Source organism: Pleurodeles waltl, chromosome 1_2, assembly GCF_031143425.1.
Source record: "Pleurodeles waltl isolate 20211129_DDA chromosome 1_2, aPleWal1.hap1.20221129, whole genome shotgun sequence".
NCBI classification, from domain to species: domain Eukaryota; kingdom Metazoa; phylum Chordata; class Amphibia; order Caudata; family Salamandridae; genus Pleurodeles; species Pleurodeles waltl.
The window spans coordinates 274,832,683-274,976,861 of NC_090437.1; the positions used below are offsets into that span (position 1 = coordinate 274,832,683).

Genomic DNA, 144,179 nt, shown 5'->3' on the forward strand with positions numbered 1-144,179 from the left:
GACTGAGGGCGAGGGGAGCACCACAGGGGGGACAGCAACTGATACAACTTACTGATTGCTCCTCCGATGGGAGCTCCCTGATGGTGGCGGACCCCTCAGGAACCACCACAGATACAGGATCTTCCGCCACCCCTGTACCAGCACCGCCCTCCCTGTAGCCCCCTAACCAGTTGCCCGTGGCCACTCACACAGGAGGGTGGGCACCTCCTTCGCCCAGGCACCTCAGGCCCTGCCCCAGTAAGCCCTGCTGCCCTCAGTGAGGATGCTATTGACCTCCTAGTATCCATCTCTGTAGGGCAGTCAACCATAGTGAATGCCATCCGGGGGGGGCATCCCAGATGCAGCAATGCAATGCCTTCCTGGATGGCATTCACGGTGGCTTGGCGGCCCTACAGAGATCGTTTCATGCTCTGGCCTCCTCTCTGACGTCAGCCAGTGTCCCTGTTTTTTCCGTCACCCCTCCAATACCACTTCCCAGTCCCAGTCTCCTCTCCCCAAGCCCAGTCCACGCACACATTCTGACAAGCATGCACCCAAAACAACAGAAAAAAATCACACAGATAACAATACAAGCAGCACACTCAGACACAGCCAACACACAGATCCACACACATCACCCTCTGCCTCTACTGTCTCCCCCTCCTCCCTCACAGTCACATCAGCACTCACACCTGCATACACTGCATCAACAGTCCCCGAACCTGTCACCTGCACAGCCTTGCCCACAGTCACCACAACAGCAGACCCGCAGACATGCACCCCACACACCACATGCGCAGTCACCACTACCACCATCACAACCTCATGCAGCACACCCACCTCACTTGCAGACACCATCACAACATCCACTCACACGTCATGTTTGACCTACCCCACCCTGTCTCCCCACCCTCCAAAGACACACAATCACTCGCACTCAGACCCCCAACAGCCATCCACCTCACACACGCACACTGTCCATGCATCTGCACCCAAGTCCGGCACACCTCCTCCTCCTACAACCACTCCCTCTGCCTCTACTCCCATTCCTCCTCCCACAGCCTGCCCCACTGGCCCTAAGAAGCTTTTCCTTTCCCGCCTTGACCTTTTCCCTACTCCTCCCCCCGTCCTGCCCTTAAGAGAAAAGTCCCACCCCCCAGCCCAGTACCACCAGCACCAAATCTAGCCCTGTTCCACCCCCTAAGACTTCAGCTGCCAATATGGAGCACATGAGTGGAACTCCATCCCCCATCCCAAGCCAACTCATCCGCCCCCAAAACGGAAAAGCAAGGACCCGCCCCCTCCCAAACCCAAACACCTCCATACCCCCTGAGGTGCCTGCTTATTTCCAACATGATGCCCCTGCACAGTGGAGTCCCGATGTTGTCAGGAGTCAAGTTGGGCCTTGGACTTTGCCCTGGGGGCATTGTTTGACTTTGAACTGGCCAATGGTCATGCATATAAATATGCATTTCTATATGTTTCTGGATTTGGGCTCTTCATCCTACTGGATCACAGTAGTTGGAACAGAGGTATGTGTCCTGGCTTTCTTTGCTCCTGGGTCCTGTTACTGTCGATTTACTCTGCAGATGGTTCTGAGTATGTGGTGTGTGTGTATGGTGTGTGTTGTGCGTGTGTCACTCTACCCTCCCTCAATCACTCCCTTGTGTGCTAGACGGCTCTACTCACCGTCGTCATCTTCGTCGGCGTTGGTGCTGCAGGATGGCCCTGGCGAGGTACAGTATCGGGGAGACTTCCAGTTAAGGTTCCATGGTTGCCGCTGACTGCTCTGTGTCCCTGGAGGTGAGTGTCTCCTTTTATATGATGTGTTTTCCGCCAGGCTCTTCCTGGCTGTGTACTATGTCATAATATGGTGGGCAGACCCTTGTCTTCCGCCTGCCTGGAGATGGCTAGTTCAGTGGTCGTACCGCACTGGCGGTTGGTGTGGTACATTGGCTGTCTATAGGAGGGTTCACCGCCATGGTAATTTTTGGCTGACCGCAAATGTCATAATAAGAGCCATAGTCACCAGGAAAAGGCTATGTTGTTTTCATTTTATTCTTCTGTTTATTTTTTCAGTATGCAATAAACCTAAATGCCAGACCTATTGCGTTGTCAATGCTTGCTTGAAATGTTTGCAGTTCTTGGCTTCGAACCTGGTGACAATTGAGTTTCTTGTTAGGCGGATACCGCCCGAAATGGTGAGCGCATATGCAAGTTAAGGAGGTGCATCTGTAGTTACACCCCATTATGCGAAAAAGTGATGAACATACTAGTTGTTTAATAGAAAATTATATAAAATCTCCCATGAGTGCGTTATTAAAATGAATCATAGGGCAGGCAGCGTAAGATTCCTTTACTAAGATATAAGATGGATGATTTTAGGGCTGAATTAAGTTTTATTTTCATGGTTACGTGTGAAGAATATGTCAAATATATTTCTATATCTTTTTGGAAAGAAAGTATGATTTTCCTGCTTGTTATGTTAAAGACACCCATTTGACGTTTTCTTAATGATCTCTGAGAACCCTACACGGAGAAAAGCATGTAGTAAAGGGTTTTCCAGTGACACCATTTGGCGGTCACTGCTATTTGCACAGTATGAGCAGCAGTGGGAACCGGTTGCTGTGCCTCTGTTTTCAAATACTCAAATCATCGGCAACATTGCTGTGAAAATTGGTAATTTGTGCCTCGAGTGAAACAGAGTTCTTTTACTGAGTAACTCTGTTTCCTGCTAAATACCCACGTCATTCAACTCAGCCTTTCAGTATATATGATGGCAATAAAATAATAGCAAAAGGAATGAGGGCTGAATGGGCTTAAAAATGTTATGGAGGGCTTAAATAAATTAGAGAGAGAAAACGAACCATACCCATCTCATGCTTTGTTTGTTGACATCAGAAATTCTGAAATTGCTGCTTTGTTTGTAATCAATCACAGGAGGTGGGTGGTAGAAACCCGCGGCAGAAAGTCGGAACTCGTTTCAGCTACCCATTAGGATAGAACAGCTAATCACCTAAAACGGGCGGAAAATAGGATCAGAAAGCTGATCATTGGTCAGAATGATGCTGGCGTAAAGAGACGGCTGCGAACCAAACAATGGCAAACGGATAGGTCTGGTATTGGCTGTCCACTTTTCCACCTTGCCAATGCTGATATTACTAGTGAATGACTTTTATATGAAGGCACTTGACATACTTGGATACATACTATATAAATGTAAAACAAACATTACACTAGTAATCCATTTCACTGAAGGGGGGTAGTTATCGCATGGACTAATTATTGCGTGGATGTGTACACAACTGCGCGAGAGCAGAATGCCATTACTCACAGAGGCGTAAGTGAATGACTAAAGTGGGCTGACCCTGTGCTTCATGCAAAGGCTGTGGTGGTCAGAAGCATAACGTTTATGACACTAAGGGGCATATTTACACTCTGTTTGCGCCGAATGTGCGACAAAATTTTTGACGCACATTCAGCGCAAACCTTGACCCATATTTAAACTTTGACGCCCGCGGATGTCAAAATTCCTCAGTGTGAGTAATTTTTTGGATGCGGGAAACTGCCTTGCGTTAATGACATGCAAGGTAGGCGTTCCCGCCCAAAAAATGACTTTAAGGCCTGTGCGCCTTATTTATACTCCCGCGTCATTTTGACGCACAGGAGAGGGCGGGCCTTAAAAAACGGCGCACAGCCTGATGTGCGCCGTTTTTTAACGCCTGGGTCAGGTCAGGCGTTAAGGGATCTATGGGCTCACTTCCATAGTCTCTGACCATGGAAGGAGTCCAGAGGTGCCCTTCCCTGCCCCCAGGGACGCCCCCTGCCACCATCACCCACACCTGGAGGACACCCATGGATGGGGGGACCCATCCCAGGTAAGTACAGGTAAATTGAGGAAGTTGACAGTAGTAAATTGAGGTAAGTACAGGTAAATTGAGGAAGTTGACAGTAGTAAATTGAGGTAAATTGACAGAAGTCCCCTGAGCATGGCCATTGGGGAAGGGGGCATGACTCCTGTCTTTGCTAAGACTGGAGTCATTTCAATGGGGGTTGTGCGTCAACAAATGGCGCAAGTCCGGTTTGAGGCATGATTTTAGCCTCAAACCTGACTTGCACTATTTTTTGACGCACAACCCCCATTTTCCTCTATGCTGACGCTGCCTGGTTTTACTCTGACCAGTCCGCAGCACCAGCTAACGTCATCCCTTAAATAAGGTGCCCGCATGGCGCGTAGGAATGGCGTTAGCCGGCGGTAAAAAATTTTGGCGCAAACCAGCTTGGGGTTTTTGGTCTCCTTGGGCTATTTCATAGCTCAACTGGTATATAACCCAACATTTTACGGCACCAGTCACCATTTTGTTCTTGGTGCCATGGTGGCTGGTAATAGGCTAGTAGCATTTTTAAATTGACTTTTGATTGTCATTAGATCAGTGCTGGTGTTGTTAGTATCACATTTTATGGGGAAGCAGGTAATTCACATATATATATAATTTACATTCGTGACCTACCTCATCATGTCTGCAAAGGACAAAGTAGCCCAGACCATGAGGCTCCTACAAGAGGCCATTCACCTCGATCCGCTGGCAGCGGGCGTGCTGAAGGGTGGCTCAGGGCTGCGCAAGGGGTCACAGCAGCTGCCTCAGTTTCAATAAAGCGGTCTGTTTCACACAAACCAAGTGTCAAAGGTCAGAAATGCACCTATCGTCCCCAAAGGGTATATTGAGGGAGAGTCTCAATCTAAAAGACTTGAATCGCAAGAGGCTAGTGCTTCTGCTTCTGTGATATTGCGCTGGGACTCTAAGGATGATGTCAAAGGTGCATCTGACTAAATTACAGGTTTATTAAGGTGGACGCGATCAAGTTCAGGCTATTGCTTGTGGGACATAATGTCCATTGACAATTGACTGCAAGGCAAGTTAATTGCAATCAATAATTGAAGTATAAGCTGTCAAACATGGGTGATGAGAACAATTAGATATCATGGAGTTGCGAAACTTTATTCAGGCCAGTTACAACCCTGTTAAATTTGAGAATCAAAATGCTTCTTTTTCCAATAATATTGCTTCCAATTCACCTTCCCTAGGGTTTAGAGTAATGACATGGAGAACAGTCCATCTAATGTCCTCTGTTTCATGTGAGTGCTCGATAAAGTGATTAAGTCATGGCGCTGTTTAGACGTGGCACTTGTTGGAGTATTTGTGATGGATAATCGTTTTACGGATTTCCTGATTAGTTTTGCCAATATATGTTCAATGTTTCCAGGAAATGCCTTGGTGTACGAAGGCAACTTCTTCACTAATAATTACAGACAAGGCATGTGCCACATTTATCATGACCTCGGGTGGGATCGGGATCCCAAAATTCTCTCACGGTCTTTTGTTCTAAATTCAGTGAAATGCCAGGTCTGACTGATGAATTTCTTAAAACACTTGTGCTTGGAAAATCACTTGAGTAATGCAGAAGATTTGTATTGCTTTTTTAGGGCTATGTCTCTGTGACAAAGAGAGTAACCTACACACAATGCACATGTATATGTACATGACATATCTCAGACTACTGCCATACTAAGGACTGATCTGTCTATTTCCAAACCAATCACGTATAATGGAAAAGAATGAAGGGATATTCCATAACAAATTCCATATGTGGATACATACCTCTAAAAATTTCAACAGAAAATGACAACCCAAAAAATGTGGCAGGTCAAAAATCTGAATGCTCACTTTGTCTACAGTGGATAGTGTTGGAAACATACATGTACACATCTATACTGCGATAACAACTGTACCACACTTCACACAATCCAGATCTACACATGTTTACTTATAGAGTGGGCCGTAGGACTAAGACAGTTAGGGTTATGGTGTCCATATGGATCTGGAAGAGTACTGAAGTGAAAACCGACCTTCACTTGGCACATTGCCTGTATCACAGGTGAAGAAATAGAGGACAATGATATTAATCCTGGTGGGATGCTTCAAACAGAACCCCAAAACCTAGCAGGCATGTATGTAAGGAATTGTCAGCTCAATTAGGTTGCTGTTTATCATAGCAAAACGTGAAAACTAATTGAAAGACAAAATACATTGATATCACATTCTCAGGTACATGTTTAATTTAAAGTTGTTAGGAAAAAAGATAAACTCCTTTTCCCAACAAAGCATGTCACCTCCTTCCTTCATAACCTGCAAACGACATTTGCTCTGTCATTGTCCTTTCTTCCTTCCTATCTCAAAAGATCATCCTGCCCCTTCAACACTCTACTCCCCTAATACACAAATGGTGCTGCCATATCAGTTTACATCAATCCATGAAATTCCCAAGCTCCTACATCATCCCAACTATTCTTCTAACTCACATAGTGCCTGTTTATGGTAGATTAGGAAAGGTGCCATGACAAAAGTCTGTCATGTGGATGTCTACAGCAATGTAGTTTCAAGAACAACTGTTACCAAGTTGTGTACCTGAATGTGTTGCCTGCCCAAGTAGGGACCCTAACTCTAGTCAGGATAAGGAAGTCACACAGCTAAGATAACCCCTGCTCACACCCTGGATTGCATGGCACGAGCAGTCAGGCTTACCTCAGAGGCCATGTGTAAAGTATTTGTGCACACACCACAAAAGCACTCCACATCAGTTTAAGAACATAGCCAATATTTATCTGAATATAACAAGACCAAGATGACAAAAATCCAACATACACAAGCACAGATATGAATTTTTAAAGGTAAATCTCAATAAAAGAGCTTAGAAACACAATGGCTCCAACTAGGGCTATTATATTTTAGTTGACGGAGTAGCTCCCAACAATCCCGTGGTACTCGCAATGGAGTGTGGGCCAGTCACAGTACTTTTGGTAAACAATGATACAAAGATGTTGCACGGAGTCAGGGAGGTGAGACGCCGGTGGAGCTGGTGCAGCGTTGGTTCCTTACTGCTACAGGCAAGGTGAGGCATTGCTTCCTTACAGTTGCAGGGGAGCTCATGAGGTGTTGTGACGAGGTGTGGGTTCCTGAAGATCCGGTGGGGTCAATGAATCCAGCAGGTCAAGTCCTGCTTGCAGGTAGGTCGCTCCCCGCTCCGCCTTCCGCGCCACCTCCTTGCCCGTTCCCCCTTTGCTTTTTTCCCCGCCGCTGCGTCTCTTGTGGCCCCTCCCCCCTACCCCTCCTTCTCTCACCGTTTTTCTCATTCTCTTCCCACCGCTGCGTCCCCTGCAGCCCCTCCCACCTCTCCCCTCCTTCTCTCACTGTTTTTCTCATTCCCTTCCCGCCGCTGGGTCCCCTGCGGCCCCTCCCGCCTCCCCCTCCTTCTCTCACCGTTTTTCTTGTTCCCTTCCCACCGCTGAGTCCCCTGGGCCCCTCCCACCTCCCCCTCCTTCTCTCACCATTTTCTTCGTTCCCTTTCCCGCTGCTGCTTCCCCTGCGGCCCCACCCCCAGCCCTCTCATAGGACAAGCCCTCCCACCTCACAGCTGCCACTCCCACCCTCCCCTCCTCTTATGGCAGCCGCGGCGTGGGTGCACCGCTGGCGCGCCAAAGCGCACAAAAGGCAAGCCCGTCTGCGCCCGTCCGCGCCTGGACCCTGCCCAGCGCCACCCCCCCTGTCTGCGAGACCCCTGCACCTCAAGACACTGCTACACGGCCGACCAACTCAACGCCCTCAATCCCGGCCGCATCACAGCATGCTTCCAGCCCTCACCAAGGAACACCCACAGAACCTGCAGATTCACCTGCGACAGAACAACGAAACCAACAAAGACTGAAACTAACCACCTCCATTGCATGCTCCTCAACACCCGCTCCGCACGTAAGCACGCCATTGAGCTCTGGGACCTGCTTGACTCCACCGCCCCAGACGTAGCCTTCCTGACCAAAACCTAGTGGAACGACTCCTCGGCGCCCGACACCGCAATAGCCATCCCGGACGGCTACAAGATCATCCGTAGGGACCGCAACAACGGAATCGGAGGAGGCATAGCCATCGCCCACAAATCCTCCCTCAAGGTCGACACCCACACTGAAGACTCCCTCAAGACCGCCTACATTTCCGCATCCACACCGACCCCAACACCACTCTCAGAGGAACGCTCATCTACAGACCCCCCTGGACCATGAGCACCATTCAGTGATTACATCCTCCTCGGGGACCTAAATTTCCACCTGGAGAACAACAACGACACCAACTCCACTACTCTGATCGACAACCTCACCAACCACGGCCTCAGACAACTCATCAACACACCAACCCACATCACCGGCCACACGCTTGATCCCATCTTCTCCTAAAGCGCCCACATCACCCTCAACCATACCACCGTACTCCACTGGACCAACCACCACTGCATCCACTTCACCTACAAGAAACATACCGAGCACCATCGCACCCAACAACCACCCCTCCGATGCTGGAGCAAAGTTACGGAAGACCAGCTTACCAACGCCCTCGCCCAGAACCCACCACCCGACTCTACCGAGCCAGACACCGCCGCCCACAACCTCACCCTGTGGATCAACGACTGTGCCAACACCCTCGCGCCACTCAAAAAACCCACCGACAACCAAGCCAGAAGAAAAGCCACCTGGTTCACCGACGAGCTCCTAAACTCCAAACGCGACTGCCGGAAGCTAAAAAAGGAATGGCTCCTCAAACACACACCTGACAGCCTCACAGCCCACAAGGACGCCACCTGCAAGCACCACCAACTCATCAGACAAGCCAAACAATCCCACTTCAAAGACCACCTAGACAACAACGCACACGACAGCAAAGAGCTCTTCAGCATCGTGAAAGAACTCACCAACCCCAGCGCCAACGTCAATGACATCCCTCCATCCCAAGAACTCTGCAACGCACTGTCCACCTTCTTCCACCGGAAGATCACCGACATCCACAACAGCTTTGACGCCACTCCCACCCCAGACCCCACCTCCGAACACTTCACCTGTGCAAACCACCTGACCTCATGGACCAACGTGAACGACACAGAGACACGCAAGATCATGAACTCCATCCACTCAGGATCTACGTCAGACCCCTGCCCCCACCACGTATACAACAAAGCCGACTCCACCATCGTCCCCCAACTACGGAAGGTCATCAACATCTCCTTCGAAACAGCGACATTCCTTGAAGCCCAAAGCAGACCCTAACGACCTCAAGAACTTCCAACCCATCTCCCTGCTCCCTTTCCCAGCAAAGGTGATTGAAAAAATTGTCAACACACAACTAACCAGCCACCTCGAAGACAACGGCATCCTAGACCCCTCCCAGTCCGGCTTCAGACAAAACCACAGCACTGAAACTGCCCTTCTCGCCGCCACAGACGACATCAGACGCCAAATGGACAACAGCGAAACATCAACCCTCATCCTCCTGTACCTATCTGCCGCCTTCGACACAGTCTGCCACCGCACCCTGAAATCACGCCTCCACAAAACCGGAATTCAAGGAAAAGCCCTCGACTGGATCGTCTCATTCCTCTCCGGCAGAACCCAGAGAGTTCGCCTCCCCCCCTTCCGCTCCGAAGCCACCGACATCATCTGCGGCGTCCCCCAAGGCTCATCCCTCAGCCCGACGCTGTTCAACATCTACATGGCCCCCCTCGCACAAGTGGCCCGACAACACAACCTCTACATTCTCACCTACGCCGACGACACCCAGCTCATACTCTCACTCACCAAAGACCCGCACACTGCCAAAACCAACCTCCACAAGGGAATGAAATCCATCGCGGAATGGATGAGATACAGCCGTCTGAAACTAAACTCGGATAAGACGGAGGTCCTCATCCTCTGACCCACCCCCTCCGCCTGGGATGACTCCTGGTGGCCAACCGCACTAGGAACCCCACCGACACCGTCCGACCACACTCGCAACCTGGGCTTCATCCTCTACTCCTCCCTCACCTTGTCTAAACAGGTCAACGCAGTCTCTTCCTCCTGCTACAACACACTCCGCATGCTCCGCAGAATCTACAAGTGGATCCCGACAGAAACAAGAAGAACAGTGACACAGAGCCTCGTCAGCAGCAGGCTGGACTACGGCAACGCACTCTACACAGGCATCCCAGCAAAAGACCTACTACACCTCCAACGCATCCAAAACACCTCCGACGGCTGATCCTCAACGTACCCGGCCCCAGCCAGATCTCCCACCACCTGAGAAACCTTCACTGGCTCCCCATGTACAAAAGGATCACTTTCAAGCTTCTTACCCACGCTCACAAAGCGCTCCACGACACCGGACCAGCCTACCTAAACAACAGACTCAGCTTCTACACCCCCACACGTCAGCTCCGCTCCACTAACCTCGCCCTCGCCGTCGTCCCCCGCATCCGAAGAAAGACCTCCGGCGGCAGATCCTTCTCATACCTTGCCGCCAAAACCTGGAACACCCTCCCCACCAACCTGCGACAGACTGAAGACCTACTCACCTTCAGAAGACTCTTCGATCAGTAACAACAGCTAAGCACCTTGAAACCCTCACGGGTACGTAGTGCGCTTTATAAATCCTATGATTGATTGATTGTGGCATCGACTTCGCAGTGTCGCTTTGTAGTGCAGAAGACCCTGCCTCTCCCTGTCCTGCCCCAGATACACTCAAGGGGTTTGGAGAGTGTATTGTGTGAGGACAGGCACAGCCTTATTCAAGTGCAGGTGTCAGCTCCTCCCACCAATCTAGCCCAGTAAGACCCATCAAGATATGCAGAACACACCTCAGCTCCCCTTGTGTGACTGTCTAGAGTGAAGTCACAAACAGCCCTATTGACGGTCTGACCCAGATGTGTATTCAGCAGCCAGGGAGAGGCACAGAATGGTTAAACAAAAAAATGCCCACTTTCTAAAAGTGGAATTTTCATACTTACAACCTAAAAAACAACTTTATCAAAAGATGTATTTTAAATTGTGAGCACAGAGACCCCAAACTCCATTCTCTAGCTGCCCCCAATAGGGAATTACACTTAAACGATATCTTAAGGCAATCCCCGTGTTATCCTATATGAGAGATAAGCCTTGCAATATTGAGAAACCACTTCAGCAGTACTTCACTATCAAAACATGTAAAACCAGTATGTGTCTTACCTTTTAAATATACTGCACCCTTCCCATGGGGCTGCCTTGGGCCTACCTTAGGGGTGACTTACATATGTAAAAAGGGAATGTTTGGGCCTGGCAAGTGAGGGCACTTGCCAGGTCAAACTGGCAGTTCAAACTGCTCACACAAACACTGCAGTAGCAGGTCTGATAAATAGTTACAGAGCTTCTTATGTGGAAGGCCAATTAGTGCTGCAGGCCCACTGGTAGCATTTGATTTACAGGCCCTGGTCACACCTAGTGCACTTTACTAGGGATTTTCTGGTAAACCAAATATGCCAATCATGGGTAAAACAATTACAAATACCATTTTAGACACTTGCACTTTAGCACTGGTCATCAGTGATAAAGTGCCCAGAGTCCTAAGCCAACAAAACACATCAGAATAGGTAGCAGGAAGAGGGCAACAAGTTTGGGGATGACCCTGCAAAAAGGGCCCGGTCCAACAGTGGGTTTTTAAAATGGTTTTTAAAATGACACTGTCTTTTGCATCATTTTGTGTAATTGCTGGTGCAAAACTTTAGTAAGTACAGGCCTAATTAATCTGTATTAGGCTAGTATGCTTAGTGCTCGTGATTTCCTTAGACTGAGGTTGTTTTATGTATTTTCAGAGGACAAGGACCCTGAACATTTACAGTAACAATTGCAGAAAGTAGATCTGGTGGAGGTAGAACAAGATTTTAACAAGGAATACAAATAATTACACTTAAAACTTTGAAGAAAAGTACTCCTTTATTTGACCAATTTGCAGTTACTCAAGGAGATTAGAGGAAGTCTGCCAAATTTAAAGCATGCTCATAGTTCCTTTGTTGATTGTTATAAGCTGTAAACAAACCATTCAAGGTGTGTTCCACCGTATGCCAGTTGTACTCAGCTTGTGCACAAGTATGTATGTTGCATAAGTCTTAGTTAGTTTGATTACAGCACTGGCAGGGCAATGCACCTATGGCCAAGCTGAGTGGATTCTATAGCACCTAGTCCATGTCTGTATGTTGACCTGGTGAGGGGTATTAAGCATCTTCTGTTCAAATTTTGCTGATGTCCTAGTGTTCTTTGTTTGAAGGACATTGGTTTGTGCTGTAGTCAAGAAGTCTCCACCCTGAAGGTCTGTTGACAACAGGAGAAAAGGGATTTATTAACATTGAACTAAACTACATGTGCAAGTTAGAACTTTCTCTATTCTGTATGTTATACAGAACAAGGTGTATTACAGCGTTCCACAAGATTTAATTGACCTACTACACTGAAAAAGTGTATGGAGAGAGCCTCTCACTTACATGATTTATAAGCCTATACATCTGGTTTGCACATGGGATAGATGTGTGTCATTCCTCTGTACTGCCTTTTGTTGCTCAAGTCAAGTCAAAGATTTGATTGATTAAGACTCCGAAATGGGTCAACAATTTAAAATGAGATACAATTGCCAGAATCAAACTGTAGAGCCAAGTGTGCATATATATAAAACATTTACAATAATTTCAGAAAGGATTTTAAAACTTTGAATAAATTAGAAAATACTAACTCATTTGGAGGAAACCTTATAAATCTTAGCATTTCATTTATATCTGTTATGCTAAACTTAAGATATAGCGGAGCTGTATAACAATGGCACCCTGCTGAGACTGCAGGGCAGATGTCGAGCGTATGTCTTAAGCCAGGATTCCTCTCTGACGCCATGTTCTAGCTTTAAATACTTTTGCAAACATATTTTGTCTTTAACAGCCAACATGGATTAGTAAACTTTTAACTTTATGCAATTATTGATGTCACGTAAGTGACTCAGGGCCTGATTTAGATTTTTGTGGACAGGTTACTCCATCACAAATGTGACAGATATCCGGTCCACTGTATTACGATCTCCATAGGCTATGATGGAGTAATCCCCTCCACCAAACTCTAAACCAAATCCTTAGTCTCTGAACAGTTTTTTAAAAAGATCCTAATTTGTGCTGGCGACAAGGAGGATGAATAGTCCACTTTGCATTCTCATTTATCTAAAACCAATTTTAAGTTTTCATTATACATGTTAACTTTTTCTAGAGTGAAAAGATTTTCTGCCTCAAAATGTCTGTAAGTGTGCCATCTGTTGCATGCCATAGGCCATTGGCCAAGCGGACTATATTTGCCATTGCAGAGGCATAGGCACTCGTAAGGTCAAATTCAAAGTGCAGTGAATGAACGGGGGACTGATTGGCTTACTGACACAATTTTCCCTTCATGCTGTTGCTTTATAGGTGTGTATTCAAGAGCATAAATGAGAGTCAGCAGAACTTTTGCAGCATATATTTCGAGTAGGTACTTAAAATGCCTCTTTCTCACGTATTTATAACATTGATTTAAAACAGCTGCATGCCCCATGGCCTTGTTTCCTAAATGTGTGTAATGGGATTTACTATTGAGATTTTGGCAAAATGTTGTTGCTAGGTAAATGTATGTGACAATGACATAGTCTTCCAATGTAATTTATATACCATGGGACCTATTTGCAAACTGCATTTTCTAGAAGTTTTGAGAGTACTACAGGAGTTGTTCATGCACTATAAAATGCTATTAACTAACCTATGGGTTGAAATCTCCACCCTCTGTATGGTTCCTATGTAGGGATCTCCATCAACACATGTACACCTACTCTTCAGTAGTGAATGTGGGAGAAACAAGAGGAGGCAGCTGGGAAATGGAGACTGTGCATTACAAAATGGGAGGGGTTTAGGGAAATTCAAGGAGTGATTTGGGAAGATACAGGCTGCTACACCTCACCGGAAAGGAGTAACACCATTGATATTCACAATGAACACTTCTATACTTAATACAGCCCTAAATGTGTCAAAACAGTTGTAAGTATATTCCAGCCCAGCTGTGGAGAAAGTCCAGTACTAAATATGGTCACTCACAAGCAGTGCAACACACTTTCATGGAATATAATGGAGGTAGGGGCTGAAAATAACATGCCTTAGGAATTAATGATAAATAAGTACACTTATTTTGTATTTTAAAACATATATGTTTTGTTTAATGGTAAAAAATAATTATTGAATAATAATTTTCTTATTTTAGGGCCTGATTTAGATCTTGACAGGAGTTCCGTCTGCCACCGTGACGGCGGTTGCAAGAACCCTTTCAAGCTGACAGAGTTGCGACCGCCATATTTAGCTATATGGTTGCTGATCCTCTGTCCACATCAACAGAGTAGAGTCTGCCGCGTAAGCAGTCTACCGCTGCCGACACAGTGGAATCCAATGCTGGTTAATGGTACTGCATTGCTGTCAGGGTGGTGAGATTGCGCCAAGCATATTTAGATTTCACAGTTATGCTGGCATTTTTCTGGCAGCAGATTCCTGACAGTGGGAGTTCGTCACTGGACCTTCTCAAAATTGTACTATGGCTGTGGCTATTGGATGGATGGCAGCAGACCACACCTGATGTATATTGGCCAATTGTGAACACCTGCATATCAAACTATAAAACACACTCTATTTTAGACCATGATCCTTTGCCAAATCACTGCAGAACACCATTTTTGCTACTGAATTTGCCACTCAGAAGTCAGGTTGTTTAAGTTTTTCCAGTTTTTATTTTTTCATTAACTTGTGGGCCTCTATTCCATTTATTTTCACTTACGCTTGATAGCAGGGAGTAGAAATCCATGTTTTGTAGAGGGAGAATTACCAGTCATGCTATATGAAATAATTAGAGCAGAGCCACAATTGTTTGGAGCCCACGTATAAAATACAAACAAATTCTCAGAAAAGACAAATGTGGGCCAGAATAGTTGGCACAATGAATGATGCAGCAAACAGCCCATGCACACAGGAGGAAATTAGGAAGAGGAGGAATGACCTGCAGGGAACAGTGAATTCCCTGGCCTCCATGCATCACCTGGAGATCCAGAAGACAGGTGGTGGTTCTTCCAGCCCCCCTTACATCTTTTTCCCTGGGAGGAGAAGGTCTTGCAGATCTTACACCCTCAAGGCTTGACAGGAATCCCTGGTGGAGTGGAGACTAGTAAGTTAGACTTATGTAAGTCTCACCAAACATAAATGTAGTTTTTGCTCTTAAGTCAGCTGCACATAATGTGTTTTCCAACTTTGTAAAACACAGTTTGAAAAATCACAAATCGATTGTCACCATGATATTATTAGCATTATGGTGCCAACCCTACATTTAGTAATGGGCAATAATGGTGGTCATTATGTGCGTTGTTCTTCATTTATCATCTTTGATTGTTTCTATGTTTGCATGAATTATGTTGTAGTTAAGATACAAGGTTCAAACCCCCATCCATTTTACCGGGAAGGTATGGTGCTTGTAAATCTTTTATCAGATTTTGACATATTTTACATATTTCCATTTTTTTTTTTAATGTGTGCATACTGCATATATTTGACTAGGAATATTCAAATTACACGGTTTCCAAGTGTTGGCAATGTCAAATTGAAAGGAATACAACTACCATGATGACTTGTTTTTGTACGTGGAAAATATGTTTGCACTGTGAGGCGCTCTCTTTTCATACATATGTGCGCAGATGTCAAAATGTCAGGCATTTCTCAAACCACATTTTATGCAATGAATAAAAAAAAGATTACTTCATGTAATTTTATATGTTGTCACTTTTTGTCATTCCATTGAAGGGATGTAATTGGTTTTACTACTCAAAGAATGTGGCTTAATGCATTTATAGCATGTCATGTTGTATGCAGTGTATACATAGTAATGATTAGCATTTTACTTAGCATATGATGACCAATGCCATCAATCCTACTAAGGTGTACATTGGTCTGAATTTTAGCCTTCCAGGCCATGGAATGGTTTACGTCTCATTTCTCCACTATACTAAATTGGGTTGAACATGTGGTATAATTTATGTTCACTTCAGGACTTTTCAGGATATCTCTTCACATGCCTATTTTCTTGAAGTTTGCATGTGTGTAATTTATAATGTATGGGTAATATACAAAACACACTGAAAGGCCTAAACATACTATAGATAACAATTTATTAATTATAGTTTGCTTCACTTGTAGCGCAAAACACATTTGATGAATAATCCAGACTTTTACAATTTGTTTTCTTGTAATCCATATTAGGTCCTCTACCCAGAGTATGTGGACAACCATCTGCCACTGAGGATACCTCCATTCCAGACCAGGATCAAGCCTTCAGTTGGGACTCCACGTCTGCAAGTCAGGATGATGTGGAGCAGCCTGGTCCATTTGGTCTGCCTGGGCAGACAGCTCCAGTGAGTTTCACTCAGCCCACACCTACACCTCCCCCCCCCAGCTGTTACAACACCTCAGCCAACGGGCACCTCCACTTCCTGTGTTTAAAGGTACATCACCCCAGTCTTGTGCCCACCAGTTCTGGCTGCTGCTGAGCAAACACCACCATCTCCACCACCCCCAGTTCACCTAGTACCCAGTGGAATGGGGCACATTGGCAAAAGGGCACAGGGGAGTGGGGGTAGGTTATGTGTGAGGGAATCTGTGGGCCAGCAAAGTGAGGCCATTAGCTTTACTATTACCCAGACCACTATTGAGCAAGTCTTTGGATCCCTACATCAGTCCCAAGAAATGATAAGCAGGGTCCTTACAGTCCTACGGGATATTAAGCAGTTGTAGAGGGAATGCAATGTATCGATGAATACTCTAATCTCAAATTTGAGCTCCCTGACTGGGGCGCACTTTGATATTTACTACCATTTGTGCAGGGCTTTTCCTGCAGCAACATCTACCCCTTTCTGTGGCCTTACATCATCTGGGCCCACTACATCTGGGTCGGCCGCCGATAGGGAGGCCCTGCCACAAGCAGATACACCTCCAACCACCTAAGTCCCTGCATCTGTGGAGCCCTCCCTCCCCTCAGGATGGAACGGTATTCCGGACCACTGGGAGAGAATGGCAAGACCTCGACCACCACCAGCAAGAGATGAAGAACCTAGGGCCAGATGTAGCAAAAAAACTAATTGCGACTTGCAATTTGCGAGTCCCTGCGACTCGCAAATTGCAAGTCGCAATTTGGTATGCAGAAAGGTGTCTCAGACACCTTCTGCAACTCGCAATGGGGTCGCAAAGACCCACCTCATTAATATTAATGAGATGGGTCGCAGTTTGCGACCCCATTGCGAGTATGGGCACTCACGGGGATGGTGGCCTGCTGGAGACAGCAGACCACCATGTCTGTGACTGCTCTTTAATAAAGCAGTTTTTTTTTTCTAAGTGCAGCCCGTTTTCCTTAAAGGAAAACGAGCTGCACTTTGAAAAAAAAAAAAACGAAACCTTTAGTTTTGGATTTTTTCAGGGCAGGTAGTGGTCCATTGAACCACTGCCTGCTCTGAAAAAATATTTTTTTGTCAAGTCACAAAGGGGAAGGGGTCCCATGGGAACCCCTTCCCGTTTGCGACTGGGTTACCATCCACTTGAAGTGGATGGTAACTGCGATTCCGTTTGCGACCGCTTTCGCGGTCGCAAATGGAATTGAATTGCATTGCGAGTCGCAAATAGGAAGGGAACACTCCTTCCTATTTGCGAGTCGGAAATGCATTTTGCGAGTCGGATCCGACTCGCAAAATGCATTTCTGCATACCGGTGAGGCTTTTGCGCCTCGCAAATGGTGTTTTTCGCCGTTTGTGACTCGCAAACGCCTTCTTACATCTGGCCCCTAATCTCTTCCAGTGTGTGCCTACCATTCACTCTGTGGACTATATTCTTGACACATTTACCTTTCAGATGCCAGTTGTATTGTGTACATTCAACTATTTTGCCTCTAAAATAGTAGTTTCATCCACCACGAGTGACTATTTCTTTTGGGTTTCCTTTTTTGTTATTTTGTTTTAATTCTGTATCAATTCTGAAAACACAAAGTCAAGGGCGGGTGTTGTATTTCTTGTGATTCCCAATTTTAATTTTCTCCCTTCAATTATTACTTTCCAAAATGCAAATAATCAAAATATTTTTAGCCAAAAAAATGTTACATTGAGGTAATGGTTCTCGCATGTTCAAAAAAGAAACATGTAACAACCACAAATCTTAACTTATTAATTTAGCAAATTAGTAAGTAAGATTAGTTTGTCAAATGTAAGAAGAAAAATTACAATAAATGCATTAAAAAAATAGTCTGTGTAATTTATTGTTTTACAGTTCTAGACCTTGACACTATGGAAAAAGGGATATATTTGTAAAAAAGAGATTGAATAGGCAAACTATGATTGATTCATGTCATCAGCTGGAGACAGGCCTCCTCCTTCACAATAGTAATCACACATCAAGAACACCAATAGTCAAAATCATGGAAGTACACATTTTGGGACCACAGAATCCTTCCAATAAACTGTGGCAGTAACTGGTGGCATGTCACAACCGACTTTAGGTGGTGTGCTAAAAATGTCCTTTCTACAATGGTGAGACACATCAATAGGTTCATACACTTAACACAAAATGAAGATTTTGAAAATGTGAAGGGAGATGAGTATGCTATTGGTCGACTTACACATATGGTCAGAGCAAGTTAAGCAGCATATATTGCCTAGGTGGCAACAGTCAACAGAAAAAAAGTCTGATGCAATTTCATATACTTCCATTCAATCACTGGTCATGTTATCAGCAATATATAAGAAAAAATGTCACAACTTTGAAATTTCCAAATGAAGATGACATGGTGAAGGATCCTAAAACAGAATAGCAAGAAAATTAATTACTTTACATTACAAAATAGACACCTTACAAATGACAAATAATGAGGACACATTTGCTTAGAACAATCAGATTAACAATGTAAATGAACACAGTAGTCAATGTGTCAGAAAGTTCATCAACAAACATCTTTTGCCATGGAAATTCTGAAACTACTATGAACTTTATATTACAAGTTATTTGGACGTTGAATGCAATGTTAGTTAAAGATGTACACTTATCTACACTCTTGTGAAGAAGCTGTCAATTACATCCTGATGTACGTCACTTCCTTCCTCTTCTCCACTATCCTCTTCATTTTGCATTTTGACATCCTCACCCGGTGGATTGTATGTTCCGTCACTGGGCAAGGTTAGGAATCATGCAGCAGACCATGGTGATTTTGCACACCTTATCAGGTGAGTAGAGGAGGGCTCAACCAGTTTTATCCAGACAGCAAAATCTGGCCTTTAGGAGTCCAACAGCCCACTCCACTGGCCTCTGTGTTATTACATGGGCCTCACTGAAGTGGCGTTGTTGGATTCCTCAGCAGTGCTAACATCCATGGTCAGTTATGAGAAGTTGAGTCTCCTATATGAAAGGAAAAATTAGATTGAGCAAAAATATCTTATCCCATTGTACCTCCTTCAACTAGAAATTGAGCAGATAATCATGTTGTCATATTGTACTTACCAACAAGCCAGGGCCTGTTAGGTCTAAGGTGTGACATTTGCAGGGGTATGCTGCTGTTCTGTAGTACAAATAAATCATATGTTGACACTCTGTGAAACTGGCACATGCGCTTGAGATGTACAAATCCAGTAAACAGACAACTTTCATATGGATTGAAAGGAAGCCCTTCCACTTGAGGTAGACCTGTTCCCTGGTGTGTGGTGGTACTAAGACAATATGTACACCATCAATTGCTCCAACCACATGTGGTATGTGACCCAAAGTATAAAAATCTCCCTTTACATCTACAAAATCTTCATAATGTGGAAACTGGATAAAGCTGTCGATGTGTTTCATTATTGAAGAAAGGACTTCTTGTAGCACACCACTGAAAGACTGCATAGTGTCTTGGATCCTGTGGCCACACAACTGAGTACTGCCATGATTTTCAATATTGCTGTTATTGGTGTAGGATTCCAACTACGAGGCAGAGCATGTTACCCCAGCTGATTACATAACTCCAAAATAATTTGCCTATTGAATCAGATTTTTTTTTAAATTATATTCCTTTCTTCCATGGTGGCAAGGTCTAGAAATGGTCTAAACTCTTGAGGCTGTTGTCTTCTATCTCTCCCCCCCCGGGTTCATGTGTCTGCATTAAAGTCAAAATGAAAATATCACTTTAAATAGGCAGACAATCCTTTGAGAATCAACACGCATCTTATGTTTTTGTAAAATCCCATATGTTTTTGTGACATATTTGTACACATAATTTTTAGTGATGTTGTAACTTAGATACAAGATTTTTTACATGTCTGCTAATTTCTAAAAATAATGTGTAAATAATACATTTTAAATGCTTTATTTACACATTTTTTTTTTTATCTGTCAATGGAAGCATAAAATAAACGGTATCACTATCAAACTGAAACACAGTAACACATTACATTATAATGGCCACATTTTTCAAAAAACAGTAATGCACGTATTTTGCATTGGTAAACAAACAAGCCACAACTTTGAGTGGTGGTGATTCACTTAACATTTTAAAAAATACTGGTTGACATCCTAAAATGGCAGCCACCTGACCTTGCCATCAGGATATTTGGAATCCAATGGCCCTCAGCAGAAGTTGCCCGCTTAGTACGTGTAACACTCCCTGACGGATATGGTCGTAAGATAATGTGAGTGACGGCAATGCATGAAAGTCAATGGCTGTGTCCGTCTCAGTTGACGATCTCATAGTTGTGTACATGTTTGAGCTGTTATGAACAAAGCTCACTTGTCTCCTAACAGTGCAGCCAACAATAGGTCCTCCACTTTTGCTGCTGTTATCTACCTCTGGGAGCCACGATTTGAGGCAAAGCAGTTGACAGGGCCCCTAACTTCTCAGCTGAGGAGCTCAAACAGCTTACAACAGAGGTCCTGTCCCTGTACAACCAGCTGTATTGGAACCCAGAATAACAGATACATGTTTAAATGGAAAATGTATTTTTAAGTTTTCTTTAAACACAGTCTATCCTGTCCCTTTTAGTTCCCGTGTGAAGTGTTGTGATTGGAGTGTAGCAGAAGCATAAAAACATCCATTAAAGTAATAACAAAATAACATCCATACAGTTAAAATAAGAAAAAAAACAAATACAAATAATTAATTATAGAAAAGTCTAATTTTAAATCCAAAACAAGAAGCTGTGATACACATATTGTTATGACAGCATGAACCTCTGAGCTTGTACAGTGAATTTTTAAAAGGCCCCAATGTGTACAACTACTTCTCAATTATATCACAACAGTGGAAATATAAAAGCAGGCCTATACTGATCCAAATTTTAGCAGTACCTTTTTAAAAACTGGCATCAAATAAAATCTAGTTTAGCTTACATAAAATTTACAAAAGAGGTAAAAAAGAAGCAATGACTGACCTGATACATTATCACAAGGACAAAGTACATCATCTAGATTCCGCGCAAACCCTAATGGAAAGAAGAGCATGTATTTCATTGTATCACATATAAAACAGAACAATAAAGATCGTTCCCAATGACTACAACCTTAGGATAAATACACTGTAGGATAATCGGGATTAGTCAGGCTTAAATAATCATTCACAGTGTGTTTCCTTACCGCTTTACTATATGGTTGAGATTCCACAGAAAGGCAAAGTGCCTGTGCCACAGTCCTTTTATCTATATTAATGCATGTCATTGGTTCATCGAAAATGGACTGCATACCATTTTTACAATATTCAGCATTCACATATGCTAACCAAGGAATAAGCATACCTTTATCCAGAGAAAGGCAATCTGATTCTTCCATATCACAAGCCATAGCATAGCGGGCTGAGCTCCAATCCTATCTGCCAAATAGGTCAGCCCTGGTTCTTTGTATCACATATAATGAGATGCTAATATCGGGACAGACAATAGTTTTCTACAGAATCTATTCTCCTCATATTGGATCGCCTTACAATTCAATATACCCCAAACCATTGCTCCGTACATATCAACAGATAAGCATTGAGTAGTGTATAATTGAAGGAGTGGCGCAAAAGTGCCCCCTGCTATTGGCTAGAGAGGCTACTTAAAGACCCTACAGTTTTAGAGAATCTTGCACAGCAATATACAATGTTGGGGGTCCACGTATCATCTGCAGAAAAAATAACATCTAAATAATGGAAAGTACTAATACTACTTAGGCAATGCAAACTGATATTTACACTAGACAGAATCTTACTAATAGGACCACATGGCATGTTATGCGACCTAGAAAATTGGTATGGAGATCTAACGCATCCATAAAGTCAACAAAGTGTTAATTAGCTGACACAAGGCTCTAGGAGTATGGGCCATAAGCACAGCGTCATCGGCATATAGAAGCATTTGCAGTAGCTTCCTCTTTATTTTAAGTACTTCAGGAGTCGAGTGCAGTAATGTGCGACTTAACTCATTTATATATGGAGTAAAAAAAATGTGGGGCCAACACACAACCCAATGATGTATGTGTCTTTTCAGCATCTACAGCAGCAGGTGAAGGAGACATTGGCCAGGAAAGCAGGAAAGCAGCTGGCCACTCTGTATCGGGTGGAGAAACATTGGACATTGACAGACACAGTGGCATGGAGGGTGAGGGGACTGGCACGGAGGCCACAAGCTCATCATCATCTTCGGAGGCCTACACAGGTGACCAGTCCCTGGTGGTGGAAGACTCTACAGGGCCTCTTCCATCTGCATCCTTGTCTGCCACTAGATTTACAACTCCACCCCCCCTTTTGCTCCACCACAGTTGGCCAATCCCATGCCCCTAAAAGGGCTGGGGTATCCTTTGCTGCAGGCACCTCCCCACCACCCCTGCCTCCCTGGCTGTGCTCAGTGAAGAAGTAACTGACCTATTACGCAGCATCTCTGTAAGCCAGACAGTGACTGTGAATGGGATCCAGGGGCTTAGTTCGCAGTTGTAACAGATGGTTGCATTCCTGAATGCCATGCAGAGATCACTAGTGAAGATCGCCTCTGCACCACAGCCCCCAACCAGCCCAGCCTTGTGTCGCTACTGACATCCCTTCCTCATCCCAAATCCCAACTCACACACCAATCCAAAGGACACTAACTTCTTTGTACACATCCACTCCAACAGATTCCAGCAGCACACCCGCACATAAACAAACACATCAAGTAAAACAAACATACACCCATCCAACAGAGACACACCACTTATACTAAACCCATAGGACCACAGGAACTAGCACCACAACCACTACACCCACAAGCATCACAACCACCACCATCACTACCACCACAACTACCACAACCACCAGCATACCCACAAGCATCACATCCATCTCTACTTCACACTCATCTGAACACACACAGTCTCATACACACACACATACACCTACACACAAAACAGTACCCACCAGACGTACACACATGTAGTCAGATCACAATCACCTAATTACACATCTACAAAACCACACACATCTAAACATACACCAGACACACATGCATCTACAAGACATACAGACAGATGCACCAGAACCATACCAACCACCTCGACAGCACATTAATCCAAACAAACACACTCACAGAAAAGCACACACAAACCATCACCAATCAAATGTAAACTCACACACTCACCAACACACTAAACACCTTCCAGGACACACACACCCAAACATACACCACATACAACAGACCCACATGCACCTGCAAAACAGACAAACACAACACTCACTCCATCTCCCTCTACCTCCCAAACCCATCCTCTCCCGCCCCTTCTAGCATTTTTCCTCTATCCACATTTACTGATTACCTATCCCTGACCCCTATGAAACCTGAACCCAGCCCTCCCAAGAAAGATCATTGAGGTGCTTGTTCTGCCCACTAGATGTCTGTTACTGAGGAGGTTGTACTTGGCAGTATCATTAGGAGGCAAGCCACGGGCCAGAAACCCAAATTGTGAATCATTGGATTTGATGGACAATAACTTTTTTTAATTACAACATTATTTCTGAGAGAAGTATCTCATTATTTTGCACACATTTTCATTTGTTTTCACAAAGTTTGTCCCGATATTATTTTTAAAATGATAGTAATTGTTTGATGACAATGTTATTAATGCAAGTGTGAGAAACATGAACTTATTGTCATCTATGACCGTGACAAAAACATGTTTATTTTGACATATTTGTATAGTGCCTACATTAGTGAGGAACATTTGTAATGGACATGTTAATTCTGGTGCAAGCATTCATCCTTATAATGGACACTTACACCAACTTGTTTTGTAACTTGTGAAGGCAGATGTGTTTATTTCATAATGATAAATGTTCATAGTAAACATGTAAGCATTAGACATGACAGAAACCTTTTTGAGTTAAATGACATCTAATGGTGTACATAAAATGCACAAGGCAAGGCTAAACGTGATGGTAATACATATATGAAATGTTTTAAGTTTAGAGGTGACGTTGAATGTACATTTAGATAAACCCACTTGTTGCATTGTGTAGTGCAATTACAACATTTTATTAGATTTATGTAGTTACAATGTAGTGTGGTCATTTTTATGTATCCTTTGCGCATTTGCTTCTGGCGTTAGGCCTTTGCGCACTTTGCCCTGGATGTATTTTATTCCTTGCTTGCAGTATAGAGCCTCTGTGCACTTTGCTCTAAATGCATTTTATTCAGCTTCGTACTGTTATTTTTCAAATAGCCAGTTCTACGGTCTTGTTTTATTTTTGATATCACACTGTTTAGCCTACTTCAGCACTGGGGTTCTCAATAACACATTCTTGCTCACTCTGTGTTTCAGTCAAGGATACAGTCTGGTACATTGCCGATAGACGTGGTAGCAGTTTAGTCTCTGGATACATTCTTGCGTAGGGACGTTTTGTGATCACACTGACATGTTAGTTGTAAAAAGACTTCCTTGTCCTAATACAAAGGAGAGGGAGATTCCGGCCAGGGAACCACAACTAGACGCTGACTGCCTTGTTGCAGATGCTGAACCAGATCACAGGCCTTTGCTCAGGTATGAGGGTTGATGTCTCCCCGGGGAATCGGAAAGGCAAGTTAGAAGCTTAACATGCTGTGCTCGAAATATAAGATACTGAGAGGGAATAGAACTTATTAACACCATGATCGCGTTGTTCTTATGTTTCACTCTCATTGTGACTATTTAAATCCTACTGTGTTGTATGGTTCTGGTTATTGCGGTTCATGCCTTATTATCTAAAATGCAGTCGTTTTATTAAAAACAATATATAAAACTTAAACTGCTTATGTCATTTGTATATGAGATCATACTGTAAATGAGAGAGCTGGTTGGGACCTGAGTGACCACGACTTCCCTGAGAAGTTCTAAAGATGTCATGCGCTCGGCTGCCCAATCATCTCTCCCCCTTGGGGCACTGCTAGTTAGCCAGAGCAAAACCGGATTGAAGGTGACAGAGGTTCTTCCAAGTGGGTCAGACTCAGTCCCCCACACCAGGAACGATCCTGCTACCTAGAAATCCAGTAGTCTCATTCAGGATAATGAGAGCCCACGCGACATGGCGCCGCCAACGATTGGTCTGGCTCTAATTTTCCGATCCGACTGACTCTCTCGGTCTCATATATATATTGACTCCTCGGTTCCGTTAACGGAGACGTCTGTGGCACTGAGGATTTCCTCCACCACAATATAGGTAGATCCTATTTTTTGGGGTTGGTTGTTCAAGCTTGAACTCTGAAAGGAAAACCCCGATGTTGGTGTCCCTTCTCTGAAATAGCGCTGTTTTTATAATGGTGAATCCCCAAGTAGTGAATATTGCACTTAATATGCGACACCCGCTCACGGGACATCTGGTAGGACATGGTCTGACGAACCAGGGGGGTCCGGTCACGTTTGTGGTGGACGCCCATGCAGCCTATAGAACAGAGCTTTTTTATTCTTGGGTCATATTTCCGGCAGTTGATGGGGCTACACACACTTTTCATGATTACACTGTTGCGAATGCCCCTGGACAATACAGGGCATATGCATACTTAGAGATACCTTTATCTTATCAAGAACACCATAATTGGCTTGATGGCGCCCTCCCACACACCATAGCACAAGTTAGGTTAGGTCCACTAAGTAATGATGGTCCTACCTGGCCTTTATTGGCTACATATACACCACATCCTGCGGTTGCTCAATTGGCAGTTGCTGAAGTTCGTCGTTTATATACGGACTTAACGGCTACATATAGACGCTTAGTTCAATTTGTAATGCAAACACTAAACACAAACCTAGCGCGTGCTGCTCCGGCACAACCACATGCAGTGGTTCCGGGTATCAATCCGGCCACTGTGCACTCAGTTATGGGTAAAGTACCGGCTAAACGGGAGGAAACTCCATTTTGGCTGGCGCAAAAAATTCATACGCTGGAAGCAGTATTTCCCCATACGGGACCTCAGGATAAACATAGAATATTGACGATATGTTTGCCGTTTGGTATGGTTCCTACTGTGGACCATTGTAATACAGGGGGCACGGTGTTTGCCGCGCTCTACACTACAGCACACGGTACACCGACTTTGGCTAATTTACCGGAAGTGCTAAAACAAATTCAAGATGAATATGGGGCTGCCCCAGCCTTAGATTTAGGGATGCAACTGATGGGCAATTTTGCCACGGTTTCTTCTATTATATTGAGTAATCTAAAAGGGGAGGCAGTGGCACTAGCGGTGCGTATGCGTCTTCGAGACATCCCGCAGCTTAATCAGGAGCGGGATCTGCCGAGAATAATAGCGGAAACATATTCGAGTATCGGTCGTGATGGCCTAGGGGCTAGACCGCAAAAACCACAGTTTCAGGGTAAGAGTAGTAAGGATACTTCTAAACAACAGCAACCTGAGGGTACTAAAAAGCGCTGGGAGAAAAAACAGCAAACACCTAAAAAAGAAAGGGGAGAATCTGCACAACCGGAGACCCCGCAGGCTAAATATAATCTCAGAAATAGGGATAATTTGAAGACGCCTGATAGATATCAATATACTGATACACGCCAATCTCGTTCCTTTCAGGACTCATCGGAAAAGAGAAATGAGAGAGGTGGGCGGTCAGAGCGGAGAACTGAGTATGTGAAACCGAGACAGGAATCACAACGCTCTTTGGAGGTTTCTGTCAAGAAGGAAGAGAAACCGATCCAACAAAAACAGCAGCTTAAAAAGAAAAAAGTGGCGGCGGTCTCAGTTAGACATGCCACACAACAAGAGAGTTCTCTTGAAGAACAAGACATGGGCAATAGCACTGTTAGACAGCGCTGCAGAGGTCACAATAGTTCACCGGAATCTTCTAGAGCATCTGGAGGTGAAAGCAACTGATGACTTCATACAAGTCGAAACAGCAGATATGCGTGTCTCTGATCCCGATAGAGTTTATACAGTAACTTTACAGTTGGAAGGGGACATTGAGCGCACAATAAACGCCATCTTTTGGGATCGTGTAGTCAAACTGTATGACATTCTGCTGGCTGAACAGGATTGGCCCCATGACTTTGCTCGCGACTGTCCAGTTGGGGAGGAGGTTATTACACCTTCGTTCTCACCACTTTTTCTGGGAGAACTCGCAGAGTCCTATAGCATTAAATGGGCTCTGGCACAAGCACCTGCCTTATATAGAAATCATGTGGGGTGGGTTAGGGATTCACCTTATCATGTAATTCCAATTAAAGGCGAACCTCAGCCACAACTGCAATATCCTATAAAATTTGAAGCAAGGGCATCGGTTAGGAACATACTTACACAATTGGAGTACCAGGGGGTAATTGAGCCCTGTGTCTCGCTGATGAATAATCCCTTATTCCCTGTAGCTAAACCGAACCATTCTTATAGGATAGTGGTGGATTACAGACATTTAAATGGTCATACACGCACATATGCAATACAAAATTCACACAGCGCTGCGCTTATGAATAATTTAGTGCGTAAAAAATACAAAACCACTTAAGATATCTCGAATGGTTTCTCCTGCCAGAATATAGCGCCCGAAAGTAGTGATTTTACTAGCTTTAGCGCGTTTGGCTCTCAGAAAAATTTTGTCGTTTGCCTCAGGGGTATAAGAATAGCCCAGGACTGTTTTCAGCTCGTGTCACTGAAATTTTGCACGAATTGGACCCTAAGGCTTTGTCATATGTCGATGATATATATCTGACAGATGACGAGTTGTTACAACATTTAAGGCGGGTTGCCCGCATTGTTGTAGGATTTGCCGAAATTGGCTACAAATTCACCTTTAAAAAATAAAAAATTGCCTTCCTCACCGTCATTTTCCTGGGATATGAGCTGTCGAATGAGGGTAAGAGCCTAGCGCCACACTTTTTGGAAAAATGAGCACGTTTGCAACCTCCTAATACGATTAAGAAACTCCAGTCGTTGTTGGGATTTCTAAATTGTGGCAGAACTTACATTCCTGATTATGCTACACGTATAAAGCCTTTATACGAGTTGATTCGCCCAAATTTTTCGAGTAGATTTTGGACGATTGAGCACACCCATATACTTCGAGACTTGCAAACTGATCTCTTAGCTGTAAAACATTTACACACACAGGACAATAAGACACATCTGGTCATCAGGGTAATCGCTGGGGCCGTTGGGTTTACGTATGTCACCTTTAATGAGGGTGAGACAGTCCCGATAGGATACAAGTCTCACTTGTATTCTGCTGCAGAACATCGCTTTGCACAAACAGAGAAAATTCTCACTGCTGTACAGATGGCTGTGATTAAAGAAAGACCTCTTGCCCAGGGCCAACGCATCATTGTCGTTTCCCCGATTCCAGCCTTAGAGGCTGTTACAAAAGCGAGTGTTCCTAATGCGAAAGCACTACACCCGCGCTGGATACAATGGGCTACGTCTTTGACAGCCACTGATGTAGATTACATTTTTGACCCAAAACTGCAGACTCAAGAATTTCTTCAATATGAAATGGAATACCCAGTTCCCGATGGCACGTTGCCTATTGATCAATATCAAGTGGTCATGTATACTGATGGCTCTGCGCAGCCTGCAGTGGGAACTAAACAGCAGTATTCCGCTGCATGTGCAGTGGTGAGCGGCTATATGGAGGGGGAGAAGTTCTACCCCCAACATACTTAAACACAGACCTTGGGAGACTGTACGGCACAGTTGGCTGAGCTTAAGGCTCTGTTATTAGCATTAGAACATGCGGATCCAGCACAGTTTACACTACTTGTTTGTGATTCCTATTACTGTGTTCAGTCTTTCAATTAATATTTACATTACTGGAGGTTAAATGGGTTCAGAGATTCCAAGGGCAACACCATCAAACACAGGTTACTGTGGGGGAAGATTGCGGATCTGAAGGAAACGCTTCCTAAAGTCAATGTTGTGCATACACTTGGACACCAGCGCGTTGGAATACACGTTGCTGGAAATACTTTGGCTGATGAAGCCGCGAAGTCGGCGGTGGCAGTTGCCACTGTAGCCGCAGTAACTCGTTCGAGTTCCAAACCAGTTACAGAGATTTTGGCTGCCATAAGGGCTACGGCTGATGGCACGCCATATCCTAAAGGATTCCCTTCAAAATATCATTATTCCATGGGTGGTATGCTGAACGCTGAGGTTAAAATCCCAGGCGTTGGTGTACGCGATATGCCCAATAAAATTGTGCAACCTCAATTGATCACTGCAGCTCATGAGGGGGCGACATCTGCACATGCTGGCGTGGCTGCCACAATTTCGCTCTTACAGGCCCGTTACTGGTGGCCTGGTCTCTATAAAGAGATGAAGCAGTATGTCCTTTGTTGTGACATTTGTCAACAAATTAAAGTTTCCACAGCTAGACGCCCGCAGCAGACGCCCCTTCTAATATTGAATAAACCATTACAGTGTGTGTACTTGGATCATTGTGGTCCGTTGACCCCAGATAGTGCATACAAATATATATTGTTAGCTGTAGATACGTGCTAAAAGATTTGTGTGGGTCTGGCCAGAGCGCTCGGCTGACGCTCGGACTGTTATTAAAGATTTGCGCATCTTTGTCGATACATATGCAGTTGCGGCTTTTCATTCGGACCAGGGCCCTACTTTTGCCTCTAAGGCATTCAGGGACACCATGGCTTCATTGGGGGTCCAACTCCAGTTCTCGTCTCCATTTCATCCCGAGGGAAATTCTGTCGTGGAGCGTTTAAATTGCGATTTAAAGCAATCCTTAACGGCCAGAGTTGTAGGTACGGGTCGTAGCTGGCTAGCCCACCTGTATGGAGTACAGAGAGCACTGAATAACTTGCCTAGAAGGTCCCTGGGGTGTCGTACTTCATATGAGTGCCTGTTTGGAACGCAAATGTATGTTCCTGATCTAGATGGTCCTGGTGTGGAGGCAGCAGATACGCCCTTTGACATAAATGATTGTGTCACTGTTTTGCAGGATTTACAACAATTCCGTGAAGATAACTCTTCTGCCAGTGCTGCCTCCACGGGAATTAAGGATGTACCAGTGATGCCCACTGGTTGGATTCCCAGAATTGGGGATCTTGTGCATGAAAAGGTCGCAGTAAAAAAAGAATTTGGCCCTTCGTATCGTGCGCCAGTCCCTGTACTAGGGGTACACAGCACAAGAACTGTGATTTTGCCGCCGTTGCAAGTGGCCAAAGGGAATCCCTCTGTATCCATTGACAATGTCAAGTTACACCATGTGGCCGAATCTGCACAGCAAACCAAGAGGAACGCCCAGTAGTTCCGGAATCCCTCTCACTACTGGGGACGATGTTCCGCTGCAGGTGATTTGCACCAATGCTGTTTTCTCTCCGAGCTTGGGGAGGGTGGAAGCTGATCTTGCAATTGTTCCACTAACAACGAATAATTTGGAATCTTTTGATCAAGTTGCTGTGAGTACTGATGATGCTGAAGCTGTTATCTACAGCGTACCACGGCGAGAGACACAATCTGCTCCTTTGTTTGCGGTTGCACCTTTTGCGAGAACTGCCTCCGGCTGCTTTAATAACAATGATGATGCCGTGTCGGACTCTTCGTCCTCTTCAACACCAGCCCTGGGTCCATGTAAACTGTTGTATTGGCTCAAACATACGTATTTTGTTTTTCCTTGGAACTACCTGTGGCTTTTTATGACTGTGATGGCTTTTTTCCTGTGGCTGGGGTTTGTTGTCACCTTTTTTCTGGAGATACATGGTCATTTTCTTCCTGAGCGATCTGAGATTGAGCAGGTGGAGAAGGTGTTGAAACCGCATTTTTCATCACGCATAGTTCGAAGAGACCTGTCCTTTGTGAGCATTTCTGCTGTACCTATTCCGGATGGGATTGTGTGGGATAGAGTAATGTTTGATATATATGGTCCCACTGAAATAATTCAAATACCGTATGTTCTCAAATTATCAATGAATGATATCATTATACCAGGCAGTGTATCTGACGATTGGCATGTGAAGACAGTTGATTCTATGTTGACAGAATTGCAGTATTATACTGTCTATGAAAATGAAGATGCTTACCAGTTTAGAGATAATTATGGTGACATGTTTTGTTACAATTATTATGGACACCACTTTATTCATAAAGCCAGTAGCCCTAAATCAATATTGGAGTATATGCAATGGGAACATTGCCCGACTCCTCCACAGGGGAGTTCTATAACTTATTCTGACAACTTTGCATATTTTTCTGGGCATCATCAACAGAGTGCTAAGTCATAATATTTTAGAGTTACTCCGCATGCTAATAAGCAAATGTTGTTGACTGATACAAATTACTGTATTCCAATTTGTTTGTATCCAAACTATCTGTTGAGGGGTATGAATACTGGTCCAAAACTATTGATTTGAAAAGTGTTTGGGGAACAAAAAATTGGCAAATGCGGGGTAGGGAGACATTGTTTAGGGCATGTATTATTCCTGTCCAGATGATTTTCTTAAATGACACTGTACAACAGACTAGCTGCTTAGGCTTAGCAACGATTAGAGAATTAAATATGCCTGGCATACCTGTCCCTTCGAAACTGACAATTGGCAACATTATATTAATGCCACATTTAGTTAGCTTACAGACTGGGTCCAGAATGGTACGCTTAACACTTCATTGACACGTCCAGGCGGGTGGTTATTGTGGCCCACAGACACTAATGGGTGTCATCAATGTTTTGTCACCTCTTCGGGGGGTTTCAGGACTAGTAGGGCAGACCCTCGCTATATATCACCAGAACATGCTGATATCATTACTAAATATTGCGTGGGGAAACTTTGTCAACAATGGTTAAAGTCATCCACACTAGATGCAGTTAAGATACATCTCACGTTACTGTCTAATTATACTGGCTTGCAAGATTTTTTGTCAGGTCCAAGAGTGCCCCGAAAAAAATGTTTTTTGTATGAAGTGTACAATGAGATATGGAAACTTTCACAACAGGAGGCAGCAGCCCGGTTGAGGCAGATAGATCAGGAGAATTTGAAGCAAGCGTTGTCTGTTGTAGATAATGGGATGCATACCTTGTCCGACCGTGTATATACGATTGACAACATTGTTTCCTCTGCTATAGACATTATTAGATCAGATATGTCTTCTTTATATCATGGGCAGAGTCAAACGTGGTCCATTATGCAGTTGGGCTGGACTCTACAGACATTGAAGGTAGGTCGTGTTCTGTGGCAGCACGTCAAAGCCAGGGAGATTTTCTTTTCCTTTAATTTGATACGTCAGCAGCAGCTGATGGCTAAAAAGGAGGCGACATATGTGATGTTGAATATTGAAAAGTTGGAGAAGTTGCCTTTTACTGTGGCTGAGATTCCGTCAGCTGAATGGTTGATACACGGGGTTATAGATTTGCCTATTTCCACTCTGCAATTCACTTCTTGTTTGAAGCATATTCCGGTGGGCAGGTATGAGAAATTGGGAGACAGTTACATACATGAGGTGTGGTAGCTTCCCTTTTTATACAGATGTCTTAATGGTATGAGGGAGGATTTTCTTAGCGGTACTGAATGTGAAACTTCCGTCAGCCATTCGATGGTTTGTAAGCAGCTGTCCTTGCATGGGGCGTGTAATGCCTCAGTTGCGAATTTAGCCTGCTACCTAAACGTAGTTCCAGTCCCCGTGATTAAAAACACATTCCAGGTGCTTTCAAACGGCAGCTACGTCCTTCTTAACAGTGAAGCCTGTTGTGGCATGCGTGCCGGAATAGTTTACGTGGTCGTTGTCACCAAGGCCATTACGTGCTGCGGAAATGTGTTGTTTCCCCCCACTCAATTTAGGGAGGTAGCAGACATCTGGCCTCACATTGCTACTTCCAAGGTGAATTTCGACAAGTTGAGTTGACTAAAGGCTCTATTGTTTCAAAAGCATGTGGCCCTTACATCTGCACGCGAGACCTACGCACTTCAGGTGGCGAGGTAATCAGCAGAAATACAGTCCCTTTTAAATGCTAACTTTCCGAGCCACTTTGGTGAACTCGTGGGACGTATATTTAATGCGTCCAGCACTGCTGGAATTGCACATTTTTTTAAAGCCGTTGGTGTTGGGTTTGCTCATGCCTTCTCTTCCATATTCGGTTTGATACCTTCGGCTATTCATTCAATTTTCGGAAGCATCTTTGGAGGATTTCCGATCACTTTGGCTTTATTGGCTGGTCTTTTGCTGTTGCTGTTGCTGTTGCTGTTGTTCCTCCGCAATGGCTGTCCCGCCGCGACCAGATCCAATATGGGCGCTCCCATCAGCGCAGCTGTGTCGTGAGCGCATGATGCAGCATTTTGGAGCAACACTCCTGGGACATTTGGAGTGTGACTGGTCTCTGTCATTCTGACCAGTTTTGGATTGTGTGCAACGCGTGTTTCGGTGCCTCTGGTGCTCATTCGAACATGCAATGGCTCTCTGTCTCTCACTGCAGCGCCCCCAGTGGTTGATGCTAATCTGTTGATGTTCCCGATTAGGGCTCATTCCCAGACATGTGCACTGCGGTTGCGTTTGCTTCGTGAGACAGTTTACGAGATTCCCTTCCTGGAGGAAGATGGTATTGTCTCGTTCATAGGCCCTGCATGGGATGCCGCCTTGGATGGTTCTGGGGCTTTGGAACACACCTGCTCCATGATAGTAGTGGGCGTGGATTTTCTGGTGTTGACATCTGCCGAGGTGGAGGATATCCTGCTTTCCGTGGCTTCCATTTGAAATTGGGTTTTCTTCTAAATTGACATTGTATTGATTCGGCTTTACCGTCACATGCTTACGAAATTAAATATGGTTCTGTGCTTTGCTGTCCTCCGGACTTGTCGAAATATGTTTTGTATATTTTAATGTCTGGGGCATGTTATTTTTGTTTTTCGTTTTTGGTTAGAACCACTTACTACCGACAAGGGGAGGGTGTAGTGTGGTCATTTTTATGTATCCTTTGCACGTTTGCTTCTGGCGTTAGGCCTTTGCGCACTTTGCCCTGGATGTATTTTATTCCTTGCTTGCAGCATAGAACCTCTGTGCACTTTGCTCTAAATGCATTTTATTCAGCTTCGTACTGTTATTTTTCAAATAGCCAGTTCTACGGTCTTGTTTTATTTTTGATATCACACTGTTTAGCCTACTTCAGCACTGGGGTTCTCAATAACACATTCTTGCTCACTCTGTGCTTCAGTCAAGGATACAGTCTGGTACATTGCCGATAGACGTGGTAGGAGTTTAGTCTCTGGATACATTCTTGCGTAGGGACATTTTGTGATCACACTGACATGTTAGTTATAAAAAGACTTCCTTGTCCTAATACAAAGGAGAGGGAGATTCCGACCAGGGAACCACAACTAGACGCTGACTGCCTTGTTGCAGATGCTGAACCAGATCACAGGCCTTTGCTCAGGTATGAGGGTTGATGTCTCCCCGGGGAGTCGGAAAGGCAAGTTAAAAGCTTAACATGCTGTGCTTGAAATATAAGATACTGAGAGGGAATAGAACTTATTAACACCATGATAGCGTTGTTCTTATGTTTCATTCTCATCATGACTATTTAAATCCTACTGTGTTGTATGGTTCTGGCTATTGCGGTTCATGCCTTATTATCTAAAATGCAGTCGTTTTATTAAAAACAATATATAAAACTTAAACTGCTTATGTCATTTGTATATGAGATCCTACTGTAAATGAGAGAGCTGCTTGGGACCTGAGTGACCACGACTTCCCTGAGAAGTTCTAAAGATGTCATGCGCTCGGCTGCCCAATCATCTCTCCCCCTTGGGAGAGATGAGGCACTGCTAGTTAGCCGGAGCAAAACCGGATTGAAGGTGACAGAGGTCCTTCCAAGTGGGTCAGACTCAGTCCCCCACACCAGGAACGATCCTGCTACCTAGAAATCCAGTAGTCTCATTCAGGATAATGAGAGCCCACGTGACAACAATAATGTGTAATGTGTATGTCTCTGATTTGGTAGTTTAGGGAAAATGATTAAATACACCCGTATGGACACATTTTGAACTTGGGATTTATGTGACCTTTTGTGTAGATGACCATTAGCATGAAGGCAGTGAGGACCAAATTGGTAAATAAAATATAGAGGTGTGTTTCTTTAAGTTTCTTAAACTACCACATTACACACATATGTATTGGACATTATTGTACTATTGCTTGCAAGTATTTTAAAAAAATGCACAAGCCCAGAGCTAAGGACACAGACATCTCCGATGGTAACAATTAAAACAGTCACTTGCCTTCAGTTACGGTGACCCTGGGGTCGATTTTCTTTGTAGTCCAGTAGCAGCAGAAAAAGTAGGGCTTTTATGATCGGGTTCATAATGGCAAGGAAAGTGAAAAGTCGAAGAAGTAAGTTTCAACCTTACATGCCTTTGATTCTGCTAACTGAGGTGTAGAGGTTTAGCTGCCACAGTAACGTCAGCCAGAAGGCACATCTTGGTTGGCCCGGTGGTTAAAGTGGCTGTGGCCTAGCCACCAGCCACTTTTGCCTATGGCACAATCGACACGGGTGAGAAATTATGGCAGAGATGGTGGTTTACTGACGGACGTTCATCAATTGTCCTGCCAGCATCTAATTGGAGCAGGTGGACCACCCAGTCGGCAGAGGGATTCTCTGACACAAAAACAAGGGTGGGACGGATTCCATCAACATCTAAATCAGGCCCTTAATTTCAAATAAAAATATAATTAGGCTTTACAACTTTTGTTAAAAAATAAAAAATATTTTATATTAATTCAACACATAGATTTGACCAAAATGTGATACATGTTAAATAAAATGTAACTGTGGGTGTTTTTTATATTATCTAAGATATATTAATATTGGATTAATATATTTAATTAAATAATTCAAAGTTATTTTCATGAGTTAATGTGCAGTTAATTTTTTTTTTATTACTTATAGGTAAATAATAAATCTTCAAAATTATTTAACTCACCTTTTCCGGAGCGGTACCAAAGCCAACAAAAGCCTGGTGGAAACAGAGCTCAGAAGTGAGAGGGCTCACCATTGGAGACACAGGGAAGAACCACGCCGTCATGGAACCCGAACATCAAGTCTTCCCGATGATCTTCGACGCCATGCTCCACCTGGAACACCAACGCCGACGAAAATGATGACGGTGAGTACAGCCGCCTAGCACACAAGGGAGGGTGGGAGGAAAACAACAGTGACACACGCACGCACAACACACACCCGACACACGCACCCTACACACAACCAGCTACACACGTAAACCAATGGCACACGACACACAGCATAGTGAAACACGGACCACAATGCTGGAGCATAGCAAAACCCACCACACGAACCAAATATATTTATAGATGTACATAAAGGGCCAATGGCTAGTCCAAAAACATAAGGGCACACAAGGCCACAGGGCACAGTCCAAGGCCCAACATGTATCCTGACACATCCTGAGAGAACACTGCAGGGACATCATTTTGCAAGTGGGAAGGCACCTCAGGAGGAAGTGGGGGCACCTCAGCCGAATACGAGAACGTCTCCACTGGTTCTGGATGGGGCTCCATGCAAATTGCTTTGTCCTGGGGACTGAAAGGCCACAGTCTCTGAACTGGGTGACTTGCCCACTGGTTCTGGATGGGGCTCCACGCCCATTGCTTTGTCCTGGGGTGTGCAAGGACAGTCTCTGAAGTTGGTGACTTGCACACTGGTTCTGGAGCGTGCAACATGCAAATTGCTTTGTCCTGGGGAGTGCAAGGCAACAGTCCCTGAAGTGGGTGACTTGCCCACTGGTTCTGGAGGGGGCAACATGCCCATTGCTTTGTCTTGGGGACTGCAAGGCCACAGTCTCTGAAGTGGGTGACTTGCCCACTGGTTCTGGAGAGGGCAACATGCCCATTGCTTTGTCCTGGGGAGTGCAAGGTCACAGTCTCTGAAGAGGGAGACTTGCCCACTGGTTCTGGAGGGGGCAACTCACACAGCAGCCCCTGGAGTGTGGCCTACATGGTGTCCCCTGGTGGTGACGGTTGCACTATGGTGATGGTTGGAGGTGCCACCTGGGCAGCCTCTGTACTGTCCGATGGCTGCACTGTGGTGGTGGATGGAGGTGCCTCCTGGGCAGCCTCTGCACTCTCTGATGGCTGTACTTCCACAGCTGGTGGTGGGGGCCCAGTGACAGCTGGTAGTGGTGGCAGCTGCAGTCTGACACCCTCCGCTGGCGTAGAGTGCATTGTCTTCTCCTGGGTTGTGGATCCCTTACCCTTCCTTGCAGGGGTGGATGGGCTCTTCCCCTCTCTGCCTGGTGGTGCAGGCTCCTTCCCCTTCTTCACAAGTGGTGCAGGTCCCTCCCCCTTCTTCACAGGTGGTGCAGGCCCTTTCCCCTTATTCACAGGAGGTGCAGGCCCCTTCCCACTCTTCCCTGGTGGTGCAGGCCCCTTCCCCTTCTTCCTTGGTGGTGATGGCTCCTTCCCCTTCTGTGATGGAGGTTTGGTATCCTTCCCACCATGAGTAGGTGGTGCTACCACTGTCCCCGTGGACTGTTTGGCTGAGGTGCTGGGTTGTGTCCTTGGTACCCTGCCCATATGTGCAGGATGGGGGGAGGGGTAGGGAAGAGGTCAAATTGGGAAAGGAAAAGCTTTTCAGGGATGGTGGGGTGGGAGGAGGGAGGAGTAATGGGAGTGGAGGATGAGGGAGTGTTTGTTGGAGGTGTCTGCTGGATTTAGGTGCAGGTGCATGGGCAGTATGCTGATGTGAGGTGGGTGGCTGTTGGGTGTGTGAATGCTTGTGTTTGTGTCCCTTAGGAGGGGTGACAGACAGAGTGGAAGAGGACAGAGGGGACGTGTGCATGGCTGTTGAGGAGGTGTCTGCCAGGTGTGTCTCAGGTGTCTGAGGTGTGTTCTGCTTGGTGTGGTGATGCTGGTAGTGGATGTAGATGTAGTACATGCAGGTGTGAGTATAGACGTGACTGGGAGGGAGGTGGAGGAGGAGGAGGAGGAGGAGGGGGAGACAGTGGAGGCAGAGGATGTTGTTGTGTCTGTAACTGTATGGTGTTTGCGTGAGTGCCTGTGGGATGAAGTGTGGTGCTTGTGTTTGCCTGTGCCACTCTTGTGTATTGCCTTGTGTGCATGTTCATCTGTCTGTGTGCCTGAGATGGGTTGGGGTTGAAGGGAATGGGACTGGGAAGTGGTAGTTGGAGGGAGGACGGTTGAAACAGGGACAATGGCTGCCATCAGAGAGGAGGCCAGAACCTGAATCATTCTCTGCTGGGCCGCCAATCCACAGTGAATGCCCTCCAGGAATGCATTGCATTGCTGCATCTGAGAAGTGTGGCACAATGGTTAGAGTGGCAGACCCTGATGCAGAGATCTGGCCCGGGACCAGGGTTCAATTCCCACCTCGGCAGGTCTTGGGCTCAATTCCCCTGGACCAGATAATTCTCGCCTCGGTGCCTACTCTAATTGATGGGTCTTAAGCCTGCTAAATCTCCACAACGGCCTTGACAGCGCTGGGATGCCTGGCTTCACCCTGGGGGTTGCCCAGGAGTGGGCACTTCACAGGGAAAAGCCAGGAGGGGTTCCACAGTGGTATGCGTACAGCGCCTTGAGACCCTAACGGGTGAGTAGTGTGCTATACAAGTGTGAAGTTTACAGTTTACTGCATCTGGGATGCCAGCCCCTGGATGGCATTCACAATGGTTGATTGCCCAACAGAGATGGATCTCAGGAGGTCAATAGCCTCCTCACTCAGGGCAGCAGGGCTCACTAGGGCAGGGCCTGAGGTGCCTGGGGCGAAGGAGATTCCCACCCTCCTGGGTGAGCAGGCACGGGCAACTCACTGAGAGGCCACTGGGAGGGCGGTGCTGGTACGGGGGTGGCGGTTGTACCTGAAGCTGGGGTGGTCACAGAGGTGTCCGCCACCACCAGAGAGCTCCCATCGGAGGAGGTGAGTCTGTGTCGTCTCCTCCTGTCTCCGCCGTGGTGCTCCCCTCGCCCTCCGTCCCACTACTTCCCTCAGCGTTGGTGGACTCTGCATTCAGGGTCCTGTGGGATGAAGCTCCCTCTGTCGCCAGTGCCCCTGCTCCTCCATCAGATGATGCTAATGCACAGAAGGACAGGATGACAGAACAAAAAAGGGGGGCAGAGAGAAAAAAGGAAACACTGGGTCAATTACTGCACCAACACCACCGTTGGCGTACACAGCACCCTCACACACAGGGAACAGGCCTAAGCAATACGCATTGCACTGCCAGTAATATGACTAGTTACCAAGGCAAGATGAGGAGCACACGCCGCCAACTGCAGCACACCTGGGACCCACAATGCCCTGCCTGAAAGTGACTACTAACAAGCTAGGTTACCTGTATTTGACGTGCAACTATTACCCTAGAGATGACCCACGCCGCAATGTCTGGCCTGGCCTTAGGGGCACCCACTAACACACAGCCACAACCCGGATACCACCCCACCAGCCAAAAGATGCAATGATACCCACTGTACTCACCCCCTTGAGGCTGCTATGATTCCCTCAAGCGCCCATACAGCTCAGGGTACGCCACCACCAGTATGCAGGCCATCAGGGGGGTCAGGGTCCGACGAGCACCCCTTCCTCGTTGGGAGGCAATCCCCAGCTGGGCCTTAGCGGTCTTCCATGCCCAGCATTTCCGCCTGCCATAGACCCCCAGGATCCGCACCTCCTTGGCGATAGCACGCCATAATCCCTTCTTTTGATGGGTGCTGACCTGCAGAGGTAATACATACAGGAGAACTCCATTAAACTAACAGTCCATCCAATTGTCACACACATGGCCCACCATACTCGTTTCCATCACCATTAGCACACACATAGCCCAGCGCACAACATGTACACCACCAACAGATAATCCCACCTTACACAATGCCTTTGCACACATCTGCATGCATCTATGCCACATTCATCTTGCCCAAAGTGTACTCACCTGTTGGTCTGGAGGCCCATACAGCAGTCCGTACAGGGGTAGGGCCCCATCCTCCAGTCGCTCCAACTCCTCCGAAGTGAAGGCTGGGGCCCTTTCCCCGGTCACTCGGGCCCTGGTAGGTTCCAGACACAGGCCACAGCAGCACACGCAGTGTAGGTCATCTCCTGTTGAAGGTCAGGAAAGAAGTGAGCAATCAGATAGAAAATGGCGGTCAAATCCGCGGCGGTGTACACTGTCACCACCGGAGTACATCCCCATTGGCCACTGCACTCCATAGGGCCCAATATTATCCAATGAGGAATTGCATGGCGGTGCACGACCACCTACCGCCACGATGCCCAATGTCGGCAGAATTACCCCTCTTCCACCTGTCTATCTTTACAGGACAGGCGGTCGCCATTTCGGGGGGGGGGGTGAGCAGGCCTATTGAGAATTGCTGTGTCACAGGATAAATAGGCACATACTTTGAAATTTACACTGTCCCAATACATAAGTGCACGATGTGGACTGCTGTTGTGGTTTAGTTGTTCAAATTGTGACAGCTTACTCACTTTTGTGTCCCTTAGATACCTACTGCTGCGGATGAATAGGAGATGGAGACTTACTCCCATGTACAGACCACTGGTGGACTTAGCTACAATGGAGCACAGGCACATTATCCTCACCTACAGAATGGACAGGGCCACAATCACAGAGCTGTGTGCGCAGCTGGAGCCTGACCTAATCTCATCTATCCATCAACCGACTGGGATCCCCCCTCATGTGCAAGTGCTATCAGTGCTCCATTTCCAGCAACAGGTTCTTTCCAAGTGACAGCGGGAATGTCAAAGCCAATATTCTCAATCGTGCTGGCAAGAGTGTTGCCTGCCCTAGTAAAACACATGTGCAGCTATATAGCTTTTCCCCAGGTGGAAGATTTGACCACTGTGAAGGCCAGATTCTATGCAATGGGACATATTCCCAATATTATTGGGGCGACTGACGGAACACATATTGCTCTTGTTCCCCCCGCCAGAATGAACAGGTGTACAGGAATTGTAAGAGTTTCCACTCCATGAATGTGCAGATGGTGTGCCTGGCAGACCAATACATATCCCACGTCAGTGCTAAGTATCCTGGGTCAGTGCATGATGCCTTTGTCCTGAGAAATAGCAGCATCCCAAATGTGATGGCCCAACTACAGAGGCACATGGTGTGGCTTATAGGTAAGCCTTGGTCCCCACCCGGTGTATTCCTCTGATGTTAACCTCATAGGATAGTGTGTGGCTAAATGTTGTCCCTCAATACCTGCAGGTGACTCTGGCTGCCCAAACCTATTGTGGCTGCTGACCCCTGTGAGGAATGCCAGGACAAGGGCTGAAGAACATTATAATGATGCACACTGGCAAATCAGAAGGATCATTGAGTGGACCTTTGGCCTCCTGAAGGCCAGGTTCAGGTGCCTCCAACTGACAGGTGGATCCCTGCGCTACTCACCCGAGAAGGCCTGCCAGATAGTAGTGGCATGCTGCATGTGCACAACCTGGCCCTCAGACGCCATGTACCTTTTCTGCAGGAGGAGGAGACTGGAGATGCCCCCGTGGCAGCAGTAGACCCTAATGACAGTGAGGAGGAAGAGGCTGAGGATGAGGATGAGAACAACAGAACATCAGTCATCCTTCAGTAATTCCAATGACACACAGGTGAGACAGTGCAGCTTAACATTACCATGATTATTGGTGTATTCTGTGTGGCTGTGCCATGATGGCATTACCCACTTTTTACTTCTACTTAATGTCTCATATGGATTCTCAGTTTACAGGTGTTAGTGCAATGATATCTGTCTATTGATGTGCTGACTACAGCTAGCTACAGGTCATTATGCTCTCACACTGTACAGTTCTTTTGCAACGGATATAACTGTTTCCATCAATACACTGTTTCAAAACATGAAATACAAGTATTTGAGTTGTGTTCAAGGGTGTTTATTGTAGTGCTAAGAAATTGAGGGGAAAGTGCAATGGAATGGGTGATGATGAAGAAAAGTCCAGGGTATTGTTCCAGTCTGTTTATAGCACAGGTGCAGTGTCAAGGTATCCATAGCAGTTCAAGTGGACAAGGTGACAGGGTGGGACACAAGGGGGACATTCAGGAGAGTCTCATTTCTTGGCGGTGGTCTTGGCAGTTGTCCCTGGCTTCTGTCTGGGTCGCAGGGAACGTTTGCAGGGTGGTTCCCCTTCTGCAGGGGGAGGGATGCTGGTGGCCTGTGCGTTCTGTGGCAGGGCCTCCTGCCCACTAGCAGCAGTGTAAGTGGAGGGCTGTTCAGTTGTCTGGCTAGTGGTAGGGGCCCGCTGGTGTGCTGTTGCCTCCCTCATGTGATGGCCATGTCTGCCAGCACCCCTGCAATGGAGATCAGCGGGGTGTCGCTGGCCTGCAAGTCCTCCCTGATCCCTTGGTACGGTCCCTCCTCCAGCCCCTGGTACGGTCCCTCCTCCAGCTGCCTGTTCTCCTGCCCATTTTGAAGCATCTGGCACATCGTATCCTAGAAATGTTAGTAGGCTCCCAGGATCTCGGCGAGTGCCTCTTGGAGAGTCGGTACCCTGTTCCTGTCCTCCCCCTGGTTCTCAGCAGCCCTATCAGTTTCCCTGTTGGTCTGTGCCCCCGTCCCTTGAATGATGTGCCCACTGCCACTGACCCCAGGTCCCTGATTGTCTTGGGGTCAAGGTGTGGCCTGGGATTTCTGTACAGGTGGGCACACTGCTGATTGACATGTCCAGGGGACAGAGGTTTGGGTTCGTTGGGTGGGTGCTCTGGTATTGGATCCTGATGGGGGAGGCTCTGTTGTAGACTGTGATTGTGCTTGGCTGACCGGCTGTCCAGTGGTCCCTGATGGGCCAGGTAGGTCCTCCAGATCCTGAAGTCCAGAGTTACTGTCATCACTGGGGGCATCTTCTGTTGGGGGACTGGACAGTGGTGGCACCTCATCTCCACTGATATTGGCTGGGGTACCTGTGGAGATATAAGTGATGTATTATGCTTCAAGTGTTTGACATTTGTACATCCCTGCCTTCCCCTCTATCGTTGGTGTTGCCCTGCCATCTTTTGCTTGTGTATGGTGATGTATTGTGGGCATGTTAGTTTCCCTATGCTGTGCATGCTTCAGTGATGGGTGTCCATGCAGGGCTGGGAGGGGTGTCCATGCATTGGTATGGCATGCAGGGCTTGGAATTGGGGTTAGTCATATGTGTAGGTGCAGTGTGTGGGATGGAGTGGAGTGATGGGAGTGAGGGTGTGGGTGTGAGTTGGCATGCAGGTATTGGGGGGTGATAGGTAGTAAATTTAGCTTAGCAGTGTCCAGTCCTCCGAAACTCCAGTGAGTCCCTCAGGATGCAGGATTGCCAAGACTTGCTCCTCCCATGGTGTGAGCTGTGGGGGAGGAGGTGGAGGTCCACCGCCAGTCCTCTATATGGCAAGCTGGTGCCTTGCTGGAATGGAATGTACCTTCCCCCGTAGGTCGTTCCACCCCTTCCTGATGTCATCCCTTGTTCTTGGGTGCTGTCCCACTGAGTTCACCCTGTCCACGATTCTCCGCCATAGCTCCATCTTCCTTGCAATGGAAATCTGCTGTATCTGTGCTCCAAAGAGTTGTGGCTCTACCTTGACAATTTCCTCCACCATGACCCTTAACTCCCCTTCAGTGAAACGGGGGGTGCCTTTTTGGTGCCATGGTTGTAGTGTGATGTGTGTTGGTGTGAGTGTGTTGGGTAATGTGGTGGGGTGGGTGATGTGGAGTGCGTGAGGGGTGTATGGTTGTGAGCGGTGTGTGTGTCTAGTTGTCTCTGTGCTCTTCTTCTCAGTCTCCTGGTAGAAATTGGTGTTCATAAGGGGTTGTGGGTATTGTGGGTGGGTATTTTATAGTGGTGTGGATGTGGTGTGTGTATGGGTGTCAGGCGTGTGTTTTTGGTATTGGCCAATGTGGTGTTGTTATGTATGTGGGTGTCCATTATGAGCGCGGCTGTATGTACCACCAATGGTTTACCACCATTAAATGTCCGCCGTGTTGATTCGTGGGTCATAATGTGATGGGTGTTGTTTTGTTGGCGTAACGGTATAGGTGTTGGGACTGCCACTTTATCGCTGACCTTTGGGCTGGAGAATTTGTGTATGTGGCAGTATTCTGTCAGATTGGTGTGTTCATAATATGGTGAACGGATATCCGCCACAGTGGTGGTATGTTGGCAGCCATCAGCGTAGCGGTAAGCGGGACTAACCACCAGTGTCATAATGAGGGCCTATGCTTCTTATCTTTTGTACTGCTTCAACTGAAATTCTTGTGTGCCTTATGCTTATAGGACTTAACTTCATTCAATACTTTACTTCACCTTTTGAGATTTTGTTCTTTTGTAGCATGTTTTTGAGATTTATTTACATTGGTTTGGTCCTCAATTTGTAATAAACTTTTGAACCTTATCCTCCGCCTCCTCGTTTTAATGTGATTCCAAATAGGTTATACTTTCAATTGAACTGAAAGGTTTACTTTAACTCTTCTTTACCTCTCAAGCATCCTCAAAGAGTCTGCCAGAAGAAGAAAAATAAGAATATGGATCCAGAGCATCATAAAATGGTAGTAGTGTGAGGATAGCTAGATCTTGAAGTAAGGGATGCTAGAATCACTTATTATAGATTATTTAGTTACTAGAGCCCAGTCCCTAGTGCATATGTCCAGAATTTGGATGACCGGTGGAGTTACGAAGATTCGGGAGACAGTTGTCTGAGTGGAGGATTGAGTATCAATATCGGCACAAGTTTATGTTTAGCATGCGGTGATTAGTGGAGTTTGGATGGTGTTTTGTGGAGACGTATCAAATGTTGTGTGAGTGTGGTAGTGTGGTGTTTAGTAAAAGAACTTGAAGTTGTATCAGGTACGACGTGACCTAAGATCCAGGGATAGTATTAAAAAGTGTAGAAGACAATATGGCCCTAGAAGACAATATGGCCCTCATTATGACCCTGGCGGTCTCCTGACCGCCAGGGTTAATGTGGCAGTATTACCACCAACAGGCTGGTGGTACATACCGCCACATTATGATATTGGTGAGCTGGCTGCAGCCAACCCGCCACTTCTCCACTCATACCGCCTTGGCAGTATTAGCCACCGGGCCGGAGATGTCCCTCTCCAGCCTGGCGGCCGACATAGTACCACCCATGGCATTATGAGCCGGCATACCACCATGGTTTCTGTGGCGTTAGCAATACCACAAAAACCATGGCAGTCGGCCCTACGGGTGACAAGGAATTCCTTCCCTAGTAGGCGGCTCCCCCACCCCCAACACTCACCTGATGCCCCCTACCCCCTCCATCCAATATACCCCCATACACATACTAACCCCCACCCCATACACAAACTAACCCCCTCTGATCTGATCACTCACTCCCCACCCCTCCAATACATTCAGACACACCTACCCCTATACTTGCACACACCCACAGACACGCACACAGACACCCACATGCACCACGCATACACCCATTCACTTACACTGGTATATACGCATTCATACACACACTGGCATACACGCATTCATACACGCATACTTCCAGACATACTCACACACATTCTTACACATAATCACACTGACATGCAGACACGCACTCATGTCACCATTCTTACACGCATTCACTCACACGCATACATCAGACACACTCACACACTCATGCAGACACTCAGAAACACACACAACACCCCCCACCCTGCCACCCCCTCCCCTGTCAGACGCCCGACTTACCTTGTCCGTCCAGGAGGTTGCCCGGTAGGGAACAGGAAGGGGCACTCTACCGCCAGCAGCACCCAGCCAGCAGAACACCACCAGGCGTATTACTGGTCAAAATACAGCTGGCGGCTTTCTATTGGCGTGGTGGTGCTGGTGTTAGCAGCGCCAGGTTACCACCTTTCACCACTATGAACACTGCCAGATTTCTGCCCTTACTGTGGCGGAAATCAGACAGTGCTCATTATATGGCAGATGGATGGTAGCTGCTGTGCGGTATGTTGGTGGCCGTCACTGCAGCGATAGGTGGTATTTACCGCCAATGGTATAATGAGGGCCTATACTGTAATTGTCTGCTAAGTTTGATGGTACTTGTCATAAGATGTCATCCACGCCACAATTGATATAGGTACATTTATCTTTGCATGAATCTGAGGTGTGGTTAATATAGTGGTGTAGGAGGCTGGCCTGGCATATAGTGGGTACCTGATGGTACTTACACCTTGTGCCAGGTCCAGTTATCCCTTGTTAGTAGATTAGTAGTGTTCTAGCAGCTTAGGCTGATAGAGGTAGCTATAGCAGAGCAGCTTAGCTGAACTAGGAGACATGCAATGCTCCCACTATACCACTTATATCATATAGGTACTCTATCTTAAAAAACACAATATTCAGGGTTACTAAAAATAAAGGTACTTTATTTTAGGGACAATGTGCCAAAAATATCTCAGAGGATATACTCCTTTAGGAGGTAAGTAAAATACACAAAATATACACACAAACCAAAATCAGGTAAGTAAACAGTTAGAAAAATAGTACACACACTGTAGAATACAATAGGATGCAATAGGCCTAGGGGCAACACAAACCATATACTATGAAAGTGGAATGCGAAGCACAAATGGACCCCTAGGCTAGTGTAGTGTGTAGAGGGTCTCTGAGAGTGTAATAAAACACTAAGGGTGTCCAAGATACCCCAACCCAAGACCCTGGAAAGTAGGAGTAAAGTACTACTATTTCCCCAGAAATACACTAAAATCGTGATAGAGGATTTTGCAACAACCACAATAGACTGAAACACACTGAAGACGGATTCCCGGACCTGAGGACCTGCAAAGAAAGGGGACCAAGTCCAAGAGTCGTGAAAGTGTCCAGGGGGGGCAGGAGCCCACTAAACCCCAGATGAAGGTGCAAAATGGCTGACTCAGGATGGAAGAAGCTGAAGATTGTGCAACAACAAAAGGTGCTAGGAACTTCTCCTTCATGCAGAAGATGTACAACCGAGTGCTGGAGGATGCAGAGTTGTTTCTTTGGCAAAAGACTGCAAACAAGCCTTGCTAGCTGCAAGAGTTGTGGTTGAAGAAAAAGGGTGCTGCTCGGTCTCAGGAATTACCAGGATGTTGCCACTTGTGAGAGGAGACAGAGAGAGCCCTCAGCAATGTAGAGAGCCCACGCACAAGAAGGTAGTACCCACAGAAGCACTTGAACAACGGTTCAAGAAGTCTGAACATGGCAGTTGCCTCAACACTGCAAAAGAGGGTCCCACAAAGCCGGAGGTCAACTCAGGGAGTTGAGCAATGCAGGATAGAGTGCTGGGGACCTGGGCCTGGCTGTGCACAAAGGATTCTCTGGAAATGTACACAGGAGCCCTAGCAGCTGCAGTTCACGTGGTGCACAGGATTACTGTCTGGAGAGGGGAAGCAAGGACTTACCTCATCCAAATTTGGACAGCTGGACCACTGGACAGTCTGGGTCACTTAGATCCACCACCTGTGTTCCAGGGGCCACGCTCGTCAGGATGAGAGGGGCCCCAGAGTACTGGTGGTGCTGAAGTTTGGTGCCTCTGAAACAGGGGGATGATTCCATCAACCCACTGGAGATTGCTTCATGGCTTCCAGTGCAGGATGAAGGCAGGCAGCACCCAAAGCATGCACCACCAGGAACCAGTCAAGAAAGCCAGCAGGATTAGATGCTACAATGTCACTGGTAGTCTTCTTGCTACTTTGTTGCAGTTTTGCAGGTGTCCTGGAGCAGTCAGCGGTCGATTCTTGGCAGAAGTCGAAGAGAGAGGTGCAGAGGAACTCTGGTGAATTCTTGCAAGTCGTTATCTGAGGAAAAGCCCACTGGAGAGACCCTTAATAGCTCTCAGAGGAGGATTGGCCACCTAGTCAGGTAAGCACCTATCTGGAGGGGTCTCTGACGTCACCTGCTTGCACTGGCTACTCAGAGGCCTCCAGTGTGCCCTCATACCTCTGGATCCAAGATGGCAGAGGTCTGGGACACACTGGAGGAGCTCTGGACACCACCCCTGGGGTGGTGATATACAGGGGAGTGGTCAGTCCCCTTTCCTTTGTCCGGTTTCACACCAGAGCAGAGACTGGGGGTCCCCTGAACCGGCGAAGACTGGCTTATGCAAGGAGGGTACCATCTGTGCCCTTCAAAGCATTTCCAGAGGCTGGGAGAGGCTACTCCTCCCCAGCCCTTAACACCTATTTCCAAAGGGAGAGGGTGTAACACCCTCTCTCTGAGGAAATTCTTTGTTCTGCCTTCCTGGGACTGGGCTGCCCAGACCCCAGGAGGGCAGAACCCTGTCTATGGGGTGGCAACAGCGGTAGCTGGAGAGAAAACCCCAGAGAGCTGGTTTGGCAGCACCCGGGGTCCATAGTGGAGCCCCGGGGATGCATGGGATTGGCACCCCAATACCACATTTGCCATGGGGGGACAATTCCATGATCTTAGACATGTTACTTGGCCATATTCTGAGTTAGCATTGTGAAGCTGTGTAGTGCACATGTGTAATGGCGTCTCTGCACTCACAAAGTCCAGGGAAATGGCCCTAAACTATGTGGGGGGACCTTTGCTAGTGCAAGGGTGCCTTCACACTTAGTAACTTTGCACCTAACCTTCAGCAAGTGAAGGCTAGACATATAGGTGACTTATAAGTTACTTAAGTGCAGTGAAAATGGCTGTGAAATAATATACGTTATTTCACTCTGGCTGCAGAAGCAGTCCTGTGTAAGATTTGTCTGAGCTCCCTGTGGGTGGCAAAAGAAATGCTGCATCCCATAGGGATCTTCTAAAACCCCAATAGCCTGGGTACCTAGGTACCATATACTAGGGAATTATAAGGGTGTTCCAGTGTGCCAATTAGAATTGGTAAAAATGGTCACTAGCCTATAGTGATAATTTTAAAGGCAGAGAGAGCATGAGCACTGAGGTTCTGATTAGCAGAGCCTCAGTGACACAGTTAGTCACTACACAGGTACACACATTCAGGCCACAAACTATGAGCACTGGGGCCCTGGCTAGCAGGATCCCAGTGAGACAGGCAAAAACAAACTTACATGCATGTAAAAATGGGGGTAAAATGGCAGGCAAGATGGTACTTTCCTACGAGTGGATCCTAATGTACACAGTATGAATCTGTACCAATCTGAATGATACCGCACAGGTTGAAGTTTTGTTTGAGTGCTTGATTGCTTTGACTTTTTGTGATTGGATACTATCAATTCTTTAGTGGAGCAGACAAAAGTTATTTGTATTGTATATTTGATGCTGAGAAGAGTGTCTGCGTACAGATTGTAAAGGAGGGTGAACCGCTGAAAGGAGCGAAATTGACCTTATAGTGTGCAACGCGGGACAGAGTTATTTCCTGGTCTGGAACATAACTCAGTCTGTGATTGTTGATATTTGATTGAAAAATGACTTTTTTTTTAAAGAATGTCAAACGTTTTTAGGGGAGAACATGGCGGCCTGCGTTGTGGCTGGTCACTATAGCGCCTAAGCATTTGGAAACCCTGGCTGGTGTTTGATGGGAGAACAACCCAGGGAAACTCTTTTTGAGGTAGAGAAGGCCACAAACTAGTACAGTGGGGCTGTGTGTTGGTTTAGAACCAACTTGGAGCTGTGGAGGAGTCACAGGGCAGCAGCGTGCATTTGGGGGAGCGGAGGCAGCGCAGCACCAGCACAAGCACAACGGCTGCAGTGGCAGCGGTGGAAGGTGAGAGCAGTTCTGTGGAGGTGGAGAGAATGAAGGCGTCAGAGCAGGAAGCACATGAAGCGGACATGACTTTACAGGTTCCGTGAGTTAAGAGTAGGGGTCGGTGAAGAGGGGTAGGCCCCAGAAAAGAGACTAATGAAACAGCTGCCCAAGGTGGGGAGAGCACCAGCAAGGGTAGTGGTAGGAAAGTGCACAGCTCGGTGTAGAACACGGCTAGGAGAAGCTTTCAAAAAACACTTCCCACACTTTCGTCAGTAACAGAATCTAAAGGCATAGGGACCCTCCTACATTCACCACTCCCTGTACCTCAAACCTGACAAGTTCACATAAGATGTGATTTTTTTTAATTAGTAGTAAAGTAAGCTAAGCAAGCAAAAGAGTTGTACCATTAACCAAACTAAAACTACTCCTTCACTGCCGCCTTTTTTTAAGGTTTTGCCACTGGTGGTAGATATCAGGGGACCTCCCTAGTGAAGCTGAAGAAGAAGCAAGAGAGAAGAGGTACAAGCTTTGTTAACCATGGCCAATGGAGATGAAATGGTAAGGAAAGTGGGGACAAGTTTGAGGCTCTGCCAAGTCTGGAGGGGAGTCCCATGAGAGCATGTAGGTAAGGGTATTGAAAAAACAGCAATCAGATTAGCAGTTATACAGTAGCAGTTTCTGCTCCTGCAGGTGTTGCACCATTTCAGGACTCCACATAGAAGCCTATACAGGAGGTACCCTCCTTAAAGGCCCTGCAGTTTAATGATCAATCAACTGCACAGTTAAACACTTCCCTAGAGACTATGGGCCTGCTTATGAGTTCGGCGGACTGCATGACCCATCCACTGAACGTCCCATGGGGAGGTTGCTGCATTACTGGCTACCTCCCTGCCGGGCCCATTACGACTATCCCGCTGGGCTAGTGGGCAGAAACCCAGGTTTCTGCAGGGGGCACCAGCACCCTTGCAATACTCACTGTCAGTGAGCATTGCAAGGGTGATGGGCAGGGGGATCCCTGCACTGCCCATGCTAAGTGGTCCCTCTGTGGCCTCCTGCACCTGTTCTCTGCCAGCCTTTTCATGGTGGTAAAATTGCCATGAAAATGCTGGCACAGAACCAGGTCATAATCAGCAGGGTGGCGCTGCATGCAACGCCACCCTGGCTGATTGCAACCTGCACCCGCCATCAACATGTCTGGATCATCGATCACAGCGAAGATGACGGTACCCTGATGATCTGACTACCAGAGTTGTAATGTGGTGGCCGGACCCCTACAGCAGTGGCGGCCCTGACCGCCACTGCGAGTCTGGCAGTCTAGTGACCACCAGACTCGTAATCAGGCCATATGATCTTATCACTCTTGGATGACTTTGAAAAGGGCTTTGCTGTTTCTGAAGCAAGCCAAGGGGAAATAGTTGATACCTGTGAAGCACTTGAGAAAAGGTTGGACCTTTTGACCATCCGAATCTAGGCCCTAGAAGACACAGTAGGACTTCTAAAAGTGGAACTGGGGAAAAACCAGGCAGAAATTCAGTCACTAAAGCGTAGGGAGCAGGAGATACATGGCAAACTGGAACAGCTGGAGAACAGCTTAGGAAGAAACAACTTAAGAATTATAAATGTTCCAGAGGGGGTGGAGGGTGATGACCTAAAGTCATATGTGGTTTCCCTTATAAAGACCGGAACATTGATAGAAGACAGAGAGGAAAATATTGCAAGGATATGCACAGGATTCACAGGGACCCCGTTAGGAGAAATCCTTATAAAAACAAAGCCAAATAAAATTCTTATAAACTTTAAGCCCTTTGCTCTAAAGAAGAAAAGATATTACTAATGCACTAACAATGAAATCTTTGAGCGAGACGGACGTTCCTTCAAGACCAGGTCAGTTTGTCCACAGCAACTATAAATAGGCAATGGGAGCTGGGGATGCGGCTGGAGGAATTCAAAAGTTTATGTGCAAAGGCTCAGCACAGATTTCTGACTTCCCTTTGAGTTATGTATAATAATAAGATGTTAAATCTGAGGGATCAAAGAGCAGCAGATGAGTTACTAGAGGTCATCAAAGGAGGGAGCTCTGATGCCTGAAAGATTTTAAAAGCATTAAATAGAAGGTTCCTGAGTTATGTGAGTATCCCTACTTTTTGTGTATTATTTTGGTGATAAGGTGCAGTTTTTCAAGTTAAGAATATTACCACTATTTTTGGTTAAAGGCCAGGTCTTCCCAATGGTACTCTAAAATCAGACTAACAGCTAGTCCATGTTGAAGCAGTGGGGGTTCTTCAGGGGTTGGTGGGTGAAAGTCACAGGTGTGAGGGGGGGTAGGAGTACGTGGTGGGGAGCATGGGGGAAAAATCCTCAAACACCTCAGTTGGTTTATTACTGAATATAACAAATGTGTAGACCTGATATAGGCCAGAGAGAGGAGGATGCAAATCATGTCATGAACTGTTAACAGACTACATACTAAAGGGAGAAGGGATAAGATCTTGCAATATTTAAGGGGGTCTCCAGCCAACATACTAATTTTGCAGGGACCACATATGACTAGAGTCAAATGTGAGGAATTGTTCAAGTCCCAAAAGTGGGTCCAATTCTTTGCTTACACTGATCATAACTTTAACTCAAATTGGGGTTGTCATCCTAATGAAACAGCAGGTTAAAGCGACTATTTTGGGAGTAATGTCAGATAAATCAGGGAGATGGATCACAACAAAGCTCCAACTATATGATAGAATCCTTTCATCAATTGGGTTCCATGGTCCAAATTGTGACAATATCAAACCACTTGAGGTGTTTTTTTCCAGTCTCCTTGACTTTTCTTGTTCAATTATATTGGCAGGTGACTTCAATGTGATTTTAGATAATATATTAGATAGGTCAAAAAGAAGTAGACCCACAGGCACCCCTAAATCACAGACATATCTCAAAAGGATGATGAAGCAATATGGATTGTGTGATTTGTGGAGGCAGAATGTTGGCACACAACAGGGTGTTTCCTTTCATAATAAAAAGTTTGGGCATGCCTCCCAGATTGATTACTTTTTAGTCAACCAGGTGCTAAGTGAAACAGTTGATGATATTTCTGCCCATTTATTGGTCCACTCAGCAGTGATACTAATCATTAATCCTTCTCTGAGGTAAGGAGATGGACTCTTGATTGTATGTTACTGCTGGATAGTGACGTTGTTTCCCAACTCCATATTGAGACAGAATAATTTTTTAAGGCTAACATGGGATCAGCTCTCCTTACTGTGGTCTGGGACACTTTTAAAGCTCTTTTGAGGGGGAAAATCACAAGCCTCACAAGCTTTAGAAATAAGAAGTATAGAAATGAAGTGAGTATTTTAGAGACAGGGATGGCAAAATGCGAGGACCAACTGCTGATAGCTGTAGATGCGGAAGAAAAACATTCTTTAAGGAAAAGGTTGAGACAGTTGAGGGAGCAGCTTGGATAAGTATTACAGGCCAGAATAATAAAAAAATAAGAAGCAAGAAGAGCTTGCTCACTTTGAGTTTGGAGAGAGAGCACAGAAGCTGTTAGCTTGGAAAATCAAGATGGACCAAGTCCAAAATGCTATTAGAGAGATCGTTTGTGGGTGGACTTGGGAGAAATGTGTGAGTAGTACCGACATAGAGATGGCATTTCAGAGGTTCTTCACAGAGCTGCATTCTGAAGAAAAGTTAGTGACTGAGGAGGAGGTGAGAGACTGGCTGAAGACGAATACCCTGCCTAGTCCTACCTCTTGGCAATAGGCTCTTTTGAACCAACAGATTTCCCAAGGAGAAATAAGGGCAGCAATAAAAGCAAGTAAAGGAGGTGAAGTGGCGGGTCATGATGGTATACCAGTGGAACTATATAAAGTTCTGGGGGACTCCATATTACCTGCCATTAGAGCCTGGTTTGGGGGTGATTATGGATGATGATGTTCTACTACCAAAATCCTTGAATGAAGCAACCATCACCATGATTCTAAAACAAGGGAAGAACTCTATGTGTTGTGAGTCTTACAGACCAATTTCACTTTTGAATAGTGATTCTTAATTATTTGCCAAGGTGCTGGCTGATAGGTTAAGCAGGGTTGTGGGGGAACTCCTACACTAAGGTCAGAAGGGGTTTGTGAGAGGTAGATTCCTCAATAAACTAACTTTTGGTTTGATTGGTGCCAATGACCTGGCTACAACCTATGATGCTCCCCTTATGATCTTGACGCTGGATGTGATGAAGGCTTTTGATAGAGTTAATTAAATCTATATGAGTACAACTCTTGAACAATACAACTTGGGTGAAAAATACTGCAGGGTGGTCAGTCAGATCTATCAAGCCCACTCTGTGAGGGTTTTGGTAAATGGGAAGTTAACCCCATCTTTTAATAAATCTAGAGGAACTAGGCAAGGATGTCCCCTGTCCCCCCCTATTGTTTAATCTTTAGATTTAACATCTCGCCACCAGGATCACAAAAGGATCCTTTTATCTCTTTCCCCTGTTTTGGAAGAGAAAAAAAGTCTCCCTCTATGCTGATGACCTTATGGTGTACTCATCCGATCTGCTAAGAGCTCTTCTTGCTGTGTTGGAAATTATTCCAAATTTTGGTGAAGTGTCATGATATCATGTTAATGTGGTAAAGACTGGCATTATGGTTTGGAATCAGATGGAGGATAACCTGATAATTAAAAGCAACATGAGATATTTGGGACTTAAGATCATGCATGATAGTAAAAAGATCCCAGAGGTGAATTTAAAGAAATTTCTAGTGGAATCCAGCAAGTTGATGCAGGAATGGTTATATCTCCCTTTGACGATACTTAGAAGAATTAGTCTGGTGAAGATGGTGATCCTGCCCAAGTTTAGTTTTATCTTTAATACAAATACACTTGAATTGAACAAGTCTTACTTAGAGAAGATTAAGCAGGCAATAAATTCTTTTATATGGGTGTATAAGGGGCCTAGGCGTTTGTGGAAAACGCTGGGTAGAAGGATAGAAAAGGGGGATCTTGCCTTGTCGGACTTACAGTACTATGCCTGGGCCTTCCAATTAAAGAATGCTAAGATGCTCTTCAATTTCCCAGAATCCTTGGAGATTGGGTGTCTGTTTAAAGCTACATTAGGTGGTGCTAAAAGGGTGGCAACTCACTTTCTGTTTAAATTCCGAGATCCAAAATTGTTAAAAATGGTAAAATTGAAAGTGCTGCAAGCCATTGTGAAGGTGTGGTCTAGCATTAGGCGAGCATTAAAGGCAAAATACTTCAGATATCTGGTCCCTATTTGGGATTCCCCAGGCACCCTGGAGTGTCTTGAAGATAAGTTGGCTTTACAGATTAAGATGGCAGGCATGGAATACTGGGGAGATCTTTTCCAGAACAGTAGATTACTCCCCTCTGGTGAGTTAAATAAGGAAACGGGGGGGGGGAACTGTCAAAGTTAAAGTACTTACAGTTGAAAGGATGCCCATAGAGTATTCAACCGAATCTGGGATCTATGAACCCTCTGGAAGAGACACTATTGAGGTACCTTCCAAGGGATGAAGAAATGTATTCATTTGATAGTAGGAAATATTGGGTCCTCATTACAAGTTAGGCTGTCCGAGAACCACCATGTTGGCAGTGGTGGTCATACTGCCTACAGGAGGGTGGAAAAGACTGCCAAACTATGACTATGACGGTATTCCCAACAAAATACTGTCAATGCATCGCTAGTACCGCCAATGCGGTCAGACCGCCACGGATGTCAGAAGGCACATGCAGGGCGGCGGAGATCGTGTTTCTGCCAAACAGATTACGAGGTTACACACCACCAAGGTTTCCACTGTGGTCGCACCACCATGCAAACCCAGGTGGAAACGAGCTGCATAAAAGGAGACAGTCACCTTCAGGAGGCCATACACGTCCAAAGCCTCCATGGAACCAGAACTAGTCATCATCCTGCTGCTCCTACTTGCCCAGAGACTTCAGAATCGACGCCGAAGACAACAACAGTAACCCTAAGTACACACAATTACCTGTCATGTTGTATATTGCCAAAGTTTGTATGTTCACACAACATACCATCGGGAACGGGGGCAAGGGTGACAAACACACATAACCTGACACTGACAAATACACTCATAGACAGCCACATACACACCCGTATAGACACAGTACACACACTATGGCCACCACACAGACACACACACGTCAAAAGCACAAACCAACTACCTGAAACAAGCACAGGCCCAGTTACACACAATAACACACAGCACCATAACACATCACAAAAACACCACAACCACAATACCATTAATGCATTGCCAAGCACCCACAATAGATACTACCCAGTGACAAATCAAACATACAATACAACGTACCACCAACAATGAATGAACACACACAATCACACAACCATACAACAAAGCAATCAACATACACAGCAAATACACAGTATATCGCATCTGACATACCCTGCACCAAACACGTACATGCACAGGTACACAGTCAAAGCACAGAAAGCCACACAACACTGCAACAAACATACGTTAACACAATCACCACTCAATACCATGACCACAACATATGCCCAACATACCCATGCCCATCAAGCAACACATACCCATCATTGGGGGACAAAAGTATGCACTGCACTGCACACAACCTTACGTGCTGCCCAGACAAAACAGGTAGCACGAGCAAAACTTACACCCAAATACTCACACACAAACAAGGTCAGCCATTAACCGCTGCCCTAAGAAAAAAAATACAGGACAAATATGAAATGTAAAAAAAATTGGATGGCCCAAAAATGTTTTACATTGTTTAAATATCAATTAAATGTCCAAGGCCATAGGCCAGTATAGTTATAAAATATGCAATATGCACACAATGCAGATCTGTGTGCCCCAAACCTGATTCCTGACTCCTATGTAATCTCCACAGGTAGGGGCATCAAGGGGGCAGGCAGGCACCTCAGGAACTATCAGGGGTGGGAGGGCACAAGAGGGGGATGGGGCCTAGGCTATGGAGGGGACCATTTGGGTTTGGGCTTGGGAGGGGGTGTTTAGGTCTAGGCTTAGGGGAGAGTTAGGTTTTCTTGGGAAGGGGCAGGCATCTTGGTGGGGTAGAGGCATGGGCACTTGCAGGGGGCTTAGGGGAGGGCTTGGAGGTGGAAGAAACAGGCCTGGGGAGGGAATGGAGCATTTAGGATCTTACAGGGGAAGAGAAGTAGGGAAAATGTCAAAACATGAAAGGAAAGATTTTTTTGACACACAAGAATGGTCATCAGAAAGGAGTTTGGGGTGTATGTGTGGGTGTCGTGGTGCGTGTTTGTGAGAGGTATACGTGTGGATGTTGGGTGTCTGTTGGGTGGGTGAGTGAGTGCGTTTATGTGTACAGGGCTGAGGATGGTGGAGGTGCTGGGAATGCCGTGTTGGGTGGGTGACTATCTTTTGGGGTGGTGACTGCAAGTATGGTGGATGTGCTGCATGTAGGAGTGTCAGTGGTTGTGGTGTATACGGGTCTTTTCAAACACTTACATCACACTGTACACATCAATAATATTGCAGCCACTTATAGTACACCCCCAGGTAGGACCAAAGCAGTGCCAAAATCATGTCATAACTAGATACTATCGACACTCATACATTACAATAATGTCACATACCAGCTAACCCACCTATCGCACACCTACTATACCATCATATCTGTAGAGCAATCACAATAACCATTCCATGACAACCTGACTTGCCAACATTAATCTGAGTCCCTATCCACACCAACATTGTCGACCAACAACCAAGCAACAGGGAATAGTGGTAACATACATTTCTACATATCACAAACACAAAATCCACACATACTTACATTTGTAGCAAATGTCATGTACCAGGAAAGGAACCACATCATGTGACAAACACAAGACAGCATGTTGCATACATGCCAATACCATTTCATGTCACAGAGTCCACAACCTTCACTATTGACATAAGCAAATATACAACAACCATACGTGCCATTTCAATGATTGGAGCATGATAAAGTCCAAAAACATGGCCCAACACAAAGCCCAAAAATCATGCAGGCAAGGATGTGGCATACTTTGTGGAACTACTCATCTAAGTCATCCTCCACCTGTAAACAATGTCAGTTACACCTAACGGTGGCAACTTAGCCCATGGGATTTAGCTGCAGAAAAGGCCAGGTACCATACCAATCACCTTATATACAATGTACACCTGTCATGTGCATGAAGGCCACATACAGTACAACTAATCATGATGATTGGCAACATCAATAACCCATTATTCAAGTGGCCCCATCACTATCCACACTTCAGGCATAAGCACTCTTACATCGGTACATGACCATTGCAATGCCACAACATACTTCTGAGCTTAACATGATAAGGACATAAACATTGAGGCAAGCCAAATGACTGACTGCACATACCATTCCACCAACATGAGAAGGTGAAATGCCACATCGGTAATACAAGTCAGTCACTACTAACTCTAGGATTCCATACCAAGAGCCATTAAAACATATCCACAATGGCAAAGGTATGTTTAAGTTGCATCACAATGTTGATACATGTCTGGACCTAACAATGTACACATGGTGTTGGCACAAAGCAGTTTAGATTGTACCAATTACCAAGATGTAGTGGCCTATTTAGCATGCCCACAGCACATTGCAATAGGAAATTGCTGTGCAGCCACTTACCATCCAAATAACATCTACCTGGTACAAATTATCAATCAATGATATGGCTTGCACTAGGAGTCTAGTAATACCACCAAGGTTTAGAGCATGCAGGATGTCCATTCTCAGGAAACATCATACGTGCCAATGTTTAGTCCTCACTTACCAATGGGGACACCTCCTAACAGACCTAAGTAAGTGCAGCATGTGAGGCACATGAAATGTTCGATTGAGATCATAGCCTCACAATAATTTGACACTCATTGGAAACCTCGGGAATTTTAGGCATCTATTCAACTTGTCTGATTTAATGTTGCACATAGAGATGGATCAAGGGACATTTGAATGGACAGAGGGCAAAAATCAGGACAACTTACCATTAGGATGTTGGGAGTGTGGATCTGTAGGTGGCAAAGAACAACCAGCAGGGTACTAACAGCAGTATAGTGGAACACATGACACAGTCACATGTGCATCATCATATGCTACTGTATAGAAGGGATGACATAGGTGAGTAATATGTCCCATTAAATAGTACATTGTGCACACCTATGTACCAATGTTGAGTACTCCACATGTAGGTTTACCTAGGACACATATTACCTTTTGCATTTACCACATTGTCACAGCTTACAGTCTTTCATATCATACACTGACCTTGCAGAGGAATGTAAACAACATTAGTCACCCCCTTGTGACTGCTGTGCTGCCCTCAAACACCTATCCAACTCAGGGTAGGCCACTGCCAATATGCGAGCTATTAGAATTAGAGGGGTCAAGATCCCATCGGCACCCCTTCGTTCTTGGGAGGGTATCCGCAGCAAGGCCTCAGCGGTCTTATGGGCCCAGCGTCTCAGGTCCTCCCACTGCTTTCGACAGTGGGTGCTCCACCGGCTTTGGACCCCCAGGGTCTGCACTTTCTTGGCAACGGCACGCCAGATCCTCTTTTTTCGGATGGGCATCGGCCTGCATGGATGACACAGACATGAGAAGAAAGTCATGTACACATGCTCCGTTCCCAAACAAGTAGGAAGAACAATCAAGTTAGTGCAAGTTGCCGTACATACCATTCCTCACACTTCAAACTCTTAAGCAAGTCACCCTCTGCAGTCAGGCCATCTGTGAAGTGGAGTCAGACATACAACATGCATACCCAGTACCAGGTATTGGCTAGAAACATAAGACCAGACCACACGTATATGTCCTTTAAATAGTACATCTCAAAACATTTTGTCCCAGCATGATTGATGTAAATGCAGTCATGTACATATGTGGACCAGGTACCATACATCACACACTACCTGCTAACAGTCTTCTTATGCACATGTGCACATAACCATCTACCCACACATGTTAGCTCAATCCTTCCTTCCTTCATGCACCTTTAATCTACCTCATCATACACTCTACCTTTCACCCATTGGTGTTGCATTGGACTCACCTGCTCCTCTGGTGTACCATATAGCTGTTCATAAATGGGTAGGAACTTCTCCACAAGCTTGTCCAGCTCCTCCACCGAGAAGTCAGGGGCCCTTTCACCTGCAGGACATGGCATTGCTCCCACAGGCAGTACACAGCAGCTCAGGTCGTGAAGGACTTGCTGGCAGCAGTGTCAGGAGTCAAGTGAGGGATTGTGCAGACGATGACAGTCATATCCACCACTTACAGAACCGTTACTGCTGGTGGACATTGCCAGTGGCCCAAGTCCACCAAAGGCAGCAATGTGTTCCAATGGCAATGTCCACTATGGTTGTAACCTCCTATCACCATGACGACTTCCGCCAGCGGAGTCAGGTCACTTCCTAATGTCCAGTACAGTGGATCAGCCTCTAAAATGAATGCTGAAGTAATGAAAGTTGTGTCATTTACAGAAATCTCATATCTATGACAATGTGTGAAGTGCAGGCTTACTATTTACAAGTATTAATGTCCATGTAATTAGTAGAGGAAGTGAAATTAGGTATTTTGGGTTAGGCACATGAAACAGTGTTCTCACCATCCTAATGGCAATTGGAAGATTGCATAGGTGTAAACATATTTGTGTGACATGTCTAAAGGGTTTATGTAACTTTCACTGTCAGTGGCATGTATCTCCATGTAGAGTACATGTGAGTGTTTAGGGGATTTTAATCTGGTACACTTTCATATTTTGGCTGGCTATGTGCTGAATACCTCTTATTTATTGTTTCATGTTATATGATTTCAATATGTGTGTGACATTCTTCAATCAATCAATCAGAAGTTTGTTAAGTGCGCTAATCACCCGGTAGGGTCTCAACGTTCTTGTGATTATAGTTATGATGAATGGGTTGATTCATTCACATTCATTCTGGTGTTTTCTCACATAGTTGGCTAGGCCTGAGGAGAGCAAGACAACCTCCAGTGAACGTCTACTAGCAGACCTGCAGACCATGGAAGTGTCACATGTAATCCTGGAAAGGCATACAATTATGGATCTGTGTCATCAGATGGAGCCGGATCTGATGCCTGCCATTCGCAATCCCAATAGCATACCTCCCATCATTCAACGTATGTCAGTGCTGCACTTCCTGGCCACTGGGTCCTTTCAGAATACAGTGGCCCTTACTGTAGGGATATCTCAGCCCATGTTCAGTCTGGTTTTGAAGGCTGTACTGTCTGCATTGTTAAAACACCTCGACAGCTTCAACAGATTTCCCCAAAGTGAAGATCTGGCCGATGTGAAGGCTAAATTCTATGCTTTGGGAGACATTCCACTTGTTTTTGGAGCAATAGATGGCACCCATGTAGCCTTGGTTCCCCTAAGTGCAAATGAACAGGTATATAGGAATAAGAAAAACTTCCACTCCATAAACATCCAAGTGGTATGTTTGGCTGACCTCTCCATTCACAATTTATGCAAGGTATCCAGGATCAGTCCATAATTCCTTAATCATGCGGTACAGCAATATCCCGTTGCTGGTGACATGACTAGGCACAGAGAGGACCTGGCTGGTTGGTAAGTCATGTATGTCATGTGTGTCTTTCCCTTTTTTCCTGCTACCATATAGGTGGATGTCCAAGATTAAAGTTTGGATTGTTGTAACTATACCTTACAGGTGTCTCTGGCTACCTATACCGTCTTTGGTTATTGAGACCAGTGAGGTACCCAATCATGCCAGGAGAAGTCCGCTTCAATGAGGCCCACGGAAGGACAAGGTGTGTCAAGGAGTGGACTTTTGGGCTCATGAGGGCAATATTTTGCTACATAGACAAATCTGGAGGAGCTCTCCTCTACTCACTTTACAAGGTCTGCAAATACATTTTGCCTGCTGCATGCTCCACAACCTTGCCCTGAGATGTCAGATACCATTCAAACCATATAAGGGGGAGCCTGCAGATCCTGTGGGTGGGAATGTAGATATGCCAAGTGAGGATGAGCATGATGAGGATGAAGCTGGAGACATCAGGGCAGATGTCATCAATTAGTATTTAAATTGACTCAAGTTCTGTCATGTTACTGATAAGATTCCATGGAGCATCGTTGCGTAATGCATGCCATGTAATGTTCTGTTTACCACCATCAGTGTGGTCTTAAGTGGCTCCAAATCTCATGACTAAGACACATGACTCAGATATGCAAGTTGGATGTTCCTTTGAGTTGTGTGCAGAAATGTACTGCACATGGTCTATTGTTCAGCCCATTCACAATCAAAGTAACTTTAGTAGTTATGCATAGGCAATGTGATGTTTGTGTTCCACTATGGTCTATACCTTATCTTTGTCAATCACAGATTTGCGGATTGGCTGTTTGGCTCATCTTCATTTGGCATTGTCAGAAAGTGTCACAGGCAGATGGGATTTGCTGACTGACATGAGCAGTGAACATGGGTTAGGCCAGGTACTGTTTTGCATCAGAATTGTGGTGTATGAATTCTATGCTCAGACTGTCAGGACAGTGGTTTGGAAGTGTCCTTTTCCACAAAATAGACCTGTTTTGTATTTGAGGTGACTCAAATAGTGGCATGTATGTGTCAATTTGTATTTGACATATGTCACAATGTGGTATCCAGACCCTACACCATCATTATGGTTTGTGTTGTATGTGACCTAACTTCCTAACTTGTGCATAGCTGTCAGTGTGTTTCCTCACTACAGACCAATGTGCATGTACCTGAAGACTGACATATGTGAGTGGCTAGCCTACAGATACCTGACCATGATAAGTGGAAGGATCTATGACTGGGGAACTTAGTACTGACCTCTATCTGTTTGATGGGATATGGTGATTTGGGTGGATGAGGTGTGGGTATGTGATAAAGCTTTAGCTGATGATACATTGAACCAATCTGTCTGCCTCCTAATATGATGACTAACATGTCCATAACTTCTGTATTATGTGGGATGGCCGTGCATGACACCTATGCTGCAACAGTGAAGTCCACAGCATTACTTCACAATTTGCTGATTGCCATTCTCCTAATAAACATGTTGAGAGGTACAATACAGGTAACTTGTGTCTTGTGTATGTTACAATATCAAGGTAAAGTGTATCCTGCTTATGCAGTACATGTGTGATGGCCATTATAGAGGTATAACATTGGAGAGGGACATATCAGTACAATTGTTTTCATACATGTCAGTTGTTTATGGTTGATACATCCCACTTACAGAGGATGTGTGATTAAGTGGTATTTATTGGGGAGTGAACAACAAAATGAGTTAATTGAAACAAAAATTAAATGATTATGACAGTGAAGGGTTCAGTCATGGTGGATAAAATCACCAGAGTAGCATCAACACCATTTGGAAACAAGTCCAGTGTCCGCGCACCCTAGGAAAATGAAGTTAGGTGTCAGAACGGTCAACAGGGTGAATAAGTCACACACAAGGGGACCAATCAGGAGAGGTTTAATTCCTGGCAGTGGGTTTGGGCTTGGCATCTGCTCCTCCTGGATGCCTGGGTGGACATCTACACTTGCGGGGGTGGGGTTCCTCTGCTACAGAGGGTGCGGTGTATGAGGCATTTCTTTTCCCTGGCAGAGCCTCCATTCCTCTATCAGCCATAGATGTTGAGGGCCCTGATGTCTCATGGCTAGCGAAAGAGACCTAATGTTGGTTGCCAGAGCTACTCAGGGTAGTGTTGATGTCACTCAGCACCCCAGCAATGAAAGCCAGGATGGCATTTTGTGCCTGCTACTGCTGCATTGCTTCCTGGTGGTTGTCCCTCTGCACCTCTCTGCACCTCTCTGATCTCCTCCATCATGCTCAGTACCTGGCTCATCATACCTTGGGAATTTTGGTAGGCTCCCAAGACTTGGGAGATGGTCCCTGTTAGACCTGGCAGCCTTTTGGCATTTCTCCCAAGTCTTTTTGCCTTCTGACCTCCTGTTTTTTTGGTTTACTGGACTCTGTTTTTGCTGGTTTATTGTCTGTGCGCACCTTGTCACTGCTGACCAGTGCTAAAGTGCAAGTGCTCCCTCTGTAAATTGTACTGTTGATTGGTTTATCCATGATTGGCATATTTGATTTACTGGTAAGTCCCAAGTAAAGAGCACTAGAGGTGCTCAGGATTTCTAACTTAAATACTACTAATGGGCCTGCAGCACTGGTTGTGCCACCCACATTAGTAGCCCTGTAAACATGGCTCAGACCTGTCACTGGAGTGTCTGTGTGTGCAGTTTTCAACTGCCAATTCGACCTGGCAACCAAACCTTCCCTTTTGGTACATGTAAGGCACCCCTATGTTAGGTCCTAGGTAGCCCCAGGGGCAGGGTCTAGTGTATTTAAAAGGTAGGACATGTACTGGTGTGTTTTACATGTTGTAACCGTGAAATACTGCCAAATTCAGTTTTCACTGTTGCACAGCACATCTCCCTCATAGAGTAACATGGGGGCTGCCTTTAAATAACTTTAAAGCACAGATCCCCTTTTGAGGGCAGATAGAAATATGGTTTTTGGATTATGAGTTTGAAAATACCACTTTTAGAAAGTAGGCATTTTCTTGCTTAAACCATTCTGTGACTCTGTCTGTTTGTGGATTCCCCGTCTGGGTCAGTTTGACAGTTGGGTTGTTCACACCTCTCCTCTAAACAGTGACACAAAGGAAGCTGAGGTGTAGCCTGAAAATCCTGTTTTGCCATCTGGGCAAGAGTGGAGGGAGGAGTTGTCATTTTCACCTGAAAGGGCTGTGACTGCCCTCACACAATGCAGTCTCTGACCCCCTGGAGTGTGTCTGGCGCCAGGCCTGGGCAATGCAGGATCTTGTGAACGATAGAGACTTCCCTTTGAAGTATGCCTACTTCAAAGGCAGAACTGGGTATAAGTAGCGGACCCCAAAAGCCCAGACTTTTGGAATCTTTCTGGATTCAAGAGGAACCTCTGCCCAGGAGAAGAGCTGAGGGGCTGGAGGAGGAGTACTGTCCATTTGCTGTGTTGCTTTGCTGGACTGGCCTGCAGTTGCTGTTTCTGCCTGACAAGAGTGCAAAGGGTGAACTTTGCTGTGTGTCCTGCTTGAGAAAGTTCTGCAAGGGCTTGGAGTAGAGCTTGCCTCCTGTTGGAAGTCTCAGGGACATCAAAGACTTCAGTTTCCTTGACCTGCAGCACTGGGAACTGTGTGTTTTGAGCTGTTGAAGAGGAGAAACCACTGCGACGCCGCCAACAACAGCACTGGCCTGCACCGTGACCTGCTGATGCTGAAAGGAACCGCACTGCCCCGCTTCGCACCATGACTCTGGACTCACCGACGCCGTCATCAGATGACTTCACTGAGCTGCTGCTTGCACCGCGACCTGTTGGCCCCACTCTCCAGCATCGCCTGTTCACACCGAAACCTGGGCATCCCCGATTCCGTCGCTCCTGCTGACACTAGTGCTGCTGCCTGCACAGTGGCCTGTGGACACCACTCGTGAGGCGCATGAAGCACCGTCCCATCCCGTCCTGCACCGCAGCCCCTGTCCACTTACGCCAGCACCATCAACTCCAATGTCGTCACCAGGCATCCCTGCCTGCACCGTGGCCTGTGGACACCGCTCTTGAGGGTCACAAAGCACCGTCCCATCCTGCCGGTTGGGCCTACCGACGACAGAACTTCAGCAACAACGACGCCGCTGTCTGCACCGTGACCTTGTGACACCGCACGTTGCACCGCCCCACTTCACACCGCAGCCCTGGTCTTACCAACGGCACTGGACTCTGTCACAGAGCCACTGCCTGCACCGTGACCTGTGGGCACCGCATGTCGCATCGTCCCGCAACCCCCGATTCCATCCATGCCTTCGCTCCTAACTTCATCTGGTCGGAGATCGATCTGCAACGCGTGTGACTTCAAGGGCCTGACGACTCCAGCACCGACTCTGGAACTGACAGCGCGTTGGCAGCAAAGCCACTCTCTGGAGCTCACTGTGAGGATCACAATGCCCTGCAATTCCAAAGGTACAGTTTGCGGGTCTTCCCGACGCAATAGCTGGCCCGCGATGCTGCGGCCGGCCTGAACTGTTGGTTTTGGATTAGTGGGAATCTTGAACTTGCTCATTTAGGCCCATATTTATACTTTTTTAGCATTGCATTTGCGTCCTTTTTCAATGTAAAAGTGACACAAACTTGCAAAATACAATTGTATTTTGTACGTTTGCGCTGTTTTTGCATCAAAAAGTGGTGCATATGCAGCGCTAAAAAAGTATAAATATGGGCCTTACACTCTTATCCAGAGAATGAGCTTGTATTCATATGTGAAATGTGCATGACACATTTATGACCAACTATCTGAGTTGGCTCAAGAAAAGGAGATAGACTTAAAAAAGACCAAGGCCTTGCAGAGGAGTTATCGTGTGTGCTTTAATGAGGAAGACATAGCCTGTATGAGAACCTCAGGGATAAATATGCAAATTAAAGGTCTAATTCCAAACATTCAGAAATGGAATGAGTTAGATGGGGAAGTCGATGGGAAAGAAAGAAAACTGAAAAGACAGACCTAGGAACCGCCTCCTCTTCTAGAAAGAGGGGTGAGCACATCTACTTTCCTGTTAAGAAAAATGCCAAGTGGAGGTTATGTGCATGTGCCTTGGAGTAGAAGTGATCTTGCATCATTCACTAATGACTTTCTGAAGCTAAGGGAAAAGGCAGTAGGGTGGTACAAGCAGGTTGAGTGATTTGTGAAGAATTCACAAGTATTGTGGGTTGATTTAAACACTTTGTTTGACACTGTGACTCAGAATGACTTGCGGGCAGACTGTAGGATAGCCATTGAATGGCTTGAAAGAGAACTGATGAGGGACCCAGTGACAAAAGGCCCTTTGCCATTGGTGATGAGAAAGTATCAGCTGGTGATGACATTTTTAAAGTCAAAGGTGTCGCCCAAAGATTTTGATTGGATTACGATTTAAAACACTACTCAAAAACCCAAAGAGTCAATTCATGCTTGCTATGAGAGATAGTTGCAGGCATTTATGCATTACAGTGGAATGGAGACGCTTGAACTGAAGGATATGGAACACTTTGTGTCTAGGTTTGTGACAGGATTGAGAACTGAGCATTTGATTTGTTTGCAGAATACATCAGTTGATGGAAGTTTGAGATATCTGAAGTACTGCAGTGATGAAATAGAAGAAACTGAAGGACAAGCTAATGGCTGCTTAGATGAAGGCTGCTCAGAGAAGTAGTCAGAACCAGACTTTTGTCAGGAATGTCAGTACTATGCAAGGAATGTATCAGCAAGGAGCTACTGCAATGCAAGGTAGAGGTTGAGGTGTTCCCATTGATTCCAGTACAGGGATGGATGTGGGTAGTCTGAAGAAGGCAAACCCTTGACAAATTTTCAACAAGTTAGGGCACTGGAAGCAGGAATGTCATCTTAATCCAGCGAATCAAGACCAGAATTCAGGTTTATACAGCCCCAGAGTAACAACCCCGTGCAGGTGCAAAATGTGCAGAGACAGAGAGTGCAGAATTTTGATTCACCATAAGCTCAAGTGATGCAAGTACCACATCCCCCAATGGCAGTGCGAAATGCGCATGGCCCTAGACTGAATTCTAATCAAGTTTCAAACATGAATTTGAATGCATTTCAAGATGATAATCCCTTTCAAGAGTATCCTATGTTTGAGGCATCTGAGAACTATGGACTTACAGAAGCCTGGTGGCAAATATTGCATTGTTCAGGATTTGAGGAAAGGTAACAACATTTTTGTTCCCTGCAGTCCCATGGTACCAAATCCAGCTGCGATATTGTTTCAGATCCCATGTGATGCCAAGTGTTTCACTGTTATTAATTTGTGCCAGGCTTTCTTCTCTATAGTGTTGCATGAGGACAGTCAGTTTCTCCAAGTGTTTCAGTTTGGCGATCGTGTTTTGGCATGGTGCTGAATCCCACAAGGGTATACTGAGAGTCCCTCCATCTTCAGTCAGAATCTCAATAAGAATATGGAGTCCCTGGTCATGTCGTGCAATTCAGTTCTAGTATAATATCTCAATGACCTACTGGTGGCATTGAATACTCAAGAAGCCTTTAAGCAAGATTCTGTCGCGCTGTTGAACCACCTGGCTGCTAATGGACAAAAGGTGCCCCCAAGTACGCTTCAATACTGTCAGAAAGAGGTCCAATATCTCAGATATCATGTTGAGAAAGGAGCAAGGAAAGTGTCACAAGAGAGGATGTCCGCAATTTTGGAAATGTATACGCCAACTACTCAAGGAGAATTCAGGATGTTTTTGTGAATGGTGGGCTACTGTCACCAGTAGATGCCTAGCTTTTTACTTCATGGCTAAGCCTTTACAGTTTTGGCACAGAAGGATGTGTCTTGTATGGTACTCTGGGATAACAATTGCTTGATTGCCTTCCTGGGGCTGAGAGAAAGTCTCTGTCATGCCCTAGCACTGGGGATGCCTGATTACAATAAGTAATTTGCACTTTTCTGTAGTGAGGGGGACAGCTGCTCTCTCTCTTAGTGCATACAAAGGTACACAGAAATGCTAGAAGGTCTGTGCCTACTTCTTTACTACTCTTGATCCTGTAACATCTGCGCTGCCAGGTTGCCGTTAAGCAGTGGCGGCTGTCAGTGTTAGCATAGAGAGGTGTGAAAATATTGTTATGGGCCATCCACTAACTGTTTATGTTCTGCATTCTCTTTTGTTAACAAGAACTAGAACCCAGCATTTGACAAGAAGCCACCTTACTAAGTATGAACAAATCATACTTGTGGCTGAAAATGTGATTGTCAATTGCTGTGCTGTCCTAAATCCTGCTATTGTGTTGCCTGTGCCAGAAAATGAAAATGATGATTGTGAAGTGGAGCACATTTGTCTTAATGTGACTGAACTATTCACTAAGCCATGACCAAATATATGAGATGAGCCACTATCTGAGTCTAATTATGTGTTACATGTGGATGGCTTGTGTTTACAAGACAATGGAGGACTTTTGAGAGCTGCCTATTTAGTCTGCACAACTACAAGAGTTGTTGAAGCTTCCTAGCTTCAAGGAATATTGTCTTCACAAGTGGATGAATCAATTGCTCTTACTAAGGTCTGCTGTGTTTCAGACCAACTGAAGGTGATGATTTTCACTGGTAGTCAGTACTGCTTCGGTGTTGTGCATGACTTCAGACAGTTATGGTCCCAGAGAGGGTTTTTTGACCTTGTCCGGATGACCTATCCAGAATGGTGAACAAGTGAAAAATACTCTTGAGGCATTGCAGATACCTGAGCAAGTTGCAGTGGTCAAGTGCCCTGCACACCGTAGTGGAGATGATCATGTAACTTTGGGCCACAGATATGCTGACAAGATTGCAAAGTACTGTGCTCACAATGTTTTTACCTTTAATGGAGAATACACAAATGAGGAAACAGATGAGACCAATTACAACCTTTTGTTAAGAACTGCAGACACATGGGAAGATGCTTCAGGCAGAGGTGTGAGATGAAGAACAGGTCAAAGCAGGTTGTGTTAAGAGAGAGGACGACATTTGGGTTTTCATAGATAGAAGACCTGCGTTGTCAAATAGTTTGTTGTCTCCAGTGGCTAGGAATTTCTATGGTCCAGCTCATTGTGGGAGAGATAACATTGTATGATTGTTTAGACAAATGTGATATAATCCCAAGTTCAGGCTGATGGCTGAAGCGTAGTGTCAAAGATGTGTCCTGTGCCAGCAGAACAATGTTGGAAAGGAAGTGCAGTAACACTAAGTCACATAGGAAAATCAGGAGGTCCATGTAACAGGATGCAGTTTGCCTTTATCAAGATACCTGTGTGCAATAGACTGAGGTATGTCCTGGTAGTTGTGCGCATCTTTTTGCATTGGGTTGAAGCTTACCCAACCAGAAGGACTGATAGTCTCACTATAGCAACATTGTTGTAAAAGAGATTTCTTTCCTAGGTTTGGCTTCCCAACGTCTATAGAGTCAGACCAAGGGACTCATGTTAATAGTGAGGTCCTGAGATTGTTGTGCACAGCAATGCAAGTGGAACAGAAACTACCTTGCAGCTATAGATACAAGGCTTCAGGTCTCACCAAACAGGTTAATGGGACACTGAAATCCAGATCGACGAAAGTGTATGCTTTGACATCTTTGAAATGGCCTGATGCTTTGCCACTTGTGTTGATGAGACTTCGCTGTGTACCTGATCAGAAGACAGGACTGTCTTCACATGAGATAATAATGGGCAGAGCTATGAGATCGCCAGAAGTACCTGCAAATGCACATGTGAACATTACAGATGACATGATCCTTGATGACTGCAAAGGGCAAGCTGACGTGGTGGGTTCTATGTCTCATCAGGTTGGAGTAGCCATATGCCCCCCACATAACGAACAGTGCCATGACCTCAGTTCCAGCAACTGGCCTTTAGTGAAGAAACACATAAGGAAGACATGTTTGGAGTCTCATTAGCGTGGGCTGAATCAAGTCATCTTGGTGACAACCACAGCTGTTAAATGTGGAGGTCTCCCTAACTGGATTCACAATTCTCATACTCAAAGATTTGAGTGACACTTTGATGTGACAGCACCTGTCCTAGAAGGGTCAGTGGTGAGAGAGACAACAATAGCAGATTAGTCAACCTGCCCAGGATGAAACAGAGCCTGAAACTGCACATGCTCAGTCTGAGGGGGGGTCTGGAGATATCCACAGTTAAAGCTGAGATAGAAGAGTCTTGTCCTGTAGTGGTGAATGAGTCAAATTCAGGTTCAGATCCTGACAAAGGACCTAGTGCTGTGAGAAAACAAGTGGAAGCTGGAGGCCATTGGCCCTGAAGGCAAGAAAGAGAGAAACTGAATCTTCCCAAGTAGTGTGTGCCTCAAACAATTCCAGAGGACACTGAGAACTCAGATATTAGTGAAAGTGAAAATGAAGGATTGGCACAGAAGAGATATAAAAGAACTAGAGTGCCCTGTCAAAGGCGTTCTTCATGTGAAACCACATACTTTGCTGCAAACGATGGAGAGAGAAAGTTTTGGGGGTTTGCGATAATGCTGCAGATCCATCTGAACCTCTTTACTCTAAACATTGTGCTCAAATTTTACTTTGAGTTTTCTGTGCTAGGGTTGTACCCTAGAAAAACACAGAGTAGGGCTAAGGAAGACTCATGAAGCCTTAAATAATTTCTTGGTAGAGCTCTTGGACTTGTGAGACTTCGGCAAACCATCACTGCTGCTGCTGCATTTTCCAAAAACAGGTCTGCAGCTAGAGAAATCATGGAACATAGAAACAAGAACACTAGTAGATGTAGATACATACTTACAGGAGTGTTAGTTCTAACATTTATAGTAATAATTGCTTAGCTTATAGGATTGAGTTTCCTACGTGTTTTAGTATAGAGAATATTAGATCTACAAGTGTCCTTAAGATCCTACTTCCTAATGATAATTGAATGCTCTCTCTAACTCAGAAGGATTTAAACATAGACTCTTCTAGAGCAAATCTTTCATCAAAAATGTATTATAAATTGCTTTGAGTATATTGGCACTATGCTTGTAAGAGATTGCTACATTCCTACGCAATTACCTGCTTCAGTTTCAGAAGCCATCACATATCATCACATTCCTTTGACTAACAGAGTTTCCTGTAGTCTTTAATTGAGTATATTTTATGGACAGGGTAGCTTTCAATATTACTTCTTGAATTATTATTTAGTTCTTCAAGCAATTCCTTTTTTTAAACATTTTAATAAAAATATTTATTTTAGGGCACAGAAATAGCAGATTAATATTTTGTATCTGTCACAACACTAGACACTACATGTGCACATAGACATACTTTGCCTTGTGAAATAATAGAAGAAGACATTTTTTAATCTAGTGGAAGACAGAAGAAGAGATATGGAGTGTAAGGGGCATATTTATGAAAAGTGGCACTCCACCTACTGCAGTTCCACATTTCTTGCTCCCCTTAGTGCCCCTCTAATGCCAACATGTGTGTGCCGTATTTAACATACGGCGTACCATGGCTGTAGTTAGGGAACTAGCATCAGAATTTTTTACACTAGTTTGGTGCTTTGCAGGATTAGCATAAAAAATGTTGATGCCAATCCTGCAAAACTCCCAGAGGCCCATTGTAACCAATAGTAGCCTATTTTTAATGCCTCCTCTGAGCAGACATTAAAAGTGCAGAAAAAAATGAGGCAAAGAAATCTCTTAGATTTCTTTGCCCAGTTTCTTTTTTTTGGCCCCCCTAATGGAGGAACGCTCCCTTTGCATACATTATGCTTAGCAAAATGTAGTGCATAGGGTTACAAAGGGGCCCAATGCATGCTTTTCACTACTTTGTAAATAAGGTACAGCATTTTTGGCCATCTACGCCACATTAGCATAAAACATGTACTCTAATGTGTTGCTAGGATGGCATTAAGCTCTCTTAAATCTGGGCCTAAGCCTGAAATAGAGAAGGACCTTAACAGACAGTACAGATGGAATAGAGAAGAAATTAAGCATCAAGTGAAGGGAAACCAACCAGCATTAGCTTAAAATTGACAACATAAGGGAAAGTTGTGTATACAAATTGACAAAAGTTATTTGGAGCCATTATTTGTGGGAAAGAGTGAATGAGACCACATGTTTGAAGTTAGGTTAAAGGGAGAATCATTTTAGATGGAACGGATCCTGTGATTCCTGGAGGATACTGTGGAATGAATGCTTATTTCAAATTGTCCAAGGGATGGCATGGTACGTTATCTAGGTGTAGTATTTCTGAAGATTTATCATGTGGAACTGCATGGGAAACAAAACCTATAACTAAGAGAGGTGTTAGTGGTGGAGAAGTATTGTGAAATATTTTTGGTGCATTGATTCCATTTGTAGGTGTGATTCTGAATGATCTGAAAATTAGAAAGCTGTCTACAATAGTATATAAACTGGCAATGAGTACAGCAGGTTCCTTATTGGTTGTAAATATCAAGATGGTAGGGATATGATCTATGGTTTTGAAGAAAAGACTTGTGTGAGAGCTTCTTCTTGCTAAGAAGGGTGGAGTCTGCAAGGCAGTAAAAGTTCAGCAATGCTGTACTTACATCCCAGACAAGAATAAGGATTTAGAGATATAAATTCAGAACATTACTGGCTTGAAGAGAGATTTACAAGAGTTGGATGCAACAGGTGCATGGGACGTTACTGGAGATGAGTTTGCTGTTGTAGGTAGATGGTTTGGAAAATTAGGAAATTAAATTGTGGGTTTGGTTCTGAAGCTTTTGCTGGTTATTTCCATTTGTGAAATTGTTACATTTGTGGGACTTAGAATTTATAAGAGGATTAAAGTCAAATAAGCAGTGAAAAGAAAGAGCCGATGTGGAGCTGGAATAGAATCAGTGTAAATATTATGATGACATAAACCATCTGGAAGAGTCTAGATGAAATTTGATGAAGCCTACAAGGTTTTAATCGGTCTCATGAAAGGGTTTTATCATGATTGCGATGACTTACTTAGTCATCAGAGGGGCGACTGAGGAATCATAATGTTGGTTGGACCATCATGCGTTACAGAAGTGACATAACAATGTAATCAGCAACACAAATATTGTGTCTTTTAATGTAACTAATTTAAAGTGGAACATCTAAATAGTATTACTGAAGGTGCATTCACAGAAGAAGACTAGAAGTTCATATATATGTGTGTTCTAATGTTTGACTTTAACATGCCAAACTGTAGTACCCATGCACATTTATATCCATTTATTTTGATTTATATTGCTATAGTGAATTTCATATATTCATGTTTCATTTATAATTGCAAGATGCACTTATAAGCATGTATTTCATATGTGCTTTCAATGTCTTATTATGTTAGCATAACCAAAGGTCTGAAACATTTGTTTTCTTGTGTTTACACTTCAACGTGGAGTTTTCCTTGCATTGCAATGTTTTTCTTTGCAGGTGCATCAGTGCGAGCCTACAGTTAGTAAAAAGCATATTGTGCGTTGTAGATGGCAGGGTACAGGAGGATACTTTGGCAAGGACAGAGAATGCTAACAGACTGAGAAAAAAGACTTCTGTTTTTGTACCAAGCACCAGGAGATGTCCAAGGGTGTTCAGATGTCCGATTCATGGGATGGGAACTTGAGGGGAGTCGACAATCCCAACTGTGCACGGAAGATGGAAAACTACTGGCGAGGATGATGTAGCTTTCTCAGAGGTTTTGCAGGTTTAATTGGTATTCACCTAGTTAGGCGAGAGCAGATTCCCTTGAGACTTGGAGGGGTACAGACCTCTTTACTCATATTCCTTTGTGTGGTTTTATGCTATGCATCACCTCTCTATCAAAAGTTTTACTGAGGTTTACTGTTATGCTGACACATTCCTATATGTCCTGAGACTTAATTAGGATTTCCCTTTAGCTTAGTTAACTTAGGTACTTAGATTAACTTAAATTCTCCAGTGATTAGGCAAGAGGACGGTGACTTATACGCAGATAATCAGATTCTGTTTCTTATCTTTTGTATTACTTCGACTGAAGTTCTCATATTCCTTAAGTTTTTGTGTTTTAAATTCATTCACCACTTTACTTCACCTTTGGTGATTTTGTACTTATGTAGCATGTTTTGAGATTTATTTACAACAGTTTGGCCCTCAATTTGTAATAAACTTTCAAACTTTTCCTTTGCCTCCTGGATTTAATGTGACAACAAATAGGCTGCACTGTCAATTGAATTGAAAGGTTGAGTTTAACTCTTCTTTACCTCTCAAGCTTCCTAAAAATAACTGTCAGAAGAAGACAAATAAGAATATGGACCAGGAGGATCATCACAAGTAAGTGTATACTTACCAAGATAAATTTACCTTGGCAATAAAGTGGTATTTGATATTCTGAATTCAGTGGATATTTTTACCCTTATGGTCTAAAAGACACCTCAACGTCCACTTACTTCTCAACCCCGGTTCTTAATTCCATACTTGTGCCTGCACTCTGTGTCTGAGAACAATACCTTGTTCAATGTGTCTGAGAAGACTGTGATCCATGCCTCACAATCTACCTTTTTTACTGTTTGAATCAATTCCAGACAAGGAATTTCTTCAGCTGTGACTGCCTGTTCTGAGCTCCCTCTCTACAAGTATCTCCATGTCTCCATTTATCCATTGTTGATAGCCTATGCTACATCTGACACCCTGAAGAAGACCCAGTCAAGTACCTAACTTTGCAGTTTAAAATTCAACAGGCTTTCATCACAGTTTGTTTAAAGAAACCATTCTTGTATGCACAATAACTGATGATCTTCATGTCTTATCTATGAAATCTACATGTATATATATATATATATATATGTATATATTTTTTTTGTTTACTTGTGTTCACATTTTTTTCACAGCCCACCTTAAAACTAGCTGCTTCAAAACCAGCACTATTTCTGTTTGCCATCAGATTGCAATTTGTACTTTCCAATCATGTTAATGTATATTAAATAGGTACCCTTTGAATTTGAATAAGCCTCTGATAATTATTTGCTGCTATTAAAGAGACCCTTCTGTAGTGCACACTCAATAGCAAACTAATAACGTAAAGGAATACCTGAACATACGCAGATTTTCCATACAGGATATTGTTCTGTTTCATTGCATAAGTAATAGTCAGCAAAGACCAATACATTGGTAACACTTCACTCCACATACCATACATACATGATTATTCTTGCATACCTCATTATTTGACAGGTGTACCCCACTATTAGTGCTTATATATGCCTACACCCTGACTGAGCCATAGAATAGACTCAGCAACATCCCCCATCCAATGCACCAGCATTCAATGCTAATATTAACAAACACCACACTGTGTAAACAATCTCCTCCCACAACCGCAAATAAATTCAACACTTGGCTGTAGGCAACCTTTGAAATTCAAGATTGTGAGAAAACAGGGCTGATTGCAGAGGCCCCATAACTTTTTGCCCCCATTTTCCACTTTTTGCTGGTGTTTTCCTGACTTTAAAGGTGCCCTGGGTACTGCTAACCAGTCCCAGGGCCTGTGCTCTGTGTAAAATGGATATGCAAATTAGGCTAATTATAATTGGCTAAGTTAACCTACCTATAAGTCCCTAGTATATGGTAGGGCATGTAGGTTTAGGGACCACAGCATAGGTGGTGCACACCTAGGTGCATTGCTGAGGTGCCCAGTGTCATTTTAAAAGCAAGCCTGCCTTGCTGGCTGCTTTTAAATTAAAGTTATATGCAAATTCGACTTTGGAATTAAAGGTACTTCCAAAGTCTTAAACTACCTTATTTTTACATATAAGTCACCCCTAAGGTGTGCCCTATGTGCCCCTAGGGCTGGGTGCCATGTAACTATAAGCAGGGACTTTATAAAAATAGATTTATAAGCCCTGGTGAGGTAAAAACAGCCAAATTCGTTTTTCCCTCATTGAAGTAAATGGCCTTCATAGGCTAGAATGGGCAGACTTTATTTTAAATTTTAAATTCTCCTTAAATGTTACATACCAAGAATTTGGTATCAAATTGATTGTTGTAATAAATCCCACAACTTCCAGTTGTTGGATTTAATATAACTTGTCCAGGTAAAAAGTTTAGACTTTACCTAAAAAGTTGCCAATTTCAGCTCTGCATTGTTTTTGCTGCTGTGCTCTGATTGGCCAGCCTGCAGCAGCTTCTGCCAGGCTGCCTTGATTAGGTGTGAAGTGGCCTGGCTTCACACAAAGGAATGTGCTTGGGGGAGAGAATCTCCCCTCAGCAGATGATGAGGCAGGAAGGGGGAGGGCTGCCAAACTGGTCTTCAAAGGCAGAGAAGGACATTTGCAGCACCCAGCAACACCCCCACATCCTGCAACCCCAGACAATTAGGTGCCCCCTTGATTAGATTAGGAGAGGGCAGGAGAGGGGTGTGTTTATGATTTTTAGCCACACCAGTGGGTGGGCTCAGCCAGATGTAACCTTCAAAAATCAGATTCATCCATGTTGGATTTTTAGAGACTGTTGCCTTCTGGGATGGATTTTTGCCACACTTCCCAGGAAGTGGTCATCACAGGGGGACGACCCTGTCCCTGATTGGAGAACCAGGGCCCCCCTGCTTTTCACCCAGGAGCAAGGATAAAACTGGCAGACCTGCACCCACGCCTCAGATCCCCTCCAGAATTCAACAAGAAAGGAACTAAAGAAGAAGAAGGACTGCCCTGCTGGACCCCTGGCCTGCACCTGGACCCTGCACTCAGAAGGACTGCACCAGCTGCACACTTGGGCTTCACCACAAGAAGGACTTTGCCTGGCTTCAACTGGTTCAAGGAGGGACTCCCTGTTTGCTACAGGTGAAAAATTGCTAAACCAGAGTCCCCTGCACCAACTCCTGAAGAAAGCGACCAGCTGACCCCTGTCCAGTGGCCAAAAAGGAGTTTGCGCCAGGTGCATTCTGGGAGTTGAAGTCTGCACCCCCCAAGGACCATCACAGAACTTCTGGACCCTTGGGGTGAGCTGTGGACCCCAAAAGAACCTTAAAAGAACATCTGGGTGAAGCCCCAGAAGTTTGGAAAAGATTTGAGAATTTTTGGAAAAAAGCTCCAGAGAGGGACCGACCCGCTGCAGAAATTCTAGCCGGCTTGCCTCAACCGCGACCCGGCCTGACTTCGTGGTTCGTCCCGGTAAAGAAAAACATCCAAAAAAGAGACTAAGTCCGAACGTAAAAAGTTGACCGGGACCTCCCAGCCATCGTATCCGAGAAGGGCTCCATGGACGTCGGATCAAGATCCAGGTTTACCCCGGTCGAAGGATTTTCATCTCGGAAAAACGACTAAGTCCGAAGGTAAAAGTCTCCACCGAGGAAACCCACATCGCGTATCCGGACAAGGGCTCCAGGAGGTCGGATTCAACTGGCAGGTTCGTCCCGGTGAAGAAAAACTTCAAAATAAAGACTAAGTCAGAAGGTAACTTTTTAACCGAGGCCTCCCGCGACCTGTAGCCGAGCAGGGCTCCATCGCAGTCGGCCTGAAAGTTTGACTTTGCCCCGGTCGAGGTGCAACCAGATGACCCGATTGGCGCTTTTTGTTTCTAAGCGCTAGAAAAGTAATAATTCTTTAAAAATTCATATCTCCGGTTCCCCTGAACCGATTTTAATCGTTTTTGTGTCATTTTAAAGATAAAAATATAAACTATTTTTATAAATTGGTTTTGGATTTTTAAACTGTTTCCTGTGTTTTATTTAATTACTGTTTTGTGATATTTGAATGCTTTACACTTTGTCTCCTAAGTTAAGCCTTGACGCTCGTTGCCAAGCTACCAAGGGTTGAGCTGGGATTAATTTACTGAGACCTAACTGTACCTATGTGGAGGTTAGTGGCTTGTTGCTAGGTGTAGGTACCTACCTGCCCTACCAGTAACCCATTTTCCAACAAAGATGAACTACCTTCAGCAGACAACCCCTCAATACATAACCGCCATAAAGGCAGTCTATAAACAGACATACATTCTACCATTCACAATATACAAATCCACGCAGAAACACAAATGCAGCATGATACAAAAATCACACACAGTGCATGGTTGTGTATCACTATATCGAATCTGACAATATTAAACTACAAATATATTGCATTCACCACAATGCCTGCTGTTGGACCTGGCTTTTTGACAGGGTCATCCCCAAACTTTTTGCCTCCTTCCTCCTATTTTTTCTGACCTGTTGTTGTTGGCTTTTGAACTCTGGGCACTTTACCACTGCTAACCAGTGCTAAATTGCATATGCTCTCTGTGTAAATTGTACTGTTGATTGGTTTATCCATGACTGGCTATTTGATTTACTTGTAAGACCCTAGTTGGGTGCACTATATGTGCCTAGGGCCTGTAGATTAAATGCTACTAGTAGGCCTGCAGCACTGGTTGTTCCACCCACTTCAGTAGCCCCTTAACCTTGTCTCAGGCCTGCCATTGCAAGGCCTGTGTTTGCAGTTTCACTGCCACTTCGACTTGGCATTTAAAAGTACTTGCCAAGCCTAAAACTCCCCTTTTTCTACATATAAGTCACCCCTAATGTGTGCCCTAGGTAACCCCTATAGCAGGGTGCTGTGTGGGTAAAAGGCAGGACATGTACCTGTGTAGTTTATATGTCCTGGTAGTGTAAAACTCCTAAATTCGTTTTTACACTACTGTGAGGCCTGCTCCCTTCATAGGCTAACTTTGGGGCTGCCCTCATACATTGTTGAAGTGGCAGCTGCTGATATGAAAGGAGCAGGAAGGTCATATTTAGTATGGCCAGAATAGTCATACAAAATCCTGCTGACCATTGAAGTCGGATTTAATATTACTATTCTAGAAATAGTACTTTTAGAAAGTGAGCATTTCTTTGCACTTAAATCTTTCTGTGCCTTTCAATCCACGTCTGGCTAGGTTTAGTTGACAGCTCCTTGTGAATTCACTCAGACACACCCCAAACACAGGGTACTCAGCCTCACTTGCATACATCTGCATTTTGAATGGGTCTTCCTGGGCTGGGAGGGTGGAGGGCCTGCCCTCACACAAAGTACTGCCACACCCCCTACTGGGACCCTGGCAGACAGGATTGAACTGAAAGAGGACCTGGTGCACTTCTTAGCCACTCTTTGAAGTCGCCCCCACTTCAAAGGCACAATTTAGTATAAAACAGGGCCTCTGCCCTACCACCTCAGACACTTGCTGGAGAAGAAACCAGAACCTGAATCCTGCCAAGAAGAACTGCCTGGCTGCCTAAAGGATTCACCTGACTGCTTTCTACCAAGGAGTGCTGCCTTGCTGTTGGCCTGCTGCCTTGCTGAACTCTTGTCAGACAAGAGTTAAAAAGCAAAAAAATAAAACGTTTCAGTTTAATTTTTAAGAGTGGACCACTGCCTGCTCTTTAAAAAGGTTTTTGCATGCATTCACAAAGGGGAAGGGGTCTCTTCCCCTTTGCGAATGGGTTAACACTAATTTGAAATTGGTGCTACCTGTGATTGTTTTGCAACTGCATTCATGGTCACAAAACAATCATACATACCATTTAGATTCGGTATTTGGAAGGGACGCCCTGAATACGCTCTTTCCTAACACCGAATCTCAAAACCAAAATTGCTATTCGGTAACAAGTTACCGAATCACAATTTGGGCTTTGCACATCCCAAAACGCATTTTTATAGACGCAAATGGGCGATTCTCTGAAAAATGCTTTGTATATGTGGCTCAGTCTTTTACAAATCCAGCACTGTGGTCACTCTGATGTCAGACGTGCTAATAACAGAATATATCAACATATGACATAGCACAGGATGAAATAACAGCGCACTACAGCATAGGATGGGGGGAAATGGCACAATGAAGCCATGTACATCATACAAACGTATAAATTGCTGGTTGCTCAATTCTATGCACAGTACGGTATATGTTCTCTACCCACATTTATTTGTGCACAGATGCATTAAATGTGTTTAAAACAGCATCAACAAACATTTAACTATCGGGATATTTTTACACGCTGTGGCTTCGATAGGCACGGGAGTGTAACGTTGTACGCTGTGCGCACCAAACCACAGAAACGCAGTAAAAATGATGATACATGCCTCGACTAGAGTTGTTTTACGTTTGATTGGAGATGAGGTATTTTATAGGTAAGACACCCTATTACAAAAGGGACTTTGCACACGTAATGAATGTTCTCCCAGAATTAAAATGAATAACACATGCATGCAAACTGTTTACATCCCAGATTTGCCCCACTTCGAATACATACAATTTGATACATTTTAAAAGGGAGTATGAAATGAAAGTTTGTTACAGTTGAGGAGAGTTTGTGTTCTCTCACCACAGTTTAGAAAAAGAGATCAGACTCGCCTCCGTCATGACTTGTAGATTTGGCATAAAGTGATGCATGGTGTATAAAAGTAGAGCAATCCTGATTGAGCTGAGTTTTGCCCCCGGCATTAAGTGGGCGTAGTGCTCAGAACATGGGACGCAGAAGACGGTGGGTATTTGTTTTGCTGGTGTATTTTTGTTATGTTAGTTACGGTTTTGTAAGACGCCAGTATAGTATTGGAATTCAGTGCTGTTGATGTCTAAAGTCACCAGGGTGAGCTCGGGACATTTTCACTTTAGCTTCTTCGTTTACAATTTCGATGCATTGGTCTTTTGGAGCTGTTAAACATGCTTAAACATTTTTAAATGTTTTAAAATATCGAAGACTGTGTAATCAAGCGTAATCTAGGGTTCTTTCACTTAAAGCACTCACATGACCACCCAAACGGCTCAACTGAAGCATACACTGAGGCAGTGGGCTTTATTCGTAGACAGATTTTCTAAGCCACCATCAAATATAGCTTCTTAATCTGCCAGATTTACAGGTGAATTACCTCTACTTGAGTCTAATATCAAGGCATCTATAAACAGGATCAGTAAAATTATTCGATTCAGTTGCCACATCACTTTAGGCATAATTATAATTATGGATTTGCCGCAATTGCCACATACTCCATCAGCTCCTGCATAATTTGCAAATTTTGACAATATTTTTTTTCCTAGCTGAAACGGATGCTTCTAAAAAAAGCAGTGATGTGTTGCCACAAAGGTGAGTGCCCTTCACCAAGGTTTACTGGTCACCTTCCAGTAGTTTATAGCTGTATTTGGATGTTAAAGTGATGCTAATGAGGTGAAACATTTGTTAAAACAGTGTTAAAATACTTATGAAAGAAAAAATAATGAAGTAACACTAAACAACATAATTTACCTTTTCTTTCCGAATAGTTCAGTCAACTCTGTCGCATATTTTGTCATTTCCTGCTGTGTAATTCTTGTGGTCCTGTCTATAATTGACTTCTTTTAGAAAATGACTAAAAAAAGAACGTCCCTGTGCACAACAGATGAGGAGACCGATCTCTGCGTGTGCTGTTAACTCAAAGACAGTGTGCAGTGAGAAAACCAGAGTGTGCCATGATTATCGACCTACATGGGCAAATACGACCTTAAACTGTGACAAAAGAATTCCTACCTAACATGCATTTCACCCAAATAGTTTTGTGCTGGCCTCAGAATCTTTAGCAGGAACGAAAATCAACAGTCCTCACTCCAGTTTACTTGTTACAAAAATAATAATTTCCAATAGTGAAGAGCCAAAGTGTTCTTAAGTTCTGGCTTGTCTTTAATGTTTATATTCCACCTTCATCTTCAAGTGATGATTTATTGGCAAAAGTGCTTGCATTGGAACTTACCATCTTTTGCATGATTTATCACCAGATGTTTTCTTTTTCTGTTTTTGCTGGCTGTAGAAGTCAGTGCACTCTACCCCTGCTGTACTCCCCTTTCAACATAATGAAATTGGCATACCCTTAATTGGTATATTTAACTTATCTGTAGATCCCTACTGTGTGGTACCAGGGGGACCCAGGGTCAGTAAGTTAAAATGCCACTAAGAGGCTGCAGTACCCGTTGTGTCACCCCAACCCACTGCAATGACAGTGCAAACATGACTCTAGGCCTACCATTTGTAGCCTGGCTGTGCAGTGTTCAATTGTAAGCACGGCCTATCAGAATAACTCCTTTTTGATCATTCAAAGCATTCCTTTTAAATATTAATGTCACCCCTAAGTTGGCCTTTTTGCCCATATTTAAAAGTAGGACATGTAGAAGTTTAATGTTAAACTTGTCCTTACAGCAAAAGGGTCCACAACGCTATCTTCACTGTCACACGGTTGCCTGTTCAATAGGAAAGCACTGGGATATAATATTAAATGTAATGTTGCTGTCTCCATTTAGGAAACAGCTACAGAGTTCATTCTTGGACTTTTAAAATATTTATTATAAACTCATAAATTGGGATGTGTAATAAATATCTTAGACCAGGTACTTTTAGAGAATTACCTTTCCCCTGCCTAAAGCCTCCGGAGGCCCATTTGTATGAGCTCCAATAGTCAGCTGGCAACTGAACAGCACCCTTGATGTGGTGTGAAAACTGCTCCCAGATCATTACAAAGGCTTTGAGTGTGGGTAGGTGTTAGAAATTGAGTCTCTGGTTGGAAGATGTATGATCATGTCCAAGAAGGGGCCACAATCGTAGTCAGGGTAAGTTAGTTACACCCATAAATTAGCCTGTGCTCTCTCCCTGGTAGCTTGACACAAAGCAGGCAGGCTTAACTTAGGAGGCAATGTGTAAAGTTTTTGTGCATCACTTTTAACAGTAAAACTGTGAAAATACCACACAAAAGGATACCACACTAGGTTAGTAACCTAGAGCTTAATTTAATGAACATAAAACGTGATTTTTGCCCGGGAGTATAAATCCGACGCACATGCCTCGGAGTCGATTTTTTAGACGGGAACGCCTACCTTGCATATAATTAACGCAAAGTAGGTGTCCACGCTAAAAAATGACGCTAACTCTATGGACTTTTGCGCTCGATGCGTCTAACGCCAAAGTATAAATATGGAGTTAGTTTTGCATCGAAATTGCGTTAAAAAAAACGACGCAATTCCGGCGCAAACGGAGTATAAATATGCTCCTGGGTGAAATCCGAAACGTAAGGCCAATTGCGATGGAGTGCGGTTCAGATACAGGGACCAAACTTGCCCCGCTGAAAAAGTACCTTGTTGTGCCATTGATGGGGCCCGATTCGTGGAGAAGAGGAGAAGAGGAGGCAATGCATCAGCATCAATGCTGCTGGATGTGGCCAATGTGCCTGTTCTGAGCTGCGCCATCCGAGATGCATTATTGACAGTTCCTTAGCGATGTCGATGATGAGTCATCATCGAGCCACACAGCTGGTGATGCAATGTCTTTGTCCCTTAGTGTCTGTGGCGATGTGTCTGGGTCAAGGGAAGATACGTTAGTTCTGACCGGCACATTAAACGAGATGAGTGGATTTTGCTGTTGCAGCATTTTATACTCACTTCAAAGGAACCAGGACTGGATTGGCACCACTTGGCAGGGCAAGACTTGCAGCAGGCAAAGTCCAGATGCTGTTGCAGGATGAAGTGAAGCCTTCGATGTCCCCGAGACTTCAGAACAGGGGGCAAGCTAGCAAGCCCATAGGGTCACTTAGGGTCTGGGGATGTGGAGATGCAGGACCAGTCCATCTCCCTCCCATGCAAGGTAGGCATCAGGACAGGCACAGCAGAGCAGGAGTCCAGCAAGATGCAGCCAAGTCCAACAGAGTGACAGTTCTTGCAGCAGCACAGCAGCACTTCTTCCTGGTACAGTGTCCTCTGGTCCAGAAGTATACTGATTTGGCGGGGTCAGAAATCCGGGTCTTATACCCAGGTGTGCCTTTGAAGTAACTTCACGGAAAGGCTCTTGACCCACTACCGGGGTTTATGCAGTCTTTTATGGGTGATCAGGGCACAGCCCAGTCAGGAATGTGAGCTCCTCCCTTCCATCCTGCACCTAAGCTCCCTTTGCGTGTGGGATGCACAAGGGCCCAGTTGTCACCTAACCAGATGTGTATTCAGAGACAGACAGAAAGCACTAGTTGATTGAAGGTGGAAAAATGCCAACTTTCAAAAAGTTGCATTTTCAGAATTGCAATGTAAAATCCAACTGTACCATCAGTTGTGGTTTTAAATTGTGAATCTGAGGCACCAGACTTGGGGGACCCATCTGTTCCCAATTGGAAATTACACTTATAAAATGTAAAAAGGCAATCCCAATCTAAACCTATGGGAAAGATAGGTCTTGCAGTAGGGAAAAAATAATTTAAGAGTAAAAGTACATGTCTAAGTATTTAAATACACTGCACTTAGGGGCTGTCCATGGCTACCTTGGGGGTGACATGTATGTATTAAAAAGGTAGGTTTGGGCCTGGCAAGAGGGTTAACTTGTCAGGTTGACATGTAAAATTGCACACACAGGCTCTGCAATGGCAGGCCTGAGTCATGTTTGGGGATACTGAAGTGGGTGGCGCAATCAGTGCTGCAGGTCCACCAGTATCTTTTTAATTTACAGGCCCTGGGCACAGGCAATGCACTTTGATATGGGCCTATACGTAAATTGAATAAGCCAATGTTACCATGCTTTAAGAAGAGTGCACCTGCACTTTAGCACTGGTTAGCAGTGGCAAAGTGCCCAGAGACTTAAAAAGCCGGCAAAAATAAGGTCACCAAAATACGAGATCAGAGGGCAAAAAGTTAGGGGAAACCACGCCAAGGATGTCAGGTCTAACACGTGTCTTCCCCACCTGAAAGTGGGGCGAGCTACCCAACCCCTTGGGAGGTCACTTCACTAAGTTTAAAGAAACTTAATAGACCATTGACGTGGTCTGTTCCAGGACATTGTTCCACCGTAAAGTCCATTCCCTACGGGAGATGGACCATCTTATCAGTTTGGGATTCTCTCCCCTTATCTGCATTAAGCAACTGAGGGGCCTGCGGTCTGTCTGAACCCAGAATTGAGTACCAAGCAAGTATCGTCTCAGCTTCTCCAGAGCTCAGACCTCAGCAAAAGCTTCCCTTTCTGTGTGCACCACCTCTGTTCCCTGGGAAGTACCCGCCTCACAGATGAAGGCTACAGGCTGGTCCAGGCTGTCTTCATTTAGCTTTGAGAGCACGGCCCCTGCACAATGTTCTGAGGCAAGAAGAAGAAGTCAGGGGCCTTGAGCACGGGTGCTGTGCACAAGACCTCTTTCAAGGTGTCTGTGTCCAGATCACCTGACGTGGCTGCTTCCTGGAAGTTAGCTCTGTCAACGGGGCAAAAATGGTGCTATACCGCTTGACAAATGTCCTGTATTAGCCAGTGAGGCCTGGGAAGGCTCGCACCATTGTCTGGGTCTTGGGAAATTAGCATGCCGGAATGGTTCCACTTTTGTCCTGGAGGGGCTGCAATTTGCCACCTCTCACGTGGTGACCTAAGTAAAGCACTAAGCCCTGCCCTATCTGGCATTTACTGGCCTTGATAGTCAGGCCTACCCTCTGCAGAGCCTGAAGCACCTCCTTGAGGTTGCACAGGTGACCCTCCCAGTTAAAACTGAAGAACGCAATGTCGCCTAAGTTGGCCACACTGAAGCTTTCCAGACCAAGGCCAAGACCTGGTTGACCAACCTCTGGAAGGTGGCAGTTGCATTCGTCAACCTAGAGGGCATGACCTGTTACGACTCTGTCGTCCCATTTCGAGGGGGCGCTGTAAGGGGACTGTCGGAAGCCTGGGAATCACCTTGAACAACACTTATCTAGAGTCCCCTGCTGCCTCCTGTTTGTTTCTCTTTTCGCCATGGTATACTTTTGTAGTATTACATTTGCTTCATGGGACTGCAAATCCCATAATGCACAGCCTGGTAGTCAGGAAAGCCTGGATTCTGTTTTACATTGTTTTCTATGTGAGAAGACCAGTTGCTCCTTTTCACCGGATCCTCTCCTCCAGGACTTGCGAGTGTCAAAAACTACACGCACCTGAGACCTCTCTTGTGCAGCCCAGTCATGTGATTCCACGTGGGGTTTTCTGCAGCTTGGAACTGCTTATAAGCAGCCATTTCCACAAGATCCTTCGTTGAGCATTGGAGTTTGATTCCTTTGTGTTACAGACCCCTTATCGGATGGTATTCCAGTCTTGTTCCTGTTCTGTTCCAGCTTGAACCTGTTTCCTGCTTCTCTGCCCTGCTCCTGATTGTTCCAGCCAGAGTCTGCTTCCTATCTCTTAGCCTTTTACCTGTTTATTTCTTCCCGAGCCTGCTCCCTGTTTCTCTGTCCTGCTCCTGCCTTGTTTCAGCCTGAACCTGCTCTCTGTTTTCCAGTCCTGTTTTCTGCTTATTCCTACTCCCTGTATTCCAGCCCTGTCCTTGCCTGTTCCAGCCAGTGCCTGCACTCAGTTTCCCAGTCCTATCTCTGTTTGTTCCAGCCAGAGGTTTGCACCCTGTTTTCAAGTACTAGTCCTGTCTTTGCTTCAGCCTGTGCCCGTTCCCAGTTCCTGCCTCTGTCTTTTAGTGTGTCCCTTCTGTTTCTGTTTCCTCTCTGTATTTGTGTCTGGTAAGTGTTCTATTAGTCTTCACCAGTGTATATGTGTCCTCCTTTGTACTGGGGTTGGCTCCTGGTTTCCAGGAGGCAATTCCAGCCCCCATCCGTGTCTAGTGTTATACGTTGTCTTTCGTGCCTAACAGTGACAGTGTGCTATTGCTGTTTTTCCAGGAATCGCCACTGTTTCCAGCTGGACCCACAAGAGCTTGTCTTGTGTAAGTAAGTACTATCCTTGTTCGTGCTCTAGGGTCCAGAGACAGAATCACTTCTGCTGCCTCCTTTCTATGGGGCTGGCAGGGTGACTATCTATAAGAGCAAACTGCACAGAGGCATTGCCATTCCCTGTCACTGTGGGAGGTTCTGCGCCCTGCTCTGTGTACAACCCCAGAGTGTTTGTCCATTAGTAATCCATTTCCTGCTTGTTCACACAAGGGTTGCTCTGCTTTTCCTTTCCTGTTTCCTGTGCCTGTCCATAGCTGTCCTTTCTGTGTATGCTTTTAGCTGCTCTTCGGCCCCAGTACACTACCTCTTTAGGATATTCAGTGACCTCAAGGCGTGTCCCAACCGGAGTCCTGATCAGACCCGCCCGAATCCATGACGTGACCTGGAACTGGAAGTGCCCTTCTGGTGTAAAGAATGCATATCTCTTAGCCCCCCGTCAAGGCAATCTGCTAATACCCAGATGTTAGATCAAACATGCTGAGGAACTCAACAGCTCTAAGCTGCTCTGCCTATCAATCAATCAGGATTTGTATATAGCACAGCACTGTGGCCCGTGGGGTATCTGGGCAGTGGGGTGCCAGGTTTTGATTTTTTTTAGCAAGAGCTCATCAACTCTGTGGCTGGGGTGACATCAGTCAATCTTGGTGACCACATGGAGCCCACGGTAGTCGACACAGAACCTAACTTCAGGTGGGACACCTGCTGAAGCAGCCTTTGGGACCAACACCACTGGGCTGGACCAAGGGCTGTTTGAATGCAATTACTACTAACACCAGCATGTCCCAAATGACCTGCCAGTGGCACACCATGAGCCAGACCCAGTAGGAAAGCCATGTAGCACTAGTGGATCACCAACACACACAGGTGTGCACCAGATTCGGAAGCCTTAGGCTCACTATACACTACACAGGAGACCATTCTCCTAGTAAATCAGTGTTTGCAAGAGGTGCCACCAGCAGCCTGGGTCGCACCCTGCTGTTGAAGACCCACAAGAGTAGGACATTCCCTCTGAGCCTTGCAGAACTCCTTCCTAGTAGACACCCCTACTTACTGCCAGTTGGACAGCTCAGGCAGGCTCCCCATTTCAGCCACATCACCTCTGAAGGCTCCGGGACATTCCCTTCTGGATCAGCCCCCTCCTGGACCATGGGACTTTCTCTTTTTGGCAGGACCCCAGGCTATTCTTCCAAGTTCCAGGTCCTTCAGATTATCCTCTCAGGCTGCCCTAAAGTGTGTGGTCAAGTACACCAGCTCAGGCAACCCCAACATCTCCAAGCGTGACCTGAGCTCCACCTCCTTCCAGGCTGTATGTTTTAGGTTGTTAACAAGAAGACAATCCACAGGTATGAATGAACTCACAGCTACCTTCAAGGAACCTAAGACCCCCACCCCATTCAAAGGGAACCAGAGCCACTTGGGAAAGGGTCTCACGGTTGTCAATTCCAGCAACATGGTGGAACATATTGAGGCTACCTGCTCTGAGGACACCAGGTGACAAATTGCACACACAGGCTCTGCAGTGGCAGGCCTGCATCATGTTTAAAGTGCTACTGAATGGGTGGCACAATCAGTGCTGCAGGTCCACTAGTAGTATTTATTTTTCAGTCCCTGGGCACATATACTGCACTTTACTAGGAACGTATAAGTAAATTAAATAGGCCAATTGTTGATAAGCCAATCTTACAGTGATTTAAGCAGAGAGCACATGCACTTTAGCACTGGTTAGCAGTAGTAAAGTGCCAAAAGTACTAAAGCAAGCAAAAATGAGGTCAGCAAACAGGAGGTCAGAGGGCAAAAGGTTAGGGGGTGTCCAAGAACTTGACTAACTTCAAAGCGACCTATAATCTATTAGCTAACACTTGGGCAGGGCTCTCCATTGTTCTCCATATTAGGCAGGTGTCAATCCCTGTAGGAAAGGTGCTGCACACAGAACTAGGTTAGAGTGACTAAAGAAGAGGGGTTGCTCATTTCCATGACCGTACCTATGGAGTCGGTACACATTGCTCTCCTCAGGGAAAAATGGTTCTGTTATCTTTGTTTTGGGTAGAGTGGGACACTGTCAGATTATTTGGGTAGGGTCACCCCCAGGAATTTTTACCCCATTTCTTAGCTAGAAGTCACCCCCACCCATAAGCTGGTGCCAGTGCTAAATGTAGCCTCCTAAGAAGACTTTCTGGACTTGTGGAAGAATGGAAGAGGACTCAACCTGCTATCTGTGACCTGAGAAGAGCGTAGAAGATTGCATCTGCTCTTTCTCTTGTACTTAGGACAAAGAGGTGGACTCACAGGATCATAAGGCTGAAGCCTTGCTCAAGCACCAGGTACACCACAAGCTACAATGTGTGTTTCCCTGCAACTGCCCAGCTGACAATTCCAATAGGACCTGCCTTGGACCTTAATGCTGGCCTCTGCTGGAGAGAGTCTTGACCCCAAAGTGCTGTCCCCAGGGTCCTTGACCCTTGGCTAGTTTCAATGTGTACACGCCTAACCATTCCTGAAACCTTGCAATGAGAAAAGTTTTGGTGTCAAGATCCTCCAGATGACTCAGACCAAGCTGCCAAGTTGATCTAATGAAGTGAGTTGCTGCTGGGCCAAAGATTCAAGTTACCCCCACTCAGAGCTTTTCCACAGCAGCAAATCTGATTCATCGTGACCTTGTGGAGAACGTATCCAGCCTTGTGGAGCCCTCTTTGGTTACCGCCTTGCGCACTGCCCTGAAGGAAGAATCGGAGCTCTAAAGAAAGTGACTAAAGCCTGATTACAATCTTGGCTGATGGGGTTAATCCGTCAAAAACATGACGGATGTTCTATCTGCCGTATTACGACCCCATCATATCCTACGGAGATCGTAATACAGTGGACAGAATACCCATCATATTTGTGACGGAGTGTTCCATCCACCAAAATGGTAATCAGGCCCTAAGTCCAAACATAGAAATACTTACCTAGCAGAGGTGCTGAAAATATCTAGCCAGCGAGGGACCTTGGCCGTGAAATTCAAATTTCTTATGCTCTGAATTTTCCCACCAAAGGGCTTCCACAGGACCTCATCCAGCAGCTATCCAATGTTTTCGAACTCTCTTCTGTCATAGTCTGCTACCTTGCCTTGCTGAGGGTTTTGACTTCCATTGCAGAGACCAAGGGCCATATTTATACTTTTTGACGCAAAACTGCGCTAACGCAGTTTTGCGTCAAAAAAATTAGCGCCGGCTAACACCATTCTGATGCACCATGCGGGCGCCGTATTTAATCAATGACGTTAGCCGGCGTTAGCCGGCGGCGCTGCCTGGTGTGCGTGAAAAAAAATGACGTACACCAGGCAGCGCCGGCGTAGGGGGATATGGAGCTTGGGCGCCAAAAAATGGGGCAAGTCAGGCTGAGGCAAATTTTTCGCCTCAACCCGATTTGCGCCATTTTTTCTGACTCCCAACCCCCATTGAAATTACTCCTGTCTTAGCAAAGACAGGAGTCATGCCCCCTTGCCCAATGGCCATGCCCAGGGGACTTATGTCCCCTGGGCATGGTCATTGGGCATAGTGGCATGTAGGGGGGCACAAATCAGGCCCCCCTATGCCACAAATTTTTTTTTTTTTAAATACTTACCTGCACTTACCTTAATGTCCCTGGGATGGGTCCCTCCATCCTTGGGTGTCCTCCTGGGGTGGGCAAGGGTGACAGGGGGTGTCCCTGGGGGCATGGGAGGGCACCTCTGGGCTCCTTCCGAGCCCACAGGTCCCTTAACGCCAGCCCTGACCAGGTGCTAAAAAACGGCGCAAAAGCGGCTGGACGTCATTTTTTTTGACCCGCCCACTCCCGGGCGTGAGTTTTGCCCGGGAGTGTAAATACGGCGCACATGCCTCAGAGTACATTTTTTAGACGGGAACGCCTACCTTGCATATCATTAACGCAAAGTAGGTGTCCACGCTAAAAAATGACGCAAACTCCATGGACTTTGGCGCTAGACGCGTCTAACGCCAAAGTATAAATATGGAGTTAGTTTTGCGCCGGAATTGCGTCAAAAAAAACGACACAATTCCGGAGCAAACAGAGTATAATTATGTCCCAAAATCACAAGGTAAAACATCCAACTCGGTTGAACCTGGTTTCTATACCGGACCTGTGCTCCATCGAGGTCCAGCTTAACTTACACCTAGGTACAAGTCAAGCAAAAGCAGGTGACTGTGGTTGACGCTTAAAGCTTTTTGATGCTATTTAAACCTTTATAAACTTTTAGAAACCTTTAAAATTCACAACCCCAGTTAACCTTATTGGATTTTTTTAATTTTTAAGTTATTTTATTTAGAAAAACGTACTCAGTTCTTCTAAATGTATTTGTTTTTTGTGTTGTATTTTGACTCTATTACTGTTTTGGTACTGTATATATACTTTACATTTTGCCTCTGAAATAAGTGTGTCTGTTCTTTGCCAATGCTATTGGGGGTTGAACTTAGGTTTATTTAGTGACTTTAATGGTTTACCTTTACAAGAGTCGGGGTTATTCTTAGAGGTGGGTAGTCACCCAGCAAACACAGATCCAATTTCATATAGTGTGGTTATGTTGAAAATTATGGTTAATATTTATCCTCTTTTGTGATAGTGGCAGGAAATCGCATTGCCAGAATCACCTCAAAAGTGTGTTATGATTCCTTAGATAGGTTAAACAATGCTACTTTGGACCTCATTTTACCCCAGCTATAAACCTTGAAAAAGACTCTTGTGGATTACAATTTATAAATTGGACAACATAAGTTTATGTAGAAGTGTTAAACCTTCACTTTTGTGGTCACTGTCCTCTTATGTCTACTCTGACAAGGAGTTTTTATTTTATTTTCTACAATCGATTATGTAATTTCCTGTTATGATTTAACCCCCTTTGTTAGTAATGTTATGGTACTGAAAGTATAGTTTGAAACTGACCACGATCCTGTAACTATTTCCTATGATTTTGACCTAGAAATGACTTACTGGGGCTCTTGCTAGGGCTAGAGTCAACATTATCCTATTTTTTACTCAGATTTTTTTTTTTTAGTGGGTAATAAGACAAACATATCACCAGAAAACAGAAGGGCTGTATCAAATTTCAGAGTTCGTCGCATGATAATTGCACAGTGAATTAACACCTTATGGTCAGCTTGCCATGGAATGGGCTAACAACTTGGTAATTAGAAAGAGTATGCATAATGCGATGCTTGGCAAAATTAAATTATAGAACATGAAACATGAACAGAGCAAGGTGTGCCATCCATTTCATCCTATTTTTAGCAGCCTTAATAGGTTGCACAGATGAATGAAGCATCAATTGGTACAATAACTCCATGACCTCTATAGCTAAGGTGCGATACTAAATTCTGAACAGAGGCAGTAAACATCAAATGAGGTATCAGTCTGTGCATACACTGAATTAAGTGATGGCTTCATAAAGAAGAAAGTAATAGCATAATTACAGTATACATGTTATTTAGATTGTTACGCTTAGTTTCAAGATGCTAGAAGAAAAACAAGTCAAAATGAGGAAATAATGTGAAATTAGCAGCGAATCCAGACTGTGGTCTCCTTTCACTTTAGAGGAATGAGTCCTCTTCTTCTACCTTTTAGGCTAGAGTGGCTAATAAATCAGCATCTATCAGTTAAAACAGTGGCACCAGCCTCTACTGTTTCTTGAAAACAGAACCTAAACACTCCTTCAGAGAGAGATTGCTTTATTAATGAAGAGGGTTCAGCAGCTGCAGCCATGCTGCCTTTTGTAAATGTTATCATGACCCCAAAATCAGAAGAGATTGAGCACGTTTTAAAGAGAGCACACGGATAAAGTGTTCAGGGCCCCAATGCCTCACCTATTTCTTAAAACAAAACCCATCTATCTGAGTTGTTCTATTACAACCAGTATTAAATTGTGGCGCCCTTCACAATTCCCCCTCCCATGCATGTTAGTTTGATATTGACAATTGATAAAAAAGTACCAATGTATTCTCCCTCAAGTTATCAGCCCATGGCATTGCTGAATAGTGGAGGTAATATCTTTGGAAAGCAGTTTTGCAACATTGGGTGACCTCATCCCTTTTAAGCAACCGGACTTTAGGATATCTTTACCACAACTGATGATTATTTTGCCTTCCTTATAAGGTAGAGTGGTCAAATATGCATTAATATAAAAATCTCCCTATTCAACTTTCATCTACTCAAGCAACAAAGTTGATAAAGTAGATCTTGTGACATTATGGATAAAGCAAAAAAAATGGGAATATCAAAATAATTAATGTAATTGTAGAACTTCATAGTTACAGCTGATTGTGTTTTCAGAAAGGTAATTCTAATGCTTACAGCACATGCATTCCAACTATCAACGACGTGTGTTGGCTCCTTTGTTGTTTTTGCTTTGTCTGTCTGATTTACTTGTAAACTTTGAAGATGTAGAGCCTTTTCCGCAAAATAGGATTGCCGTGGGTATCAGAATTGTGGGCCTGGTCAGAGATATTGTTTAAGACACAACTCTTTAGACTGAAAAAAATATTGGGTTTCTTTTTATTGTTTTCCACGAATTTTTAAATTAAATCATGTCTTTAGCTTTTTCTTCTTTATCCTTCCTCTTTGTTCCTTTTTTCTCTCTTTTTGAGTATCTTCTTCTCTAGGCCTTTTCTTGACTGTCTTTAATCTCTCTCTTCTAGGAGGATCTCGGTTCCAAAGGATGACTTTTCCACAGAGGATGGGCAAGAGTGAAAACAGAAGGACAAGAGGTAAGTATTTTATGTTTGAGTTCTTCTTTTCTTTTTCTCCTGGTGAGGGGGGAGGGGAAAGTGAGGGATAGTCCCTAAAGGTGCAAATGCACTGAACCAGTTTTTTGTCTTGGTGCATATTAAAAGAGTGTACTGGTGATTATATGCAGTCAACAAATATAATGAAGTCCGTTTATGGCTTGCTTTTCCTCTTTCTTAGGCAAAGAATCAAACGGAGTTACTTAGTACCAATTATAAGTGGGAGTATTCACTTTTATCTCCCTCCCTCCTCACTCCTTACCCCCCTCCTTCCCTTCCCCCTCCCTCTTAAAAATATATTTGGTAGGTCCCAGTATGCAGGCACATACCTGTATTAGCCACGTCCCTCCTGGGACGTGGCGGGTTGTTTCCACTTCTTCGGTGGTTCTTCTCCTTCTTGGACTTGTCCGGTTTCACCAAGACATTCTGTGCCGTCCGAACCCGCGACGTCTGGTTTTTTTGCCTTTGTGTCCCTTTTTCCTTTTTCTGCCCTCTTGTCTCTTTCAGCCTCTCCTTACCTTCTTTGATCTCCCCGTCCTCCTCCGTTCTCCATTCCGAAATCCCTTCTGCATCTTCAGCTCCGCCCCCTCTGTCCTCGTCTCTCTTTCTCACTTCCTGGTTGGTGTGCTTCTTCCGGAAAATGGTGCTCTCCAGAGTACCCCCGGGGCACGTCTCTGTCGGCCCAGCCTGCATATTGTCGCCCGTAACGGTGGTGACTCTATTACATATGCCCCCCCTTGGAAAGGGCTGATCGAGTCCCGTCTCTACAGGATTTCGGGACAAATAGTCTGCAGGCACTAATTGTCTTCCTGGGAGATGTTGAATCTATAACATAAAAGGTTGTAGTTCCATGAACCACCGCAATATTCTGGAGTTAGTATACTTATTCTGGGCTATCCAAGTGAGAGGAACATGGTCTTTAGTTAATATGAAGTGATGTCCCAACAAGTAATATTGTAAAATTTCGCTAGCCCATTTGATTGTCAAACATTCCTTCTCAATCACAGGATAATGTTTTTCTCTTGGTAGTTACTTCCTACTTATATAGACTATAGGATGTGTTATTTCATTCTCGTCTTTTTGTGACAACACTGCTCCTATTCCCACATCGGATGCATCTGTTTGCAAATAATAAGGTTTTGTAAAGTGGGGGCAACGTAAAACTGGTTTGGTTGTCAAATAGTTTTTGAGGGTTTCGTAACTATCGGTTTGAGGTGGAGTTAATCCCCTGAATTTCATAGGCTGTTCTTTTTTAGAAAGTTAGTTAAAGGGGTTGCAATGGTGGAATAATTGGGGATGAAGCGACGATAATAACCAACCATCCCTATAAACGATCGCACTTCCTTCTTTGTTTAAGGGGGAGGTATCTTGAGGATAGCTTCGACTTTGTCGAGTTGAGGCCGTATTTGTCCTTTCTCTATATGATAACCAACATAGGCTATGGAGTCCCTTGCTAAATTACATTTATCTGGATTGGCGTTTTAATCCTGCTTCTCCTAGCTTATGGAAAACCTTAGGGAGATGGAGTAAATGTTGCTCCCAGGTTTCAATGTAAATGACAATGTAGTTGAGGTATGCGGCAGCATACCCCACATGGGTTTGTAGTAGTCTATCCATCAACCGTTGGAAAGTGGCAGGGGCCCCATGGAGACCGAAAGGAAGTACAGTAATTTGATATAAACCCAAAGAGGTAGAAAAAGCCATTTTCTCCTCATCTTAGTGGCTTAATGGTATTTACCAGTACCCTTTTGTAAGGTCTAACGTGGACAGATATTGGGCTTTTCCTAACTGTTCAATCAACTCTTCCACTCTTGGTATTGGATGAGTATCAAAATCAGACACGTTGTTTAATTGTCGAAAGTTGATACAGAAGTGGACTGTTCCATTAGGTTTTGGGACTAAAACTACTGGGGATCACCGTGGACTTATAGAGGGCTCAATTATACCCATTTTCAGCATGTTCTATACTTCTTGTTCAACCACTTTCCTACGGTCTTCAGGTATACGATAGGGTCTAAGACGGACGACTTTCCCTTCTTTGGTGTTAATCTCATGCTGTATCAAAGAGGTCTTGCCAGGGGTCAATGAAAAAAGTCTCCGGTTCTGGTGTAATATCTCTATTAGTTGTGTTCAGTGGTCGTTAGGTAGATTGGGGTTAATGTGGGGGAGTTTTTCACACAAATTATCAGGTTGGGGACATACATTTATTTCCAGTGGTTTTACCTTATTTACAAAAAAAACAGTATCTAGTTTCTGGGATTGGATATCATTGCCTTCCCATTTTTTAAGTAAATTAATATGATAGATTTGTGTTTTCTTTGGTGTTTTTGATATTAGTAACCAGCAGGTAACAGGGTTTTGAGCTTCTAGTATTTCATATGGTCCTTGCCATTTAGCTAATAATTTATTCTCAGAACTGGGCAACAGCACTAATACCTTGTCCCCTATTCTTAGATCCCTTAAGGTAGTACCTCGATTATAATACTTCTTTTGTTTCTCTTGCGCTTCTTCTAAATGGATTCTGACATCATCCCACATTGTTTGTATGTGATCCTTTAGCTGTTGAGTGTATTCAAGTATATCTTTATCGGCTGTCTCTTTCTACTCCCACTTTTCAGCTGCCATATCTAATAGGGTTCGGGGTTGGTGTCCAAAAACCAATTTAAATGGGCTATGGCCAGTTTAGTCCTGAACGTGGGTACGTATAGCATATAAAACTAAAGGTAACTTTTTGTCCCAATCTCTTCCCGAGTCAGATATTGTTTTTTTTAGCAGTGTTTTGATGGTAAGATGATATCTCTCTACCAACCCATCTGTCTGTGGATGATAAACAGATGTGAAAATGTGTTTTACCCCTAATATTTGACATATTTAAGTCATTAGTCGGGACATAAAGGGAGTGCCTTGATATGTTAACAATTCTTTCTGGAAACCTACCCGAGAAAAAAAAACAATCATGGCATGTGCCACACTTTTGTTGGTCATACTGGTAAGAGGGATGGCTTCGGGGTACCGTGTGGCATGTTCTGCAAGAACAAGAATATACAAATACCCTCTAGAAGAAGGGGTTAACGGCCCCACCAGGTCCATACCAACCCTAGAAAAAGGGATGTCAATAACTGGCAAATGGTAGAGAGGAGGTCTCCTAACGGCTCCTGGGTTAATGATTTGACACTTTGGCACTGTGCACAGAACCTACGAATATCTGAAAATACACCAGGCCAATAGAAGCGCCAGAGTAAGTATTCCTCCATTTTTTCTCTCCCAAAGTGTCCTCCCCCACTTTTGCAGGAGCTAAATGTAATACTTGGATGCAATATGGGTTGGGTACCACTAATTGGATTTTCTCCCGATTATCATGTTTTACAATCCAATATAGTGGAGCGTTCTGGGTAAAGAAATATGGACCCACTTGTTCTGTTTTTTCAGTAACTGTGGAGGGCCAATCATGTTGTAATGCGGTATCATCTCTTTGACTAAGTCGGAAAGGTGGTAGTGTCGCCAAGATAGGTTTCTCTGTCGGGGTTAAATGGAATGAGTCAGAAGGGTTAGTCAATTGGTAGAATTTTTTCTGTTCTCTTTTTTCGCTTCTGCTTAATTTTCTTTTTTCCTTAACAAGACTAATGAGGGTCTGAGCAAACGGGGCTTCCTTTAGCCAGGTGTCTGTTGTATGACTTCGACAAACATTGTCCAATAGTTCGGGAAAATTAATATAGTCTGTTCCTCTAATGAGATCTTCAACCAGATGTGGTTTTTGCCCCACTATGAGGGTTTCTCTTCATCCCCTCTACTCTATATGGATTTCCGCTATTGGGTAGTGTCTCATATCCCCATGGATACAGCAAATAGTGACAAATTTGTCTTGCTTGATTTGCTCTTTGTTACCAATTCTGCTTTAATCACTGACTGGCTGCACCCGGAGTCAACTAACACCCTAGTGGGTTTATTGTTTACTAACATGTCTTTCGTATAGTGTGACACTCCTCGGGCTGTACATAGTACTCTGCCTCTGGTAATCCCTATCTCCATGGGCTTGGGTTTAGGTAGTTTGTGGGGACAATTACGAGCAATGTGTCCCCACTCTGCACAATGGTAGCATTAGGGTGATTGATTAGGTCTTTTGTCTGGAAATTGTGAAATAGGACCGTCCTCTGAGCTTTTTATTGTTTGTGGTCTGGAAGAGGAGATAGTCTGTTTTCTTCCCAGGGTCTGTCCTTTTGTGGGAGTTATTCTGAAATCAGAAGCTCTGTGAAACACACGTGCTAAGTCTATAGCAGATGACATGGTGATATTAGGGTACTGTTTAATCCAGTTGCAAGTTTGTAGGGGTAGAGCGTCTAAAAACTGTTCTAGTAATATTATCTGTATTACTTCTCTATTTGTGCTGATCGGATCCAACTATTTTAACCCTAAATCTTCTACTCTGTAGTATAGAGCCCGGGGTTTTTCCAAGGGGATCCATTTCGTCTTCCTAAATTTTAAATGATAACACTCTGTATCAAAGCATACCCTTTCAAGAATGGCTTTCTTTATCTCTGTATAGGGTGTTGTTCTGCCTGGATTTACTGCCTGGTAAGTGGCTTGTAATGTTCCTGTCAAAAGGGGAGCCACATACTGTCCCTGTTTGTCTTGAGGCCAGTTCACGAATGCTGCAACCCTTTCAAAATTTGTAAAGAAGGCATCAGGGTCTTCTCCCTCCTGAAATATTTGTAGTACGGAACTAGGTACATTGGGATGAACTCTGGTGGTGGCTATAGTGTCAGTTAGCTTTTGAAGAGCTGTTTCGTGAACCAACTGGTTATTTGCAATGATTGTGGCTTGACTTTTTAAAGCAGCCTGTACCGTTTCCCTGTCATTCTGGGCTTCTTTTAGTTGTTCCTCCCATACCATCTGTAAATGTCTTTGCCCTTCGGCAAGTTGATTAATCATGTCTTCTAAGGAAGGTTTTACCTCCATATTCCCTTTCTATTTTTAGGGAATAGTGCCCAATTCTGACATCAATATGTTGTGGGTATTCGAATTGTGGGCCTGGTCAGAGATATTGTTTAAGACACAACTCTTTAGTTTGTAAAAATAATTGGGTTTCTTTTTATTGTTTTCCACGAGTTTTTAAATTAAATCATGTCTTTCGCTTTTTCTTCTTCCTTCCTCTTTGTTTCTTTTTTCTCTCTTTTTGAGTGTCTTCTCCTCTAGGCTTTTTCTTGACTGTCTTTAATCTCTCTCTTCCAGGTGGATCTCGGTTATAGAGGACGACGTTTCCACAGAGGATGGACAACAGTGAAAACAGATGGACAAGAGATAAGTATTTTATGTTTGAGTTCTACTTTTCTTTTTTCTCCTGGTTAGGGGGGAGAGTAAAGTGCGGGATAGTGCCTAAAGGTGAAAACGCAGTGGACCAGTTTTTGGCCTTGGTGTATAATAAAAGTGTGTACTGGTGATTATGTGCAGTCAACAAATGTAATGAACTCCGTTTATGGCTTGCTATTCCTCTTTCTTAGGCAAAGAATCAAGAGTTAAGTAATACTAATTATAAGTGGAAGTATTCACTTTTAACTCCCTCCCTCCTCACTCCTTTCCCCTCCTCCTTCCCTCCCCCCTCTCTCTTAAAAATATATTTGGTAGGTCCCAGTATGCAGGCACGTACCTGCATTAGCCACGTCCCTCCTGCGACGTGGCATGTTGTTTCCACTTATTTCGGTGGTTCTTCTCTTTCTTGGACTTGTCTGGTTTCACCAAGATGTTCTGTGCCGTCCAAACCCACGATGTCTGGTCTTTTTGCCTTTGCGTCCCTTTTTCCCTTTTCCGCCCTCTCGTCCCTTTCAGCATCTCCTCTACCTTCTTTGATCTTCTCATCTTCCTCCGTTCTCCGTTCCGAAATACCTTCCGAGTCTTCAGCTCCACGCCCTCCGTCCTCGTCTCTCTTTCTCACTTCCTGGTTGGTGTGCGTGTTCCAGAAAGTGTTGCTCTCCAGAGTACCGCAGGGGCACGCCTCTGTCTGCCCGGTCTGCATAGTGTCACCCATAATGGTGGTGACTCTATTACAAGGTTGAGCACAGGTTATCGTGTGTCTTATATTCTCATGGTATAATCATACTAGGCTAGATGGTTGTTGGCCCTTCAGAAGAATATTAATGGCTTCAGCAATTAAATACAGAATGTGAAGCAGTTGATAAACTCAAGCAAAAGCTAAATAATTTTATTTCCAGCCAAGCACTAAAGCGAAATGTAATAGACATGATCACTATCACTGTATGAAACAGAAAAGGCAGGATTACTTATCAAATAATGGCACTACTCTAACAATGCAATTATATAAAAGGGTTACCTGTAATAAGGCATATTTTCGTGAATTTTAAAATGGGTAGACTTCAGTTAGCAGTAAATTTATGGAAAAAGAGGTAAAAGTGCTAGACAAAGTACTTTGCCTTTAAATCCAAAACAAGACATCAGCTGATTGCTTGTAAACCGGTAGGGTCAGAATGGAGGAAATTACTGAGACTGATATTGTTTTTTAAATTGGATTTTTACTATTAAAGGCATATTGGAGTTTCTCTAAGAACCTCATACAGTGAGCGTTTACTATCAAAGTTTAAAATACTGTACTGTAGTTTTGAATCTGATAGTATCTAATGTCTTTTTATTCTTTCTTACACATTTCTCTGGGAATGTATATTATTTACAACAATAAATAAATATGAGAATAATAAAAAAAATGTGAAAGTAAGCTCATTTTTTCAGCATTCCTGTTACTTCAAATCCATAATTCACATGAATGACATAATTGCTTTTCACCATTCTCATGAATTACAGATTTTCAAACAATGCTGTAACTTGTAATGTAAGTGTACAATTGTGTTCGGGAATATTCTGCTAATCATTAGCAATTGAGCAACAGCTGGCATATGACTCAGGTGCCTTGTAGCAAAATTAATCTACATAAAATGTGCATTCCCAGCCAAAATGCCTAAAGCAGTTTATTATGGTTTGACATTATTTTCTTGTTCAGGAGCTGGAGACTAGATGGGCTTGTCAGTTATTATCTGCCATGAAATGTTCTGTTTCCATGTTTCTAACTAATAAAATCACATAGCAAAAACCTATTAAATCAGGAAGCCATGCAAGAAATTTATAAGAACCTGCGTTTAATTTTATTTGATGAGAGCCTGCTTTTCATTGTATTTAATCGAAATCCTTCTCAGTGTTCGGTATTTAGTGTTTCTCAACTATCCCTGAATCATGTTTCTTCCACTCCCTTTGTAGTTCAAAATATGCCACACTAGGAGATTTCATAGGTGTTGCAAAACAGCTTATCTGTCTCATTTAAAATTTACTTTCTACTTGTCACAAACCTGCTTTCATTTAAAAAGCCTTCAACAGACTTCTGTTGTGAGAAGCCATTTTGGTACCTAGGTTATTCACATTTTAACCATGTTTTAGTCATGTCAGCAAGACTGCTTTTAAGCAATGGCTTTTTTACACATTTCTATCAGTTTGCTTTTATTCCAGGAAAGCAAGGACCACACTGCTCATTTAATCAGCCTTTGCACTACATACAATTGATACTCTTTGCCCAGGGCTATCAGTATAAAATCTGCCAACTTGTGTTGCCTGTAAGGAGCCAGTTTCTATCACCAACGGACAGTTTTACTCCAGAATTGTGGTCCCAATGTGGCATAGGTTATTATATAAACGACACAATGACCCATTCAGGGTAGAATGTATTCCAGTCATGACCATCCTGGGATGCCTACTGCATGACAGGCAGTTCTGCTGATCTTCCAGCTCCCGGAGAGATTTGTCCTCTAATGACAGGCCCATACCTAATTTTCTATCCAGGTATGGGGCTGGGGCAAATCTGTTAGATCGGGCCAGACAGAGAGTTACCACCACTATGCTCACAGATATAGACATAGGGTTAGGTAGGAATCCCTAGAACCTCTTGAACCACATACATCATGGTGGGATTGTTTACCTTCTTTACCCTGATTGTAATGTCGATTACCTTGTTTTCATCTGCCTAATTATCTCAGCAAGTATATTTTTTTAATAGATTGTGATTGTTTCAATAAATGTATTGAAAACGTATCACCCCTCTTGTGTCTCACCTTGGCATGCATGAGTAACTGAGTGAAAGGGGTACATTCTGTTTCCACCACTTCCCTGGGGAGTCAATGTGTCATTTTCTGGTTGCCATAATCACCTTTTACCCCGGTGGATTTGCAGGTTTGGGTGAGGCACTGTGAGCAACCTAGGAGTTAGGCTGACAGCTACTAATGGTGTGGGTCACACTCAGTCTCCCACACTCTACAGTGCTGCTGTCCTAAACATGTGGTCCTATTACAAAATGAAGAATCACATAAGATGGTGCCACCAACGTATCAAGGTCAGATACTTATTTAACAGATCTCCTGAGTAGTTTTTCCTGTCTGCCTAAAGGTGCCCTATTCACCTTTAAATGGAAACATGAGTGGTTTTAGGGAAGTATCCTCCTCAGCTGTATAGGCAGCACTTATACCTGTCTGTAGGTTTTTCAAGCATGAACTCTTAAGGGGATACCCCACTTGGTGTTTCAAATCTCTGAATTCTGTTTTACAAATGGCGGATACAGTAGTTATTCCAGTACAATGTAGACATGCTGTCACAAAACATGTACTTGCGAAAGGGCTACCTAATGATGGTGGAGATGTTACAATTGTGGTTGAGGTACACAATGCATACAAAACTGAAAAATGTAATTCTTGGGTGAAATTTCCTGCAGTAGATGCCAATACAAATACATTTCATACATACATGGTGGCTAATCCACCAGCACAATACAGAGCATATAGTTATTTGGAAATTCCATTATCATATCAAGAACATCAAAACTATTTTGAAAGTACCCTTCCACATGTAGTTGAATATGTTAGATTAGGTCCCCTCAGTAATGGAGGGCCCACATGGGCAGTCCTAGCTGCATATACCCTGTATCCAAATGTATAAAAAGTGGATTTACGCCCTTTATACAATAATTTAGTAAGCTGATACAGATGTTTTACGCAATTCTTAATGTGAACATTGAATACTGCCCCAGCAAGGACTGCTCCAGCCACCCAACAACAATTGGCTACACCAGGGATAAACCAGTAACTATTAGTGCAATTAATTCTGGGTAAGGTTCCCACCAAGCGGGAGGCAATTCCATTTTGGATTGCTCAAAGAACAAACCAGCTAGAAGCATTAGTTCCCCATATGGGTCCCCAAGAGAAACATAGACTTCTCACAGTATGCATGCCATGCCACTTGTGATCATACCCTCAATAGATGATTGTCCTACTTGGGACACAGTTTTTACTGCAATTTACACCATAACACATCTTCCCTTTCATTCTTATCGGATGTGTTAAAACAAATTCAAAATGAATATGGGCCCTGGATTTTGTGATGAAATTGATGGGAAATTTCACCACAGTATCCTCAATTATTTTAGGAAACATATAAGGCGTAGCAGAAGCATTGGCAGTACGCCAATGACATGCGCAAGTTCCCACAAGAGACCAAGAGCATGAGTTACCAAAAATAATTGCCGAAACATATACGTGTTTAGGCCAAAGCAGTTTTGGGACCTGACCAAATAAGCCACAGCTCAAATGTAATTCCAAAAAGGAAAACACCAAGCAAGTGCACGAGTCTTCTAAAAAATGCTGGGGTAAACAAAAATCAAATAAAGATAAAGTTAATTCATGGGGAAAATTTCTGCATTTGGCGACCTTTGACAAACGTTACAATTTACGTAATCATGATAATTTGAAACTACCTAACAAGTCCCAGTATAATCATACACACCTTCCTCGTTCCTTTCGGCACTCATCTGATACATGGACCAAGAGAGGTGGGTTGTCAGCACAGACAGGAAGAGTATGTGAAACCAAAGCAGGACTCATAACGCTTGTTTGACATAATGATGAAAAAGGAAGAGAAACTTCCTCAATTAAAAGAAAAAGAAGGTTGCAGCAGTTTCAGAAAAATATGCCACACATATTGAGAACACTGCTGAGCAACAGGACGTGGGCAGTGACTGCTAGACAGCTCAGCAAGAGGCCCTGATGGCTCATCAGAATCTTCAAGAGTTTCTGGATGTGAGACAACTTTATAGAAGTTGAAACCCCGGACTGGCAAATTGCCGTCCCCCCAGATCATGTTTATAAGTTGAACATACAAATTGAGGGTGGCATAGTGCACATAATTAAAGTGACTATCTAGGAAGATTAAGGTTCAGCTATGGCATTCTCTTGGCGGAAAGGTCTGGCCACCAGAATTTGTGAGAACCATCTCACAAGGGAAAGGTGTCATTTTGCCATCTATTTTAATCTTGGTTCAGGAGAAAATAAAACAAGCCTATTTTGCAGACTGGGCACTTTCACAAGCTCCAGCTCTGTACTACAACCACCTGGGCTAGGATAGGGATTCTCCTTATCATGTTATACCTATACAGTTATCAGCCCACAAGTAGAACCACAGTACCCTATAAAACATGAAGCAAAACCCCCTGTGAGGGAGATTCTCTCACAACTTGAGACCAGGAAGTAATTGAACCACGTGTATCTCCAATGAACAACCCCTTATTCCCTATAGCTAAGCCAAAGCCTTCCTATAGAATGGTCTTATATGTCAGACATTTAAGCAGTAATAAATGCACATTTGTTCATTGTTACAAAAATACTACTGTAGCATGGTCTATGCAAACGGACCAAACAGTATGTCATTATTCATGACATCTGCCAACAAATTAAAGGGTCCACTGTCAAACGCCCACTGCAGACACCTCTTTTAGTGTCCAACAACCTTATGCAATGTGTGTATCTGGACCATTGTGGTCCCTTAAACTCTGATGGTGCATACAAATACATTCTATTATCAATAGACTCTTGCTCCATGTCCTACATCTTTGCCAACTTAACTATATGAAACTTCCAGTTAAGATGGTGTAGGACATGCAGTGCAGTGCTCCTTTCCCCTGTTGTCTGAGGCTTTTCTCTGGGATTTCTTTTGGACTGAATCTGAAGGGGTCCAGGAGATGAGGTGAATCTCCAGCACACATAAAAAACAACTCACTTGCCCCACTGGATGTCCAAAAAGAGTGAGAATTGGTGGATTATGACCTAGGGAGGAGTGGCCTAACCCCCAGGATCAGCAGCCAGGATCTTCACACAAGGGGAGAGTGGAAAGGCGGGACAGACTCCATAGGTCCAAGTCCCTTGTAGCCATGGATAGAGGTGCGAAGTTGCGTTTTGGAAGCTGGATGAAGGTTGATGAAGCCTGCAGCAGTAAGCCTCATTTGTACACAAAGCCTCTCCAACAATAAATCTCATATTTAAATCTGGAATGCTGCATGGTTTATGTATGTACAAGGTTCCCTGGCAGCACAGGAAGTTTTACTAATAAAACCTGTAGACTAACATACACAAACCACCAAAGAGAATTTTGGACTTATCTGAAACCTCACTTACATAACTGTGCAAGTACAATTGCGGCAGTAATAAAAAGAAAATAACTGTACAACAGCTCACCAAACTGTCAACTGATTTGGTACTTGCTGTGGCCACACAAAAGACAGCAATTAGGTACAATTGAGAATTTTTTACACTACTCCAAATAGCAGAGATTACTGTCAGCCTAGAGCTAACACTATGGTGACAAAGCATACAATTTCCCTCAAAAGAACAGAAAAGAATCAAGAGGAAGATAGATGCCTTTTAGGTCAATATGAGGAGAGCAATGACAGAGGACCTGGCAATAAAAATAGAGCTGCACAACTGAGACCTAGAGGAAATTGAAGACATTGAAGGGGCCTGACCAGCCCAGAGGAATAAGAAGTCAACAAGATGCTATGTTATGTTATTGTGATTTATGTTGCACACAGCTAACGCAAAAGGTTTCCTGGCACAGGCGGCAGCAGAAGTGAGTGAAGGTTTACTACTTGAATTGCCACTTCTTCAGGCTTTTACGAAATTCCAGCAAAGATTTTCAAGCTCTGAGATATTCAGGGAGAGAGTTCCACAGTTTTAGGCCGAGATAAGAAAAGGAACGCCCTTTCATTCGTGAATGGCAAACCCTTGGTACCACAAAAAGGAATTTTAAAGAAGATCTTAAAGGTCATGACAAATGGTACACAGTCACCAAGTTTGAATGTAGCAAGGGCCAAGGCCATTTTTATGTCTTGAACATATAGCACAATGCTTTAAACATGATACGTTGGATGCTGGAAGCCAATTCAACTAATAAAAAAGATGATTGAACAATAATGGCCACAGCACACAGGAAGTATAGTCCAAACAGTATGGCAGGGATAGTTGCCCCTGGTAGTATGATGTTGAAGTACACAATTGCAAGAAGTCTCAAGTCTTATGTGTAGATGGTATCTTTAATTAACAGATACTGGTCATCAAAGTGTCATCAGCGCAATACAGCCAACACGTGTTTCGTCACGACAGTGACTTTATCAAGGCGGGGCCGTCCGGCCAGGAGGGTACGTTGCGCAGGTAAGTTATGAGGGAGAACCCTATACAGTTGTATGGGCTGAGGAACGTAAAAAGTATCTTCTTGTAGTAGAATTGTCAATGATGAAAATGAGTGAGTGGTTAGAAAAAGTATTTGAATGCAAGGTGGGCAGGCCCTGATAAGCCTGTGACCGGAACCTGGAAAGGTCGTCAAGACGCGCGGCAACAAGTTGGTGTTGAGAGTAACGGTGAATGATGGGAAACCAAAGCAAACTTCGGTAATTGGAAGAGGAGCCCTACAGCCAAATTCTGTACCAGCTGCAAACGGCGGATGGAAATTGTATCCATGCCCATTTACAGAACGTTACCGTAGTCTAAGCGAGAGAAAACTAATGCCGAAATCACACTTGTTAAAGCAGAGAAAGAGAGCATTTGGCATATTTTTCTGAGCCATTTAAGCACTAAAAAAATAGGTGGAGGTGACTTTAATAACTTAAGGTCGAATAGACAATGTGTTGTCCAGCATAAATCCTAAGTTTTTGTCCAGCGAGGTAGGGGAGGGCCAATGTTGGGGTCCCCATAAAGAGTGGTGTTTGCATAGGAGCATAACCTCTGTCTTGTCACCATTAAGTTTTAGCATATTCATGTTCATCCAGTGAGCAATACTGCTTCAATCCAGAGAAAGATCAGATGGGCGCTGTGATGGTCAGGGAGACAATGAAAAGATGATCTGAGTATCATCATCTTAACTGAATAATGACAAACCATAACTCTCCACTACTTCCGCTAACAGGCGGATATAGAGATTGAATAAGAGGGGGCTGAGAATTGATCCTTGGGGCATGCCAAAAAATAAAACTTAAGGGTTAGATTTGGCATCAGAAGAAAAAACCTGGAATGAGTGTCCTTGCAAAAAGGAGCTGAACCATGGTAATTCTGAGCCTTTAATGCCTAGACACTCTAATCTGTGCAACAAAATAGCATGAGAAACAGTATCAATGGCTGCGCTCAGGTCAAGCAGCACCAGAACTGCCAACTCACCAGCATCCAGGTGTTGCCTCAGGTCTTCTGATACTCCCAATAGAGTAGACTCCGAACTATGACCCCTCCAAAAGCCTGATTGTGAAGGATGCAATACCTTATGGGATTCAACAAAAGCAGTGAGCTGTGCATTAACATGCTTTTCCACAATTTTGAAAAAGGAAGATAGCAATAAAATAGGATGATAATTAGAACACATAGAGGAGTCTGCGTGAGTTTTCTTTAACACTGAGAGCACCACAGAGTGTTCCACTTTGATAGTAGATAACTCTCACGCAAAGAGGCATTTAGGTTATCCAAGAAAATGTTTAATATGCTAGGGTCCAGTAGTTTCAGCTCAGGAGGAGGTAAATGATCTTCCCGGGAGCCTAGTTTAATAGAATGTAAGATGGACATAAAAGTGTCCATACTTAATGGAGCTCAGCCATCGATAAAGATCTTTGTGGGAGATAAGGAAGAGGAAACATTATTGTCCCAAAGTGGTAAATTCAAATCAACGTTGACTGCTCCTTGATTTAATGTATGTTCTCCATTCACATGGTCAATTTCTAGTTGAGCATAAATATTGTTAACTTTAGAGCTGAAGAAATTAGTCAGCTTCTCACATTGAGTGTGAGAAAGACTATTTGTATGAGAGCAATGGGATCCACCAATTCCTGTACCACCTTAAAAAGGGTTTTAGGGCAATTTTGGGCCTCAGAGATCTTATTAGCATAAACAGCAGCCCATGCAATTTTGCAAAGTCCATGGTATTTCTTAAGCTTATCTTTGTAGACAGTTTTTTCTATTTCTGAATATTTCTCTCTCCAGCGCCGTTCTAGTATCTTATACTGTATACAGTGAAAGATGCTAGCAACAAAGGAGTCCCTTAGCAAGGCAGAAAGTGTTGACTCAATAGAATAACCAGATTTCTAAGTGCTTGTGGAAGAACCTGAACCACCAGGTTAAGGCCGATAACAAGCATATAGTTGGAGTGATGTACTGATATTTGCAATACAACTTTTGACGTAATACATACAGATTAGTAAAATGTTTTGTGTTGATCGGGGACAAGCAGGCCAAATAGGCCAGTGACCTGTGACAGTGGACAGGAGAGGTAGAGGAACACTGGGTGCTGAAACCACTAGGGAATTCATAGTAGCACACAGATGTGTCATAAAAATCCACCACACAGATGCTGGGGAATTCACAGGTTGTTGGAGACATCGCTCATAAGGTCCTCTTAATGTGGAGGAGAAGAGCAAGTTGCCCTTAAAGATTGGTTACATTTTTGTATTATTTTCTTAACATGTAAGGAGTTCTCAATTGTTTTGCATGGCACCTTATACATCATAAGACTAGAAGGGTACAGTAAAGATGTTAATCACAACTATTATCATTCAAGCTTATAAACCAAAATTTGTGGAGGCTCAACTCCCCAACTAAATGGTGTATGGTATGGAAATATATCACGCATCAGGACAGAGATGCTGTTTTCCTTCAGGTGACCCATTTATTATAATGGGTCCAATTATTGAAAATAAAGAATAAGGGCTATCCAGTCCAGATCTTGACCCCCGGGAGATCTAAAACTTTGTTAGTAAATATATTTACCAATAGAGATTTGTTTCCAGGGAGGACATGGCCTGGCAGTTTGGGCTGGACTGTTCCCATGAGGAACAGGGTCAAGACTGATTTGCTTATTGCTGGGTCTGAACTGGGGTGGCATGGTGAGCAAAAGAACAATGGATTAAACCCAGATCTGTGACTGGGGGTGACTTGTTTGCATTGTCAGCACTCCGTCCATCATATCTTTGTGTTACTAATGTTGCCCTAAGTGGGAAGGGTATGCCCAGACATGGGTCCCTTGCTCACTGTGCCACTGAAATCAAGCTTGCCTGGCTGAAGAAGGGTGATACCCTGAAACTGGTCCCAGGATGTTTGTTTCCGGTCCAGGGAGGACCTGGCCTGGCAGTTCAGCCTGGACTGTTCCCTGAGGAACAGGGTCAAGACTGATTTGCATATGGCTGGGTCTGAACTGGGGTGGCAACATGAGCAAAAGAACGATGGATTAAAGCCAGATCTGTGACTGGGGGTGAGTGTTTACATTGTCAGCACTCCGTCCATCATTCTTTTGTGTTACTAATGCTGCCCTAAGTGGGAAGGGTATGCCCAGACGAGGGTCCCTTGCTCACTGTGCCATTGGAATCAAGCTAGCCTGACTGAAGAAGGGTGATACCCTGAAACCGGTCCCAGGATGCTTGTTTCTGGTCCAGAGAGGACTTGGCCTGGCAGTTTGGGATGGACTGTTCCCATGAGGAACAGGGTCAAGACTGATTTGCATATGGCTGGGTCTGAACTGGGGTGGCATGGTGAGCAAAAGAACGATGGATTAAACCCAGATCTGTGACTGGGGGTGAGTGTTTGCATTGTCAGCACTCCGTCCATCATCCTTTTGTGTTACTGATTTCTCAATATTGCCAAAGCATCTTCAAAGCGCAAACAGAATCAAAACAAAAGCGCTCTCCAGGTGCTTTTAACAAATAAAGTGGGTCGCTGACCAGGCACCCAGGCAGCAGGTATAGTGCTTCCTAAGGCAATACCAGCAGTACAAATGAAGCAGTCCTCTTGCACTTCCAAAAGTTGCAGGGGTCAGGGGCCACAGCATCCTGCCCCTGGGGGCCAAAGTACAATGGAGCACCAGGCGACAGGGCCCAGTAGCAGGCCAGCACAAGGTGGATGCAGGCAGTTGGCAGTTCCTCAAAGTGACCAAGCAGGTCAGAGATCAGCACAGCAGCAGCAGTCCCAGGCGGTTCCTGGTGAGTCCCTCCAGCAGCATTCTATGTCCAGCTCCAAAATGTCTGTAAATTGTGGGGAAAACTCCCCTGTGCTTATTCTCAGTGTTGGCAGTGGGTTAAAAAAGAAGGGGAGAGGAGGTTTCCAACCAGTTACAACTGGTTCTGGAGTGCCCCCTTTCTCCTTCAGCACAGGCTCCAAACGTCAGTTGGGAGTAAACAACTCTTTTGTGTGCAGCCAGGACACAGCCTTTACAGATGCATGTGTGCCCTGCCTCTCCCTTCTCTCAGCCCATGAAGACCATTCAAAATACAGATGCACCTCTGTGACACCTCCACCCTCCCTGTGTACAGGCTGTCTGTAAAGTATGCAAAAAGCCCAACTGTCACTCTGCCCAGACATGGATTGGAGTCAAGCTGCAAAACACCGGCGTCAAAAGCACAGAGAAATGCTCACTTTCTAGAAGTGGCATTTCTGTAATAGTAATAAAAAATCCACTTATACCAGTAAGCACCAGTTCCCACTACCATTAGAACCATACCAAACATGCCTATGCTACCCCTCATAAATCAAACAATACCCCATAGACATAAGGCAGGGCATTTCCAATGCACTCTTATAGGAAGGCAGCCCTCACAGCAGTGAGAAACCAAATAGACTGTTTGTCACTACGAGGACAGGCTAAGCAACCAGGCACATGTCCTGCCTTCTATATACCTAGCACCCAGCCCATAGGGCTAGCTAGGGCATACCTTAGGGGTGACTTTCATATAGTAAAAGGGGAGTCCTGGGCCTGGCAAGTAAAATTAGATGCCTGGTACCTGTGGCAGAAAACTTGGCACGCAGACCCTGCGCTAGCAGGCCAGAGGCAGGTTTGAAAGGCTACTTCAGTGGGTGGCGCAAGCAGCACTGCAGGCCCACTTGTAGCATTTAATTTACAGGCCCTTTGTATAGAGATACCATTGTACAAGGGACTTACAGGTAAATTAAATATGCCAATTAGGTATAAGCCAATCATACCAACGTTAGAAGGGAGAACACCTGCATTTTAGCACTGATCAGCAGTGATAAAGTACTCAGAGTCCCACCGAGAGGTCAGAAAAAAATAGGAGGAAGGAGGCAAAAAGTCAGGGGATGAACCTGCCAAAAGGTCCAGGTCCAACACAACCCCCCACCAGCCTAAATCCAGGGGAGACCAATCAATACCTTGATGGGCTTCCCTGGTTGGGGCGATAGAAAATGGACCCTGGCCTTTAACTGCAGGGGCACGTTTCAGTTCTACACCACTATGATCCCAGTTGGATCCCTCTGTCTATGCTTCCCAGGCAACCTAGACTAACTCACAGGGGCTCCCTAGCTGCCAATGGCCAGAACCAGGCCACAGGCCATCTAGGGACCTCTGGTCTCTGAAACCACAATGAGTGGGGGGCGGTACCCCAGGTGCATAGCAAACTGTCTCCACTCAACTTCCTATCAGTTCAGGGAGTCTACCCTGCCACTGAGCCACCAATCTAGGATCCGCAGCCATAGGTTCCACAGGAGCTAGAGGCGAGGCTCTCCTCCCTCTACCCTTCCTTCTAGGATCCAGCCCTCCTCTCCTTGGAGGGGTATCACCAGAATCCATAAGTGCCAGGGCATTGGGTACAGCCGTCTTGCACAATTCGCCTGCCAGCCCAGGATCACCACCCGGCGAATGGCCCCCCCAACTCAGGGTCACCACATATGGATTGCACCTGGGTCCAGGGCGAGTTTCCCCCTCCCTGAACCCAATTGCAGAGCGCCGCACCTCCCCACTGCGGGAAGTGCTTCCAGAATTCACAGATGGGGGGATGAGTACACTAACCGCCCCCCCCAACCAGGTCAGAGTTTACCCCCTGAACTTGGACCACTGCCTGGCAAACCCAGACTTCCCGGGGAGCACACCTACCCCCGCCAGACCAGAGTTTAACCCTTGAACCTGACCATCCAACCCAGAGTCACCACCCTGAGGTTGAACCATTACTTGGCTTAACAGAACTTCCTTCGGAGCACACCTACTCCCCATCAGGTCAGAGTTTACCCCCTGAACCTGATCATCCAACCCAGAGTCACCACCCTGAGGTTGAACCATTACCTGGACACCAGGACTTCCTGAGGGCACACCTACCCCCCAAAAGGGAAACACCCTCCTCAAGGGCCACACAAGAGTTTTGCTGCCCAGGTCTTCTGACCTCTGCCCATCTGGCAGATGTCAGAGGGGTCCTTTCCTTGGGATCTACACGTTCCTGAACAAAAGGTCCACCTCCCGGCGTCACCAACTCAGAAAGCTATTATAGCACTGAGTTATGGAGAAGCCAGTCGGGGGAAGGGAATTTAGGGAAGGGAACAGCAGGGAGAGAGATCTGTAAAGGAAAGGTTAGAACAATATGCATTTACTTATTCATAGAAAAACTGAAATCGTTGATAGACTCTTGACTAACTGTGTCTCCGAGATATCAGGTGGAGACTACTTCTAAAATGGGGGCAAAGCCCCTGGCGAAAACATGACCTCAGATTCAGAAGATGGCAAGAACGTTGAACTATGATTTTTTCACAGAATATCAATCCTGTAACATTACTGTCTTCGAATCATAAGTCTTTGATCATGACTTAGAAAATCTCGAAGACTTAAACGTTTTTTCATACCTTAAGTTATTCAAAGATCAATGAAAACTTTGATTCGTTTTATCTCCAAAATACTTTCACATTCACAATAATAACTGATAAAAGGTTTTACTAATCAAAACCTAAAGCGTCTTGCTTATTAACACCAGGAAGCACTTTTATTTCTGAGAACTGAAACACCATGAATTACTTGTGCACATAACGCGTTTTCTCTGTGAACTGCAACGCTTTGAATTACCAAGGCAAAAAGCGTTTTACATCTGTGAACGGAAAGCACCATGAATTACATGTGTTTTAAGTGCGTTATCTCTGTGAACTGAATCGTCCTGAATCACTGAGCCAAAAGAGCGCTTTATATCTGTGAACGGAAACACCATGAATTACATGTGCACTAAGCGTGTTATCTCTGTGAACTGAATCGCTCTGAATCACTGAGCCAAAAGAGCGCTTTACACCTGTGAATGGAAACACCATGAATTAAATGTGCATTAAGCGCGTTATCTCTGTGAACTGAAACATTTTGAATTCACTGAGACAAAAGAACGCTTTACATCTAGGAACGGAAAAAATATGACTCACGTGCGTGCAAGCGCATTACCTCTTGGAAGTATTAACTTCCTCCAAACTTGGATTCAGCAAGGCCTTACCGCCACGAGTACGACCTACTCATTTTTGGATGCACCATTGACTCTGGTTAAACGATACTGCCATTCAGAAATTCTGGACTTTTCCAGAGAAACCTCCACGAGGTCTGGCTGCATTGAAGTCTTCAACATAGTGAGCAACGTGCTTGGGTGTGGCTGGGCTTTATAGGCCTGCCACACCCCAAGATGGCCACTGCCTCTAAAAACTTGGGAAATGTAGTCCTCTCATAGGATAACACTGATAAGTGCATCTTGACCACCAATGCCCTGAACCTGCAGCTACGTGAGCTTTACCACAGGGCAGACGATGCTGATGGCCATTCTTGGAACAAGCGGGGAGGACCACTGGTGCGCATAAAGCGCCGTAGAGTTGAGCAGCGGAATTTTGTGCGAGACCTGGACCGCGCCTGGCCTCATTCCTGACAGCAGAGTTTGGATTCCCCCGACCCAGAAATGGTCTCACCAAGGTCATTCCTGGTGGGCTCTGACCTCAGAGCTGACCCCTGACCCTCCAGGTTCTCCACTGGGGCCCACAGCCCCCTCTCAACCCTACGCCTGGATTTCCACCTTCTCCACTCCTGAGTGAGACTACCAGAGACCAGGACTGGAGGAATGCTATCACCAGCCGCGCACCCGAGTCCTCCTGGCAAAATGGGAGCCCTCTGAGCAACTGGCCCTACTGTGCAGGCTAGGCTCCCCTCATGGCGTCCACTCATGGAACCAACCAGGCTATGAGACTGGGGGCCAGATGTAGCAAAGGTTTTTACCCATTCTGTGTCTATGGGAAAAAGTGTTCGTACATATGGCCCTGGGTCTTGGACATCCTAGGACATAGCCCAATCAAACACCCTCTCCTCTGAGACATTACACTGGGACCTACATGGGACATAAACCTTTCCCACCACACCTGGGAAACACCTACACCACTCTCTTTGGGAACACCCCCTAATGCCACTCCAGATCCTCTGGCACTCAACCAGAGGACTGCCTCCTTTGCAAGCTCCCTGGTGTCAGAGAGCTCACACACTGACAAGTGTTGGCGTAACCCTGAAAAACAACAATGAAGCAGGTGCTCTCTGGCAATCAGATCAAACAGCCCTTCAAAATTGTTTACTGTGCTACCCTTCACCCATCCATCTAGTGCAATGCAGCAATCCTCCACAAACTCCTCCCAAGACTGGTGGGACAGTTTCACACAGCCCCTGAACCTCTTTCTGTATTCCTCAGGGGAAAAACCATACTTCTCAATTAATGTGTTCTTCATATTGGAGCACCCCTTCCCGTCACTCCCTTCCAGAGCCAGTAGGGCATCCCTTCGCTTCTCAGGAATATAGCTCCCTCGGTCAGTCCCCCAATCCTTCTCAGGGATCCTGCGCTGTACCAAAGCCCTCACATATTCCTTCAACAATTGACGTATCTCGGCCCCCTCTTGGAACCTAGGTACCAGATCTGTGGGTATGTGAGGAACATCTTTGCTACAGCACTCTACATTGCTGCCTGCACTGGACTCCACCTTCAGCGCTGGTGAGTCCACAACCTTCAGACTGCGCTCAACAGTGAGTCTCTCTCTGGCAAAGGCCCTTTCTGCCTCTGCCATCCTCTCCTGCACTAAGGTCTTTTCCACCTCAGCCCTTCTCTCCTCCTGTCAACACCAGGACAGTGTGCGCTCTACGGGCAACATAATGCGAAATGACAAACCTTATGCAATGTAATAATTCATGCATTGTGTGCTGATATTTCATATTAACTTTTTGCATTGCAGGTATTTATCTTGAACTGTCATTAATGCTGTGTGTAATGTATTGTTAATTTCAAAGCTTGTTCATTTTCAAGCCTTTCCTGCAACCTGGCTGGGTGTGGCATGTGGGTGGGGCTTGGGTCTATTTAACAAACCCAGCCCAGCTGCACGTGCTCACCATTCAGAGGTCCCGGTGCAGAGCAGCAGCATTTTCCTGGGCTCCGGATGTGGAGGCCTACTTGGACATTTCCTGGCCCTGTCCTCATAATCTTGCTGATCTTCAAACAGGGCGGTAAGGTGGAGTTCGTGGAAATTTCCTCAACTCCATTTTCTAGAAACATTTGAGTTTTGGCTTTGTGATTTACAGAGTGTGCGATTTATTCTTGGCATTTAACCCTTGCAGTTTGGATCGGCAGAGTGCGCAATCATTTAAAAGCATTTGAATCTTGATGGTTGAATCAGCAACAGTGTGCGCGAATCATTCTTGGCATTTAACCCTTACAGTTCGGAACGGCAGTGTGCAATCATTTCAAGGCATTTGAATCTTGATGGTTAAATCTGCAACAGTGTGCGCAATTCATTCTTGGCAATTAACCCTTGCAATTCAGATCGGCAGAGTGCGCGATCATTTCAAGGCCTTTGAATCTTGATGGTTGAATCGGCAACAGTGTGCTCGATTCATTCTTGTCAGTTAACCCTTGCAGTTCGGATCGGCAGAGTGCACGATCATTTCAAGGCATTTGAATCTTGATGGTTGAATCAGCAGCAGTGTGCGCGATTCATTCTTGACAATTACCCTTGCAGTTCGGATCAGCAGAGTGCGCGATCATTTCAAGGCACATGAATCTTGATGGTTGAATCGGCAGCAGTTTGTGCGATTCATTCTTGGCAATTCACCCTTGCAGTTCGGATAGGCAGAGTGGGCGATCATTTCAAAGCCTTTGAATCTTGGTGGTTGAATCGGCAACAGTGTGCGCGATTCATTCTACATACAATTAACCTTTGCAGTTCAGATTGACAGCGCGCAATCATTCCAGGTACTTGAATCTTGATGCGCGGTCTGGCAATAAGGTGCGCAATAACTTCTGGGCAATTGAATCTTGAAATCTAGAACAAACAGAGTGTGATCTTTCTAGACAAAACAAATTTAGTCAATTTGTATATGCTACAGTATTATTCATGAATCCTATAGCAGTTAATTATTTGGGAACAAAAGTACTCATTGATTCTTGTTGTGATGTATTTGCTGTGCAAAGGATTAACTTGAGTGACTTCAATGTTCAGAGCATATGAATATAAAAAGGTCACGTTATTGAAGATTTCTTGATCTCTCACGTTGTTAGAGGATAAAGAATTAAAAAACAAAGTTCATGAAGATTAATGTGAATAACCTTGCTATTGTGTTCTTAACTCTTGCTTCCACAGGTCTCCTTCCCCGCTGTTCCCAACCTAAAACCCATCCCCCACTTGGCCATTCTTTAATTATGTGCTATGATAGCTATCAGAGTTTGGAGCTGCCAAGAAGTGGACATATTGGGAACAGGCGCAAACCCCGAGGATCCGGTCTTGCTGACACCTACACAGCGAGTAGCTGTAACTTCAGGTCCCTCACTTCCCGCCTCTCTCTTAGCTCATCAGGCATCAAGGAATGAGAGGTAGCCCTGCTTCCTACACTGGACCCAGCAAGGGACTCCCTGTCACTGGTGCCTTCCCTGTCAACTGGCACCCCCGCCCAGTCATTCTCACCATCCTGCTCAGTCTCTCCACCGCTCTCTAGGGATGAGGTCTGGGAGCCCTCCCTTGGGAATCCTCACTACACTCAGAATCCTCTGTGTACCCCCTAAGAACACTCTTCCCCTGGGCATATGTCACAAACCTTTCAAAGAAATACCGAAATCTCCTGAGGTCTCAGCCCACTGGCAGTACTCTCTCTCTACAGAACCCCTCTAATTCCTCCTGCATGTAAAATGGCAGGCCCTCTAAATTAAAGGTTGGCCCCATTTTCAAAAGGTTAGCTATCTGTTCCATAACCCGGGTCCAGGCATGCAACAATGCAGGACATTCCCAGACCATTCCATATGTATGAAAGTGGCGTGTTAAAGATTGCATCTGAGGTGCATCAGGGAACATTTTTGCCTAGACAATAAGGTGTAAGATAAGCCTGATGTACATAATTAAATTGTGTGCATTTCAAATGTGCATCGCGGGAGACTCATTTGACCTGCAAGAGGACCACGTCCCCTTCTGCAGAAGTGAGCTCCATGGTTAGGGAGTCCTCCCACTGTATCTTGCTCTGAGGCGGTGGACTGCCTATCCCTTGGAATAGTGCAATATAAAGGGTTGATATAGCTCTGCTACCCAGGCCCTGGATAAGAATACATTGTAATCCTAGATGTGTCGGGGGTTCGGGTGTCCCAGGGGGCCAAATGCTTGCAATCCTTGCTCTAATGGCAGAGTAGGTAAGATAGAGGTCAACCCCAACATTGTATTGTTCCTGTAGGTCCTGAAAGGAGAGAAGGGTGCCCTCTCGGTATAACTCGCTTAGGTGGAATAACCCAGCTTCACTCCGTAGGGTGAGATCGTGGATTTCTGTTAGAACACTCAATTCCCATCAAATCCCACATGGGTAGTTTAGGTGCATACAGAAACAGTGCACGCTTGATATTGATGTATCCAGCGCATGTAAGGTTGGCCGTGCGCTACAGAAGTCATGGTTTACAGCCCCGCCTATCTGAAGAAAAAAGGAACTCTCCCTAGGTCAGCCTGCATCAAATTCCTCTACCGGTCTCAGCACTCGTCAACCAGCGCATGGACCACTGAAGTTGCACCGCAGCAAAATACAATTCTAAATCAGGAACACCTAGACCTCCTTCTGAACAAGGCCGTAGCAGGATCAGCAAGGAAACTTTTTTGCGTGCCAGGCCCCACACTAGGACCAACTCCAAGCTATGCAGGGAGTGAAAGAAGGATTTGTATAGAAGCACTGGTAAGGCAACCAATAGGTACAACAATCGTAGAAGGACCAGCATCTTAACTATTCACGCTCTGCCCATGGATGATGAGGGCAGTCACATCCAGAATTGTATATAGTGACATATGGAGGTCAATACTCGTTCGTGGTTGCCTCCCAGTAATTCCTTAGGTGTAAGGTAAACGCTTACCCCAAACAGCGGAAAGTATCAAAGGCCCAGGGGAGGCAACCCCATCCAACAAGTTGTGGTCTTCTTGTACAATCTTTCGTAATGGAAATATACAGGATTTGCCCCAGTTTATCTTAAGGCCCGAAACCTCTCCAAAACGCCTAGGGCTCGCGCTCTCGGGCAGTGTGCAGGAGTTCACCTCATCTCAGAAAACTGGGGCCCATTCCAAAGGTTTGTAGGACATATAACAAATAGGACCAGCAGAGCGTGTCAAACACCTTCTCAAAGTCAATGGAGACCGCCACTGGAAGGTTGGTCGCCGTAGCTAGGGCATCTATAATATGGCAGAGGTGACTAACTTTAAAATATGTGGCCCTACCTGGAACAAAGCCCCTTTGGTCAGCATGGACAAGGGTACTTAATATCGGAAGCAGCCTATTAGTAAGGATTTTGCCTGAGATCTTGTAGTCAGTGTTACACTGATAATGGCCTATAGGAACCTACCTCGAGAGGATCCCTGCCAGGTTTTGGAAGCACAATGATCAAGGCCTCTCGGAGTGACTCAGGGAGTATGCAATGTTGATGTGCCTCACCACAGACCTCAAGAAGGCGAGGAGATAGAGTGGCCCTGAATGTTGTGTAATATTCAACAAGGAACCCACCTGGCCTCGTGCCATGTACTGAGTTGCTTGTGCAATTTCCTCTATGTTGATGGGTTGCTCCAGCTCTTGTTGCTGTAGTGGAAACAGGGTAGGAAGCAACCCTACCTGGAAGCAATCAGGAACTAGAGTAAGAGGGAGCAGAACTGTTTGTAGTATTTGGTAATTACTTCATTAATGTCCACCTCGGTATTCTTGACAACCCCTGTGTGATCTCGTATGGCTCCTATCAGGTTCCTAGGCCCCTCTGTTCTCAGCAACCACGCTAATGGGTGCCCAGGTTTGTCCCCTTCAGCGTGTTGGCGGGCTACATAGGATCTATAGTCTAAATCTTCCAACCTTTTGAGCTCCTCCCAGTACTGGCGGTGCTAGGTCACCAATTTCAGACGTGCCATTGTGAGTGTGATCGCTTCCAATTCTAGCAAGTGAAGGAACTTTTCTGAAGCTAATAGACTGTGGATAAGAGTAGAATGGGTGTCACACATCGTGGAGATACAAAGCTCTCGCTTGACTATCTACACGGTCTCTCACTTTGCCCTCTAGATGCCCCCGTTCCCGCATTTTCCACTAAGTAGGTGGAGATGTGTGTGGCCAATGTGGTTCGATAGACTGTATCTTGTAGGGCCTTGATGCGGAGATGCCAGGAATCTGTCATGGATTCCCCCACTGAAATGTGACCTTAAGTGGATTATGGTCTGAGAGAGTTCTACTCAAATATTCAGAGTTACGCATTAGTGGCCAGCATTTGGAATTACAGAGGAGACAGTTGAGGTGCGTGTGTACCTGGTAGCCCAGGGCATAGTAGGAGTACTCCCTTTCTCCTGGATGACCCAGTCTCCAAACGTCATGTAAGTCTAAGGCCTTGGTCTATTGTTGGAAATTTTACATTGTGTGGCTACTGGCTGTGCCCGACATAGGGGGTAGTGACCGATCCCAATCGGAATTGTGAATACATTTAAAATTGCCTCCTAACTCCTAGGAGCTTGCGGTTGTGGCAACACAGTGGGTGACAAAGTATCTAGAAAAGCAGCTTAAGCAATGTTGGGACCATATAAGGATAGTAGGTAGAAGGGGCAGCCATCTAAGACACCCTCTACTATTACATATCGTCCTTCAGTGTCCATCAGTACCCTATTTTTTACAAATGGGACCTCAGACGTGACCCAAATTAGGACACATCAGGCATAAGCTAAACAGCCTGTACAATAGATTTGATAACCATATCTCTTACTGATTTTAACCAGCTCGCCTGTGGAGAGATGAGCCTCTTGAAGACAAACAAAGTGAATATGGCAACATCAGAGGTATGCATAGATTTTATGTCTCTGAGCCGGTGTGGCTATAACCCGAACATTCCACTTGAGTGTGGTATAGGTGGTAGCTATGGCATTAGATTCCTTTGTGCCATTTTGTACGCCCCCCCTAGCACTGGAACACCCCCCCTTGCATACATTATGTGGCGCAAGGGGTTACAAAGTGGCGCAATGAAAGCATTGTGCCACTTTGTAAATATGGCGTTGCGTTTTTGCCCTTCCCACACCACATTAGCGTAAAATAAAATTACACTACTATGGCGTTGGAATGGGGGCCTAGGTTTGTTGGAGAGTCAAAGATCACCCCAGAGCAGTCAGAGAGCGGAATTCTCTGAACAGAGGAGTATGCTTCACGCAAGGATCATAAGATAGCAACGGCAGGCACAGGTCATGATATATTCTTTTAATCATGCAGATCATTACTGCCAACAATTAATGCACAGGCTCTACCCTTTTACACTTCTAGGAGGTCTCCAAGTCACTATTCTGAGACCACTCTCAGAGGGGCAATAATACCATATAAATTACTGCCTTGTGAGTAACCAACGTGCTTCTGCCCGGCAGATACACAGTGCAGTGATATGAGAAGCTTGGTGGTGCACAGTGCACAGCCAAAGTAAGGTTGTGCACCAAAAATCACCGCCTGAACCGAGAGTTTCTCCCCCAGTGGTTAATAATGTTCTGAGAGGGGCATATTCAGCAAAGTCAATAGAGCAGTGCAGCTCCAGGTGTCAGGCCACATTGGTGTTAACAGCACTGGAAGCAGAGCTCCTGTATATATGTTGTACACCCCCCGCCACAGACGTGCACTCCAGGAACTCCCTGCCTCTGTCGCAGTGGGGCGGCTGGAGGGGGGGTATTCCAGGCGGTCATTGCCAGTGATACTGCAATCCACACCTGATTGTGATGTTCGACTCGGCATTGCTCGAGCCAAGCCCGTCACCAGGGTCCTGCTTAGCCAAATCCCCTCAGTAGCATCTCGGACCAGGGACAAGATCCTGGTGTCCGAAGGAAATCTCACACACCTGCTACCAGGGCATGGACTGGCACCAGCTCCAAATCCCGCCTGGGGACGTGCTCTGCGGCTCTGAACAAATCTAGGCCGGGTGGTGCCCCACCCCGGAGCGTCTGCAATCCGGCCTCCCTGGGCACCCCCGGAGCAACAGGTGCCTGGCAGAAGTTCCGATGTGTGGAGACAATCCATTCTGGGCACTTAAGAAGCGGATGTCATCATTTTCCGCGCAGTCACCATCTTGGCCATGCCCTTAAAAACAAATGCTTATTCACTAACTAACAGAAGGCTTCTGGAAAGTTACAGCATCTCCTGCAAAAGAGCAACTCAATGTGGAAAACAGGTCTTTCAATGCGGATATCTTATTTATAATTAATATGGTGTCAACAGTTAAGCTAAGGAAATCAGCACATTATTGTTTCTTATATATGCTTATGTTGCCTAAGTATGGTTACCTACTTCAAATTATATTCAAATCTTTACGTTACTTTTCAAATACTTTTGCACCTTTTAATTGAATATGTTTATTTTGCAATGTGAAGAAATTTGCTGCGCTGCGGTCATTGTGACAGGGAGAAGGGCATTTATTTATATATATGGTAAGAATGTTAGAACATTAAGCCCTTCTGGAAGGAAATACTGAGCCACATTGGTGCAATCATAAGGGAGATGACAAGTAGAAACCCATCCATGGCTTTGCTAAACATGATGGGAGAACACAAAGAATTGGGAAAGTACACTTGTAAATTCCTTCTAAGTCAGCTTTGAAATCACTCACTTGAGACAGCCAAGTGTCTAATCCCACTATACTGGAAGAAAAAGTAGACCCCCCCCCCCAGAAGGGCTATAGGTGCAAAGCTTATAGCACACAAAGGTGGTCAGAAAGGTTACACACAACCTTTTGAAGTCTGAAGACATTTTTAAAAAGTTGGTCTCCAGTAGTTGACTACCTAACACAATTATCCCTCTTTCATTTGATTCCATGCAAGATATGAACCTTGGTGGTTATAAAGATGAAAAAATGTGATTACAACAGTCAAGTAGCATGCTTTCACAGATGAGACGTAGAGGTAATCTGATTTGATTCTTCTTTTTGTGAGGTGTTATAAGGTTCATGTGAGGTGCTGCGAGGTTTCTGTGGGATGGAATAGTTATGGGGTAATGTTGTATTAGTTTTTCTAATCTGTGTTTTCATATAATAATTTGCATCTAGATATAAAGAAGATGAATGAGATTGCATAAAGAAAGCTGGTCCATGATGAGAGTTACTTATAATACTCCAGTATACATCTTAAAAACATTTAGGGAAAGGGAGCTATACCAGTAAATGCACATGTTGTTTGTATGGACATGTATCTCATGTGACATGTATATTTATGCCACCAAACTGATTACAATATGTTATGCAAAAATCCCTTAACAAAATTGTTTGAAATGTAAAAATATTGCAAATACGAGCACATGCATGGAGCAATCTAAGATGTATGAAGAGCTGGTACCAATTGACTTGAAAATGTGTTCTATGCACTGGACTGTGACTACAGGCTGACAGTACCTAAAAAATGGTTTAGAAGCCCAGCTTTTTAAGCTGGGTCAAGCTATTCTACACAGACCCTGAGGTCTGGTTAAAATCAGTGGTCTAGTTTTTAAGAAATGCTCCTCAGGGAGGGGGCAAGACAAGGCTGGCCCTATCCTCACTGCTCCCTACCTTAGCGTCAGATATGCTGGTGGTTAGACTGAGGGAAGTTTGGCAACAATGGGATGTGTGGGAGGGAGATATGATGCATACATGCTCAATGTCTTCCAATTATATGTTGGTGTACCTAAATCAGCCCAAACACCAAATCCCTATACTCATAGTGGAGATAGAGATGTTTGGCATCTGCGTTGCATATCAATAGACAAAAGACAATACTATTCCCTCTGGGAGATTAGCGGGAGTCACCCGGGGAGAGCCTCTAGAATTTATTTGTAATGGGAAACTGATGGGCTTTACTACCTAGAGATGCATATCCTGCATTTCGTTGAAGAACAATAGTTAGGTAATGTGGGAAGGGTGCTCCAGGTACCTGGGGGTGAACAGAATTCTGGAACTCGCTCTCTGTGTCCACTATGAGTCAAATCATGTTAGTGAAGATGCTGTTCTTCTCCCATTGCCAAATATGTGTCAAAATTGGGTGTGCATGAACTTGTGATTTTAAGGAAATGGATAGACTGCTGATCTCCCTGGTGGGGGCGGGTAACCGAAGCCAGCTCCAACTAAATATCTTAAAAATGGACAGAGAACAAGGCAGGCTAGGTCTCCCTGAAATATACTATACAGCAGGATAATTGAAATATACACTGTAAGATGGTGTACAGACAAGGAGAACTGAGAAAAAAGGCTGCTCAGTGGTACATGCAGAGAGGAACCTCTGCTGTTCCTGTTGATGCAGAGGTTCCTCACCTTCTCAATATCCATACGTGATTAGCCTGACAGTGGGTACGAATAGTGAGGAGGATCTTGGGACAGACCCTCCTCCTTTACCATGGCCAAGGACATCTGGTGGCTGTGGGTTTCTTGGCACCTTTTGCTGGATTGCCTGGTGTCCAGATAGAGGGAGGGTGGCTGTCAGACACTTGGGAACATGTTTCTAGGGAGGAGTTCCTCTCCTTCACTGAGGGCCAGGAAGTATTAGGGGTTGGGCCTGGGAAGTTCCTTGAATATGTTAAGTTGGCCAGGACTGCCAGGGAAATGTGGGCAGGGTTGTACTTGAGGCATTATTGGAAATTGGACAAAGTCGTAGGTTAGGGCCAAAAATGAATAAGGTGCTGAAGAAAGAAAGACAATGGAGATACAAACTCAGCAGAAGTTGCAGGATGTCCGATGAGGATTGGGAGACAAAATGCAAGCAGGTGCAGGACATCTCAAGCAACACAAGTTTGAAATCAGTCCACTTTAAATTCCTCCATTCCACATATTTGACCCCAGTAGAGTTGAGGAAATTATATCCACAGACATTCTTTAAATGTCCAAGGTATGAGGAGAGGAAAACTTCCTTTATATACTTAGCATAACTTGTGAGATGCTGACAGAATTCTGGGCGCAAATAGTGAACTGGGGTGATTGCAAATATAAGAATAGAAGGTACAATCAAGCACTGCTTGGGCATGACCCCACAGCCTGGGGGACGGGAGTTCAACACAAAATTGCAGCATTGAGGCTGGTCCTGGCAAAACAACATTTTGGTATAGATTGGCTCTAGCACAACTGTCCTATAATAGTGACCTTTATGAAGTTTGCATCAGAATGTAAGAAGTAAGTATGATTGAGACAGATGATAAAGTCAATGAAGATATGGCCATGGGGGCAGAAATGACAAACGCACTGGGAACATTAGACCACAATGGGTCACAATGAAAAAAATCAAATTAGATACCAGAACATGCAGATTATGGTGCATGAAGCACCAAAATCTCCCACAATATCATCATAGGTGGTAATGATCACACTGAATAATATTGAACATTTCAGTATCGGAAAGTTTGATGAACGTGCTCCTGGTGGACTTGGATTTGACAGCTATGATGCATGTAAAAAATCATGTTTTGCATTGAGTTTAGCATCTCCAATGAAAAATGTATTATAGGTATCTAATGTGCATCCTAATGTCTGTGATCTCTATTATGTGGCAGGAGTGGAGGTTCAGTAGGATAGCTATGACAGCTATAGTACTACTTGTCTTCATCACCTAACCCTATGGTCACATATTCATTGTTCAAGTCCTAGGGAGTTAAAGCAATGTTATCTTTGTGCATTAATCTCATAAGATTTTATGAGATTTGTGGTTGAGGCATTGATCGTACTTTTTTATAATCTGTTCTTATAGCTATCTACTCAGGATCCATTGCTGTGTTATAAAGAAGTAAGGCCAGACAGCAGAGTCCTAATGCATTGAGGCTTTGCTAGCAACCAAACCAGATGATATATACGAGCCTAGTACAGATTTACAATGGTAACCCAAACTACAGGGCCAAAATCATCGCCATTTCCCTAAGAATCTCTGTTAATATGTCCTCTGAAAAAACTCCACAAAATTTGAGCCCATGCAGGCCTGCCCGACAGGCAACTTTCTACTTCTTGATGCACATATTGCTTCAACTGGTGAAGAGAAACAGAAGGCATTTAGTAAACAAACATTTTAAATCTTCTTTTTTTCATGTTGTCCAGTCAAGAAAGTCATTATTCTTCCTGATTCCTCCTCCAGAAGAAAAGCAAATTGTTGGTGAGCAGTGCTCAGGATGTACAGGTTTTTGGGGTTTCTGAGTGCCAAAATAAGATGATGGTGTGAAAGGCTCCAGGGAATGCCCACTGTAAAAAGGGAGATCATGTACTCATGCTGAGTGTTATGATAAGGAACCAGATAAAATAAATAGTTTAATGTTTTCACATCTGCCACCCTGCTCCTCAATCCATTTATCGCCTACTAATTGGAAAATACAATTGAGAAGCTCACTTTTGAAGGGTGGTATCCCATTTAAATCCAGCTAAGCATTCTCCACCTGCCTCACCATCTAATATTGCAAAAGTCACTTCTACTTCTACACAAATGGATCTCTAATAAAAGAGAGAGGTGCGGTCAAGGAATAAAATGTAAAAGAGGATCATTATATTGTCACTGCCACATTCATTGCACATTTCTTCTGATATTCTGTACTTGGGATATCTTGATCTTTCACAGTAGGGCAAAAGTCAGGTCAGGAGTAGTAATCGAACCTGTAAAAAGATAATTTCCACGTAATTAGTTGTTTAATATCCACGTTGAGGACATTATAGGCCAAAGACTCCATCATGTCTTGACCTAATAAAAGAAAATGGAAGAGTACTCTATGCTGTGTTGTGATTAATCTCCAATGCGCAGGATATGGTTGTCATCAAGAAATCTCAGGGAGTGCCCCAAAACGAGCGTGTCAGTTGTTTGTTTATACAAATTATGCCTTATGTTGTAAGCAGTTCTACTAACATTTCACTTAAATGGTATAGAACTTGGAATGGGCACATGGTTACAGTATGCTTCTTTGAAGGCATTGCTCTATGAAACCATTAGTGATTAGAAGACATCATAAACCTCCTAAACCTAGCAATCACATGACTTAATCATACCCTTCTCTTATTGCAATAAATAATCATCATGCTCTGAAGTATGCACTTTTGAACATTGTGTAGTAGCTCCATCAACATTTTCTAAGGCACTTAATGATTCTTTTTTTGTCAACATTGTGCGTTCTTTTATTCAAAATGTGTGCTTCTTTTGTCTCAATTTTGCATATGCATTTGACCAAGTTTTCCCACTCATGACTGATTCGCATTTAGAGACTTGGTATGACAACAAGTCAAATCTGATACATCTAGTACAAAGGGGTTTGTGACCTTGTGTGGGGCAGTGTACCATAACACCTTATTCATCATCGAGCACAATGACTTCAAAACTGGTCTTATTTACCCCCTTTAGAGATGTGGTAATCGGGCATGATATAAGATATTTGCAACTACTCTAGGAGGCACTCCATGGTGTGGCAATATGGAAGCTATAGGCCAGGTGTACAAGAAACTGGTGCAGCACGGTGCTGCGCCAAAAATAGCAGTGCTGCACCAGTTTTGAAACGCAGAAATGCACTGTATTTACACGAGTACGGCACACCCCTGCGTTTCCCCCAGCGCCCGCACTACATGAAGCAGCCTCCGCCAATGCAGGCATCCTTGCACCATAGTGCAAGAGTGTCTGCGTTTCTGAGCTGAGGGGATTGATTGTTAATGTGCAGGAAGTTGTTCCTTCCTGCACATAAACAATCTAAAATGGTGATTTGGCACTTCTATGTGTGCTGCAAAGTGCAGCACACATAGAAGTACCAAATCGTAATTTTTGAATGATTGTTTATGTGCAGGATGCAGAACACATAGAAAAAGCAATAAACAAGGAAGAATAAAAGTATTCCTCCTCGTTGTCCCATGCCATCACCACTACTGGGGTGGCATTGGTTTTTTACACTGCCACAGATTTACGCCTTCTAGTAAATCTGTGGCAGGGTCAAAAGCAATGGGTGTTGCGGTGGAACGCACACAGCAACACCCACTGCATGCACCTCAGATGCAGAAAACTGTGTTGAAGGGGCCCACATTTACAAGGCAGCGTTAAGCCACAATTTGTGAATGTGGTCCACTGCACAGTGCCACCGGAGCATCACTAAAAGTGACGCTCCAGTGGCCCTGGGGCCTTGTAAATCTGGGCCTATATTTTAAAGTTTGGTCACTACTTCATGAAGGAAATAGTGCACAATCCCATTTGGGAACTGACACAATAAATTGAGCTTTTTGAAAGGGTACACAAGGCGGGTGTTAGTGATCATGAAATATTTATTTTATCCTATAGTGTGCTAGTAAAAGCAGTATGTTGTTGGATTTATAAACGTAGTTTGTAGTGACAAATTCACACTTATTGCAGTGTGAAGAAGCTCACTCTGATTGTTCAGAAGTTAAACTTGACAACATGTGGCCAGAGCAGGCAGCTTAGGAATCACTTATGACTGTGGGTACTCTACAATGACACGCACTGGTTCAACTATATTACTATAAATATATGAACTATTGGGTGGAGAAAGCGTTAAAGAGCAAATGGGAGCACATCTGGATTTCCAAAGCCTTGTCAAAATTTAAACACAAGTTATAGCAGAACAGTGTTAGATAAGTCACCATATAACAGGCAATATTAAGTCAGCCCAATGAATCGTGGAACAATAGGGCCCATGCCAGCTGGGCTAGCACGGTTTATCCTACTGGAAATAAACCTGCTCAGAAAAGTGTGACAGTTAATAGTGTTACACTATCCATCCACTTATGAAAGTATTTGCACTTGCAGCGCTTCAAAGATTATGCATCCGCAAACACTCTACTGTGCTATCTATTTTGGGCCTTCTTTTTAAAAAATCTGACGCATTGGCTCCATTGTGTCACATTTCTTGTGCTGCCCGGCGCCCCCCTATCGATGCCATGGTAGCGATGTACTTACTATACAGAGCTCCGTGGTGCACATTTTCCGCACAAGTGGCGCTAAAGTCACGCTTTGTCGGACTAGCGAAAAATAATGATGCTACTCCAGCAATGCCAGCAAGGCTCCCATTATAAAAAGCCTTGCGTGAGATTAAAGCCTGCCGTGAGAAGGCGTTACATTTTTGATGTGGTGCATGCGCAGAAGAACGCAGTGAATGCCAGATCTGCGTGGCTTTTAAAAAGGGGAAAGCCTACCTTAGATACATTATACCTGGTGCAGTTATAATGTGGGGCAAAGCTTTACAAACTGGCTCAATGGTTCCATTGCGCCAGTTTGTAAATATAGTGCACTGTAGGGGACTGCTTTGCGCCAGCGCAACATGAAAAAAAAAATGAGCCAAAAGTGGCGCAAGGGCCTTGTAAATAAGCCGCTTGAATGATACTGGGACCTCATTTGGGGATGCTCCACAAAGATCGTGACCTGTAGCACTAGTCTTACATTGGTCTCTTTTGTGGAAGCGTTTCTTAGATACAAATGTATCATAGTGACTGCTGAGACTGCCATTGACATGGATAGATAAGGCCTTGTCAAGCCTCAGATTTCTCTAATTTAAACTCAGATTTAATCTGCTTTATTCGTTCAAAAGGGTCAACATACATCAGAAGAAACTTATGCAATGCCAAGCGACTTCAAGATTAAGACTAATGATGTTTTGTTGGATTCATCAAGGAACAAATTCAAATCATGTGATGGAATGACCGCCCCACATCTATTCAGGTCCGTGACTGATGAGTGAATCAAAATAAAGCCTCAGACCATCTTCTGAACCAAGATGTTGCATATTTGTTGCACTGAACGCTTGTCTGTTTAGACCACCCAGGAAGGCTAATCAACTGAATAGAGAAGGAACAACTCATTTGTGCTACTGACAGTTGGCTCAGGCTCCTTTGTAAACTTATGGTAGCCTTGTTATGCTATTTACTTTCCTTAAGCCTAAATGTATACTTTGCGGAATAATAAACATGAATAAACTTAATTGGTGATCATTTACTGATATTTTCCTTATTTATTAAGTCTCACCTGAAGCTGTAGTGGCATATTCAACAAAGCAACGAATTCCATCTTTGAAAAATGTATTCAAATGTTCAGTCTCTTTTGGAAAGCTATCTGTTTTCCTAAATCATAATTATTTAAGCATACTTTTCATCACATTATTTTTAGGCAATGACTTGGCATAGCAAGGTCAGGAGGTAGGTGATACTATTTTTAGGATCACACTCTGAAAGATTTTTGTCACAAACACAGAAGGGGATATTTCAATGGTCTAGAAACAATTTAGCCACCTCTTTACTTCAGCCTCGGTCTGACATAGGTACAGGCAAAAATAAAACCGCTTTAAATCTTACACCATCATATTGTTGGAAATATGAGTATGCATTGGAAGATTAGTTTGCGTTGTTCCTATGGGTTACATATCTGCATATTAGAAGGGTGGATGATACTTTTATTCAAATAAATAAATCGGTACAATTTGAATTTGCTCGACAATCACTATCATATGTGCATCAACCAAGGGGGCAAATGATTTTTGTTCAGGTATTTAAAATTTTGATCTACAGACTTACCCTGCACTCACAAAACTCAGCACCTTGAATCTGATTCCTAAAACAAGTCTGACATTTACTCCTGTAGTTTTACTTGTATCTTTGGAGTAAATATCTAACTTCTTAGAGAATAACCGACTATTTTAGTGGTACTCCTGGTGAGCTGCACAAGTTACAGTTTCCTAGGCGTAGTTCTTGAAATCTTTTATGAATTCCAAACTCCAAACATGCATAGGCCTTTACACATATCTGTATTTATCGTGCCTAATAAATAATGATACCAGATAATGATACCAAGGGGTACGGTATTTATCAAGTGCAGTAAATAACACCTATTACGAGTTATGGGGAACAACATGCAGATTTTGGTGTTTAACCACACTAAACGTTAAATACTGTACGTTTTTTACCCCTGTGAAATTTCAGCAGGCTTGACCTGCCAGAATTTAGAAGGTTGAGGTAGTTAACACTTTTGATAATGATCAGATTCATTAAATACCTACCAATCTGAGCGTAAACAGGGATTTACGCACCGGTCAGAATATACGGGCCAACTCAAATTCAGGCCCTTAGCGATGCAAAGCAATGCAAAGTCTTGAAAGGGAATTTACTGCCCAGTGCAACAGGTATTTTGTGCTAAAAATGTGAGTGCCTTTTTGTCAGTGCTAATAGCTCTCTGCGCTGCACTTCACCACTTTGTTTCAATGGTCCTGTATAGTGTAACTTGGGCAGAACAGTGCCAGCATTATCTGTTTTTGACCCAATTCTTAATCACTAAAATTGGCAGCCCGTAGTTTGTTTAAAAAAAGAATACCTCTTTGAAACATATTGTAGCTTGGAGAAATGTTTTAATTTCTCCCAATATTCCACACATTGGAAGGAGAGACTTCCAGTGCAAATCCTATGCTAGACATCATTCACACACCTCTGTATCATGGTGCAGAGGTTGTGTGTGGCACTAGGCAGCCTGATGAAGCACCAATGGAAGGCATGAGATCCACAACAGACTATTTGAATACATGTGGCTCTGTGCCGCTTACTTTCCCTTCTCCTGCCCTTTGGACTTTCATGAACATGGTCAAAGACTCCCAACTACTATGCCTGAAAAGTTTCACAGCACACTTGGCCCATCATATAGTCCTGCAGCCTGAAGTATTTACCCTACCATCATTGCACTCTAGTAATGACATGCATTCCTCAAAGGGTTCGGTAGGAGTTATATTTAAATCAACATTGAAAGTTACTGAAGATTCCCCTGTGCTGCTATTAGGAAAGGCATAGACACTGCTCATTAATTATATTTCGAAAGGAATGTCTGAATTTCAAATTCTTTATCTGTAGTGTCTAACTTACTCTTGGGGTAAGTTCCCATGGTAACCGTTCAAACGCTTCTTGACATCATTCAGTCAGGTGATGCTGCAGTACCCATGTACAAAACTAGACTGGAAAATATTAAAACAAGAATCCAATATTAAATTCCGGGGTATCGGTCAAAACATAATAACTACTCTAGATGGAGATTCCAACTTCTTTTCTTTGCTTTCTGTCTTTTTTTCATTCACTACAACGTAGATTTGTGTTGACGTGCATCAGGGAGACAAGAGATAATTAATTATGTAGTGTGCAACATACAAAAAAAATCATAGACGTCATCAAGGAGTTACCTGTGACCCTTAGGATTGCCTGCGACCCCTAGACGGTAGCTTGTGACCAGTAGCAAGTTGCTTGCAACCGTTGAGGACAAAACTAGATTATGCATTTCAGATTTTGCTTGTGTTGCTAAAAGAAATCTGAGAAGTCTTAGGGCACTGTGCACCGTTCACTTTGCCATGCTCGCTTTGGAACACCACTATGTGGGAAAAGGAAGCTTGTTGAGTCTGTCATGCCATATGTCTGTAATGATTTGAACTTACTGAGGTCATGTCACAAGCCAATCCTATAGCAGGGAGACAAGGCTTGAGAATGAAATACTAATGAAAGGTTACAAATGTTTCATTTTTTATCGATTAATGACTGGCACTAAATAATTAATGGACAAAAAAATTTGATTGAATGTGCATTTTTCTGTCCATTCATGATTGGTGCCTTTGAAGTTGCGAAATATGGACTGAATTTTATTGCAGCTAAAGATAACAATGAAATTGACCTGGAAGAAAAGCCTCATAAATATTGTATAATCTGTGGTGCCTCGACGCCCATGTACAATGGCACTAAGGCCCTCATAAAGACTAGCAATTGAATTCCAATGAAGCCCATAATGGCGCCACTAAAATGATTGTATCTGCTGGGAGCATCTTTCTTTCACCTGAAACTTGGGTCCAAATTTACTAACAATTTGCCCCAAGTTTGTGGGGTGTTTTTGTAGTACAAATTTGGTGCAAAGTGTTGCGGGGGGATTTACTTTCTACTACTTTCCAACACAAAGCATAGTATGTTTTGGAAAGTATAAAAAAATTATGACGAAATAGCTCTCTGCACAGCTTTGAACAACTCTGCACCACACTGCATCAAGGGATGGTGTCACGGGTGGTACATGGTGGTCCCATGCAACCAATCCGCACATTTTTCCAGTGCTCCATGTGCACCACACATACAAAGTGGGAAATATATTAAATCACAATTTTTATGCAAGAAGGGTTCCATTCCAGTACAAAATCTATACTTGACAGAACATAAATACTGTTGTACTACAAGGTGTGCGTTGGTGTATGACAGCCTAAATTGAGACAGTGCTCGGAGGGAGGAAAACAGCCCCATATTTTAGTAGATATCTCATTCACACAAGGCAGCAGAGTTACTTTGGTTGCTGTGCTGTCAGAAATGCGAGTAAAGCTGCCCCATGATGTTTTCACAATTTCAGGGTCATCAGTATTTTTACAATTGTTACTCAATAGAAAAATACACAATAAATATTTATTCAATGTTTTTTTATCACTTTTGTTAATGCCACCTGGTTCAAAGGTCATATGACCATTTTCTGTGATGCCATTAAGGTGAACTAGCATGTGATATGACTTTCGCTACCCATGGCATTTTCATGAATCAACATCCATGGAAGCCCTCCAACTCAGTTTGAAAACACTCAAAAGAGTTTACTACTCTGTGTCACGCAGCCAGCAACACAGATATCAGAGATATAAGTAGCATAAAAACTCAGTTAAAAAACCTGAATCGTTCATGTTAGCATATTTAGAATGCCAGTCAACAGCTGATACAGATAGTTCAAAGTCTAAAGTACATGGAAGAGGCATGGTAAAGGGGCTAAAGTGCATGAAACATTACAGTAAATATTGACACACTGGCTCATGAAAGGATGTATTGAACATAAGCCTGCAAAATGACTAGCCCAGAAAAACTCCCCATGTGGGAGTCAGGTATACTGCAAGCACCACACGTCATTCTTGATTTAAAAGTAGTAAAATACCAAGCAGCCATAGTGAACACAAAACACAGTATAGACATCTGTACAATATTTGTTTCACATGTTTCCTTGCCAACCTTACAACCTATGGGTAAAGATGAGGTGGTGAAGCTGCTAAAAAACATTAGAGCATCCAAATGATGAGGAAGGCTTGAACAACATCATGCACCAAACAGCTTCCAATTGCTTTAATTTAAGTTCTAGAAAGAGAAGTACACTGTAAGATGGAGTATATGGAGCACTTCAAGAATTTTTATGACTCACATTCTGGCCTTGAACCAATAGACCATGGATAAACTACACCCAATAATAGGGAACCTCCTCATCTTGCTAAGGACAATAACCCATCCTTGTGATTTTCTTAAAACTTCAAAAATAACACTTCTGAAAAAACAATTCCCAATTGTTGGCTTTTTCAAAAGAGGTGCACTTTCCAAAATGTTTGTTCCCAGAATATACTGAAGTAAAGACAGTGGGGCAGTGATGAAGGGGTGAAATGTGTAAGGGTTAGGGTTTAAGGGTATAAGCTATAGGGGTTGAGATTATGGAGTTAAACGGTTATGGTTAGGTATGTGAGGTTAAAGGTATAGGATTGAACGTTTTGATTGTAGAGTTAAGAACTTTAGGAGAGAGTTTAGGGATTGGGGTTTAGGGTTTTGAGTTTAAGGTTAAGAGTTAAGGGTTCTGTGGCATAGTGCATAGTATACAAGGATACTAGGTTAAGCATTAAGATTTAAGGGTGAGGGGTTTTAGGTATAGAGATAAGAGTTATTGGTTAAGGGGTTTTAATACAGAGTTAGTAGTTGGGATATAGGGTGAATCGTGAAGGAGTTAAATAATTGGTTTAGGTGTTTATAATATAGGGGTTAGAGGTGTGGTGTTGGGGTTTAGGGTTACTGGTGTAATGTTAAGTGTTTAGGATATAGGCCTTTGCCTATAGCCACATTTAGGAGATTTGGTGTAGGGTGAAGGGTGCATGGCTAAGGGTCGGCTATAGGTTTACATGTCTGGGTATAGATTTGAGGATATATGATAGCGGTATTAAGGTTAAATAAGTTTAGTTATAAGGCAAAGGATTAAAAGTAAAGATTTAAGGATAGTGTGTTAAGGGTTCAGGGTTTTGGGTACATGGTAAAGAGTTTGGTAAATAGTTAACCAATGTTATTCTACGATTACATTTGCTTAGTGTCACAATTGTGCTTGAGTTACGCCAATAATTGTTAAAGATATTTGAAGTCATTCTTTTCGAAATACAGTTGGAAATGCTACTTTTCAAAGTAACACTACAAATAATTAATTTCAATGTAGCACACAACAAATTCAAAGTGAAGCACTCAGAAGTATTAAAAATAATAAGTGGTATTTCTCAGTTAAATAATTACCAAGGTGCAATCCTTTGCTTAGAAGTCAGGGATTGCATATTTAAGTAAGTCACAAATGGGCTCCGTGGACAGTGATACATTAATCATCGACGAATAATATGGAAGCAGAAAAGGACAGTTAGAAGTTGGGGCCCTAGCTGGCAAAGGTATGCACCCTGTCTAAGTAGGGACCACAATCCTAGTCAGTGTAGGTCAGTTACACTCCCTAAATCAAACTGTGCTTATCCTGTGGTAGCTTGGCACAGAGAAGTCAGGCTTAACTTAAGAGGCAAATTGTAAAGTATTTGTGCAACACTTAATTGCAGTAACACAGTGGAAGACACCACAAAAAGACTCCACATCAGTTTAGAAAATAGAGAATGTTTGTCTGAGTAAAATAAGAACAAAACAACAAAATCCAATAAGCAGAACTCATGTTATGAATTTTTAAAGATTAAATGTAAAAGCACTGCTTAGAAGTCACTAGCGGTCAAAAGGACTTGACGTCAGCAATGATAAGGTGCACAGAACCCTAAAGCCAGCAAAAATGAAGCAGAAAAACAGGAGGTCAGAGAGCAAAATGTTTGGGGAAACCGTGTCAAGGAAGCCAGGTCTGACAAGGTCAAATAGTGAAGATAAAAGAAAAAGAGAGGTGGGGTCACTTCACAACCTGTCAATGTTACACATTCCTGAAATCAAGATGTCGTATAGATTGCCTTGTTAGGCTTCATCAGTGAGTTATAGCTTTAGTCCGGACAAACAATGATCAGAAGACCCATGTCTGAATATACCTAACACAGTTAGGGTACTGTACCTAAAATAGACCATCCAATCTAGAGAAAAAAAAATCTATTTTGGTCTCCCAGTCATGCATCTTTAGAAATCCCCAACCATAGTCAACCTAGAATGTTGATTTGTTTGATGATATCAGCTTGGTCTTTGATATGTATTGTGGCATTCATTATTCAAAGGCCCCTTTAAAACACAACAGTCATCGCTGGAATATTTGCAAAAGTCTTACCCACTGGAAATCATAATGGGTCGCATTCCAGTTCATCATGTTTTTTACACAGTATGCCACTACAAACAGAGACCAATCTTATGCAAATCTGACTGGGGCATGGTAGTTAAATCTGGTCTGCCCTGATTGGAACTGGGCCAAGACTGACTTGTTTATGATTGCTCCCCATCTAGAGTGGTACAGTGAGCAACAACCATGAAAATAAATGTTGCCCCTGGTCGTTGCTAGTGGCTGGGACTTTTTTAAGGATTCCATACATCACTTTGTGTTCATTTCATGTGACACCCAAAGTGTGATGGCTAGGCCCTGACACGGTTCCCTTGTTCCCTGTGCCATAGGATCCAAGCTGCTCCTTGCTAATGATGCCCAACAACACTGAAACTGGTCTGGCTTTGCTTGTTTTCGCATTCACAGAGAATTTGGGGTCACTTGTACGTAGCATTTTGCACGTCGCAAACAGCGAATTGGGCCGTTTGTGACGTGCAAAATGCACTTTGGGATGTACAGACTCATTTGTGCGCTTCAGAAAACTATTTACCGGATTGCAAAAAGGGTTTGCGAGTCGCAATTAGGAAGGGGTGTTCCCTTCCTAATTGCGAGTCGTAGTCCCATGTATGATTGTTTTGTGACTGTGAATGCGGTCGCAAAACAATCGCAGTTACCACCAGTTTCAAACTGGTGCTAACCCATTCGCAAATGTGAAGGGGCCCCCAGGGGACCACTTCCCCTTCGTGAATGACACTGAAAAAATCAAATGAAAACGTTTCATTTTTTGTTTTTGAAATGCATCTCGTTTTCCTTTAAGGAAAACGGGCTCCATTTAAAAAAAAAAAAAAACTGCTTTATTTAAAAGCAGTCACAGACATGCTGGTCTACTGTCTCCAGCAGGCCACCATCCTTGTGAGTGTGGCCATTCCCAAGGGGGTTGCAAATTGCGACCTACCTCATGAATATTCATGAAGTAGGTCATTTGCGACCCCCTTGCGTATCGCAAACAGTGTCATTGACACTGCGGAACATAAGGTTTTGCGACTCGCAAATTGCGAGTCGCTCTGACTCGCAATTTTTCGAGTTGCAAATCCGATATTTCGTACATGTGGCCCTTGGTTTGGCAACTAGGACTGGACCGTTCCCAGTGGCCCAAGAGCAAGACTGATTTTGTGTGGTTGTCTGGAATGGTGCAGTGTGCAAAAAACAATGGACTAGAAAGTGAAACAAACATTTATTAGCAGAGAGCCTTTTGCTAGCATGTCACAAATCACCTTATGTAATCTGTCTTTCCTTCCATCCCTTTGCTGCCCTTTGTCCACTCAGGGTCATACTCAAACCACATCCTATGTACTTCCACTGAGGACACCCTCGAACGAGCCCATAAAGATTCACAAATCAACTGCATAAACATAGGTGAGTCAACACAAGCCAGGATATTTTCTATAATGATATGAATTAGCAGAATAAATAAACATTGTTTCCTTTCCTGAAAAATATCTTTAAGTCTAGTTACATAAGGGTAAGAGACCACACAGTACTGCCCATGAATACAAATGAAAGATGTGTCCAACAGAAAGGTTGAAGTTAAGAATAGGACTGTGCAGCCTCTGTGTTGGCTCATTCACCAATAAAAGGGTTTTTCATTGGCATTTCTTAGGCTAGTGGCACACCTCACGAAAACAGCGCCCATATGCATGCCCTGAAAAGCCTATGTACAATAATTCTTCATAGCTTCTACACAGCACAATCATTCCTCAGTTACTTAAAGTGACTTGTAATTATTCTCATGGAGTTCAATGCAGTACACAATGAGTGCAGATTACTTGTCAGTCATTCATGTTGTGTTCCTGTAGACAAAGTGCACACATAGCATTAATCAAAGGGCACAAAACACTTTACTGTCAAATGCATGCTTGTACATTTTGTACACTGTAGTAAATCAGTTAAAGATATGTAGAATACTAGATGTGCAACTCTTAAGAACAGGGATCTCAGTCATCAATGGATTCTGAGTAACATCAAATAGACAATGAGAGTGAAGCTCAAGTTGTCTATGATGTCACTCAGAACCCCTATATAAATAACTACCCCGTTATTTACATTCCACTCATTTGCAATTTTCTATTGTGTATGTCGTCCTCAAATATTCTGCCCCTGCTTCCAACATATACGCAGGGCACAATGGCGTAATGGGGGATCTAGAGATAACACACACACAAACCATCCACATCAATCTGCAATCTATACATTTAACCTCCCAAACAACAAATGGAAAAAAATACCTCTCCATATAACCAGCCCAATCACACCAAAAAAGAAATACCTGAAGCAGTATTACAGAAAGTACCCTGGGGCACAATGGTCATGTGCACCAACTTTGTGCACCCCCAGGGATTTTTGGTGTTACAGATGGGGCAACAGATGCTTGTGAGGCCCCTTTTGTAATACTGATAGCGCTGTCACACATGTAGAGCAATCTCATGAGTGTATTCTCTCATTTGCATGGGCTATGGCCCCGTGCAAATGAGGGAATCTCTTTGCCTCTGCACCCAAGCTGTATTATTGACGCAGGAGCAAAGGCAAAGAGGTTGTCAGGAGGCACACTGAAAGTGTGTCACAAAAAAGGGCATACTGTCACTGTGCCCCCTGATGGCAGCACTCTGGAGAGGGGAAAGGGGGCCCCTTGGACCCCCCCCAAAAACATTCCCTGGGAGGCAGGTGCAGTCACTCACTGCACCTGCCTAAAAAGGGATCTCTAATCTCTCCTAAAAGTGCAGGTGGGTTGCCGTCTGCACTGTGAAACACAGAGGTGCTTTGAAGCAGCCGTTTATTATTTTACTTGAATGTGGCGGCCCCAGGGCAGTACAATCTTATGGCTGCCCTGAGGACAGTGCATTCTCTGTAATAGGCACACTTTCCCTGTTTACACACTGCACACCTATTTAAAGGAATGCAAGGCACAAACAGGAACATTATGATCTATGTGTTATGAGGGCCGTGGCCTTCAGCCACTGAAGTTTGATGGAATTTACTTCAAAGTTCTCAAACCACCTACATCAGCAGATATTTTCCCAAAAAGTGTAAACAGTATTCAAACAATAAACTCTTTAGAATCTTCTGCCTTACCCACTTCCTCCTGAGTTTTCTCCTTAAGGGCCATCATCATGAAGATAGATAGCAATAAGTTTACGTTAAGTGGCACATCATTAAAATAGTTAAATCCAGTTATTATCAAATCCACAAGCAGAAGAGAAAATAACCTTTTATTCTAATGCATCATCACTGACTCACAGCAGACACACTGGTGAACTCCCCAGTAGACAATATTAATGTTCTTCTAGGAACTATTTTTAGAAAGGATATCTGACCACTTACAGAGGCTTCTGTGTGTTTACATATTTCCATGAGTGGGATACAAAGAACTTAAATGGTCTTTGGCTGCTCTGCCTTTGATATAATTTGTTATAACATGTTGCAATAAAGCTAAGGACTCTCTTCGCCCTAGGAGAGAGGCTATAAAATAATAACCCAGGATCTGCAACCAAAGGAAGTGGGGAACAGCTTGTCAATCAAAATCTTTGGACGTTCTGTCATTGAGAAACAGGAAAATCGCATGTCTTCTCTGAAAAAAAATCCAATCTCCCTGTATATAATTGGACGCAATACTTTTCTGCCCTAGACAGCAAAGCGGCTACTGCAGAGAATGCCAAGTCTCTAGGTTTCATCTTCAATAGCTCACTTATCTTTCAGAGGCATATTTTGACTATGGTAAAGAGGGCTCATATCCAATTGAGGATTCTGTGTTGCATTAGACAATTTATTCCAGAATAGGCCATAATGTCAGTAGTCTATGCTCTGGTTCTTTCAAGATGATAATATGGAAAATTACTTCTCATTCTCAAAAGCAGATTTTGCCCCACATAGAGCAGTTCTATGTGTAGTGACTCATTTTGTTACAGGCCATAAGAAACTTTATTACATCACTGAAATCTTGCTTAATCTTCACTGATTTCCAGTTGAAAATATAGTTCAAATTAAAACAGTTTGTATCATGCACAAAGCCCTGCATGTCTTTACTCCCACCTACTGGAATGGTAAACTGAAAATCTCCAGTGCTCTACGGTATTGTTGGGAAAGCAGAACCCTTCTTCTTAAGCCTCCCACATTCAAGCAAATATGCTACATGAATCAAGGCATCTCTAGAAGCACTACAAGGATTTAGAATTCTCTCCCCACAGCCCTTCCCTTGAACTCCTGTCTCACCTCCTTTAAAAAGGACCTCAAAATTCTTCTTTACAAAAAAACTTTGGCTAAGACCACACCTGCATTTACACTTGCTTGCATCTTGGACTAGCTCCTGTCAGCTTAAACACCTTTTCATTGTTTTACTTATATGGGTGTTTCTTGTTGATTGTTTTTAAACCTGTTTTTCATGTAAAGTGCTCCAATCCCTCTCGACCATGTCTGCGCTGTATAAACAGGAAACATATAAATAAATACCACAAGAGTGTAACATCCTTTGGTGGTCACTTCACCATGATTGACAAGGATCAGCCTCCAGTGATGTACATGTGTTTGTTGACCACCTCCAAAGAATGACTGGGGAGATGGTCTTATTGATATAGTACTCTATATTTTAATGATGTTGGGGCTTTTGTAATCTTCTTGGTATCTTTGCTTGCTCCAACATTGTGGAATGAAGATATGTGATGATCACACTTAGAAAGAAATATTGACAGGGAGTACTAAGCATATGGACTCAATTTATTAGAGTACTAAGAAATGCGGAATTCATAGAACACTCACGAACAGAACAGTGAGTTGCTGCAATCAAGGCATTTAACCACTCACTTCTTCTGTTTTTCCCTTACTCACAAACCTGCTATATGCCCCAGCTCTGTATTGTAAGTTTTGAATGCATCCTTATATTCCTGCCATTTGTATGCATGACCACGATAGAGATACAACTGGGCGGGAGCCTGATTGCTGTCTATGCATGGATAGCACAGTGGCAGAGCATGTACAAAGTGCACCTAGTATTATTATTCACTGTTAAAATGTGCATTACGTATGCAGCTGGTATTCCTTGCAATATACTGCACCAGAACTCATCTGTCTCTTGCCTCGTCAACCTATATATTATTTACGAACCTCTGCAGTCAGCCATTCCTTTACATGTTGGGAAATCCATCCTCCTGGATTTTGTAGGCCTAGTATTAACCATGACCTTTTGGTCTTACAAACATTTTATACATACTTCCTTGTAGGGGCTTTAAGCTAGCCCTCTTCATCCACTGCAGTGAATCATCTATTGGTCTATTGTGTCATTCACATTTTTCTTCCGCACACTACACCATATAACATGGGACAATGGGTAAGTAAGCCCACTTCAACCATTGGCTAAATTCATTCTGAGTGAAAGCATTATGCTTTTTCACAAGGAACACCGCCACACAAAAAGTAGTTCCCTTTAGTTCCAGCGACTGCTATGACACTGTGTACTTTTGGAGGCCAAACAACTCAAGCATTGCCAAAACTTTGGCTGCATTTGTTTAAAAGTGGGGGATGGCTCAAGACTCTACTGATGAATGAGAGGTCCCGCTTTTTGGATCACTCAGTCAAAAGAGAGACTCTTGCATTTGATTGATTGTGGGGCTGGTGACTGTTTCATTAAACCCATCCTTCGGTGCCAAAAGAAATAAATGGTGACAATATTAGAAGCTATAGACCCCTAGATGATTACACCACACCGGTATTTGTTGTCTGGACTGCCCCTTGTTGATACTTGAATCAAGGCGTGATTCTGTGGAACGTTAGTCATATTATGAATGAATAGTAACCATCAGTGGTTTCTTCTCGAGGGCATCAGATTGTCCCCCCCCCCACCACACCCACCCGGTGCGAGCAACACAGGCAAAAATAAAATGGCAATGAAAAAATTGCCATTTTATTTTTACAGGCGCAGTAGCACCAGCCCAGAGACATGCTGGGCGTGTCTGACTGAAGCTGGGCTGACATGCGTACTTTGAAGCTCTCCATTCGGGTGTCTTAAGACAGCTGGGAGGAGACCAAGCACAGGCGTCCAGGACTCCATCCAATCCAGGCGCTTCTCTCATGCTGGTTAACAGCATGAGAGCAGTGTGTGGATCAGTTAGGGAGCTCTTTGTGCATCGGACACCAGAAGAACACCGAGGAGGACGCATAGCCCTTACATAAATGCCATTTTATTTTATCTGATTTGAAATGTACAATGTATATAAGTGTAGTTGGTGTGTATTAATTTGGAGTTAGTGGTTATAATTTTATTATGTTTTTATTTGGGCTTTTGGAGAGGGGGTATTTTATTTTGGGCTTTTTTAGGGAGAGGTGGTTTACTTTGGGGTTTTGCGAGAGGTTTTTTTCTTTCGGGAGGGGGGGGCAGGGGAAGTGGTGAGGCACTTCACTCACCCCACCACTTTCAAAGGGTACCAGCCGCCAAAGATAGAAACTGGAACAACTTTCAAGAAATTATGCAACAACACTCCTCTAGTCCTGAAGATAGTCCTAAATAACTTGCAAAAAAGACCAAAACATCGACCATTCTGCACACCGGAGAAGTTGCATGGTTTTGGAATTATTATTCCCGTTTCTTTCTACGCTCCGTGGAAAACAATAATGTTGGTTCTTCTCGCGGTGTCTTTCCTGTTTGTTTTTTTCATATTTGATATATGCTTGTTTGATTTAGTGCCTGGTAGAGTTGGGGGGGTGTAGTCAAGAATAACGTTGCAGAATTTATGGGCAAAACTTATGGCTCGTTTTGTAATAAAACTATAAGAATTTTTCAAACATACTCCCTCCTCACGATGCTTTTACACGCTATATTTGATTTATACATTGAAATATTCGTTTAACTAACCAATATTCTTTGCCAAACGGGCATTGTTTTGCTTAGTAAAATCAGTAGTCTGGCGGCCAACAATAGACCGACTGCCTTTGCCAGTGCGTGTATGTAGTGTAACTCGCCATGCATTTTTTGTGGTCTGTACTGTCTTAGATTACAACAGCAGCAGCATTAAGTCGCAGGTAAAAGGCACCCACGCTTCTTAGGTCACAAGACAAAAATGCCTTGTACTGAACAGTACGCACTTCTTAGTGTGTACAGACCTGGAGCTTTTTAATAAGGTGAAATCTCGGCTGACCATAGCTTTCTAAAGGTAAAAGAAGAACTAATTCCGGATTTCAATGTCAGTTTCTCCCTTATTTTATTGTTTATACGTACTGGTGTTCGTTATGTTGCCCTGACATACTGCACGCATTTGAGCAACAAAATGTTCCCATGCCACAGTTGGCTGGTTAGGTCAAACAAGGAATACAAAGAGGCATTTTAAATTCAACACACATTAAAAAGCAGAGCTTCGGAATGACTAAAGTAATATCAATTGCTAAATACAAAATGGAGGCAGAACTGCACACAAAACGAGGCAAAAAAGGAACGAAACGCTTTTTAATTTTGTGTTTTATGAGGGACTGATGTCAGGAAATGACCACATTGCAGTCATAATACAATCTTTAAATGTCTAAAAATAATTTACATGAAAAGGAAGAATTCACATGTTCACACATTATGTCAACAATACTAGAATTGGAGGAGGTGGGGTTCCATGAAATGTTTTGGTTTAAGAGCAAAAGCTGAAAAAGTTGATCAAGGGCCAGATGTAGCTATTCTTACACTGAGGCACTTCAGGGACTTTCTCAGTGAACCGCAGGCTAAAGGGCTGCTTCCAGAGTAGGGTGCGCGGTGGTGATCCAAATATGACTCTGTAGCCCCTTTCTTATCGGGGTATTCTGCAGTGTGTGGTTGATTTCAATATTTTTGCCACGACTGGATTTGTTTCCAGTCCAGTCCTGAAATCTGGCTCAGGTCATGGAACCAGCTTGAAGAAGTTGCTAACCCCAATGATAAATTACCTCCCTCTTTCTAGTATGTTAAGATTTATCAACAATATCTGCAGAAGGTCCTCACTGGATTTGCCATCTAACTAGAGCAGGTGGTAAACTGGTTCAGTTAAAAAATATAACTACCGCACATTTTGTGAATTTAAGTCTGAGGAACCATGACTGCTAAACTTGAAAAGAGCGGTTTGGCAGTGCTTTCTGTGTGTCCATTAACCACTTTTCAGCCCAAGTGTCGTGATAGCTTCTTTGTCTGGGTTCTACTGATAAGTGTATCTACTTTATCTTCTACACCGTTGCATTGGTGAAATTACTACTACAAGTGCAACTGTCACATGACACTTGAAAGGTCAGCATAGCATCGCTCAGCTCATCTGATGGGAGGCAAAATATACACCTCATGTAATGTACATCCAACAGC

At 44.2% G+C, this 144,179-nt stretch overlaps 1 long non-coding RNA gene across 1 annotated transcript; it reads right to left on the minus strand.

The window, feature by feature from the left end:
- Positions 1 to 11,853: 11,853 nt before the first annotated feature.
- LOC138295500 (uncharacterized) lies at positions 11,854 to 99,855 on the minus strand. Its single transcript, XR_011203608.1, has 3 exons — positions 99,601 to 99,855; positions 21,336 to 21,386; positions 11,854 to 12,181 (listed from the first exon to the last, which is right to left on the minus strand). It is a non-coding gene; the product is annotated as an uncharacterized lncRNA (long non-coding RNA).
- Between the last annotated feature and the right edge of the window lie 44,324 nt (positions 99,856 to 144,179).